Genomic DNA, 144,179 nt, shown 5'->3' on the forward strand with positions numbered 1-144,179 from the left:
GCATCCATCAATGGGTGGATGAATGAAAACACAGTGTATACACACACACACACACACACACACACACACACACACACACACACACGATAGAATATTATTCAGCCATTAAAAAGGAAATCCTGCCATTTGTGACAACGTAGATGAATTTAATGGCACTATGCTGAGTGAAACAAGTCAGGGGAAGACAAACACTGTATGATATCACTTATATGTGGAACCGAAAAAATGTTGCACTCATAGAAACAGAGAGTAGACTTGGTGGTTACTGGGACTGGCTGGTAGGGGCAATGGAGAGATGTTGGTCAAAGGATACACACTTCCAGTTATAAGTCCTGGGGATCTAATGTACAGCATGGTGACTATAGTTAATAACACGGTATTGGATACTTGAAATTTGCTAAGAGATTAGATCTTAGATGTTCTTACCACACACACACACACAAATTCTAACTATGTGAGGAAATGCATGTAAATAACTATATTATGATAATCATTTCACAACATGTGCACATATCAAATCATCATGTAACCTTATGCAGTGTTATAGGTCAATTATATCTCAGTAAAACTCTAGGGGAAAAGAATTTAAAGGGAATTATAAACAATCTTGAAGAAAAAAAGAAAAAGCAATCTAGGGCTCAGGAGCCAGGTCCAAATCCAGGTTCCATCTCTTCCTTTTGGTAAGTTATTTAACCACTCCTGCCTTCATTTCATCTACTGAGTAATAATAAAAAAAAGTTGTTGTGAGAATTAAATTTGTGATACTGAGTGCCTGTCACAGAGTAAGCAGCTATTCTTTCTGTATTCCCAGACTTACAAACCTTGCTTAGTTATCTTGTTGGAGTTGAAAAAAAAGAATGAATGAATGAACGAATGAACAACGGGAATGGTCCGGTACAGGAGAGGGGAATCTAGACGTTGTACCTGGTAAATCCCTGGAGAGGTGATAAGCAGTGCAGATCCATGGGTCCTCCCCCAGAGACCCTTGGTTTCTTGACTCCGCCCTCTCCTGGCTCCCTCCTACCTCACTGCCTGCACCTTCTCAGGCTCTTGAGCAAAGGAGGCTTTGCTCAACCTCTTAATGTCAGAATATCTCAGCGATTTGTCCTGGGAACCTTTTCTTCTTTATCTGTACACTAGTTGACTTCATTGTGTTCTGTGGCTTTAAATACCATTCAGAGGATCCATGAAGTTGGATGGCGGAAAATACCCTATTTTCACTAATCTCTAACTGAAATCGAATATTTCATTCATGAATGAAGGGGTTTGAGTACAACAGTACTGCAGTAACTGTGGCTTTGTCACCAATAGAAGTCAGAAGCATTTTCATATTACATTAACATTTTTCCAGATAGCTAAAGATATCAATTCCTTTTTTATTTATTTTTTTAACTTTTTTTTTTTTTTTTGGCTGCGTTGGGTCTTCACTCCTGTGAACGTGCTTTCTCTAGTTGTGGCGAGCAGGGGCTACTCTTTGTTGCAGTGTGTGGGCTTCTCATTGTAGTGGCTTCTCTTGTTGCAGAGTTCGGGCTCTAGGCATGTGGGCTTCAATAGTTGCAGCACACGGGCTCAGTAGTTGTGGCGCACAGGCTTAATTGCTCTGAGGCATGTGGGATCTTCCCGGACCAGGGACTGAACCCATGTCCCCTGCATTGGCAGGCAGATTCTTAGCCACTGTGTCATCAGGGAAGTCCCACTGTACTCTGCTTTCACTCATATTCAGAACGGCATCTGAAATTCTCTAGTCAATAAGCTTTAGCAACACAAAAAATAGTAATAAGCCCAATCTCCCCTGGAAAAAGCCAAATGGATTCTTACAATTAAAGAAAGGGACATAATAGGATTGAAATGGCTAGGATGAGCCCCTTCAGCAAATTTTCAAACGAGAAATTTCCCTTAGTAATTACTAGGGATTAATTTTTTTTTTTTCCCAGAGCTGAAAATTTAGATGCTCCTATTCTCTCTCCTTTTCAGGTCTACCCTAGGACCTAGGGTGGGACAGATCAGGGTGGGGCAGAGGGGAAGACAAAACAGATCCTTTAAAATGAGTTTATCCACACTCAGCCAGCAGGATTCCCAAGGCATTCTCCTAGGTGAGCTGGGGAGTGTCTGGCTGGCCCTCCATCAGACACTCCAGGGAAGAGGCACCGGAGACCATCTGCGGTTCCCATGGTAGGTACAGAGAACAGAATTTCCCTTCCTAAAATGCTTTTATTTGTGTAACTCAACAAGTGTCCAATGGTTAGTATTTTGAATTAGCCTTGTGACCCTATTTGAAGGTTTATTCTTTTTTTTTTTTCTGTCTGCAGCGCCCAGTATTCAGGATCTTATTTTCTGCAGCTCCAGAGATCAAACCCGTGCCCCCTGCAGTGGAGGCACGGAGTCCTAAACACTGGACAGCCAGGGAATTCCTTGCAGGTTTATTCTTAAAGGTCAGTCTTGTTTGGAATTAATTGTTAACAATCAGCTCATTTGACAAGTGTTTCTTGAGGAGAAGGAAACTAACATTTACTGAGTGTCTACTCTGTTCCAGGCACTGTGTTGAGGGTTTTAAATTGTTTCATCCATTTAATCCTCATACTGATATGTCAGAGCTCTTGGGATTAACCTTGGACAATTTCATCCTGTTCACTCTATATGTCTATACATAGTCAACTCACACTTCTATCTCCAGCTTGCCTTCTGAGGGCCACTATCTGAACTCACTCAAACTTCCTTCCCCACTTCTCCACATCCACATACTCAGAGGCCCCATGAAATATCCCAGATATTTCCAAGACTCTCCTGCCCATCCCACCCCCACCCAAACCATTAAACTCTGGGATCGTCTACCCCAGGAAATGACAGTGAAATCATCTTTTTTCAAATTGCCACTACCCATAAGTACCCATACCTTCTCCTTTACTGAAAACCTCCCAGTGGCTCTTAGAATAGAATGCATATGCCTAAAGGAAACACCTCTAAGACTGCTGCTTCGTTTTCTGCCACTCTAGCCTCAAAGACCTTGCAGTTTTAGATTCCTTCCCAATCCAGGCACTTCATCTCCTCCATCCCAACAGAGATTTAACATGAGATTAGTTTTTACATTTTTTGCAATTTAATACTTTAAAATGAGGCATTTTTTATTTATTCCTATACTCTAATGCATGTCATAACTTTCAGCTTATTCCCAAAGATACTTTAATTCGCGTACCCTGGTTTGAAACTTGATGAATATTCATATACCTGCTTCCTCCCAAACACACCCACAAATGGGATAATAGTACAAATATTGTTCTACAATTCATGTTTTTTAACATAATCTGCAGAATCCTCTTATGTCGGTTCTTACAGGCGTGCCTTACTCTAACTTCTATTTATTCTCTCATGGCATGAATGTACCATAACTCAGCATTTCCCCTATAAAGCTGTTCCAATGTTTTTCTTCTATTAAGCCACCATGAATATCTTTGACCGTATGTCCCTGAGCATTTGTGTATTTCTGTAAGATAGATTCTTACAAGCGGAAATGTTGGATCATATGAAATATGCATTTTTAAATGTTTATCTGTTCTATCTAAGCTGCCCCAAACCAAAGTCTAGAGTTGGAAGAAGTATTAGAGGGCATGTAGTCCATCCTGCTTTGTAACAGGGGAAGAATCGTGGAACAAAAAAGGTGACAAACGGAGATCATAGCAGGGTTAGGATGAGAGCACAGGGCTAGAGATACTGATTTGGAAAGTGTCCCAAGGGCGGGGAGGGTGGTGCTGGGAATCTATAGCAAAAGATCCAGAGAAGAAGCCACCCCCGCCCCAGGGCTGGGAGGGGACAGGAGCACTTGGAATGAAGAGAATCAGGCTAGACAGAGTGTCGAGGAAAAGAGGGGCGTCATTAGCAGAGCTGGGGCCAGAGACGTTAAGGAGAACGATCACGTCGCGCGGGCCACGCCCACTCTGGACCACACCCACAGGCTCAGGCTCACCTAGAGTCCCTAACTGGTTCACTTGCTTGTGTCTAGTGCCTGCTAGGCACCTTGCTTATTCAAAGGCATGATGAATGATCTCTCTATAAGAATTAATAGAAAATGTCTTCTTTCTGGCTCATTATTTTGCACATTCACTCAAAAAACTCACCACGTTCTTAACAGCAAGAGGCAGTCCCACCTCCCACTGATGGAGAACTTACGGAGTTCTCTGCCTACTGCTAGAACCTAAGGAGAAACATTTGAAAAGACACAGCCTTTGTGTCTAAGGATTTCAGAGACTGGCAGAGGAAAGAAGGAAAGTAGATAATCACTACAAAACGTGTTTAGCTCTGGGTACAATACCACTTGGCTAATCTTGTTTAATCCTCACAGCCACAAATAAACCTCAACAGATAACAGAGGAATCAATGATACAAATGAAATTAAGTGGAGTGAACTCCACATGTAAGTTTTAAAATTCTCTATATAGCCCCTTCACTCCTTTTTAGCACAGAATGGTTTGTTTGCCCAGATCTCTGTGTCTAAACTTTCTGTTGTTCCTTCCATTGACCTTGCTTTTGTTTTCTGTGCATGCAGCAAGTATGCTGCCTTATGCAAATCATTTAAGGATGCAGAAACTCAATGCAGTATCAAATGAAAATGCAGTATAAGAGGGGTGTGAAAGGTGAAGGTGTGTACCTAGGTAGGTGTAACTGGGTGGTAGGTGGATCCCAGGAGCCTCGTCCATGTCACCTGGGGAAGCCAGGAAGGCATCACAAAGGAGGAGGCTCTTGAGGGGAGAGGCTTGAAGGGTGGAGTGAGCTTTGCCTGGTGGATTGCAAGTGGAAATGAATGGGGAGGTGAGGGTGTGGGGGTGATGTTCTATGCACAGAAATCACATGTGCAAAGCACTGTGGACAAGTTTAGCATGATCTCAAGGGATCTTTAGCATGGCCTCAAGGAGTTCAGCACGGTTGATCACATTGTTGCTGGGGGATGAAAGACAATGCCATCTGATGGGCGAGGACCAAGACTTTACCTACCTGGCTTTGGTGTTTTTTTTCTGTGGGCAATGGGGAGCCATTGAAGACTATTGAGCAGGGGAGTGACATGATGAAATGTCCACATGTGAAATACTTCTTGAGCAGTCATGTGAAGATAAACTAGAATGAGAACTAGAGGCAAGAAGTTGGCAAGAAAACTATGGCTATGGTTTAAGTGAGAGGAAGTGAGTATCTGAACTGGGCAGGTGACTGAGTGTAAGACGTGAGAATAAATTAACAACCTAAACTCTCCTCCAAGGTTCTGACACAGGAAGCAGGGTGAATGGCAATGCCACGTGCGGATGAAAGAAGACAGGAATGGGAACTTGTTTGGGGGGTTGATGTCAGGGTTGGTCACACTGAGTTGGAATCGCCTGTGAAATAGCCAAGTGGAGATGTTTCCAAATAAGGGTGTGGAGCATCTACCTTGTGCAAACTTGGACTTCATTTGAGTCTTTTCCTCATATCCTCCTACTCTCTCTCCACTCGTTCTTACGGGGTCATGGATCTTTAAGAATGATGATGAAAGCTCAATATGCTTTCTCCAGAAAAGCACATGTGCATAAGAAAAATCCTCTTGTGTTTCTCCTTGGCTCTCACACTAGTACTACACTCATAACACTTCTGACGCCAGATGTCAGATACCAGCTGTGTGTCCTACAATTTAAGTCAATTCTGACACAATCTACCTGGAGACAGCATCCAATCCCACAGGTTAAGGGCTCAGTCCCACAAGGCCTCCCCCATCCTATTTCAGATGTCAATCACAAGTCCAGGTTGTCACCTGTGCTTCTGACCATCACAGGTTCCCATGGCGTTTTCATCAGGTTGGATTAATTTGAAAATCCCAAGACTCTCCATGGCTTGGTCTTTCTGGTGACCAGCCTCCAGCCAGGAGCCATCCAGGAGCCTACCCAGAGTTGCCTCAGTAGCACAAAAGATGCTCTTAGTGCTTAGGAATTTACAAGAGCTTCAGGAGCTCTGTGCCAAGAAAGGGGAAGGAAGACCAACTACATGTATCTTATTATAAATCACGAAATCACAGTATGCGTACAGAATGCTTGGATGCCTTCAGGAGATTCCATTCATAGACCTTATCTGAGAAACTGTAAATCACACCCCTGCAATAGAGTAGGAGGAAGCTCTAGGGACAGGACCACCCCACAAGTGGCGGAGGATGGCGAATGACAAAGGCAGCTAAGAGAGAGTGACCGAGGGAGGAGGAGCACCAGGAAAGAGCAGCGGAAGTGCAGGGTGACTGCAACCAAGGAGGGCCAGGATTCAGCACCAGAGTAAGGACTGCCCAGGGTTTATGGATTTGCAGCGAGAAGGAGTCGCTGGTGACCGTGGGTGAGGATGCTGTAGTGTGATCAGGCACAAGATGCAGAGAAGTGACCTGCAGAGGAAGTGGATTTAGTGAGTGTAGCCCCTCCTCTCATTAAGGGTCTGTTCAGATCTGAGGTCATTATCCACAGATTGGCATTGAGTGCCCTGCACACCTGAAATGCTTCCAGCAGTGGCAAATAACCAATAACCAATATTGATCTAGACAGTTCAAATCTCTTGAGAAACGAAACTCAGGTTTAAGAATAGAACACTTTGAAGAGTGAGGAGATCTGAGACGGCAGTGAGTGGAGAAGAAAAATAAAATGTGAGAAGAGACGTGAGTTACAAAGAGAATTATGAGTTGGTCTACGTGGATGAAGGATGGAGGGAGTGAAAAGTGCCCACCCAACTGGGAATGTATCTTGAGACCGTATGATCAATGGATCAGTTTATTACAGGGTAACTTATTCCCAGGGTGGGATAGGGCAGACAATGATCCGGAAGCATTCACAGATGCACTCCACACCCCCAAGGGGCCATTGGGACAATTTTACAGTTAACCCTGGGTATGGGGGTACGTGCTTGGAAACAGGATGTGCATTCCTGAGTCAAGATGACTGAATGGGTAACTAGTCTCATGGGTGCCAGGAATACGTCTGCGAAGGTCTTCATCATTGTTTGAGGACTAATAGAGCATAGAAGCCACCTGGTCCTGATGATTAGTAAACAATATCTATTATCTACAAAGTCATTGACAACAGAGAAGTGATTTACTGCACAGTACGGTCATGGGTAGGGTCAGCAGAAAGACAGGAAGAACTGCATGGGCCCAAGATGGCATCAGTTATGCTAACAGCCATACATGAGTTCACAAATGTTTTTCCTTTACAGACTAAAGTTTGAGTTATTTTTCTATTTGACATGCGAAGTCAGCAATTAATAAACTTGTTGGGAAAAGTCATTTCACTTAGAGGCAATACACAAATAAGATATTTTCTCTCAGCACAGATAGCAGAAAGGTGTTTGGTTTATAAACTAATTAAAAGAGAAAAAAATTATTACTCAACTTTAAAAATATACATGCATTGAAATAACCCACATCTGTAGCAAGGCCAAGCCACCACACATGTAGGTTATAACTGGAAAGTGGATGAAAAGAGCAGCAGGAAACAATTTTTTTTTAAAGGAAAAAAACCTTATTGTATAGAAGGATGTGAAAACAGCCTTGTGCCTTGCTTCTTGGAATTAATGCTTCCTGTATATGAATTACTAATTCTTCCTGGAACGACATGGAAGGGCCCTTTTTTTCTAGATGTCACTGAATGGACTCAAGCAAATGCCCTGAGCGTCCATACATCAGAGCTTCTCTCCACTTCTCACTCGTGATCTGGGTCTCCATTTTTTTTTTCTTTTCTAAAGATTTATTATTTATTTATTTATTTATTTTTGGCTGCATTGGGTCTTTGTTGCTGCACATGGGCTTTCTCTAGTTGTGGCGAGTGGGGGCTACTCTTCACTGTGGTGCATAGGCTTCTCGTTGTGGTGGCTTCTCTTGCTGCAGAGCTCAGGCTCTAGGCGCACAGGCTCAGTAGCTGCAGCACGCGGGCTTGGTAGTTGTGGCTCACAGGCTTAGTTGTTCTGTGGCATATGGGATCTTCCCGGACCAGGGATCCAACCCATTTCCCCTGCATTGGCAGGCAGATTCTTAACCACTGTGCCGCCAAGGATGTCCCAGTCTGAGTCCCCTGATGCACTCCACACATCAGGTCCACTTCACGGAAATTTTTTTTTTTAAGAGTTATTTTATTATTTATTTGTTTATTTTTGGCTGCATTGGGTCTTCACTGCTGTGCACAGGCTTTCTCTAGTTGTAGTGAGCGGTGGCTACTCTCTGTTGCAGTGCGAGGGTTTCTCATTGCGGTGGCTTCCCTTGTTGCACAGCATGGCCTCTAGGTGTGCAGGCTTCAGTAGTTGCAGCACATGGGCTCAACAGTTGTGGCTCGCAGGCTCTAGAGTGCAGGCTCAGTAGTTGTGGCGCATGAGCTTAGTTGCTCTGTGGCATGTGGTATCCTCCTGGACCAGGGATCGAACCTGTGTCCCCTGCATTGGCAGGCGGATTCTTAACCACTGCGCCACCAGGGAAGCCCCTCGTGGAAGTCTTGAGGCCTTAGCAGAACTTCTTTGATCAAGATTGCAAAATTTCTCTGCATTTAGAAAATCCTATGCATCTTTTTGTTGATTAATTTACAATTATTTATAACTATATTCTCAGCTATAAGAACAGTAACAGCTCATGCTTTGATAGTTTTATGTGCCAAACATTGGTCGAAATGCTTTCCACGTCAACTGACTCAATCTTTACAACATGTGAATAAAGAGAGGTTGGCTGAATCATTGCCCAGAATCACACAGCTAATAAGTGACAGAGCTGGAAATGAGTCCAGGTAATGTGTTCTTAACCACCACCACCTCATTCTAATCTATATACTCACCGCACAGAAAGCTCAAGAGTAAAGTAATAAACAACCACGTTCACACCAGCCAGAATTGACAACTAAGTTTCAATTCAATTTGCTTGAGGATGTTTCCTTGTTAAAGAATCCAAACAGTGCACACAAACAACTCTGTTGTCAAGGGCCCCCTGGACCACTGACCTAGGCTTCCTTCTCTCGCTCGGAAGAGGAAGTCAGTGTCACAAATTTAATTCCTATTTTTCCAATCTGATCTGTAGTAACGCCACAGGTACCTTCCGGTAAACCAGTGCCCTGGATTATTACCTGATTGCTACCTATCTCCTGTTTAAGGAACTCTAGACTGTAAAACCTCCCCATCAAAAAATCCTGCACTTGTTTACTTTGGTTTGAATTACCATTCTCCAACCAGGGACTGAGATAAAGCCTACATGGAACTACAGGAACTGATAAGGCTCCATCTGGAAAAGTTTTAATGCTGAGGCCGGGTTGTGTGCAGAATATTCAGATGGGACAGGGGAGAAAGAAGCAAAGAGTGTCTTTACAGAAATGTAAAGAGCTGGCCTTCTGTCTCCGCTCCCGAGGCAAGAGCTCAAGGTAAAATTCTTGGCTTGGTCTCTGGGTCCTTCTCTTGCATTCCAAGTCCCATAGAGCAACATGTAGATCTTTATTTTGTTCACGGATGACTCCCAAGTGTCTAAAATAGTGCCTGGTTCACGACAGCTCTCAGTAAATATTTGTTTGGGAGCTGAAGATGCCAAAAGCAGAAGGGAAACAGTGGGGAAAAAAGTCCTCAAGCCAAACAGCCTAGACTGGGTCTTCTGGCTCCAGCGGGTTCTAGCTGTGTGACCCAGGGCACAGTGTTTAACTTCTGAGGCTCGTGTGCTTTTATGGGTCTGGGCAGGGAAGGTGGTCCATCATGGTTCACTGTGGGGGGACAAAGCCTTTTACTGGGCAGTTCTGCCTGGGGCACCCCTTGCCCTGTCTGTGCTGTCTGCCAAGGCTGTGCTAAGTCTCCACTCCCTGATCTCCTCCTCACCCCGTTCTGGAGGCCCAGGACCTCAGCACTGACAGGCTCCTCTGTGATCAGCTGCCCTCATTTAGGAGGAACAAAGACAGGCAGTGTTTGGAATCTGAATTCCTACTCACTTCCTGTGACTACACAGCACAGGGAGAGTTACAGGGAAACCCCAACCTGCAACAGAGTGACACACATTGCACGTACTTACAAAGCTCTTACTCAGCTTTGACGTTTCCCTGACTCAAAACAGTCTTGGGTGGAGACAAGCGAATATAGCCATTTTACAGGAGCAGAGCCCCATATTTTCCAAAAACAATCAATATCCAAGCTGATAACTTTGCAAGGATTTTTGAACAATTAAATCAATATTTGCCAAACACTGAGTATGTGTGAGGAGGCACTGTTGTAGGTGCGGGGGACGCATCAGTGAACAAAACAAAGGTCTCTGCTGTCGCGGAGCTTATGGTCTAACAGGCAAGCGGGCAGTCAGTGTAGTCAGTAAGTCCACTGTATTGTTTTACAAGGGGACGGCGCTATGGAATTTTTATTCTGAAATATGAATTATGATCATAACAAATTTAAAGGAACAAATTTAGTGAATCAGTATTTGTTCACTAAATCCTGGAAGGAGTAGAATCAGGGAAGCCCTCAGTTTTATTTTGGACAATGTTAAGAAAAATAAGACCAGTGTCCTGCCCACTGACTGGGGAAAACCTCACATTTTATCTTACATGCGTTGCATCCCAGGTTTTAGAACAGTCTTTCCTAATATGGCACACATTTGAGGTCCCCTCTGCCGTGCCCACCTCTCTTCCAGGCTCATGGTGAGGAAACTGAAGGTCAGAGGCCTTGAGTGACTGATTCACTCAGGTTCTGCATGTGGGTAAACAATGGGAGAGTCTGGAACCTGGGTCCCAACACCTTGATAGGTTCTCAAACTTACCCTGCTGGAAGTCTAGAATCTCTGGAGCTGGCCTGGGATGAGGGCAGGAGAGGGGAGATTATATACAGACATATACAGCTATTACGGCTGTAGTATTTACTACAACAACAATAGCTAATTTATTGAGTCTTGAAAGTGCCAGTCCCTGGTTCAACAACTTCCCAAATATTCTTACTAGGTCCTCACAAAACCCTAAGAGGTCTAGGAAACTGAGGATCTGAGAGATTGCATACCCTGCTCAAGAGCCCAGCCTTGAAGAAGGGAAATATGGGTTAGAACAGAGCTCTTGAGAAAAAAGACACCAAGACATCCACATGCAAATACAGAAGTGATGTGTACTTCACATTGTCCCACATCAGACACTCATAATATCTGGTGGACCCACTTAAAACAAATTGCCATTTGGGTTGGAATTGGCCTGATCTCTTTATTCTGCTGTTTCACTGTCCCCCCATGCCAGCATGTCACCTGTGTGCTGTGACCTTGGCTCCAAACAATATTCAGCACCCAACCAACTGTCTGCTCATAGTTATTTAAGACCAACTGATCATCTATGCTCAAGAGGTCTCCAAATCATGCTTTTCGAATCCTGTCATTCCTTTTATATTTGCTGCTGGCATTGTATAAAGCATAGCTTCTCATTAACTGGAGCTATTTGGTTACCTTGAAATGCAATTCCTACTGGATGATGTAAATGCTTACTTTTCTCCTTAACTTTCACAGTAAGGAATTAACCTGCTTAAGTGGTAATAAATATGAGGGGATTTTTCTAGAGTTTCCTTTCTTTCTTTTTATTTTTTTAGTTTCCTTTTTTAAGAATAGTTATGGACTCATGAATTTTCATAGACTTGTTGTGTTTCCACTCTAAACATTGTTCTTTTTGATGCTAAAATCATCTTGACTTTGACTACTTTCAAAGTCCTTTCCAGATCACTTTTTTTTTTTTTCCAGTTAATAAAATATACCACATTTACTGGTGAGACAACTTTGGGTTTTTTTGTTTGTTTGTTTGTTTTTTTATTATTTTTTGGGGGGGTACACCAAGTTCAATCATCTGTTTTTATATACATATCCCCGTATAACTTTGTTTTTTGTTTTTTGTTTTTTGTTTTTTTATTGGAGTATGGTTGATTTATAAAGTTGTGTTAGTTTCGTGTACAGCTAAATGAATCAGTTATACATACACATATAGCCACTCTTTTTTTTTTTTTTAGATTCTGCTCCCGTATAGGTCATTACAGAGTACTGAGCAGAGTTCCCTGTGCTATACAGCAGGTTCTTATTAGTTATCTATTTTATATACAGTAGTGTGCATATGTCAATCCCAATCTCCCAATTTATCCCTCCCCCCATCCCCTGCTAACCATAAGTTTGTTTTCTACACCCATTATTCTACTTTTGTTTTATAAATAAGTTCATTTGTATCCATTTTTTAGATTCCACGTATAAGTGATGTCACATATTTGTCTTTCTGTGTCTGACTTCACTCAGTTTGACAATCTCTAGGTCCATCCATGTTGCTGCAAATGAAATTATTTCGTTCTTTTTTATGGCTGAGTAACATTCCATTGTATATGTACCACCTCTTCTTTATCCATTCCTCTGTTGATGGACATTTAGGTTGCTTCCATGTCCTGGCTATTGTAAATAGTGCTGCAGTGAACATTGGAGTGCATGTGTCTTTTTGAATTATGGTGTTCTCTGGATATATGCCCAGAAGTGGGATTGCTGGATCATATGTTAGCTCTATTTTTAGTTTTTTAAGTAACCGCCATACTGTTCTCCATAGTGGCTGTACCAATTTACATTCCCACCAATGGTGTAGGAGCGTTCCCTTTTATCCACACCCTCTCCAGCATTTATCGTTTGCAGATTTTTTGATGATGGCCATTCTGACCTGTGTGAGGTGATACCTCATTATAGTTTTGATTTGCATTTCTCTAATAATTAGTGATGCTGAGCATCTTTTTATGAGCTTTTTGGCCATCCATATATCTTCTTTGGAGAAATGTCTGTTTAGATCTTCTGCCCATTTTTTGATTGGGTTATTTGGTTTTTTCGATATTGAGTTGCATGAGCTGTTTGTATATTTTGGAGAGTAATTGCTTGTCGATTGCTTCATTTGCAAATATTTTCTCCCATTCTGAGGGTTGTCTTTTTGTTTTGTTTATGGTTTCCTTTGCTGTGCAAAAGCTTTTAAGTTTAATTAGATCCCATTTGTTTATTTTTGTTTCTATTTTCATTACTCTGAGGTAGATCAAAAAAGATCTTGCTGTGATTTATGTCAAAGAGTGTTCTGCCTATGTTTTCCTCTAAGAATTTTATAGTGTGAGGACTTACATTTAGGTCTTTAATCCATTTTGAATTGACTTCTGTGTATGCTGTTCGGGGGTGTTCTAATTTCATTCTTTTGCATGTAGCTGTCCATTTTCCCAGAAGCACTTATTGAAGAGACTGTTTTCTCCATTGTATATTCTTGCCTCCTTTGTCATAAATTAGGTGACCATAAGTTCATGAGTCACATCACTCTTTTAGATACACCTTCAGGTTTAAAAATGTTCTTGTTTCTAGCAGAAGTCATAGGTGAACCTATCTGGTTCCTTTCAGGAGGATGGTACTTAGATGCTGCAACCCAGGCCTTCAGAGCTGTGCTCTCTGTGCTGCTTCCAGGTGAGGCCCTGTGCCAGCACAGGGGATTCTGCAGTGCACAAGACAGTCAGTGAGCTCAGCTAGAGGAGGGCTGGCAGGCGGATTGAGTGGTCCCGGGCAGCTCCACTAAGAAGCTGGGAGCCGAATAATGAGAACGAACCAGTCCAGGGGCTGGTTCACTCCAAGTTCAAGCGGAAATGCTCCAAGGCCAGAACAGAGTCCTCAGGTCCTGGAAGAATTGTGAGCAAGGAAGAAAGTAGAACAAAATAAGGCAAGGCCCAGGCATTCTGCCCATTTCCTCCTCTAACAGAACAATGACAAACGATATCTCAGTACCTGCAATTCTCACTAGAGGACACTGAGAATAGGATTTCTTTTTTTGCTTTTAGTGATTAAAATTTGTATCGCGTGCATGAGTGGAAATTGCCCAGAATGATTGGTTTTGATAAGTATTAAATCATGCTAATGAATTGCTAACAAAGCAAATGATAAGTAAGAAACTAAAGTTAACAGAAAAACTCAGAAACTAAGTTTTTCTGACTTATTTTACATAGTTGTGTGTGTGATTATGATTGTTACATTGCATATGTAGGACATGGTCCTTTCCTGCTCAGATTATTTACAGCACAGTAGATTGAAGAGAATTAAATACCAATATTTCCCAGTGTTCCCAAATAATACTGCAACTTCCTGATGTTTTATCAATGGGTGTAAGAGCCCCGACACCAACTCAAGCTTCTGCCAATGCATGAAATAACTGGAGAGTGATGGGTGAAGCTGAAAATGTGAGCTCAAGATGTGATTTAAACATTTACTTTTAGACTTAGAGCAGCTTTTAAGGACAACTTACAACTTTGGGGGAACATCCTTAAGTTTTTTTAATTCAATGTCACTGACAATTACTTGGCATCTCTATAATTCTGTCCTATAACTTGACCTAGTAACAACAAATCCTACTGTTTTAGGGACCAAAGTCCTTAACCTTTTTAGGTAGCAGAATCTTTGTTGTTGTTGTTAACAAATCCATCCCAGCATAAGTAATAAAATATGTATGGATAATATATAGTTTCAGAGATGTAAAAAATATAAATTAGGGTTTCTGGCGAATTCCATGGCAGTCCAGTGGTTAGGACTCCAGGCTTTCACTGCTGGGGGTGCAGGTTCAAACCCTGGTCAAAGAACTAAGATCTTGCAAGTCGTGCAGCACAGAGAAAGAAAGAAGAAGGAGGGAGGGAGGAAAGAAAGAAAGAAAGGAAAGGAAGGAAGGAAGGAAGGAAGGAAGGAAGGAAGGAAGGGAAGGAAAGAAAGAAAGAAGAAAAAAAAGAGGGAAGGAAGGAAGAAAGGAAGAAGGAGGAAGGAGGAAGGAAGGAATAAATTAGAGTTTCTGGGCCAGTGAGTGGCCAGGCCAGGGGGTGCTGGGTGTTCTGGTGATGCCTGGCTCTGTCTGCTGGCCCCAGTCCAACAGCTCTACTTCCTCAAAGGAGGATATGATACCTTCTGATTGGAATATCCTGAGTGTTGCATGGACATAAAACTCATTTCACAAGAGAAGGTTGAAACTAAGAAGGCCCTCATTAGAAAGAGTGGGAAACCAGTTCTCACATCAGCTACAGGCTGCCTTCTAGGCAGGGCAGCCCTGTTGCAATCCTTCTGTTCCTCAATCTTAGAAGTGCCTACCGTGCACCCAAGTGTGTGGTCCTCACCAACCTGCACATCACAGTCCTGCTGAATGTCTCCTGCAGACCTCTGAGGCCCGCCCAGCCCACCTACACTACAAAGGGGTCCCTGCAGAAAACAGTCATGAGACTGACATTAGCTCCCACTTTCAAGAAGCAATAGGCTTGGGACTTCCTAGGTGGCACAGTGGTTAAGAATCCACCTGCCAATGCAGGGGACATGGGTTCAACCCCTAGTCCGAGAGGATCCCACATGCCGCGGAGCAACTACTGAAGCCCGCGTGCCTATACCCTGTGCTCCACGACGAGAGAAGCCACTGCAATGAGAAGCCCATGCACCACAAGGAAGAGTAGCCCCCACTCACCACAACTAGAGAAAACCCGTGTGCATCAATGAAGACCCAACACAGCCAATAAATAAATTAATGATAAAAAAAAAAGAAGAAGAAGAATCAGTAGGCTTCACGGAGTGTGAGGGAAAGGAAGGCAAGGTCCTGGTCTGCTGTGAGGCTGGAGTCTTCCCTTTGCCCACATCTGCATGGTTTACCTCACAGAGAACAGGCAGTTCTGCCTGAAGGAGGCCTTTGATCACATCAAACAGAGGAGGAGTGCGCTCACCCGACTTTGGCCTCCCGGGCCAGCTCCTGAACCATGGCTCTGAGATTCTGCCTTGCACGCCCACCCCCAGGCTCCCTCCTGCCTCGGGAGGCGGCCGGCTCTTCATTCACGGACCGCTTGCCGTCATTGAGCCCTAACATGTAGCGTAACTGCCCATGCCTCAGCTCGGTGCTGGCGTGGGTGCCCACCCGTCACAGGGTCTCAGGGCTCAGCGGGAGCCCGTGGCCACAGCAATATCCTGCTTGGTCTGGGCTGGGGGGGCCACCGCAGCCAAGAACAACTGTGGTTTTGTTTTGTAAACTCGCGGACATTTCATGCCCGTGCAATGCTGAAGACCTCCGTCTGTCACAGTGCCCTAGTGGGATAGTGAGTGGTCACCAGGCTTGTAAAAGAACGTCATCGACCTACAGGATAGGTTCTCAGGACCGAAGGTAGGCCAAGCCATTAGGAGAGCACAGCGTGTGTGACTCGTGTGCCTTCAGACCTCCTGCCCTCAGGACCACCCAGTCCTTGAACCTCAAAGTTCGCCTTTTCACTTCAAGCATAAGACAGTAAATATCTGCAGAATGGAGGGTTGGGGGTGGGGGGGAGCAGTTGTTACACTAGGAGGAAAGGCAGCTATGAACCCAAATCCATTTGCAAAAAAGCACAATTTCCACCTTAACTTGGGAAATCTCAGCGTCTGTGATGCTTCAGGACATAATCTGTCACCATCTGGTCAGGAAAGTAACACAGGGCTTTTTCCAACACGATATATGTGTTGATTTGAACCCTCCCTCAAATGTTGTTGAGACCCTCTCGTGGGTCCAACGGAGATGATTGGTTGAAGCAGCAAGACGTCAGCTCTTCTGAGTTTCCTTTTCACTGTGAGTTCTTTCTGGGACTTTGGACTTTGGCATGATTCTTGTCATTCTTGAACCTCTCTGGCTGTGTCTCTCCTCAAAGCAGCTCTTGGGTCATCTGAAGTCAAGCTTCAGACTATAGACCAAAAATCACCCTTTGAAGTGGTAGCTGGAGATGCCAGCAGGAAAAGGGTATCTACTGTGTATTCTGGGTCAGTATCATTTCCCCAGCTTGCTGTCCTCATACGTGCCTGTCTCATCTCTTGCGATACTTGTTTTCTTCCCTGCCCCCTGGGAGTAGTCTTCAAGCTACTGACTTCTGAGGTTCACAGATTTCACAATTTGATACTATTTTTTCTTTCTATAAGCTACTTCTCCAGGAGAAAAGGCAATTTCTTAAAATCCATACAGATGTGGAGAAAAGCAGCATGTTATCGGTTGTTGTTACAGTGAAAAATAAAACGTAAAAAGGAAGATATATATAAATTAACAATTTCCCTGCACACATACATAACCGACAAGGAGGTTAAGTTTATAATTTGCATATATGAATAAAACATCTTTTTGTATCTTTTAATTGTGATATAATTTCAAACTTATAGAAAAGTTTCAAGAATAACAAAAGCCCCATTCTTTAATCAGGTTCACCATTAACATAATGCCTCATTTGCTTTATTTATTCTCTCTCATACTCTCACACATGCTGCTTTCTTTCTGAACCATTTGGGAATAAACTACAGACATCATACCCCTTTATCCCTACATCCTGTAATGTCTATTTCATGAGGACTTTCTCTTACAGAACCACATTATCAAGATGAGGAAATTTAAGATTGATACTTTACTATGACCAAAATCCAAATTTGGTCAATTGTCCCTACATTGTCCTTTATAACAAACCTCTCCCCTGGCCCAGGACTCACTCCAGGATGATGTGTTGCATTTATCTGTCGAATATCTTTGGCATGCCATAATCTGGAAAGGTCTCGCTGGCTTTTTTGTCTTTTATGACTGTAACAATTTTGAGGAATACAGGCCACTTATTTTGTGAAACATGCCTCAGTTGGCCCTAATGTCTTCCTGATTAGCCTCAGGTTATACATTTGGGGTAATAATACCACAGAAGTGATGTTGTGTCCCACTCAGTGCATCTTATCCAGAGGCACAGAATGTCACTTTTCCCCATTTTCAGTGACCTTTGGGTAAGGTGGTGTCTTCCAGTTTTCCCTATTATAAAGTTTCTCTTATTCTTTTTCTTTGATTAATATATAATTTATGGGGAGCCACTAAGAGACATGTAGATGTCCTTCTCATCAAACTCTGCCAGCCACTAGCTTTAGCATCCATGCAAGATTCTTGCCATTATGGTTGCAAAATGGTGAAGAAAACATATTTGAGTGTTCTCTTATCCAGAGATTGCAATATTTTTTTCCAGTAGCAGTCTTATTTAGCTGCCCATCCAAAACCACCCATCATTCCCTCACAAACTGGGTCTTGTTTTCTCATCCGTGAAAAGGGACACAGCATGTTTCCGCTGTCTGCCTTTTGGGGCAGCTGCTGGAAGGTTTGCCCTGGAATCTTGAGTGTATGTGTTCTTCCTACACAGCACCAGACATTTCCCATGTGGTACCTCATCAAACCCTCCCTGCAGGCCTGTTATAAGGTAGGAACAACTATGAATCTCATTTTGCAGGTAACAGCAGATGGTTAAAGAGGATACTTGTGAGCAACTTGCCTGAGGTTCCAGCTAGTTAGCATTAGTAAGAGGCAGAACCTGGGTTGGCAGCTAGACTGAGTGCAGAGCCTACATGCTTAACTGCTACCTTATACGCAACCAAAACAGACTCATGGCTTGTTCGTGGCAGGGCCAGGAGCAGGGTGTGCTGGACAAGGTGCCTGGGGTGCAAAACTTAAGAAGGTTCTCACGCTCAGGTTCTGACCCTTTACCTGCACGACACTGAGAGTGTGTCCCCTTAAAATGTGCACCGTAGATTGTTTGCTTACTTCGCCCTCCTCCCAGCCCTGGTTCTCAGGGAGGGCCAGTCAGTGGAAACTGGCCTCCCTCACAGTTCATTGCACAGCTCACATGTATTCCTGGGATACCTGGGAATGTAGAGATTTCCAATTTCTCCCTTTGGTCAATGGAGAAGCTATACAGCCTTGAGCCTAATCTGTTCTAGGCAATGCTAAGCACGGAGACTAAGATGGGTGCCATCCCTGCCTTCCTATAGCTTGCAGGTCCAAGCATTCACTTCCAGTGGAATCAATATGACAGGCCAACACTTGGGCCTTCTTAAGAGTCCCCTCAATGAAGCATTGGCACATTTTTTGAGGGTTTTGAAGTACACAGGTGGATTAAACTCTGCTGTCCTGACAACTTCATTGTTTTTCCACTTTATTAACCTTTTTGCATTTATCTTGGTTGTGGTTTGCCTTCCCATAATACCCAATACTTTTGGATATTAACTCAGTTGTGCTTCCCTTGGGCTTTATTTCCTTCCAGAACTTAGCTCCTGACAAGACCAGGTTTCAGAGGCATAGGCTCAAATTATGACGTTGCCACTTATTAGCTATGTTCTTGGAAAAGTCACTTTGTCCCCTGAGCCTCAAGTGTTTCATCTGTGAAATGGGGCAGAGTCGTTGCAAAGATGAAATGGAAACACTATAAGCACCTAACAGGTGCATAGCAATGCTCAACAGACACTAGTTCTCTTCCCTTCTTTCTTTATTGGTCCACCATTGTGCCAAGATCATCTTTCCCAGAATTCTAACTAAAGTGATATAGACAGCCAAGTAATCTTAAATCACACGTGGGCATTACCCAAGCAGCAGATTCTATGCCTGGCCTTTCCTAGTACCAGCTGCATAGTGGGGGTGTTGAAAAACAAAATCTAACTATAAAGGTGATTTTGTTGGAAAAACATTCCTAAGTACTTTCTATTTCAAATACACATTATTGCTTTTTTTCCTCTCTTGGATGATCTGAAAAGTTCGAGTTGGTTACTTAGATTAAGCTTTGCAGCCATCCCAGGATTACATATTTGGTTTATTAAACTACTTCAAGATGTATTCTAAAATGTTAACCTGGGGGCTTCCCTGGTGGCACAGTGGTTAAAAATCCACCTGCCAATGCAAGGGACACGAGTTCAAGCCCTGGTCTGGGAAGATTCCACATGCCAGGCAGCAACCAAGCCCGTGTGCCACAACTACTAAGCCTGTGCTCTAGAGGCAGAGAGCCACAACTATTGAGCCCATGCTCCACAACAAGAGAAGCCACTGCAATGAGGACCCTAAGCACCACAACGAAGAACAGCCCCTGCTCGCCGCAATTAAAGTCCGAGTGCAGCAACGAAGACCCAATGCAGCCAATAAGTAAATAAGTAAATAAATAAATAAAATTTATTAAAATAAATAAATAAAATGTTAATCTGTAGTACATGAAATGTCCTTCCAGGAAGGACAGCGGGAGCAGATAAAAATCATGCTGAAACATAATATGTTGTTCTCAACATGGGACAAGTGTTACGGACAATTTTTAAAAATTCATTTTACTCTTCTTGGAAACAGTGTCACCAAAAGGAAAAGAATGACCTTACTCTAGAATTACATGTATGAAGCAAGATCTACTGTCATGTATTTATAATTTTTCTTGCTTTCTTATTTTTAATAAATTTGAAGGGGGTCAGGAGGTTTTGTTTTTTATTAATGAGTTTGTATATACACAGCCCATGGGTTTTTGGTCTAAAAGGCAACACTTAGCGAATGAAATAGAACATAGAAATCGTCTGATTAAAAAGTCTAGTGATTTGGTTGCTACGCAATGGTTTCAAAGTTTAAAATTGCATTTGAGGGACCCTGCAAAGAACATAGCTCAGACTCAGAGGAGTTAAGAGACAGTTTCTCAGGCCTTGCCACAAGTTATTCCTGACAAATAATGATTCTGCATGACTGGGGAATGATTTGATACACAGTCTTGGAAAGTTGAAAGGGTCTTTCACCTCATTTTCTGATTACAATTTCTATTTTCAAATTGGGCAAAATGAGCCATAGCTTCTACCAAGGTACCATCATTTCTCGTGATAGTCCCATGAATCAAGTTCATTCTCGTGCTGCTAGGAAAGTCAGAATTTTCATTAGTTCTAAAAGCTCTTAACCATAGGTTTCAGAGAGATAGCATTTGAAGTTAAAACTTCTCTGGAAATGACCATCCTTTTTTTTGCATTTTAGCATCCTAATTGTATGTGCAATTTGCTCTAATTCGGTCTCAATTTTTCCTTTTAGCTGGAATTGCTGGAGAATGAAATGGGCAGATCACTGTGTATTTTAATCAGCGCTGTGATCTTGCTTGCACTGTGACCTGCTCTCAAATACACTTGTATCTTTTCAAACACACTGTCTACAGCCTAGGGGCAGAGAAAACATTGGATTGTTGCCTTTTTAAAGGTTCATATAACAATATCTACAAGAATGTCAGATATTTGAGTTTCCTTTCTGCAATTACAACCGTAAATACAAGAATGAAGGTTTTTCTTTTTCTCTGGACAGTAAGGGTCCTCCCTAAACTTAAACTAGATTGAGTCTTGAGCAGCCATAGACAATACGTAAATGAATGGGCATGTTTGTGTCCCAACAAAATTTTATTTATGGACACCGAACTTTGAATTTTATATAGTTTACCTGATTCATGAAATATTTTTGATTTTTTCAACCACTTTAAAATCTAGAAACCATTCTTAGCTCTGGGAGCTGCCTAAAAAACAGGCAGCAGTATGGGTTTACCTCTTGAGCTGAGTTGTTGTTCTGTAAGTGGTAGAGCCAGGATTTGAACCCCGGCAGTATGGGTCCAGTGAGCTCTTCATATATATATGGTGATGATGATATTAAATCATGCTTTTTATAGAAAACTCAGCAAAGGATGAAAGAGAAAATAGCAAAACCCAGAAACAACCACTAGTAATATTTGATAGTTTCTTCCATTCTTTGTCTACTGCATGCAGTATTCAATTTATAAATTTTAGTTTTTCACTTATCATAAACGTTTTTCACATTTCCGCACAGGCCACAAAATTATAATAATTAATGGATGCATGGTAGTTCATTTTATTTTTTTAATTAATTAATTTATTTATTTTTGGCTGCATTGGGTCTTTGTTGCTGCTAGCGGGCTTTCTCTAGTTGCAGAGACCTGGGGCTACTCTTCATTGTGGTGTGAGGGCTCCTCACTGCAGTGGCTTCTCTTGTTGCAGAACACAGGCTCTAGGTGCACAGGCTTCAGTATTTGAGGCTCACAGGCTCAATAGTTGTGACTCACGGGCTCTAGAGTACAGGCTCAGTAGTTGTGGCACAGGGGCTTAGTTGCTCCAAGGCATATGGGATCTTCCCACACCAGGGCTCGAGCCCGTGTCCCCTGCATTGGCAGGCAGATTCTTAACCACTGGGCCACCTAGGAAGTCCCTGATGTTTCATTTTAAATGTACTAGGGGAAATTGCTATTGTGAAAAAAATTCTACAGCTAATAATTTCATACAGCAAAGAATCTTTTAAGTTGGTCACTTTTCATTTACCTGCCACATCTTTGCATTTCTAGGAGCTAGATTTTTAAATGCAGCCTTGTTTGCAGACTGGATGTAGTAAAAAGGCTTTGCAACCCACCAGACCTGAATTTGACTCCTCACTGTCCCTTTATTAGCCAAATGGCCCTGAGCAAACCGTTAACTTTTGTTAATCTGAGGTGTTCACTGAGGTGATGTTCACAGACACCTCATTTTTCCCTGGTTCTGAAGAGAAACCAAGACCACCGTATAAAATGTCCCGAGCACGGACCTAGCACAGAATCCTGGTCACTTGGAGCAGCCGGTCCTTATGTTCCCTGCCACCACTCCACTCCCAGTGCCCAACACCAGCCCAGGTAATAGATTCTCTCAGTCAAGACTGTAGAGAAAATGTCCTTTTCTGTCTTGAGCAGCACAGGACTCTTCTTCCCAGAGTGAAAATGGGTTGGCAGGAATAGGAATAATGAGAAGGACTAATGAGGTAGGTGGACCAGATCTGGAAGCTTCCACCCCGCCCCTCGCCACACCTGCCCCACCCCAGCCCCACCCCAGCCCGGAGATTTGGATCAAAGTCTCCACACTGAAGCCGTGCCCAGGTTCCTACAACAGCAGGTGGCATCCTGACCTCAGCAGAGGCTGTGTTCTATTTCACAGGTACAGCAGATCTCCAGCTCAGACGTCTGAAAAGAATTCGGAGCCCAGCCAAGTCCATGAGCAGCAAAAACTCTGTGGAGCTGAAGAGGATGGCAGCCCTCACAGCCGAGGGCTGCAGCAACACTGGCTTTCAGGTGAGCAGATCTTTCATCTTAGATTTAAGACCAAGTAAACAGAAATAATGCTCTTTCCCTGCCTTTCTGGCAAGTTTCTTAACTACATCACAGGGATTATTGGAACACAATAAGATGTTTAATGGCACTCTTTAAGCCTATTATTTTTTCCTTCTTGCTCCTCTTGGGTTGACAAACCTGAAAAGTCTCTTAACCGAAACTGTTTTGATCCCTGTCACTTAAAAAAAAGACCATCCTCTCCTGCTTGTTTTTAGGGCTCATTCGGTACGGATATAATATTTACCTACAAATGTTTTCCCACAGAACTGGTGAGAGGGGAAGAATGGGAAAGAATCCAAATCCTGGATGTAGTTAGCACCTAGGGTCCCTGTCTCTTAAACCGGGTCTCAGAGGCCCTGTCAGATGGTGGCCTGGATACCTGCCCCATGCAGCTGGGTTATACAAATCATCTCATGTCACCATCCAAGACTCACTGAGTGATTAATGCTGCTTGGCCCCAGGCTAGGAGCCACAGAAGGAGTCCCATCACCAGAAAACACCAGGCATTCTGACTGAGTCTGGGAAAGGGATTTTTCAGGGCTGTTCCCAAGTATGCTTCCTTTCCTAAGCGGACACTCACCACGGGAAGCCCACATAGGCAGGTGTCAGCAATCCCTTGGGCTTCAGCTTCAATAAACAGGCAAAACAAATGTTTAGGGACTAGCAAAGGAAAGAACAAGGAAGGTAAAAGGGCTTTGATTTAAGTCCTGAGCCTTCCACCCACAAGTTATTGTAACTTCTCTGATCCTTGGTTTAGTTGTCTGCGCATGTGTCACAGTCATGCTTATCTCATAGGTTATAAGTGTATGGGGAGGAAAAAATCTTTCCCTCTATCCTCATAGATTCAGTTCCCGAGGTCTGTGAATTAAACTGAGAAATGGCAGATAAACAGAAGCAAATTTTATTAATATTTAAAATTTTTGTACACATAAAATTCACAGAAAAGAAGGGAAAATCCCAGAGAAGCAGTAAGACTCAAAGGCATATATACCATTGTAAAAAGGATGATAAATTGTGGAGAAGTGACTAGACAAAGGAAAGAGAGGTTGGCCTTTTAGGGTCAATAAATTGTGGGAAAGTGACTAGGAAACATGTGGAGGTAACTACTGGAAGATAAGGTCTGACTGTGAGGTATCTCCTCGCCATCTCTGTCTCCAGTGATAATGGTTGTTCTCTTTCTGTTAGGGGAGAGGGCAACACGGGCACAAGGTACAGTTATAGTCTGCTTTTAAGCAGATAGAGGAAGAGCAGAGAGCTCTTGTAAGAATTATTTTGAACTGAAGGCAGATGAGAAAAGGCACACACAGAAAGAGCTCTCTGTTCTTCTTCTATCCACTTAAATACGCCAAAGTGGCATGTTTTGGGTGGCATAACCTGATCCCCATCATAAATGAGAAAAAGCATCAAGCAGGGAGCCTTTTTTGATTCAAAAGAATGGAAGGGATGGAACGGGATAAAGGGTCAAAGTGAACATGGCAGCGAGAGAAAGGCACTTGCAATAGGGAAGGGTCCCTGTCTCCAGCACCTGGCTGCCCAAGGTCAGTGAGCAAGACACACAGCCACTGACAGCTGCCCTGTTTCCTATCCCCCACTCTCTTCTTCCACAGCAGAGTATCTCTAGGCCTCAGGGTACAGAGCAGTGCATCCCAAAACCCAGCAGAGTACCACACACCAGCACCAACAAGCGCTGACCAGGTTATTCATCCAGGGCTTGCCCTTCGATAAGAATTTCCAGAGACCAGCATTTACTCAGCAAGATTGTTAACAGCCGCCTGGATGTGGCCACTGCTAGAGAGGGAGACCAAGTCAAGAAGGAATAACAGGCCAACCTTACGTCACGGATATTCCAAGAACATCAGTTAGGGCTGAAGGGTGGGCAGGGATGTCCCAGCTGAACAGGGAGGGGTCTCAGCAGAGCGTCAAGAAACAAAGAGAACTGTCTGTGATCAGTCCTGAAAGAGCCTGTGTGCTTGAGGTAGAGAAGATGTGGACCTGGGGCTGGGGAGTAGAGAAAGGGGCAGGCTGGCATCAGGTCACATAGTCTACATGTGTGCTCAGGCATTTGAGAAGGAGGCAACCAACATCTACACTATTGGGGACTCCCTGGAGCTCCAGTGGTTAGGACTCCACATTTTCACTGCTGAGGGCCCAGGTTCAGTCCCTGGTCAGGGAACTAAGACCCCGCAAACCACGCAGCACAGCCAAAAAAAAAAAAAAAATCTACCCTATCAAATCATTAAAGTACTCTACTAGCCCTGGTAAAGGTGCACAAAAATGGAAAGAGATTTGTGTGTGTTTGGGACAGCAATTAGGACGTTATCATGATGCTCAAAACTAGGTTAGAGGCAGTGGAAACTGACACTGGGGGAAAGCACTAGAGCTGCTAAGAGGCCCCCTGCAGCGGAGCAGGTGAGGAGTCAGAGCTGCTCTGCCTGTGAATATTTCCACATCCTCCTCTGCAATATATGCAAAAAATATATGTAGCATACATTTTTTTAAAATGCCGTCTTAGTTCGTTCAGGCTGCTGTAACAAAATATCTCAGGCTTGGTGGCTTATAAACAGAAATATAGTTCTCACAATCCTGGAGGCTGGGAGGTCCAAGATCATGGCATCAGTAGATTCAACGTCTGGCGAGGCCCCGTCCTCACATGGCAAAAAGTGCAAGGGAGCTCTCTGGGGTACTTTTTGTTTGTTTGGCTATACGGCGTGGCTTGTGGGATCTTAGTTCCTTGACCAGGGATTAAACCCCGCACCCTCAGCAGTGAAAGCACAGAGTCCTAACCACTGGACCGCCAGGGAATTCCATCTGGGGTCTTTTTATAAAGGCACTAAACCCATTCATGAAGATTCTGTCCTCATGACCTAATCACCTCCCAAAGGCCCTTCCTCTTAATACACCATGGTGGACATGAGATTTTTCAAAATAGGAATCTGGAGGGGAGGGTCGCAGACATAAACATTCAGGCCGCAGCAAGTGCCTAGCACTGTGTGAACATAGTAATAGTAGCTCTAGGTGCCAGGGCAGGTTAAAGAAAGTAACAAGTCCACATTTCTGGCTTAAGATGTCAACTTGGAAGTGACTCCCTTTACGCAGATAGGAAATCCAGGAATCGGGTTGGAGCAAGGAAGAGAATGACTTCATTTTGAGGCTGTTGGTTGAAATTAAGATGGTACCAAACATCCAGATAAAGATGGAGATGGAGCAGGAAACTTTAGGCACACCTGCACCTGGAGCCTGGAAGGGCACATCATACATTTGGGTGCTGTTAGCACAGCAGTGGACAAGGGTGTGGATGAGACCACAGGGAGGGAAACCTGGGAAGCACTAGTGTTTCAGGAGCAGGAAAGTCAGAGAAGCCACTGGGAAAGAGAGGACAGAACCAGGGGAGGGAAGGTCTGGGAAGCTGAAGGGAAAGAGAACCACAAGGTCAACAGCAAAGACTCCTCCATAGAATGGAGGAGACGAGTTCATTTGATTTGCTGACTAGGATATTACTGGTGACCGGGGGTGGGAGATGGGGACAGTTTGTTATAAGTGGGAGTTAAGAGACTGGAGAAAATGAGGACAGAAAGGACATTCCTTTGGCAGACAGGAGAGGCAAGACTGGAGTTGTAGCCAGAGTTTTTCTTATCATTGTAAAATATAACATGCAGAAAACCACACAAAACCAAATAGACAACACATTATAAAGTACGACCCAGGTCAAGAAATAGGACATTGCCATCCCTCAGCTCAGACACCCCCACATTCTGTTCAACTGCCTCCCTCTCTCAGGGGTAACGAGGTTCCCAATTTTGTGGTAATTACTTCCTGTTTTGCTTTATAACCTAACTTCTGATTATGAATCTTCAAGCACTGCCTTTGCCTGTTTTTGAACTTTATATAAATAGAAAATTTCTAGAAAAATTATTTGCTTATTTTAAAACATTTATATGGAATTAGGTAAGATGAATCATTTCATATTTGGCTTCTTTTGCTCAGGTTTATATTTCTAAGATTCAGCCATAGTATTGCATGTAACTGGAGTTCATCCCATCTCCTGCATACACAGTATTCTCCATCAACACCACACAATTTATCTGTTTTACTATTAGCAGACTTTGCATTGTTAAGTTTGGAACTCTGGGGTACTTCAAAATAACAAAGGCAGCTATGAATATTCTTGAACATGTCTCCTGGTGAATAAGTAACACATTTATTCTGGGATTATACTTAAGAGAGGAATTACTGGGTCATTGGGAATGCATATACTTTTTCAACTTTTATAATAATGCCAAACTGGTTTCCTAAGTGGTTTTTCCAATTTACACTCCCATCCACAGAGTGTGAGTTCCTATTACTCCATAGCCTCACCAACATTTACCTGGTTTGTTCATTTCAGTGATTCTGGTAGCTGTATAGTCATATATATCAGTAAGGTTTGATTTTAATTTTCCTGTGTTATTGGCCATTAGATGCCTACTTTATGAAATACTTGTTCAAGTCTCTTGTCTATGTTCTCTATTGGATTTTGTCTTTTCCCTATTGATTTGAAAGAATTCTCTTTGAAAATGAAAGTGTTCTATCCCTCTGAAGCTGCCTTCATTTTGATAAACAAAAGTTAATTATATTACAGCCCCATTTATCAGGTGTTTGTTTTATATATCCTGTTTAAGTCATCTCTTTCTACCTGCGATGTCATGAAGACACCCTCTCATATTTTATATAAGCTTGTTCTTGCTTTCTACATTTAGACCTCTGGTCCCTCTGAAATTGATTTTTATGTACAGTATAAGGTGATAGTCAAGTTTTCTGTGTTTCTACATGGACATTCAGTTATTTCATCATCATTTTTTTAAAATAAGATCTTTTTTTCACTTGACAAATCCCACAAATTCCAAGGGTCTATCTTTGAGGTAAGTTTTTTAAGAATAGGTCAACTGAGAGATTTTTTTTCAAACTCAAAGTAGGGGAAAGGATCCAGAGAAAAGGAAGAGATGAAAATTGACAGCAAGAGAAGTGGGATAAAACTCAGAACTTCCAAGGGTGAAAATCTAGGGAAGTTTTTGAAAGAACCCCTTTACTGAAGGGTGTCACTTAGAATCCCAGCACAAGTTTCCTCCTGCCCATGAGTAAACATTGATCTTGCCATGAGTGGCCCTCAGAGACACAGGGCCCATGCTTGCTCTGAAGTCAGTTGGGTAGGACCCACTTATGAAAGTCTTGAGACAGGACAAGACAGGAATTGTGCCTCTACACATACACTGAGGAAGGCAGGCTCACTCCATGAATCACCTGGTGAGTCAGTCAGGTTTGGAGAGATTGTTAAATGGAGGCAAAAGTTTGGGAGGTCATGTAACATATTCATAGCAGAATTATTTACAATAGCACAACAGGGAAGCAACCTAAATGTCCATCAACAGATGAATGGTAAAGAAGATGTGGTACATATATGCTGTGGAATATTACTCAGCCATAAAAAGCAGGAAATAATGCCATTTGTAGCAACAAATATGGACCTAGAGATTATCATCGTAAGTGAAGCAAATCAGACAGAGAAAGACAAATATCATATGATATCATTTATATGTGGAATCTAAAAAAATGATACAAATGAACTTATTTGTAAAGCAGAAATAGACTCAGACATAAAAAAACAAACTTACGGTTACCAAAGGGGAAAAGGGTGGGGAGGGAGGGATAAATTAGGAGGTTGGGATTAACAGATACGCACCACTGTATATAAAATAGGTAAATAATAAGGACCTACTGTATAGCACAGGGAACTATATTCAATGTCTTATAATTACATTTATAATGAAATAACATGAAGAACACATATATATATATAGAGAGAGAGAGAGAACTGAATCGCTTTGTTGTACACCTGAAACTAACAAAACGTAAATCAACTATAGTAAAAAAATTAAAAATTAAAAATAAAAATAAAATAGCGTGGCAATTCCAGAAGGCAGACACCTCCCATTTGTGCAGGATTTATTGTTGCTGTTTGTTGCTGCTGTAATTATCGTTACTATTTGTTTCTTTAGTGAGCTCACTGAACCGATTTCATGTAGTCTGCATTGAGTGTCATGTGTGGCCACTGAAGTCTCTGCTCAGTAGGTTTAATGATTAGTTAAAGATCTGACATAAATTCCCAAGTGCCTGAAACCAATAAATCTCCCAGGCTTTGCTGAGGGCTCTGCCTGCCTGCTGGGGAGCCTGCCTTCAGTGCTCAGGCAAACCGGCTACAATTCTGTGTTTATTTTACTCCTTGCTTCTGTTGAGTTTCAACATCAGCCAGAGATGAGAACTCTGATTTTTCTCAGGTCTTTCTCAGGCATGAACATGACGCCAGGCATGTCCCTGGGCTTCTAATTTCCCAGGAATGTCAGAGCTTTTCAAAGTCCCTTATGGATATCTCATTCCCCAGCTTTTCCTTTAAATGTTTGTTTACCTTGTTTTCTCCAACTGTTACCACCACCTCAGGCAGCTGCCTATTTAAACCTTTGCCCCCAGGGAAATAGTATTGGGTGAACTCTGACTCGGATTAAATGAAGACAAACCTCCTGAGTGGGATTTTCTGAGGAACTGCAAGACAGGTCAAACAATGGCGGTAATCTTGGAACTGGACTTTGGGAGAGTGACAACCCACCCCATTTGCTTTTTCTGTAGGATGCTAGGCTGCTAGTTTTCATTGTGATTTCAGAGTTGTTTTTCAAGGCTATCAAGGGTCTGGGGAGAGTGAAACAGGACTAGGGAATTCAGATACCACAGAGTCTGCAGTTCTGAGATTCAGTCATTTTACTTGAAAAAAAATACTCTCTGGATTGTTGTAAGCCTTTGGTTAAATTCTAGAGTTCTGAAAAAGTTATTTTGACAATGTTGCCAGTGTTCTTGCTGCTTTTATGAAGGCAAGGAATTTGGAGGGTTCTTATTCCATCGTTCCTAACAATGTTACCAATAACATTTCTTCCTTTCTTTCTTTCTTTCTTTCTCTCTCTCTCTCTTTCTTTCTTTCTTTCTTTCTTTCTTTCTTTCTCTCTCTCTCTCTCTCTTCTTTCTTTCTTTCTTTCTTTCTTTCTTTCTTTCTTTCTTTCTTTCTTTCTTTCCTCTTCCTTCTTGAGCATCCCTCCCACCCTCCCTATCCCACCCCTCTAGGTCATCACCAGTCATCCAGCTGATCTCCCTGTGCTACGCAGCAGCTTCCCACTAGCTATCTATTTTACGTAGTGTATATATGTCAGTGCTACTCTCTCACTTTGTCCCAGCTTCCTCTTCCCTTCCCCCCTTCCCGTGTCCTCAAATCTGTTCTCTACGTCTGCGTCTTTATTCTTGCCCTGCCTCTGGGTTCATCAGTACCATTTTCTTAGATTCCATATATATGCGTTAGCATATGGTATTTGTTTTTCTCCTTCTGAAACCTTAGATTTAAATAGCAAAATTAGACATGTCACAAAGGAGTGTATGTATGATTAAATGACGAATGGTTCTGGTCACATCTCAGGCTTCAGGAGAGTGAAAGTAGGAATGCATTGATGACCAGTCATGAGTGTAGCAAGGACTAAGGTTTTGAGGCTTACGGCCATCACTGCTGCCTTTTACCAAAACTGTAGGAAGAATTCCGGCATCTAATGGTCACAGGAAAAGGAAAGGAGAAGAGGGAGATTATATGCTATTATTTTTCTGCCATGAATATCCCTCCTGATTCTAAGAGACTTCTTTTGAGGCTCTACATGTTGATTGTATGGAGTAAAACCTGGTTTGTTACCCATCTCTGGTCCTGATTGTCACACAGATGTCATGTCAGTAATGATTGAAAGCCTCTGATCAGTCATGGGAACCCCAATTTCAAGTTGCTCACAAGGCAATGTGTCCTGAAAACACCGCCCCAACATCCAAACCTCCAGAGGGTGGGCTGCAGAGGTTTTCAGGAAAATGTTCTTACCTCAGTTAAGACAGATCCAAGATCTCTCTCTCTCTCTCACTCACTACTGATTATCAAACTTCCACTCTATAATCCCCTAATTTAAAAGGAAGGCAGTGGTGCCTGCTGACGCATCTCATCCAGACGCTGTTGATGTTGATGAGAAGCTGGGCCCTGAATGCTAGCTGAACTGGTATTTGTCAAAAATATAAAGGTGGAAGAATTTGGAATTTTATGTAGAACAGATTATTGGGAGCATGAACTCAGGTCTCTATCATGCCTCAGAAATTTGGAATTAGGTCTTCAGATTGCAGATTTAGGCAGACACAGTACAGCATGATTTTCATTCAAAGCCAGGATCTGAAGTTGAAGGCATCTAATTCCACACCACACATGGGCTGAGGCCTTTGGCCCAGGAGCTACTACTTATAGCCTTGGCATGCCTAGTCATTTTTTCTTTTTCCTTTGAAAAGCAGAAAGAAAGAGAGAAAGAGAGAAAGAGAGAGAGAAAGAGAGAAAGGAGGGAGGGAAGGAAGGAAGGAAGGAAGGAAGGAAGGAAGGAAGGAAGGAAGGAAGGAGGAAGGAACGAAGGAAGGAAGGAAGGAAGGAAGGAAGGAAGGAAGGAAGGAGGAAGGAACGAAGGAAGGAAGGAAGGAAGGAAGGAAGGAAGGAAGGAAGGAGGAAGGAACGAAGGAAGGAAGGAAGGAAGGAAGGAAGGAAGGAAGGAAGGAAGGAAAAGGTACAAATGTCTTGTATCCTTTGACAGTAAATAAAGACAGAGGTTTCCTATGAAAATCCTGGGAGTCACATGGTTAAGGAATCTCTCATGGGTGTTCAGGAACAAGGTAGATGATTACCAGGTATAGTTAAGTCAGGAAACGTACCTGAAGACTTCTCAGTGTTCCTTTCAATCTCCTGGTTTTGTGAATTCAAGCCTTTGTTTTTTCCCTTCCAAGAGCCAAAACTCTTTCGACATAAAGAATGACATTTATTGATTCAACAAAAATTTATTGAGTTCTGACCTTGTGCCAGGCATTATGCTCAGAGCTGAAAACAGAGAGCTTCTGTTAGGTTAAAATTAGGTAACAATGGCAGAGTAGCACAACACAGCGTGTAAAAGGTGCTATTCATGATGTAAGTAGGCAATCTCACCCAGATTGGGAGTTGGAGAATATTTCCTAAATGTTCCAAATAAATGCTTTCATTCCTTCATTCATTTCATTCTACACATATCTATTGAGCGCCTACGCTGTGCTGGGTGGAAGGAAAATGCTCATTAGGGCACAGAGGATATAATTCCCCAAGTCACCATGTCAAGAACTATTTTTCCCATGTGATATTACACGGAGAGGTCAAGGCCCTGAACAAGAGGATATGAGAGGTATTGAACAGGGAGATGGGGAGAGTGGTAAGTAGAGGCACAGAGGAGTAGAGGCCAGGTCTTATTTACCTCACGGCTCTTTGTTGATTTCAAAATCTTGGTCTCAAGAATCTAAAACCAATGATAAGTTTACATTTAAAACTAAATTTTTCTGTATTCTGTGGACTTAGGAACATTCTAGAATAAATTAGCCAGCCAGATTATATGAGGTATGATATAAATTCCTCCATGAGGGGGAGGGAGAAATTAGGATAACACATATATACTAGTATATATAAAATAAATAATAAGGACCTACTGTATAGCATAGGGAACTATACTTCATATTTTGTAATAACCTATATGAGAAAAGAAAAAATATATATATATTTATATATATTTGAATCACTTTGCTGTACTCCTGAAACTAACACACATTGTAAATCAACTATACTTCAACTAAAGATATGTATATATAAAATTCCTCCATGAAACATAGTCAGAAAGTAACCTATCAATATGAGACAAGGCTCTTTGCACCGTGAGAAAGCGTGATAGTCCAAAAGGGGCCAAGACAGGCACAACAGCTCCCCTCTGGACCACGCAGTTGCCTTACTCTGCTGACCTGCTCAGTTTCGGAAATGTACCAGTCATTTTACCCTGCCAGCCATATCACTTTATAACCCTGCTAGCCTTTAAAGAATTCTTATTTTTCTAATTCTAGTCACTGCATCCTGAGCTTCTCATCCACTCAAGTCCATTGGTTCAGGAATATTTACAAGGAGGAAATTAATCAGGGAGCACTTGTCTGACTTGTGCAGCCAGGGAGGTTCGAAACAAAATAATTGCTTAATTGAGGGCCAGACTCAGGCAAACCAAGTAGCTGGGGAGCAAAGGTTCAGGCACAGGGTATGTTGGTCCAGCAAGGAGGGGCACAAAGTCAACAAAAGACACTTCCAGGAGCCAACTAATGTGAGGCTTTCTGTTAATCCACAGGGCCACTCCCTTGTTCCCCTGCAGAGCACGAGGTCTTCAGGTCAAGGAAGAAGGAAGAAGTGCAGGTGGGAGTAAAGAGTAGTCTGCAATGCTCCAGGCACTGACCATAGAGTGTGTAGCTTTGATGCTGGCTGGCGATCGCAAGGGGCCCCTTTGAGGAGGAAGTGGGAGAGAGAGGAAAGGGGTGAGCTCCTGAAAAAAGCCAGACTGTTGGTGGGGGAAGTGGTAGAGTGAGGGTGACAGCAGGGCACAGATACTGAGACTGAAAGCGACATACTAAATTGTTATGAGGAGGGCAAAACCCCTCGGGTTGAGGTTTCAGAGCCAGACTGCCAGGTTCGCCATTTAGGCAAGTTATCTAACTTCTATACCTATTTCTTCATCCAAAAGTAGGTACTAATACCCTGCATCAAAAGACTTTGGGGAGATTAATGTAAAAGCACTGGTACCTAGAAAATGCTCAAGTATCAGCAACTATTATTTAAACCATTTAGGTGGGGAGGCTATTTTGGTGCGGGCCAAACCAAATTTTGAATTCCAGGTGTGAAGTCTGTCTCTTCTTATAGCAAATACTGGAATCCACTGATGGAAAAACTGTGAGAGATGCCAACATGCACATTTAAATTGTTACCATGTCAACTGAACATAAAACCTCATGTCCCTGAGGTCCCCAGCACACTGGAGAGCTCAGCTCTCAACATCTGTGTCTCTTCAAAGCACTTTGGAAAGTTATTTACAAATATTTTGGTTCATTTTGATTCAAGTTCTATTTAGTCAAATGAATTTATTTTAAAATTTGTATACACTGTAAGTTTATTCAATGTGTTTCTAGCACTTAATTACTTAATCAGCACTCTCTGGGAAGAAGTGTTTGATGGCCAAGGTGACTTTAGAAATCACCAAAAAGCAAATTTTTCCATATGACATAATGATTGCTATTGACTGGCGTAATATACTCCAATTCTAAGTAATGATAATAGTTAGAAAGAAATGACCATAACTCCCCACATAACACAGGAATCAGATAGGCACAACTGACCCAGGCTTTTTCCTGCAGGTGATTCAGGCTTTGACATAAAACACACCTTTTTTTCTTTTCCCTTTTTTTTTTGGCCGCACTGCGTGGCTTGCGGGATCTTAGTTCCCAGACCTGGGATGGAACCCGGGCCCCTGCAGTGGAAGCTCGGAGTCCTGGACCACCAGGGGATTCCCTAAAACACACCTTTACATAAAGGGGGCGGGAGAGTGGCTGAAGCAGAAACCAAAAGTAAGACTTGGGGTCGATTTCACAGAACTTGCAGGAAGGTCCCAAGTTGTAACACCCACTGCATAAACCAATGGTTGTATAAAGCAAAGCAGGATTTTGAATAACCTAGGGGCAGTCAAAATACTACAAGATGAAGTTACAAGATGAAGGTGTCATTAATGATATCCAATGTCTCTTGACAGCACCTGTTTCTCTCCTTCCCTATTTCTCTTTTCTTCCTTCTTATTCTCTTACTCCAATAATAGACTTTAATAAAGAGCTGAAGTCATGTTCTGCTCTTCATTTTAGGAACAAAGTTTAAAAATAAATTTAAAGATTAGAAATAAGTCATTTAGTGACTAATCTGACCAAATTGCTTCACAGACAAGTGTTATTATATCCCTCATAGCATTTGTATGTTAAAAATCTTAGACAGCGTAAGTTTCTTAATCTTTTGATCTTTGGCTGACAATCAGGAGCCCTATAGAAAGAAGACCACCACCAGCCTTGTGGCTCAAGGTGAGAGCATTTTTATAAACAAAACACAATCTACAATCCCCTCGCCACCTGAATTTTGATCCCTTCAGACAGACTGGAGATTTGCCTAATAAAACAAATAGAAGGAAATGAGAGTAAGAAGAATCTTAATTTCATCTTAGATATTCAAAGGGATTTTATCTTTATTTATTAATTTTTTTCTCAACTGTAGGAAGATGTTTTGCTTATAAGAGCATTTCCAGTTCCCCTGTGACTAAATGGGTTGCATCTTTGGAATTTCAGACAGCCAAGTTTATTCCAGTTAACCTGCAGAAGTAGTACCTTGAACTTTTTAACAGTCCTTATACTAATTATGATTAAATGATCAATTAAATAATTTATGCTTGACAGCTCTTCCTCTAAACTCCCTGAGAACAGGACTGAATATGCAATGCCTAGTAACTAATACGGTGTCTACCCCATAGTAGGTGCACAGTCAGTATTTGTTAAAGGAATAAATGAGATTGCTCGGGATGGTGCCCCAAGGAACTATACATAATATTAAGGCTTGAGTGAAAAGACTTATATGGTACAGGAAAAGGAGAAGGAGAAGCACAGATGGTAGTGAAACCGTGCACCTCAGATTGGAACTTGAACCCACATGCCAGGACTCGAACCTGGCTCAAACCTAGATTGGGACTTGAACCCACAAGGCTGGGACTCAAACCCTGCCAAAACCCAAGATCTTCCAACTGAGATCACACACCTGGTTTCAGGACTTAATGAAGCTCAGGTTCTTGATGTCTCATCACAGAAAGAATTCAGTGAGAGACAAAGTGATGGGTAAGAAGTTTATTTAGAGATTTATTTAGAGAGAAACACACTCTGCAGACAGTGTGGGCCATCTCAGAAGGTGAGAAAGGCGCCAGGGTATGGGGGTTGTCAGTGTTTGTAAGGGTGGTAATTTCATAGGCTAATGAGTGGGCAGAGTATTCCAGAATTGGGCCACTGCCCACTTTTTGATCCTCCTGATCAGCCTTGGAACTGTCATGGCGCCTGGAATTGTCATGGCGCTTGACTTGTCTGCCATCTTGGACCCATTTGGTTCTAATCAGTTCATGTTATGTCCTCGGGCTATGTCATTCTTTCAAATGTTGTGCTCTGCCCCCTTCCCTCCTGTTTCAGTGGGAGGGAACTAGCACAATGTGATGACAGAAGTCAGGGACAAAAATATTTTCAGAAGTAAGTGGTCCACTGTGTGTGATGAAAACTGGACTTAGGGAAATGAAAATCATTGATTCCTTAACATGGTGGGAATGAAAGCCATTTTGCCATGGTTGAAGAGTGAATATGAGGCAAAAAAATGGAAACAGTGTCTTGTCTAATCAGGCTGCTGTAACAAATTACTACAGACTCAGTAGCTTAAAGACAACAGAAATTTACTTCTGGAGACCAAAAGTCCAAGATCAAGGTGTCAGTGTGGTCAGTGTTCTAGTGTGAGCCCTCTTCCTGGTTTATAGCCAGCACCTCTGAAATCACTGTGTCCTCACATGGTGGAAGGGGCTAGGGATCTCCATGGGCTCACTTTTATAAGGGAACTAACTATTCTCATTCATGAGGGCTCCACCCTCATGACTTAAGCAGCTGTCAAAGACCCCCCCTTCCTAATACCATCATCTTTGGGGTAAGAATTTCAACATAATGAATTTTGGGGGGACACAAACATTCAGACCAGTAAGTGCAGACAGAAGACTGGTTTTTAATGGGAGAAGAATTCTTGGCTTCCCATGTTAAAAAATTGATAAAGATGCACATATTAGAAAATCAAGGGAAAACAGTGTTGAGTAAGGTAGTGCATGGGGAAGCACAGAGCACTGTGCCTGGCCCGAAGTAAGAAGTCCAGATGCTGTTATATTATTGCTCTTAGGATTAACGTCTCCATGGGGGTCTTGAGACCTCTCCCTCTCAAATGTATAGTAGAACTTGTTACGGGAGGGTCTTCAACTATTCAAATGATCAGCCTAAGTCAAAGAAAGGCAAAAGAAACAATAACAGGAAATGGGAACCAGGCTGAAATAATCACACATTATCAAGTACAAACAAAAACTAAGATGAGTGAAAGGCAATCCAGTAGAAGGACAGCGATGTCTTGGAGTGTACAATTCTACATTTATATGACTTTTGGCTAGTTCCAGGATCTGGAAACCATATGTGAGAAAAGGAAAACATACACATAAGTGTGTCTGGAGAAATTTAACTCCACTAGTGGTGATGACTTGGTTCGGGTGGTGACAGGTAGTCCATTCCATTATAAAGTTACATGTCTCTCCTTCTAATTGGTGAGTGATCTGAGGGGTGATTCCTCAGACTGTGTGAATATCCAGTTCCCAAGCACATTTCACCTCATGGTTTTTGCATCCATTGATGACACTTTCCTGGATCAGTTATTATTTTGGGAGTTGCAACACTGGGACTTTCACTTCTTCAGCATTCCTTAACCCACATTCTTTTGAAAAGAAGGAACTTCCCTTTGTTCACCTTTCTCTCTTTTTGAGTATCACTGTGGACTAACATTCCCTTTTATTCATTATTCTATAATCAGTTACTAGGACTATATTCTGAAATTTTTCAAACATACAGAAAAGTTGAGTTTCATAGTGAACACATCACCTACATTCTACAATTTACATTTTATGATAATTTATCACATACTTCTTCATCTATGCTGCCCTCTATCCATCCATCATTCCATCTTTTTATTTTTGTTAAATTTTATTTATTTATGTATTTATTTATTTATTTTTCTTATTTTTTTAAGCTCTTTATTGGAATATAATTGCTTTACACTCTTGTACACGCTTTTGAGGTACACCAAAGTGAATAAGCTGTATTTATACATATATCCCCATATTCCCTCCCTCCCGCGACTCCCTCCCACCCTCCCTGTCCTGGCCCTCTAAGGCATCACCCATCATTGAGTTGATCTCCCTTTGTTATACAGCAAGTTTCTGCTAGCTATCTGTTTTACAGTTGGTAGTGTATATATGTCTATGCTACTCTCTCACTTCATCCCAGCTTCCCCTTTGCCCCCCCCACCCCCCCAACCCTGTGTCCTCCAGTCCATTCTCTGCATCTGAATCTTTATTCTTGCCTTGTCACTGGGTTCATCAGTACCATTTTTTTTTCTTTTTTTAGATTCCGTGTATATGAGTTAGCACACAATATTTGTTTTTCTCTTTCTGGCTTACTTCACTCTGTATGACAGGCTCTAGTTCTATCCACCTTATTACATATAGCTCGATCTCATTCCTTTTTGTGGCTAATATTCCATTGCATATATATGTCACATCTTCTTTATCCATTCATTTGTTGATGGGCATTTCGGTTGCTTCCATGTCTTGGCTATTGTAAATAGTGCTGCAATGAACATGGTACATGTTTCTTTTTGGATTATGGTTTTCTCTGGGTATATGCCCAGTAGTGGGATTACTGGATCATATGGTAGTTCTATTTGTAGTTTTTTAAGGAACCTCCAAACTGTTTTCCATAGTGGCTGGACCAACTTACATTCCCACCAACAGTGCAGGAGACTTCCCTTTTCTCCACACCCTCTCCAACAACATTTGCTGTTTCCAGATTTTGTGATGATGGCCATTCTGATCGGTGTGAGGTGATACCTCATTGTGGCTTTGACTTGCATTTCTCTGATGAGTAGTGATGTTGAGCATCTTTTCATGTGTTTATTGGCCATCTGTATGTCTTCTTTGGAGAAATGTCTATTTAGGTCTTCTGCCCATTTGTGGATTGGGTTATTTGCTTTTTTGATATTAAGCTGCATGAGCTGCTTGTATATTTTGGAGATTAATCCTTTGTCCGTTGCTTCATTGGCAACTATTTTCTCCCATTCTGCAGGTTGTCTTCTTGTCTTGTTTATGGTTTCTTTCACTGTGCAAAAGCTTGTAAGTTTCATGAGGTCCCATTTGTTTATTCTTGATTTTATTTCCATGATTCTAGGAGGTGGGTCAAAAAGGATCTTGCTTTGATGTATGTCATAGAGTGTTCTGCCTATGTTTTTCTCTAGGAGTTTTATAGTGTCTGGCCTAAGATTTAGGTCTTTAATCCATGTTGAGTTTATTTTTGTGTATGGTGTTAGGAAGTGTTCTAATTTCATTCTTTTACATGTTGCTGTCCAATTTTCCCAGCACCACTTATTGAAGAGGCTGTCTCTTTTTTCCATTGTATATTCTTGCCTCCTTTGTCAAAGATAAGGTGCACATATGTGCTTGGCTTTACCTCTGAGTTCTTTATTCTGTTCCATTGATCTTCCTTTCTATTTTTGTGCCAGTACCATACTGTCTTGATCACTATGGCCTTGTAGTATAGTTTGAAGTCAGGAAGCTTAATTCCACCAACTCTGTCTTTCCTTCTCAGGATTGCTTTGGCTATTCGGGGTCTTTTGCATTTCCATACAAATTGTAAGATTTCTTCTAGTTCTGTGAAAAAATGCTGTTGGTAATTTGATAGGGATTGCATTGTATCTGTAAACTGTTTTGGGTAGTACAGTCATTTTCACAATGTTGATTCTTCCAATCCAAGAACATGGTATGTCTCTCCATGTGTTTGTATCATCTTTGATTTCTTTCATCAGTGTCTTATACTTTTCTGCATACAGGTCTTTTGCCTCCTTAGGCAGCTTTATTCCTAGGTATTTTATTCTTTTTTTGCAGTGGTAAATGGGAGAGTTTCCTTAATTTCTCTTTCTGCTTTTTCGTTGTTAGTGTATAGGAATGCAAGAGATTTCTGCACATTAAGTTTGTATCCAGCTACTTTACTAAATTCATCGATTAGTGCTAGCAGTTTTCTAGTAGACTCTTCAGGGTTTTCTATGTATAATATCACGTCATCTGCAAAGAGTGACAATTTTACTTCTTCTTTTCCAATTTGGATTCCTTTTATTTCTTTTTCTTCTCTGATTGCTGTGGCTAAAACTTCCAAAACTATGTTGAATAATAATGGTGAGGGTGGGCACCCTTGTCTTGTTCCTGTTCTTAGAGGGAATTCTTTCAGTTTTTTACCCTTTAGAATGATGTTGACTTTCGATTTCTCATATATGGCTTTTATTATGTTGAGGTAATTTCCTTCTATGCCCATTTTCTGGAGAGTTTTTATCATAAATAGATGTTGAACTTTGTCAAAAGCTTTTCCCACATCTATTGAGACTATCATATGGTTTTTATCCTTCAATTTGTTGATATGATGTATCACGTTGATTGAATTGTGTATATTAAAGAATCCTTGCATCTCAAGGATAAACCCCACTTGATCATGGTGTATGATCTTTTTAATGTACTGTTGGATTCTGTTAGCTAGTATTTTGTTAAGGAGTTTTGCATCTATATTCATCAGTGATATCGGCCTGTAATTTTCTTTTTTTGTGACATCTTTGCCTGGTTTTGCTATCAGGGTGATGGTGGCCTCGTAGAATGAGTTTGGGAGTGTTCCTCCTTCTGCTATATTTTGGAAGAGTTTTAGAAGGATATGTATTAGCTCTTCTCTAAATGTTTGATAGAATTCTCCTGTGAATCCATCTGACCCTGAGCTTTTGTTTGTTGGGAGATTTTTAATCACAGTCTGAATTTCAGTGCTTGTGTTTGGTCTCTTCATATTTTCTATTTCTTCCTGGTTCAGTCCTGGGAGATTGTATTTTTCTAAGAAATTATCCATTTCTTTCAGGTTATCCAATTTATTGGCATATAGTTGCTTGTAGTAGTCTCTCATGATCTTTTGTATTTCTGCAGTGTCAATTGTTGCTTCTCCTTTTTCATTTCTAATTCTGTTGATTTGCATCTTCTCCCTTTTTCTCCTGATGAGTCTGGCTAATGGTTTATCAATTTTGTTTATCTTCTCAAAGAACCAGCTTTTAGTTTCATTTACCTTTTCTATTGTTTCCTTCCTTTCTTTTTCATTTATTTCTGCTCTGATCTTTATGATTTCTTTCCTTCTGCTCACTTTGGGGTTTCTTTGTTCTTCTTTCTCTAATTGTTTTAGGTGTAAGTTTAGGTTGTTTATTCGATATTTTTCTTGTTTCTTAAGGTAGGACTGTATTGCTATAAACTTCCCTCTTGGAACTGCTTTTGCTGCATCCCATAGGTTTTGGGTTGTTGTGTTTTCATTGTCATTTGTTTCTAGACATTTTTTGATTTCCTCTTTGATTTCTTGGTTGTTTAATTGCATATTGTTTAGCCTCCATGTGTTTGTATTTTTTATAGTTTTTTTCCTGTAATTGATATCTAGTCTCATGGTATTGTGGTCAGAGAAGATGCTTGATATGATTTCAATTTTCTTGAATTTACTGAGGCTTGATTTGTGACCCAAGATGTGATCTATCCTGGAGAATGTTCCATGTGCACTTGAGAAGAAAGTGTATTCTGTCATTTTTGGATGGACTGTCCTATAAATATCAATTAAGTCAAGATTGTCTAATGTGTCATTTAAAGCTTGTGTTTCCTTATTTATTTTCTGTTTGAAAGATCTGTCCATTGATATAAGTGGGGTGTTCAATTCTCCTACGATTATTGTGTTATTGTTGATTTCCCCTTTTATGGTTGTTAGCATTTGCCTTATGTATTGAAGTGCTCCTATGTTGGGTGCATAGATATTTACCATTGTGATATGTTCTTCTTGGATGGATCCCTTGATCATTATGTAGTGTCCTTCCTTGTCTCTTGTAATAGTGTTTACTTTAAAGTCTAAGGTGTCTGATATGCGTATTGCTACTCCAGCTTTCTTTTGACTTCCATTTGCATGGAATATCTTTTTCCATCCCTTTACTTTCAGTCTATACATGTCCTTTGGCCTGAAGCGGGTTTCTTGTAAGCAGCATATAGAAGGGTCTTGTTTTTGTATGCATTCAGTCTGTGTCTTTGTTTGCAGCATTTAACCCATTTACATTTAAGGTGATTATTGACATGTGTGTTCCAATTACCATTTTCTTAATTGTTTTGGGTTTGTTTTTGTAGGTGTTTTCCTTCTCTTGTGTTTCCTACTTAGAAAAGTTCCTTTAGCAATTGTTGTAAGGCTCGTTTCGTGGTGCTGAATTCTCTTAACTTTTGCTTGTCTATAAAGCTTTTGATTTCTCTGTCCAATCTGAATGAGATTCTTGCTGGGTAGAGTATTCTTGGCTGTAGGCATTTCTCTTTCAGGACTTTCAGTATATCCTGCCATTCCCTTCTGGCCTGCAGAGTTTCTGCAGAAAGATCAGCTGTTATCCTTATGGGTTTTCCCTTATATGTTATTTGTTGCTTTTCTCTTGCTGCTTTTAATATTTTTTTCTTTGTGTTTAATTTTTGTTAGTTTGATTAATATGTGTCTCGGTGTATTTCTCCTTGGGTTTATTCTGTATGGGCCTCTCTGTGCTTCTTGGACTTGATTAATTATTTCCTTTCCCATGTTGGTGAAGTTTTCCACTATAACCTCTTCAAATATTTTCTCAGACTCTTTCTTTTTTTCTTCTTCTTCTGGGATGCCTATGATTCGAATGTTCATGCACTTAATGTTGTCAGCAAGGTCTCTGAGACTGTCTTCCATTCTTTTTTTTCTTTTTTCCTGCTCTGTGACAGTTATTTCCCCCATTCTATCTTCCAACTCACTTATTCATTCTTCTCCCTCAGTTATTCTGCTGTTTATATCATCTAGAGTATTTTTAATTTCAGTTATTTTGTTGTCCATTACTGTTTGTTTGCTCTTTAGTTCTTCTGAGTCCTTATTATCTGTTTCTTATAGTTTCTGTATTTTGTTATTGAGATTTTGGATCATCTTTACTATCATTATTCTGAATTCTTTCTTCAGGCAATTTTCCTATTTCCTCTTCATTTATTTGGTCTTGTGGGGTCTTTTTCCTGCTCCTTTGCCTGCATGGTGTTTCTTTGTTTTCTCATTTTGTCTAATTTATAGGACTTGCTGTCTCCTTTCCCTATGCTGCCTAGCAGTAATTCCTCTTGTTTCTGCCCTCTGCCCCCTGTGGTGGGGGTTGTCCAGTGTCTTGAGTAGGCTTTCTGGTGGTGGGGTCTGGTGTTTGCTTTCCAGTATGTGGCTCTGTGTCTTTTCTCTCTGATGAGCAGGGCCATGTCAGGAGGTGTGTTTTAGGGTATCTGTGAGGTTAATATGGCTTTAGGTAGTCTGTGTGCTGATGGGTGGGTTGTGTTCCTGTCTTGTTTGTAGTTTGGTGTGAGGTGTCCAGCACTGGCAGTTGCAAACAGTTGGACAAAGCCGAGTCTCTGATACAGGGCTCTGTGAGAGTTGTCTGCAGTTAATCTTCCCTGTGTCTGAGGACTCCCCAGTAGTCTAGCATCCTGGATTCAGTGCTCCCTCCCCAGAGCCTCCTACTTGACTTCTGATGGAGCAGTCCAGACTTCAGAGGTTGCTTGTCCCGGCAATAAAGGGGTTTAAAGAAGACTGTCCAAGCCCCAGACTAATGGCAGAGTGTTGAGTCAAACAAATACTAAATCAAGGAAACACATACATGTATAAGACACACAAATACTGAATCCAATAGAATATAAGGCACTAGAAATACCTGACAGAAGAACCCCAGTATGCCATCAGACAATCAAAAAGAAAACCAACAGAAATTCAAAACCAAAACAAAACAAACAAACACACACACACAGAAACACAAATCCAGGGAGATTTTGAAAGCTAGGATCAAATATAATAAAGAGCAAGAGTACCACCAGACAGACTGAAGATTCTCAGAATGAAATCAGACAATTATACTTAGAACTAAGATAAAGACAAAACCTAATAATAAAAACCAAAGCAGTGTGTCATCTGGAGAATAAAGCAAGGAAACAGAGCAGACTGATAATATTGCTTATAAGTATGTTAAGATAAAATAAACTCAAAAAGGGTAGAAGATGGGACAACAGAAGAGCGTAGTGTGACTGGAAATATGAAAAGAAAAAGAGAGTAATAGAAATGTATAAAAGATAGAGATGAAAAGAAGGTAGGAGAGATACAGTCAGCACTGCAAAAAACTTAGCTAGAAATAGAAATATATAAAAAGGCCAGTTATGTTGGGATCTTTGCAGTCCCTTCTGGTGTCTGAGGTCATTTGCTGATGTTCAGCTGGTTCTCTGTGGGAATTATTGCATCTCTTGGTGTATTCCTGATGCATCTGTGGAGAGGGATGCATTCCACGTCCTTCTACTTCGCCGCCATCTTTCTTCTCCCATCTTATTTTTTGACATGGGTAAATTGCACACATTATTGACATTTTTCCCTTTTTAGTACTCAATTTGTCCCAAATTTGACCAATGATCTCAGAATGCTTCTTGACAAGGATTGAATTTATTTATTAACATAACTACCCTCAACAATATATGAAGTAAACTTTCAGAGTATATAGAAATGAGGTCATGTTAATAGTTTTTACCAGGTTCCTGCTTCCAGACTGCCAGAACCAAAAGTGGGGCCAAGGGTTGGCCTTCATGGCACCTCTATCTTACAGCATTAGTGGAACGGCACCACCAAGTGGACACTGCGTGCAGCAACCACTATCCAGCCTACCTGAGCTTGAATGGTCTGGCACCAGAATTACATTGGAAGCTAATCTGCGTTTCATCTTTTAAATATAACCCAGGACTCTGACGATTTCTGATAGAAAAAAATAACCTCTTTTAGAAAAATCATATGACATCAGCCTCGGGCAATGAAGCGGGAAGTTATCATCACTCATTTTCTTTTTTATTTTTATTTTTATTTGTTTATTGGCTATGTTGGGTCTTCATTGCTGCTCGTGGGCTTTCTCTAGTTGTGGTGATTGGGGGCTACTCTTCCTTGTGATGCATGGGCTTCTCATTGAGGGGGCTTCTCTTGTTTCAGAGCACGGGCTCTAGGTGATGGGCTTCAGTAGTTGTGGCTCCCGGGCTTAGTTGTGGCTCCCGGGCTTAGTTGCTCCACAGTATGTAGGATCTTCCTGGACCAGGAATGGAACCCATGTCCCCTGCATTGGCAGGCGGATTCTTAACCACTGTGCCACCAGGGAAGTCCACTCATTTTGTCTTTATTTCAATAATCTATATAAACCAGATGTTAAGTCCTTTTTTCCTGGGCATTATTTGATTTATCTCACTGGTAGATTTACTGGATGATAATATGGACAGCACCAGAAGTAAAACCAGGACCTCCAACAGCAAATAAGAAAAAAAAAAGGTCCATATTCTCCCAGATGTATCCATTTATGGTGGCTTCATAAATAAGAGATACATCAGGTGGGGAGTGGGCAGAGAAACATTTCCCATGGGCCTGAGGAGAAAGGGGCACATTCCACTCCACAGACCAAAAGGGAGGTCAAACTCCATGTTTGAAATGTACCTGACGGATACAAAAGGACCCTCACTACACTGAGTTAATAAATACAAGTAGAAAAAAAAATCATCTGTTGCATAATTTACATCCATGGCATTGAACTTAAGGTGGTTATTGGAGTTTGCCACTGGACCTTGTTGGGTTTTTTTCCCTTGTTTTTTAATGTGTTGATAGAGATGCGTATACATTATTCTATCACAAATTAATTTCCATATTTTAATAACTGTATTTCAATATAATTGGTTTCCTTTTAATCCTATGTATTTAATTTTATGTATTTTAAAACATCCTGAAACAGGTCCATCAGCTCCCCCAACTTTCCTGCTTTAGGACATTTCCCAGAAGTTGTGCATATCTTCAATCATAGTGGCAGAACTTCACCATAACTACTGGGAGGTTAGGAAATAAGCCTTTTTCTGGGAAGGTGTAGGTCCTGCTAAAACTCAGGGTTGTATTTCTAAAGGAAATGGGTAGGAATAGATGTTGGGGACAACTAGCAGTCTTGGCCATAATATTACATCTTTTATTGGCGTCCAAGAGATGTTCATTAGATTCTTATTTTTTTGTTGTTATTTTGGTTTTCCCACTTGACTTGTCATAGGCTGAAAGAGTTCTCTCAGCCTCTTTTTAAATGTGTCTCTAGATGCTTCTCCCAGTTTCCCTTGTTAACCTATGCCACTTTTACACAGATAGCCATACTTCAAAGGGTGTGAGATTGTACCCTGACCATCGGCTTCTTTTTGTATGCGGTAATTGGACTTTTTGTCCTCTATTCAGCCTTGATCAGTGAAGATGATGACCACATGTTCTACCTTCCTGAGTCATTTTCAGAATATGGTTGTGTTCTGTTATTCCATCCCACTCAATCAAATCGATTTGCTTGCTTCTCTCATCATATTTTTTAAGTTCTTTATTGGAATATAATTGCTTTACACTCTTGTACCAGCTTTTGAGGTACACCAAAGTGAATCAGCTGTATTTATACATATATCCCCATATCCCCTCCCTCCCGTGTCTCATCATATTTGATGTTGTGATTTATTTTAAAAATCTATCTCTGGTTTGCTTTATTTTTGTTTGGTTTCTTCTAAAGATGTATTTTGTTTGTTTGTTTGTTTAGTGGCTCCTTTTATAACCAACTTAAGATTGCGAGTAATCACGAAATTTGTATATTTTCTACTTTCCATTATTTTACTTCCTTCTCTTCCATCACTTGATTTTAGCTGACTGTGTATCTTCTAGTGCTTACCTTTCTCTTAAAAACTGTACTTATAATCTCTTCCAGCCCCCAGAAATTAAAAGTTGAGGAAACTGGCCTACTTATCCTACAATCAGCTTTTTTGTTTCCTTCACCTTCAAGTGGTGCTCTGACCATTTTTCTACATTTTCAGGGGTTATAATGTTTATAATTTGTTCTGGAATCTTACTCCCTGGAGTTGTTTTGGATTTTGATTCATTAAAATGATTCAAAACATAGCATCACTTCTTTTGCCAAAATTTCTCCATTTATCATTTGTTTGGCTCATTCTTCCTCGAGGAGTTTCTTCAAGAAAGCTCATGGAAGTCATATTCCATAAGTACTTGCATGTTTAAATGTATTTGTGTTTTTAATCCGACAAATAGAAACCTTCCTCTAATTTTTCCCTTTCAAATACAGAGCTCTGAGTCTCTACTTTTCCCTATGTCTCTATAATTAGAGGTTCCCTTTGCCTCTGGCTCACACAAAGATCACGAGGGGGAGAATGTTATCAGTGTTCTGTAGCCTGACTCCTTGTGGCCAACTCAAAGCTCCCTTCAGAGCATTCAGAGAATTGTGCCAGGGCAGTGTGACAATGAGCCCCAGGCTGGTCAGGTGGTTTCCTCCCACGGTACTGGCAGGAAAAACAGGAACATCTCACGGAGGAGCAGTCTAACCAGTGCCCATCACCTCACATTAAGGATTATGTAAACCCAAGACTTGAGCCAGAGGTTACCTGAGCCAAGAGGGTCAGAAGCAATAGGTAAAGATTGGAGGCTTCTGGAATACTGCCTCTGAAAATGCAGCTGTTCCAAGGCAATGCTCGTGCAACTTGGAAGCAAATATTAGAAAGCAATGGCATTAAAATGTTTGACATGTGTAGATTTTTAAAGTAGATAGATAGATAGATAGATAGATAGATAGATAGATAGATAGATGGATAAAGAGGGGAAAGGAGTGATTGCAATTTGAAGATTAGATTCACAGAACAGATGCTGACTTTTACAAGCCAAATTTCAACAAGAGGACAAAGTGACTAAATGCCCCAGAAGAAGCAAGCAAGTAGCAATGTAAACCATAAAATTAACATAAAAGTCAATGAGTACTTACTATATGTGGCACCAGACTGGTCACATTGGCCTACTAGGTAGGTAAAGAATGCTACATTCGCATGTAATAGGGTATGAGGTCTCAAGAAATTAAGGCTGGATTTAAACCCAGGTATGACCATGGAACCCAATATTTTTATCATAATGCAGCACCCATTCATATAGATAATTTATCAATATTCCAAGAAGCAGTCATCTAAGATTTATGTTGAGTCACTACCTGTCATCTATTTATATTGCATTTTGGAATTTTAAGTTACTTAGACAGTTTTTCTAGTCTAGTCCCATTCCCTGTTCAGAGAAATGGATACAGAAAGGTTAGATCACTTGAAGAAGCTCAGAAAAGCAACAGAAATTGGAGATGTATTACCCACATCTTCACTTAGACACATAAGGCTTAATATTAAAACATAAGGTAACCTTCTTAAAGAAACAGAGAAAGCAGTTCCATGCTACTCCAGTACCATTTGTAGAGACACTGCTTTATCTGTTATTATAGGTTTGAGATCCCCTTTCCCATTCATTCAAAAACAGTCATTGAGCACTCCTATGCCTGGCACTGTACTGGGCACATGATATTCAGCAGAGAACAGAGGACAGAGTATCCAGCTTCTCAGCTTAGAGTCCAGGGGGTAAAATACAGATTTACACAGTCCCAAGTCCAAATGACATCACATTCCCATTTTTGTTGCAGACATTGGGACTTTTACATGGAAACATTTAAGGCACGCCTCTGTCTCAGAATGCACCACATTGATTGCTTCTGTTACTGAATTAAACACAAGGCCTCCCTCTTGGGGCCCTTGCCAAGCTGAAGCCCCACCCCCAACTCAGTCAGGGAGTTCTTTCTCACCTAGGTTCATGCTGCCAATAATGAAACTGAGTTCGGTGCAAGCAAGACAGGCTTTTATTCAATGGCCAGAGGATGGAGAAGGGGAACTCGTGTTCTAAAGGCACCTTCTCCCTGGAGGGAGGGGGTTAAGGAAATTCCGAGGGTTAGGAGGCAGACAGGTCTCCAGGCTCTAGGAAAGATTTCCAGGGGCAGCCGGGGCACGCACAGTCTTCCACACTCCTTTGCACAAGGCACGAATTGTGCCTAGCAGAGTACAAATCCAGAGTAAAAATTGTGCCTAGCAGAGTACTTTGGGAGGAGATCTTAGCGTGGTGATGAAGCAAAGGTATCTCCTTGATACCTCCAAATTTCATCTGCACAGGCACCTTCCTGTGGTCAAGTCAGAGCCAGCTCCTGGTGGCTGACTACTGTGTATCTCTCGAAGCATGAATCTCTCACAGTATAGCTGCAAAGCATCTCTACCAAACACCAGGTACTTTTGAAACAAACACAGAGATAAATCAGTCCTTCAGCTCTCAGGGGTTGGTATGGAAACACAGAGATAAATCAAGGCAAGGAAAGTGGTGACCCTTAGTCTACTTTGCCTGACATCTTGGGTGTAGTCTGTTCACTCTAGCTTTGTCACTGGCCTTTGTGGCACCCTGTTGATAAAACACAGTTAGCCTGTATGGCTAAAATCCAGTTTCTACGCCTGGGGCCTGGCCTGCATAACAAGGACGACACTTCCAGGAAGTTTGCATAAAAGGTGTATGAAGATGTGAAAATAGATACACACATACATACTTACTTAGAAAGAGCTTCGTTCACCAGTCGAATCTGTTCTGGCAGTGTACATTATCAAACATCCCTAGAATGTGCCAAGCCCTAGAACAAATGAAAGAACTTCGCAGCAACTCCTCAGAGTCCTTTTCAACCTCATTTTGCCTGCTGGGAAATCCCCATCTTTCATAAACCTATTTGCTCCATGTTCAATGAAAGGATCAAGGTCTCCTTGAGTGGAGATTTCTGTTCTTCCCCAGGTCTCAAAGCCCAGCTGTGCCCCCTCAGCAAGGCCAGTCACGCAGTTAAGCACATGGGGCCAGAGCAGCTTCTATAAGGAAGGGCCCCTGGCACAGTGATGCTAAGTCTCAGCAGAGAAAGGGCAGCCGAGAAATAGAAGTCACGCTGCTCAGTCAGGGCTGAGTGGGAGGCAGAGGCTGAGTGAGTGGAGCAGGTACACTTAGAAGCAGAAAGAATGTCAAACTCATCATGGAGACGTGACCCACCCACAAATGCAGGAGTGCCCACTCGTGTTCTTTAAAGGGCAGAGTTGACTTAGAACCAGTCTGTGGGGTGGGAAGGACATCATGCATGAGAAATGACTTCCAGAACCTAAATAGAGTTTAAAAGTAGCCACAAGCCTTTCTGGAATCTTCAGCACCTCTGTCATTTCTACTCTTTTTTTTTTTTTTTTTTCATTTCTTTAAGAACTTTCATTGAGGTATAATTGACATACAAGAAACTGCATATATTTAAAGTGTATAATTTGATTTTTTTTCTTATTAGTAATGTATATATGGCAATCCCAATCTCCCAATTCATCCCACCCCAACCCCCCACCCCACTTTCTGCACTTGGTGTCCACATGTTTGTTCTCTACATCTATGTCTCTGTTTCTGCCTTGCAAACCGGTTGATTTGTACCATTTTCCTATATTCTGCATATATGTACAATATACAATATTTGTTTTTCTCTTTCTGACTCACTTCACTCTGTATGACAGTCTCTAGGTCCATCCATGTCTCACAAATGTCCCAATTTCGTTCCTTTTTACAGCTGAGTAACATTCCATTGTATATACATACCACATCTTCTTTATCCATTCATCTGTTGATGGGCATTCAGGTTGCTTCCATGTCCTGGCTATTGTAAATAGTGCTGCAATGAACATTGGAGTGTATGTTTCTTTTTGGATTATGGTGTTCTCTGGGTATATGCCCAGTAGTGGGATTGCTGGATCATATGATAACTCTATTTTTAGTTTTTCAAGGAACCTCCATACTGTCCTCCATAGTGGCTGTATCAATTGACATTCCCACCAACAGTGCAAGAGCGTTCCCTTTTCTCCACACCCTCTCCAGCATTTACTGTTTGTAGCTTTTCTGATGTCTACTCTTATCTTTTAATATCTAGAGTCCAAATCAGGCTTTCTTAATTTAAAGGGAATTCAATCTGTAGGTACACTACTAAGTCTTTAGACCTTCCCAAGGCCAAAGGGTCTTGGCCCAAGGGCTAAACTCCATGAGCACAATATGGCCTGTGGTTGGAAAATCTGAGTTCAGATTCCATCTCATCTAGTTCTGGCTGTGCAACCTGAGTCAGGTAATCTACATATCTTTGCCTTAGTTTCCTCATCTATAAAAAGGGGGATCCTGGTACCCACCTCACAGGCCTCTTAGGATCAAATATTGATACAAAACATTGTAAAGGGTTTCATGCAGTGTCTTATACCTACTAAATATTATGTAAGTTCAGGTGCACATAAAAGCAAAAATCAAACATAATAAGGGAAAAGTTAGTTTCCTGCAGGTAAGTCAGGAGATGCGTAGCACAGAGCCAGGGTGGGAGCACAGCTCAAGGTTTTCAGCCCTGCCCCCCCGCGCCCCCGCCCGGTTCACCACTTTGACATCACTGGGATGGGGCCCTTGTGTTCATGGCCCGGCTGGAACAATCCACACACCAGGCAGCAGGACAGAGGAGAAGATGGAAGGGACAAAGAGGACCTGCCAGCCTTCTCTTAAGGATCGTCCCCAAGCTGCCCCACTCAGGGCTCCACGTCTACCTATAGTTCATTGGGCAGAACCTAGTTAAATGGAAGCTTGGAATCATAGCCTTTATTCTGGGTGGTGATGTGTTCAGCTAAAATTCTATAGAAGGGGATCCCTACCACAAATAGATGGGGGGGTGGGGATTTCAGTCTTCACAACTCCTATGTTCCAGAAGCTATATGGTTTAGAAACTGAATGAAAGGAAGAAATTAATTTAAAAAGGCCTCTGTCTGTCTGTACTTCTTGGAACACCCACTGTGGCTCTATAGTTGCTCAAACAGCATGGACATCTGAGATCAAAAATACAGGTAAAGGAAAAAATGCAAGCACCGTGCTCCTGGCTCAAGGATCTGCCTCCGGGGCGGGGGCGGCCCAATCCCAGACCATCCCCTGGAGGACACCCAGCCGCTAACACTAAGGAGAGGAACTAAAAGCGATGTGCTGTAAGTTGCTTAGAAATACTCATACACGACACCCACAACATGGTTACCCATTCAGCGGACAGGTGTGCACCGAGAATACAGTCATGGTTGTGGGAGTCCAGTGCACTAACCTGTTTACTCATCCTTATTGCTAAATAGATGGAAAGAAACAATGGGCTAAGAAGTAATTATGGGCCACCTATTATAGCCCCCATGACTCCAATTTAAAAAGAAGCAGAGAAACAGGTGTCTTTAAGGGTTATTTTTCAGGCACCAATTAACACCCACAGACATCCCCATTGTCTCTGTTGGAAATCCTCAACCAGGAGATACTGTTCCTCTTAAAACCCTAAAAAGCCAAGGCGTGTACTCTAGCAGGGGTAAAACAACCCCGTTACGTGTCACTAACACATGCAGAGCTGCTCTTGTCCCCCACTTCCTCCCACTTTACCCCCACCCCATCCCAATCCTCCCCTTCCGCCCCCTTCCTCTTTCATTAACCTTAAAAGGAATGAGATGGAGCTATATGTCATGAGGTGGATGGACCTAGAGTCTGTCATACAGAGCGAGGTAAGCCAGAAAGAGAAAGACAAATACTGTATGCTAACACATATATATGGAATCTGAAGAAATGGTACTGATGAACCTAGTGACAGGGCAAGAATAAAGATGCAGATGTAGAGAACGGACTTGAGGACACAGAGCAGGTGGGGCGGGGGCAAAGGGGAAGCTGGGACGAGGTGAGACAGCAGCATAGACATATTTACACTACCAGCTGTAAAACAGATAGTTAGTGGGAAGTTGCTGTATAACGAAAGGAGAGTAACTTCATGGGAGATGCCTTGGAGGGCCAGGACGGGGAGGGTGGGGGGGAGTCGCGGGAGGGAGGGGATATGGGGATATGTGTGTAGATGCAGCTGATTCACTTTGGTGTACCTCAGAGACGGGTACAAGAGTGTAAAGCAAATAGATTCCAGTAAAGAGTTTAAAAAAATAAATAAAAACAAACAAACAAATAAATAAATAGAAAGAAAAAAAAAAAAGGCCAGCTCCACCCTCGTGTTTCACAAGGAATTCTCAGATTCTGCCACCAGGTGGCAGGAATAATCAGCACCAAGAAGCTGAAGCTCTTGGAACCAGAAAATGTCAGGATTCTGGAAGGCACCATAAGAACACCAAGTCGAATCTATGTTGTTTAGATGGAGGGATGGAGGCATAAGAAGATGTGACCTGCCTGGTGTCACACGTGTAATTAGGAGCCCAAAGGACCAAGCCCCCTCGGTTACCTGTGCCACGTTTTTCCACCAACGCCTGCTGGGTTTTATTTTTAACTTAGCAAATTTTCAGCACCCATGAAAGTAGGAATAGTGAAAGGAGTCCCTAAGTGCCCATCAGCCAGCTTCAGCAATTAGCAACACTTTGTCGTCTTTCCACATTATATATATTGTCTCCCACACACCACTACATTTTTATTTTATTTTATTTTATTTTTTAAGTTCTTTATTGGAATATAATTGCTTTATACTCTTGTACCAGTTTTTGAGGTAGTTGATCTCCCTTTGTTATACAGCAACTTCCTACTGGCTATCTGTTTTACAGTTGGTAGTATATATATGTCTATGCTACTCTCTCACTTCGTCCCCGTTTCCCCTTCGGCCCCCCCCGCCCTCCCATCCTCGTGTCCTCCAGTCCATTCTCTGCATCTGCAACCACTATATTTTGATACCAAGTATCCAGAGGGACTACATTGCTGCACTAGATAGTGCTGTGTTAAAGTCACCACAGTTCACTAATTCAGAAAATAATTGTTAGTATCTGCTATGTGCAAGGAACTGGGCTAAAGTAAGGTATAAGCGCCTGGAACACAAGAAAGCAGTTTGGCCATAAAACTTTTATGCATAAATCATGTGTATGCAGGAAATTAGATTTTATTCACATTTATACACTCTTGTGTTTCAATAAATGGAACATGCAATACAAGTTGGAATTGCATTTTTTTTTCTAGGTCTGTGGGGCCAACCGGAGATCTAAAGTTAAAATCAAACTCAATCAAAATCATCACTTGTTCCTTTTTCAAAGACATGGTCACAGCCTACAGGGCTAGCCGGGAACATTTCCTGAAAAGATATAGGCACCTACCTGACACTGTTTATCTGCTGCCTTACTTGGAATGAAGTACCATATAAAATGTCTAGTTGGGATGAGATGGGAGAAAGATTGGACCCACCCAAAAAAGGTAAAGGAAAAATGAACCAGCTTTTTGTCACATTTGGAAAAAGAAGTAAGGGGTCAGTGTATCCCTCCTAGGGCAAACTCCACTCAGTTTGTTAAAGTAAAATCAAAAAAAGTAAAAGTAAAATTGGTCTCACAAAAGAAGCCATTTTTTCCTTATGCTCATTGCTACCAGAGAATGCTTTAAACCAAACCAAATATATTTTAACATCTCATAAATCCAACATCTAAGGATAAAATTATCTGGCCCATGGTTTACTACATTTTGTTTTGTTTTTATAATTTGAAAGTCTGTGTGATGTATTGGAAAGGAGATTGGAAACCTGCACGCTCATCTCAGCTCTGCTTATTAGAAAGCTACATGGCCTAGACCCAGCAACTTTGTTTCTTTCTGTCCTCCTTGTTTCTTTCTGTCCTCCTCAGGTTGGACCATACCAATCTTTTCTATCATAACAACACAAACCAAAAGCATCCATGTTTCAAATATAAATAATGACCTTCAGTACAATACATGCATTTTTCAGGTCAACACAGTCCTTGGTTGAACCATCCATCTTTAAATCTTGTCATATAAGGAACTGCTGATATTTTATAATTTTGCTGGAGAGCAGAGAGAATATGGCAAGCCCTGGGCAGGAGAACTTGGCCTGGGCTTGGAGAAGGACATGTAGTTCTGTTTGGCTGGGTGCTCATTTATGGTGCCTGCAAGGCGAGCAGAGTGAGAAGAACGAGCAGAATCGTGCAGCCCTGAACTGTGCCTAGGGGTGTGCAATTGACTCTGGAGGCCAGGAGACTCATTTTATTATGTAGGAAGAGTAGCAAAGAAGGAATATAGACAGATCTGGAGGAAAGAAAGATCAGAAGCAGAGAAAGTGGTCAAAAACATGTTTAATCAAAGAAGTAGAAAAATGCAAAACATTTAGGCATTTGTTAGTGTTCAATTGTACTTAAAACATTCATATCTTTAAGGAAAAAAATATAAGTGAAATATAAGTGATCCAAATTTTTAACTAAAACACATTTTTGGTACCAGCAAGCATATGTACTGTAAGATCATATTAGAAAACAAAAAGATTTAGGGAATTCCCTGGTGGTCTAGTGGTTAGGATTCCATGCTTCCATTGCAGGGGGCATGGGTTCAATTCTTGGTCAGGGAACTAAGATCCTGCAAGCCAAGCGGCAAAAGAAAAAGGAAGGAAAGAAAGAAAGCAGGAAAGAAAGAAAGAGAGAGACAGAGAAAGAAAGAAAGAAAGAAAGAAAGAGAGAGAGAGAGAGAGAGAGAGAGAGAGAGAAAGAAAGAAAGAAAGAAAGAAAGAAAGAAAGAAAGAAAGAAAGAAAGGAAGAAAGAAAGAAAGAAAGAAAAAGAAAGAAAGAAAGAAAGAAAGAAAAAGAAAGAAAGAAGGAAGGAAGGAAGGGGAAAGAAAGAAAGAAAGAAAGAAAGAAAGAAAGAAAGAAAGAAAGAGAGAGAGAGAGAAAGAAAGAAAGGAAGAAAGAAAGAAAAAGAAAAGAGGAAAGAAAGAAAGGGAGAGAGAAAGGGTAGAAAGAAAGAAAAAGAAAACAAGAGGCTTTACATTTCTAGATTGAGATAATTTTCTTTTTCCTTATGTGGCTTCTACAGACAGTAAATTAAATTTTTAAAAAATCTTCTATGTTTCTTTATGTGTCAAGCTTAAGTAATCATTTCTTTAATCAGCTGACTCATCTAAACACCTCATCTTTGTCATTCCATCCCTCAAAAGTCTTTGGGTATCAGTCACTGAAAGAACATTAGTTTTTTGGCTCTGAAATTTTATTTTTGCAATCTGTACTTTTTCTTAGAGTGATGAAGACTGCTTTGAAAACCAGAACACATCAGGAAATGACAACTCACTAAGGAGCAGAGTTGTGCAAAACAGAGAGCACGAAAACGGCAAACAGGTAGGGCTGGAAAGCAGTGAGTGAACCTATTACCATGGTAACCGCTGTGCAACAGCTATGGGGACAGAAAGCGTGGCACTCAGCTGGCACTCAGAGGAATGAGTTAAATGGTAATTGGAGTGTGTAAGGCAGAGTCATGAGGAAAACACATGTGCCAAACAAATATTTTGTGTTTATACACCTGTCCTAAGAGTTCTCTGATGGGGAGAGTACCTAAGCTTGCTCTGACACGTCACTATTACAGATTCCAAACTCCAGGCAGAAAGCACTGGCTTCAACAAAAACATCTCAATTGTAAGGTAAATGAGGCAGACAAGAGGAAGGTTATAAGACATGGTTCTGAAACTGTGTTCATCACACCTTATGGTTCCTCAGCGACATCTAAGTGTACACAGCAAGCTGAGGCTCTCTGTGATAATGTCACCTCTTCTTTCTTTTATATACTGAATTCTGGGTAGAATCTCATTTTTTTGTTTGTTTGCCTGAAAATATCTTTATTATGTGCTCCCTTTTGAAGGATTTTTTCACTGAGTATAGATTTTTTTAATTAAAAAAAATTTATTGAAGTATAGTTGGTGTATAATATTATATAAGTTACAGGTATAAGAATCTCATTTGAAGAGAGCCTTCTGCTGCTAAAAAGGGAGCAAATTACATATACATATCATCCTTTAAAAAGTACTTTTGGGTGCCAGATTTTGGGGGGAGTTTGCTCATGATAAAAAGAATAACTTATCTGAAGTAGAAAATTTGAAATATTATTGCAGCAAAATATGGAACACAAAAAATGACCTATAATTCCAGAAAAAAAAAACAGTGCCTAACATATTAGAATATAGCTTGCTTTAATACAAGTACATATACATCAACAGGCACATTTCACATATATTAGGATCATGCTTTCATATTATTTGGTAATTGTCTATTTCACTTAATATATTGTAACAGTGTTCATATCACTAAGCATTCTTCAACCAAAAAAAGAGAAAACAATACTTCTTTTCACACCGAAACCTGCACACGGATGCTTATAGTAGCTTAATTCATAATTGCCAAAACCTGGAAGCAACCAAGATGTCCTGCAGTAGGTGAAAGGATAAATAAACTGTGGTCCATCCCAACAATGAGATATTATTCAACACTAAAAACAATGAGCTATCAATACATGAAAAGACATGGGGGGAGCATTACATGTGTATTATTAAGTAACAGAAGCAATCTGAAAAGGCTACATACTATATGGTTACCACTATATGATGTTCTGAAAAGGCAAACTGTGGAGACAGTAAAAAGATCACCATCTGCCAAGATGGGAGGAAGGGATGAAAAGGCACAAAGTATTTTTAGGGCAGTGAAAATACTCTGTATGATACTATGATGGTTGATACATGTTATTAAATACTTGTCCAAACCCACTGAATATACAACACCAAGAGTGAGCCCCGATGAAAATTACAAACTTTGTAACACCTGTACCACTCTGGTGGGGAAGTCAATAATGGGGAAGCCTGCATGGGGGAGGGGAGGGAAATGGATGGAAAATCTCTGTACCTTCCCCTCAATTTTGCTATGAACCTAAATAAAACTGCTCTTAAACGTCTTTTTTTAAAAATTGTTTCACCAAAAGAAGTCAAAAACAAAAAAATTAGGTATTACTGCAAACAGAAATACGAAGACTGAGGAGTAGCTACTGAATTTGGCAACAGTGTGGTCCTTAGGTGACCTTGGCAGGTGACCTTAGCAGAAGCCATCTCAATAGAAGTCTGGTCACAGTGGGTTGAGAAGTGAGCAGGACATGAAGGAGTGTCACTAAAAGTAAGGGCAACTCTTTCCACTGGTTTGGCTGTGAAGGGAAGGAGGAGGGGTAGATGTCCCCCGACTGTGGGGTCAAGAAGTTTTTGTTGTTTTGTTTTGTTTTGTTTTATTTTTTGTTTTGTTTTGCTTTGCTTTGCTCTGCTTTGTTTTGTTTTAAAGATGAGAAAGGGTTGGAAAAATCAAAGAAAACAATAGGAATGCTAGACATTCCAAGTAGGTAACTTGGGACAATTTCACCCTAAGAAAATAATAATTATGATCATTTAAATCAAAAATTTACCAGACTTTGACTATTGGACAAGCTTGGTGTTAGGTGAGGAAAATGCATAAGGCTTGTCTCTACTCCTGACTTTAGCAGCTGCAGCTTGGACTCAGCTGGTCTCTATAATAATCATCCCTCACCTTCCTAGAACCCGAGGCCCAGCCCAGAACGTGAAGGCAGCCTAAGTCAGGAGTATAATGGGAGTTTGACATCAAGGACGTTATGATCTCTGAGGATCCTTTCAGCTCAGAGACATGCTAATAACTAATTTCTCTGTTGTTTTTGTTATTGTTGTTGTTAAAGTAAAGAGAATCGAAGTCCTCATGGGATCTGACAAAAAAACTAACTCTGAGATTTGGTATTATACCTCTTAGAGCATGTTCAAAACTGCTCCACATCTGCCAACTTTCTCCCAACTTTCCCTTGCCTTTGCTTACAATAGCTGGGCCTGTTTGAGACATTATTGAAAAATGATGGGAGGTAGGAAATCCTCTCCACCCTCACAAGAATAGGATGGGTCATGGATATATCAGAGCTCAAACAGTACCTGGAAAGACTGTCCATAAAAGGTAGCCCAGATATGTACTTCACTCAATTAATTAAAGCAAGGGCTAGCTGAGTAAGGGAAATAGTTCCTTTTAACCCAACTGATAGAAGAACCCCAGTTCCCAAAGGTAGTTTAACAGCTCTTGAAGATGCTGAGCTACTGGTCATATCTGCAGACCAAGCCTCAGGCTGCCAGGAAAATAAAAACAGCCTTGGTCTCAGTCCTTTGGAAACTGGGGCTGGCACAGTATAAAAGGAGATTTACACAGCCTCTGGTATTAACTTCATTTAGCACTTGCCCAAAAACAGAGCGGGAGTTGAATGATTACAGTAGAGACAAGAACTAAAAGCAGAGCTATTAGCCTATTCCTTAAAGAAATGGAGAAAATACCAATGGTTCCTTCTGAAGTAGAGGGAGAGATGTATGAACCTGGATTTTTTTGTCATAAGGGGAAAAATGTCTGTGCATAGATAATTGGAGCCATCACCTTGCATAATAATTTAAAAGGACATTTTGGAAAAATTTCCTTGCCAAAATTCTGAGCAAAAGAGATCAGAGTCCATTACACTCAGGATTCTCATCATTCCTTCTCTGTTCCAATGTTTGATTTCGAGGGCGAAGAGCAAGTCACCATTGAGCAGGATTCTCCAAGAAAGGATGAAGATGAGGAGGATGACCAAGAGACGCATCAAAAAGGGTACAGGTTTAAACCACAGAAATAACCACACTTACCTCCTAAGCAAGGTGGTTTTGCCACTTTTTTAATTCTCATCTAATTTTTAACATTCATTATGATTTATGAGAGATGGTCACCACCAATCTCCCCTCGTTACTACCCACCCGACACCATTTTCAGAAAAATTAATGGAGCTCTAGAATAATCAACACGGTAAATTCAAACTGCTGATGTCTTGGGGACCCAATATTCAGGACGATCTTCTAATTAAAGCCGTAAATTGACAACTAATTGTTCCAGTGCATACAAAAGTAGTTAATTCATTTTCTCCATGTTCAGTCAATAAGCAATTGATTTCTCAAAATCCAATTCACTTTAAATCCCAACAAACTTGCTCTTGCCTTGTCATATAGTGGAAATATTCCAAGTCCTTATCACCTATTAGCAGGAGAGACAAATTATTATTTTTATTTTGGGGATCAGAAAAATGAAGCTCAGAGAAGTGACTCAGCCAAGGTTAGTCAGCTGGAGTGGAACAAAGCTAATTTAAATTTCAGCTTCTGATTCCTAGTCCATGATTGTCTAGTACTCTATCATAACATGAAAGTAATTGTAAATTTTCTTAATTCTTATTTAAATTTGGTGTAAATTCCTGAGTCTCTGGGGGACTTTGTTTTTATGTATCAGAAGAGGGAGTCGGTCAGAATTAGGACCGAAAGCTCTTGTCACATATACATCATCAAGAATATTTACCACTTTGGAAACCTGAACTTAGTTTCCTCCTTTGTTCTACTTTATGAATCTCTGACCCTGGGGACTGAGAGATTCTCTTGTGTGGTCCCAGGTACTCAGGTTTCAATCAATGTTAACGCATGGAAAACAACCACCAGGAGGTTGGGAGTCATTCAGCCTAGATAACCAAATGGCCAAAGCGACTATTGCTAGCTACTTCCTTCTATGCAGTGTCAGATTGCTGTGATGACTATACACACTCCCTGCAATTAAAAAATCTGATAAAGTCAACCTAGGGTACACTGATGTGCCCTATTAAATGTTGCCGTCCAACGCTGCTACTTTCCTGCACTATATCCACAGCTGGAGGTGATTCATCAGCAGCCTTTCCTAAATTAGATCATGAAAATTTCTTTACTATACTTATATTCCCTCAATATGTTCTAGAACCATGTTTCTAATTCTCAGTACACGTATTCACACACATATATAAGACAAAAGTTTCATGAAGTAATGTGTCAGCACCATGTATGATACACTCTGAGATGTCCTATTCTTTTTTTTTTAGTTCTTTTTTAAAAATGCATTTATTTATTTATCAGCAGTAAATTTTTTTTTTATTTAAGGTATGTGAGATGTCCTATTCTTTTGTTTAAGGATGGTTATCATTCACTGTGTGACTGACTTCACAACCCCCTAATGGGTCCCAACCCAGAGCTGTAAAATATTGTTCCAGAAAAGCAATATGCACTCCCATTTCATTTATCTAAGAATCTGACAAAGGCCTGTCAAGCACTCTTAATGTCCAAGATGCCAGTGTTGAGCTCACAGACATCTGTTCTCCACGAAGTTACAGTCAGTTAAGGCATCATAACAAAACACAATCCAAGGAGACAGTAGAAATAGGTTGTAGAGGAATGACTGTCTGAGGAAATGCAGGGAGGCTTTGTAGAAGCAAAGGGCTTAATCTGTGCCCTGAAACGTGAAGTGGACTGAGACCTGGACACATGGGCGTGACTGGTGGAGGGAAGGGAACTGGAGGTGTTCACCAGGGGATGGGAGCTCCCAGCATGGGGCTGAGTCCTTTGAGATCCTGGGGACTGGGAATCTTCTATACGGGAGAAGGGGGTGTTTTAGAAATCCTGTCCAGTGGCCTGGAAGTGGTCGTGATTAAATGTGAGAGTAAATCCCTTCCATTCGGCCTCAAGTAGGAGCAGGAGAGCCCCTGCTAGAAGGCACACTGAGGAAAGAGGCTTGTGCAGGCAAGCCACGTTTCAGAGCAAGCGCGGGGATGGGGGCAGCCAGGAGCACCTAGGAGAAGGAAGGGCAGTTGTTGCGGATGCAGGCCGGTGGCCTCTCCAGACTCCCTCACTGCTGGACACCAGCCTCCCCAGAAGAAGTGATCAGATGCACAGATGGTTCACACACCACACACTACCCGTAACAAAGCTCTGGGCAGAAACAAAGACACCAACAATTCCAGAACCTTCTGAGAAAGCTAAATGACAACCCATTGGTTAACAAAGCCCTCAAATCCCCGAAATCCTACGTTACACTTAAGCATCCTGTGAAGTCCGTCAGCCTCCCGCTCGAGAGGGTGGTGCTCTAGGACAGGGAATCACCAGCTTGCTCACACTTTGGGAACCAGAAGGGAGGAGAGTTCATTGGATTTTTTTTTTAAGTCAACAATTACATGAGAGCTTACAAGCTGGTGGAGGCCCTCCTCCCCTAGTGAGAAACACTCCCATCCTATGGTTTATTCTCAGCTTTTGGTTAGTTATCCTGTCCCCTGCTTTAATTCCAGGAGCACGTTTTCTGCATCTCTGTAATTCCTCAGGGCTTGGCACATCCATTCAGCAAAGGTTGATCCAAACCATGGCTGATTTTTGTCTAAAATGAAATGAGTTTCTTATCTCTATTTTGTAGGACACATACTTCATGAATGTGTTTGCCTGCTTGAGTTACAAAGCCTTATCTAGCTTTAGCGTGCCAGGTTATGTCCTGTATGTGGTGTTTACCTCTCCCTGCCTTCTTGCTTTTGTGTTGTTACAGGTGCCTGGAAAGAAAGTGTGGCACGGTTTATGATTTTTGTAGGGAACACAAAGCAACCCTTAAGTACATCATCTGGGGCATTTTAATAGCAGGTAAATAACAAAAGGGGATGGGATATCAATGTCTCTTTTCCAGGATCTCTCAAATGTTGGTATCCTCTAGAAAACAAATAAATCTTTTCCTTCCCCTGGACTTCACTGAATCATCCAGAGAGGAGAGAATTTAACCAGGAAGCTGCTGAGTGGCAGGTCTCAGCTTAGGATGCCCACGTAGATAGCTTCCCTGTCCTGTTTGTGCAGCCAGCAGCTAACTTTTTAGGTCACCTACTCTCACGACTTTGTTATTGTGGTATGGATTTGAGGGTTGGATAATGCAAATTCAGGTAGCTGGAAAACATGGTGAGGATTACAAGGCAGAAACCTAACTGAAGAGGTGATATAAGCGATCAATTAATGCTTTACAAGAACACAACATGATGAGGAACCTAGGGTCATGTGGCCCACTCCTCTCACCTGAAAGCAGGACCAGACTGTCTTCACAGATGAGCAGGTGTCCTGTTTTGACTCCCTGCAAACAAAGGGCTCCAGGGCCCATTTCAAAGAACACTCCTATCTATAAAGTGTGAACCCTCCCACCCAAGTCCACAGGCATTAATCCAAGATTGCTGCCCGCCCCCCCCTGCCCCCGGAGGTCAGTAATTTTCCAGTGCTCACATAGCCAGAATAGGGAGTAAGCAGGGTTGAAAGCTTTCTTTGTATCGGCCCAGAGAGTATTTTGCAGACCATACTCAAAACCACACAGCTATGCCATTGTAGTACAAAGTAAGCAGATGGTGTGGCTGTGTGCCAAGGAGACTTTATTTGCAGAATACAAATATACAAATACAACTGTACTTGCCACCTACAAAAACAAGTAGTAAGCCAAATTAAACTTGCAAACAAAGCCACGTTTGCCGACCTTTGATGGAAAACCTTGTCGTTCTTAGCCTAAAATCTCCTCTTCAAAAGCCATCACCTTGGTCATCCCCCACCTCTTTCCTTTAGAGAGTCTGTGCACTTAGAGATTGTTGTTGTGGCCCTCAGAGAGTTTCCTACTCAAGCTTAGGCCAAATCTGGCCTGTTAACTAGGAGACTCAATTCCTTTTTGCCAGTGGTTGCTTTGGTGCCTGACTTTTCCCTGATAGAAGCTCACCTGCTGAGTCTGAATATCAGAGAAATTAGTACCAAGCAAGAGCCCCAGTGATCAAGCAACAAGATTCAAGAATTCAGAAGGTTCTTTGAGAAGAAAGACCTAGCACCCTGTCCTCTTAGCATTCTTTGTGAGACTGCTTAAAAATTTTTTAAAAACCCAAAATATAGTCCTTATAATCAGAGGCGCCAATAGCTATATCAAGAGCACGCCTGCGTTCGGTGGTTTCCTGACTGAACGTGCCCTTGACTGAGCCAGATCAGCACTGGAGGCTGGTCTCCAGCTGATCTGGTGATGTTCACTGTCTGTGTCTGCTTCCTGGACAGGTTACCTGGCTCTGGTGATTGCGGCCTGCGTGCTGAACTTTCACAGAGCCCTTCCTCTTTTCGTGATCACGGTGGTTGCCATCTTCTTTGTGGTCTGGGATCACTTCATGGCCAAATATGAGGCTCGACTCGCAGAATTCCTGTCTCCTGGCCAAAGGCTTCTGGACAACCATTGGTTCTGGCTGAAGTGGTAAATGTACTTAGTTCTCTCATTGCAGTTGAGAGGCGTGTTAGTCTTTTCCAACACTGTTCCATACATTTATTCTGAAATTTCTTCCTCATTAATGGCATATTGAAGCTAGAAACAAGCTAGGGAATAATCTGTTTAAAAAATGCCTTCATTTTACAAGCAGGGCATCAAGGCCTAGGTAAGGCATGACTCATGCAAGATGTGCTCAAATGTCCCTACAAACTGCTTTAATTTCAAGTGCCACTAAATGATAAAATGTTGTCCAAAAGTTGGGACGGTTCTGACTTGGAGAGGTGGCTTTCTGCTCTGGGCACGAAGCTGGCCTCTTTGGAAGGAAGGGTCTGTGAATTAGTAAAGCCAACTCTCTCTTATAGAACCTCCTGTTCTGCAAGTGACCATATAGGGCTTTTCTTTCAGCCTGTCTCTGTGGGACTTCCTCTCTTTCCAAGTGGCCCTACACGGTAGGACCCAGAACCTATTCTCCCCACTGTGGCCCACATGGGATCTACTAGGAAAGTTCACACATTCTCGGACTAATAAACCAGGGTTGTACAATCCCAATGGCACACCCTCTCTGGCTCTGCCATTCACTGAGTCAGTCCTGTCACACCCACTAGATTCTGGAAGGAGTCAGAACCCGGTCTAAAGTCTGACTTAGCTCTCTGAGGCTTGGGTGAGGTCACCCAATGCAGAGAAAACATTTCAAGCTCTCTCCTGAAGGGAAGAAGGTAACGCTTCACTCATCTCCCAAAATAGAGGTGAAGGCTCCCAGCAGCTCTCACGAAGAAATCACTCGACTGCCTCTCCAAGCATCCTTTCTCCTCTCCAACCCCTTTTTATATCCTTGAACCGGCAAAAGGCCCAAGAGTTGTGGAGTAAAGGGACACATTGCTTCATTTTTTGACTATGTGCCTTTATAGCTACACCAAAAAGAGTCTCTTGCAATTTCTAGAAGCATAATTTCCTGGTGCCAGGGTGTATTACTCAATATTTTTTGTTTGTTAGTTTAACCCTGATTAAGATGTTCAAGTTAGCATGACACACAATGCCAAAGCGTCCTTCTTGGTTCTCTTAGGGTGATTTGGGGCTGCCTGATCCTGGGAGTTATTTTCTGGCTGGTCTTTGACACCGCCAAACTGGGCCAACAGCAGCTTATCTCCTTCGGTGGACTCATAATGTACCTTATCCTGACATTTCTATTTTCCAAGCACCCAACCAAAGTAAGTATAAAATCGATCGTTTTGGGGTGTCTTTTTTCCCCCTCTTTTTTCCCCTCAGGTGTAATTTGCTCAAAATAATGAGTATGAGAGAGTTGAACTGTTATTCAATATTTTTTTTACCTTGCTATGATACGTTAAGCGGCGAAGGTGCCCTTTTCCTGAATGTTAATAGTACTGTTATTCTCTCATTTTTCATTCTCAGTAATTTTCCAGTTGCTCAACCAGTGAGCTATTCTCTCCTGTCAAGTCCGATTTCCACTTATGTACCTCCTTCTCCCCATCAAACACACATGCAAAGAAAACTCATCCATTTTGATGCCAATTTCCCCAGACCAGTAAATAATCTAATATTCTACTGTTGAATTCTACAGTTTATCAAATTTCTATTTGCCACTGAAGATACTTTACTCCAGACATTTGTCCTTAAGCACTTTTGTTCACATTGAATTCAATTCTCGTTCTTGTTCTGTCAGCCCGTAACCCACTAAATGGGCAGGAATTCTGAGATATTGAAACTTTCACATATGATTCATAATGGCAAACTCTGGAAGACTTTACTCACTGAAAGGCTGATCTGAGAAAAGAGCAAAAGAGCATTAATCAAAGACCAACGCCACCTGATATGTTGCCCTGTTCAGGTGACCATCTCCGCTGTTTTCTGAGCATCCGATCCCATAGTTCTGTGCAGGCCACACATCTCTCCACCAGAAATGAAAGTATCTGATTGTCCATTACCACTGCACTCCCTGGGTCTGCATTAGAGTTAATTGGTTCCTTTTACAGTGAAATGAGAGCCCCTCGATAGGGTGAAATTTCACTTAATTCACTTACAAATTGTCAGATCAACAAACCTTGGACACACAGAGAAGTCATGTTCAGGCTTTCCATTTTCCAGCTGGGGAAATAATTATATGTATCTAATATTTACAGCATGACCAGGAATGCCAGATTCTTCCTCCTTTAATGGCCCTTCTAAGACTACTCTTTGTGTCTAAGTGATTTTATCATGACAAAATGGTTACCTACGTTCCTGGGACTGAAGGCTTAAACTCAGGTTTAAGAGGGAGTACAACCCTGAGATTTTTAGGTATGATTCTATGGAGGGATTCTCTGCTCACAATTGCTTTGGCCTCTGAAAGAAGGTGGGTCGCAGGCCACATCTGAGAAGCTTCCAAGAAAATAGCAATCCTCTGGGCATTTATGCTGAGTTCAGCATTCTTTTTCTAATAAGATATATCTCTTCCCCTTTCTGTATAGGTTTACTGGAGGCCTGTCTTTTGGGGTATTGGGTTACAGTTTCTTCTTGGGCTCTTGATACTAAGGACGGAACCTGGATTTGTGGCTTTTGATTGGTTGGGCAAACAAGTTCAGGTAAGTTTGGTTCCAAAGAATGCCTTGTTTTTATAGTGCTTTTAACATTTGAATATAAACCTCAAGACATGTCAGAAATAGATTTATTTGTCTGTAATAGTTGACCCAAATTTTAATTCCATAGCATGAGTTACACAAATAATTTTGTTTATGTAGAATATGTTACTCTGCCTAGTTTACTAATATTCTAGTTCTCCCTGACCCATATCATCCACTACATCACTCTTCTATCCCGTTTGACCCCTTCTCATCCTGCCTCAGGGGTATCACTCTTCTAAGATGTTTCCCCAAACAGAGAAACAGGCTTCTTTGCATCTAATAGTAACCAATACCTCCCATGTACCATCTATGGCTTCTAGAGCAAATTATCACACCTGGCTTATTCTTTAGCACCCTAGAGTCAGAGTGAATGTCAGAAATGCCAGGAGATCTGTATGCAGTTATATTTCTAAAATACACAAAATTGACAATATTAACTCTCTGAGTCTATCCAACAAGTTTTCTGAGTCTCCACTCTGCAGAGCCTGGTAGGTCTGTGGATGGTAACTACCTCTTTAGTGCTTGTAATGATCTGCTTTTTACCTTTCTTTAATTCAGACGTTCCTGGAGTACACTGACGCTGGGGCCTCATTTGTCTTTGGTGAGAAATATACAGACCACTTTTTTGCATTTAAGGTAAAGCCAAACACTTTTTTTCTATGTAGATACTTCCTTTCCAGTAACTTTTCCGTGTTCGTAGATGTTCAGATAGAACCTAACTGACCTGACCAGAACCCAGGCATATACCTGCCAGGCATGTCACAGGGGCACAACACATCACCGTCCCTTCTCCTTTACAATTTATGTGACGTCAATGGACTGAAAACACTTTATTTTGTTACTATGGCAGTAAGGAAAACATCTAGAGGAAGTCAGGAATATTGAAACACAGGCATACCTCGGAGATCTTGCACGTTCGGTTCCAGACCACCACAATAAAATTAATACCGCAATAAAATGTCACACAAATTTTTTTGGTTTCCCAGCATGTAAAAGTTGTTTACACTCTACTGTAGTCTATTAAGTGTGCAATAGTATTATGTCTAAAAAAGTACACACCTTAATTAAAAAATACTTTACTGCTAAAAAATGCCAAAACAACTACAATAGTAACATCAAAGATCACTGATCACAGATCACCATAACAAATATAATAGTAATGAAAAAATTTGAAATATTGTGAGAATTTCCAAAACATGACCCAGAGACACAAAGTGAGCAAATGCTGTTGGAAAAATGACATCGATAGACTTGCTCAGTGAAGGGCTGCCACAAACCTTCAATTTGTAAAAAACCCAACATCCAAGAAGCACAATAAAACAAGGTATGCCTGTACTTTTGAAGGTCTTGCAGCATTTGCTGCGATACTTATGAAAGATCAGATGGGGTAATAGTATCTGAGAGCCCAGGGAAATGAGCGTTAGGTACCTGGCAATGAATAGACATATGGCTGCTCCTGCCTTCCCAGTCCAGGCTCAGTGACAGCCCTGCACTCAGGAAACTCCTTAATCCCAGACAAACAGGGACAGCTGGCCGCTCACATTAACCTCTGTTCTTCCAGAGCCATCCCCGTGCTAAACCTTTCCCCTCTTTCCTTCAGCACAGCCTTCACCTAGGCAGGCCTGCAGGCTGGGCCTTCTCCCAAACAGAGGAGGGATGTTATTTTACAGGGGAAAGGCAACTTGGCAACGTGGCCCCATGCTCAGGCCTCGATGATTTTCTCCCAGGCTTCCCACAGCCCCAGGAAGCTCACCTTCCTCTGGGAATTCCTTACAAATCCTTGTCCATGAGTCAGAAGGACACATTTGGCTTTTTTCTTCAGATTTCTTTTTGGTGGTGCGCTATTGTTCCTATACTTCCCCATTGTTTTCTCACTCAGGGACTCCAAATTTATCTCCAAATTAACTTCGGCATCAGTTAGGCCAACTGCTAGGCTGAATATTTTTTTAAACTGCTGATTTGATACTTTGGTGCTGAGAGAGCTAAGCCATCTCTGAAAGGTCAGGTGATATGATATGATATGCTCCTATCATGAATTTGAATCCGGAATTACAAAAACTAATATCACAAAGACGGAGGGAACTTGCTGCCCAGACTACACCAGTGTCTTCAGACCACACCCCCCACCCCCGCCCTTTCCCCCAGGGCAGTAGCCTCCATCCTTTCTTCCAAAGCAGATTCTCTGTGGGAACACTGGGGAGATGAGCCCCGTTAACTCCCTGAAGCTTTCAGGAAGGCTCTGCCTGTCCATTAAAGCCAATAAAAGCACGTAAGTGAGCGAGCTCTGAAAAATGGCACAAAAAGTCTTTTAATATATATTATTAATAGATTTTTTGAAATTCGATCCTGTACAAATTGTCCTTGGTCATTCTGTGTCTCTGGCCGCAGCTTGTCCCTGGCCATTTAATTGGGAACAGAGGGGAAGGGGAACAGTGGGGTAGGGGTAGGGAGGGACCCGGACCACAGCCCTGTGTGATCTATGCAGGGTAGAAACTGCTCCCTGTAGACACATAGGCTGCACTGAAGGCATCCAAAAAGCACCAGGAAAATAGGATCTAGAAAAAGACAACCTTTGTTAACACAGAAGTAAACTGGTTTCCAAAGTTTAATCTTTGTATAGTAAAAAATCTATAAGTAAAATAGTTATTATTCTAAAAGCTAAATGCATGAAGTCTTGCTCTATAGGAGGACTTGTTTAAGCACCTATTGTGTCACTTCTGTGAATAAGGATCTGAGGTTGCTCCACTTAATCTTGACCCTGGTTACTCCGCTAATAAGTAGTGAAGCCCATGTCTGTTTAATACCAGAACAAGAATATCCGCCGGTGGCTTTCAGTTTCTTGATCTAATTATTACAAATTCCCCCCAAAGAGTCATTCCTCCCCTTAGAAACTAAAGTAAGAAAAGCTCATCATAGCAGGATTTTTTTTTTTAAAGTCAAGTTTCCTATGAAATATACTCAAGCTTATCCAGAACAAATTAGAACAAGAGACTATAAATGGGGAAGTTGCCTGATAAAAATGTTTAGTTCAAGAGGAGTTTCCAGTATTTTGATGACATTCCAGAGGGGGGAAAGGAGGCAGAAAGAAGGAGACTGACCTGAAACTACTAACACTGCTGGGGCCAACGTTAACCCGTGACCACTCTTGTCCCCCCGCCCCACCCCCAGGTCCTGCCCATCGTGGTTTTCTTCAGCACCGTGATGTCCATGTTGTACTACCTCGGACTGATGCAGTGGATCATTAAAAAGGTACCAGGACTAGAAAGCAATGGGTAACTGGTGTGGAGCTGATTATCTCAGGGACAAAGTCTTGAATGCCTTTTATCTGGGTTTTTCCAATGTGCCTTTCCCTTCATACCAAGATCCTCCCCCACCGCAAGTTATTAGATTCAAACCCAAAAATCCTACGTGGGTCCGCAGAGGGAATTTTACCTCCAGGATGTCTAACAGGGCTGTGACTTGCAACACACTGAGCATCTTCATGAAACCTCAGCAGTTACTCCTTTAGCCAAAGAATTGATTCCAAGTGGTGGGGACCGGATTGTCCCTTCATCTTGGCTATCTGCCCATGATTGACACAGAGTCACTGCTTATCCTCAGGTGATAACCAAAGTAGTTGCTAGAAAATCAAAGCAAGAAAGGGAAGCTGATCTTTTCTCCTGAGGGAGTTTTGTAAGCACACACATTTTTTTTTTTTAGATCTGAAAAGTTAATCTCGGTCCTGCTGCCCCAGCAATTGTCAGTCCTACATCATATTAGATCACAACACAGAAATCTGTAAGCTAGTTTGAATGCACATGAGAGTAAGGCAGTATATACAGAGCTTGGGCACAGCCACGGCCCTCTTTTGATCCCTGTAAATAAATAAAATAGAAAAAGAGAGAGAGCCAGAATACTAGCAGAATTTAAAGTTTCAGCAAGAGCACCAGAGGGCATAATTTTCTAATTGTCGATTTAAACATTAAGCATTCCTGTGTTCACACTGAAGCAGGAAGGAAAGAGAGAGGATGCAACAGGAAGTCTGCATTCTGAGCTGGGCACCACAGTGTCTGGTTGGAAGGACCACTACAAAAGTGGGACCGTCAACCATGTTTGTCTGCAAGTTAGGTAGAAAAGGCCAAACCTCAACTACATCCTGTTACTTATTAGCTGGGCAAACTTTGACAGAACAACTAAACTGTTCTGTGCCTTGGTTTCCTCTTCTGTAAAATTGGCCTAATTATAGGACCTCCCCAAAGGGTTACTGTGAGGATTTAATGCCTTACTCACCACAACGGCTTAAACAGTGCCTGGAATGCTGTGAAGACTGTCGTGACTATTAGCAATTATCATCACTTATTTCTTGTATACAGTAGACATTCAAAAAATGTTACTTGTATGAAATAGACATTTCAATAGACATTCACTGTATAGTGTTCAAAGTATATACAATGACTCAGACTTACCATTCAAATAGGATTTGATCAGCCTGCTCTATGGACTAATAAGGTATACTCAAGTTTAGCACAATTGTTGAAGGCCTCAGTATTTTCCTCCAGTTTAAAGATTTTTATCCCTGCTTTGAAGGTATGTGTATACAAGTAGTTCTCTACTGACTTTATCCTTTTTTGCCTTTTAGGTTGGATGGATAATGCTAGTGACTATGGGAACATCTCCTGTTGAATCTGTAGTTGCTTCTGGCAATATATTTGTTGGACAGGTAAGTTGTAATATCAAAAAAGAAAACACCTGCTAAAATGGATACTCTTTCCAGAAAAAGAAATAAAAAAATATGATGGTGTTATTTCTTTTGGTGTAGGGGAATGGTGTCAAGATAAGGAACCCTCAATATTGACAGTGTCCAGAGTCCAAAGTGAGACATAGAGAGAGAGACCTTCTAAGACTGTCAATGTGCTAGTGTAGGATTTGGGTCCTTGAAAGTTTACAGAGAGAAAGAAAGATTGAATCATTTTATCAAAGCATAAGGCTTCTCGTGTATAGATTCTCAACAAGTCTTTTCTGAATTAACTGAATTGTTGAGGTTTCTGGCCCACCCATCAGTGGCTAGTGGCTCATCCTTTCAAATGGAGGTCACCATTTATCTTGAAGCTGAAAACATGTAACAGGCAGCCTCACATTCTGTAGTATAATGCATATGGCAATGAAAGAGACCAAGAAAGGCTTTCCACCAACACCATGCAGCCATAGCAATGCTACATCTCATTCTCCACTTATCTGAACAGTCTCTTTGCTGAGCCTGAATAAAATTGCTGATGAGAAAAAGCAGTTTCACCTTCCTTATCCATCATGTGGATAAATACTCTTCTGCCCAAAGTCCGTTTAAGCAAAGAAATATGTTGCCAAGGGGTGTCCCTCAAAATGGCAGCTTTCCTAAGGGGTAAGTAAGTAAGAAATGGTAATAACCACCCTCATCACTCAGGATATATAGCTTCAGGCAGAATGGAATCACACACCAAGGAAGCCAAGTGTGAACACTTGCTAGCATGGCTGCACAAGGAAATTGAATTCGAAGCAAAAAGCAAGTCACCCAGAAAAACGCATGGCCCCAAATCAGTAGGTTTACAATTGCTCCAGGCAGGCTGAGCCTTCAGATTGGTAAACCCAGCTTACTAGCCTGGAGCAAAGTCTTTAGACTGGGGCCCATACGTCTTTCCCTAGGAGCTGAAATTATTATAATTATAGCCATAAAATCTCTCAGGATTAATTAGGGCACCATCTTGAGCCGATTACACCTACCTGCAGGGTAAGAGGGCTCATGTACTGAGTTTCTATTTGGTCCATAAATTGAAGCTCAACACACTCAATCTTATAGAACAATTAGAAATAATGAGGGGAAAATTGTAAAATTGCACACAGGCTTCTGTGGTGCTCAATTTGATACTTAATATGCTAAAAGTACAGCTATTATTTATGGAGAGCCTACGCTGCAGGCCGCCTGCCCTCCTTAATGGGACTCAAGCCTTTACAACTACACTCTAATCCAGCGGTCCCCAGCTTTTTTGGGGGGGAGGGCAGGGAATTGTTCAGGTGGCAACGCGAGTGATGGGGAGAAATGGGGAGTGGAAGATGAAGCTTCACTCTCTTGCCCACCACTCACCTCCTGCTGTGCGACCCAGTTCCTAACAGGCTGTGGACCAGTCCCGGGAGTTGGGGACCCCTGCTCTAATCGATTCCTTTCCATGCAAGGGGAAGAAAGGGGGTCACTGACTCTCAATTAGGAAAGGGCCTGTGGGCACCTGTCCTTGTTATTGCTGGTATATTTTTCATACTTGTGTCTCTGTTTCCCTGTGGTATCAGTAAAGAGGTTTAGGGTCTGTTGAGATGAAGCTGGAAGATGGGAAGTCACAGAGGTTTGGGAATCACAGTTCCCGAGGCCAGGCCACAGGGCAGAGTTACTTGGCCCATGGCGCTCCAACCTTAGAAAAGAGTACCAAGCCATCACAGTTCAATCCTAGGCTAGGTGGGAGCCTTATGGGAATCGACCTTGCAAACGTCACACGTGACTCTGTATGCGCACTGCCCTGGAGTCCAAAAGACCCAGACGTTGATGGTGTGGGTTCTCAAACGTGAGCAAGCACCGGAACCACCAGGAAAGCTTGTTAAAACACCACTGCTGGACCCAGACTCAGAGTTCCTGATTCAGTAAATTTGAGAATTTGCATGTCTAACGAGTTCCTGCGTCAAGTTGATGGAGCTGGTCTGAAGTCCACTCTTAGAAATACTGCTGTAGAATTAGGAGATTGGGATACCAAATTGTACACTCTAAATATATGCAGTTTATTGTATGTTAACTGTATCTCAATAAAAGTTCTAAAAAAAAAAAACTGCTTTTGCTGCATCCCAAAAGAAAAAAGAAAAAAGAAATCCTGCTGTAGAGAATAGAATTTTGAGCAGATTAGCATGTACCCCTATGGGAATGTTTAATCCAATCACTTTTTGTTTCCAGACAGAGTCTCCACTGCTGGTCCGACCATATTTACCATATGTCACCAAGTCCGAACTCCATGCAATCATGACCGCTGGGTTCTCTACTATTGCTGGAAGTGTCTTAGGTGCATACATTTCTTTTGGGGTAAGAATGTTTGGGGATTTATGGAAAAATTCAACCTCTTCTTTCTTTGCTATTGTTATTTCTGTTTTTTTCCCTTACTTTTGCTGCCAGATAAGGAGGCCAAAAATAGTGTCCTTTTTGCTGTCTGATTGGTCACAGTTTCTTTGGCATTTGATTGGAGTGACCCCAAGGAGCTTCGGTATTTCACTCTCATATCCCTGCCACCTAAATGTGAACTATATCCAACCACAGCAGAATAAAATCATATTATGAGGTTACTTTGGAGGAAAATTTAAATATGTAAAAAAACAAAACCAAAAACCAACAACCATAACCATTACTGACACTAGTTAAAGGCCATCTAGGTCAGGGGTCAGCAAACTGTGGCCCATGGGCTAAATTTACATCACTTCCTTTTTTTTTGTAACTAAAGTTTTACTAGAAACCAGCTATTCCTGTTCATTATCTAAGCAGCTTTCATGAGTAGTTGGGGCCAGAAAAGCCAAAACTATTTACCCTTTACAGAACACATCTTCTGATTCCTGGCTTACAGCAGTGATTCACAAATCTTACTTCCCATTAGAATCACCTGGGAGCTTTTAAAAGCCCTAATGCCCAGGCCCATACCCCAGAGTAATTCAACCAGAATCTCTTGGGATGAGACCCAGGCATCAATATTTCTTTTCCATCCTCAGGTTTCAATGTATAGCCCAGTTTGAGAGCAGGTGGTCTATGCGATGGGGCTAAAGAACTTAATGGTAACTAGCGCACATGCCCCAAGCACAGAGCTTACAACCCCCAGTGCAGAAATGGACTAACACAGCAGCTGTGTGGTCCAGAGGATGAGAAATTCTTACAAGATAGACAAGTTTCATTCCAGGACTTCATCCGAGCCTCACAGAGCCAATAAGTAGGAAGAGGGAAGAAAAAAAAAAGGGGGGGGTGAAGGAAACCTCAGGAATACCAATTTGACTGGATCCCCAGATGGATTGCTGTAGGAATTCTACCTGCAAAACTGCTGTGTGGAATGGGAGTGGGGAGAGAGGTGCAGATTCTATAATTCTGAAAACACAGGGAAGAGAATCCAGAAATAAGATAAGGATGTGGGAAGGGAAGGGGAAAGAGTTTACGTAGACCTGCAATGAGGAAAACAGAAACAGCTCACAGATTAAAGGAACTCTGGATAGACAAGTACTATGTAGAGGCATAAAGAACATCAGGAAAGCGAAAGGAAGATGGAGAGGGGTGTGCCCATGCCTGCACCCCAGATACCCAGCATCTAAATTGATGATGTAATGTAATAGCTTTAGGGACTATTTGAACATTCAAAAGAACAACAGAGAGGTAGAGTTATCTTCTTTGAAAATTCCTACAACACAGGATTAATTCTCTTCTGAAATGCTCAGATTTTGGTTTTGTGCTTCTCCCCAGGGATGTGGTCAATTGATACAATTGCCTCCCTTCTTTCAAGGTGATGCCCAGGGTATGGCTCTTTGAGCTCTTCCAAGCCTCCAAAGAAACCTTGACTTCTGGCACAGAATCAATGCCTGCCTTGTAAGGCGTTTGAGCCATTCGTTCAACAGAAAAGTGAAATCTAAGTTGGTCTTCTTCCTCCCAAAATCACAGGTTTCGTCCTCTCATTTGTTAACTGCTTCAGTTATGTCCGCACCTGCGTCATTGGCTATTTCTAAACTTTTTTGGCCTGAGACAGAAACACCTAAAATAACCCTCAAGAATGCCATGAAAATGGAAAATGGGTAAGTGGGACACGTTCACCTAGTTAATAGTTAATGACTATACAAGCAGGAGGTTGGGGGGAGGGGAGGTTTGCTCCAGTCCAAATGCAAAGTACAGCAAAAATTTGATTATCAGAGAACACAGTGAATTAAAGTGAATGTAATTTCCCATGCTTATGTAAACGTCACCCAAAATATCTTGTTTCAGCACTCGAGGAGATCTTTTCTAAATACCAATACTTAAATGCCAGTACATTTCCTTGACTGTTCAGTGTAGATATTTCATTTAATTAATTTTTTTTAGATTGAAGTATAGTTGATTGGCAATATTATATTAGTTTTAGGTGAATAGATATTTAATTTTAAATATAGCGTAGGGGTCATCAGGCCATGATTTAAGACTGTTAGAAAGCCATAGGATCACTGTTTCTGGAAGTTTCTTATATAATAGGGAAGATAAGGTGTAATATCAGTATTCCTAACCCCTCTTAGGTTCATTTACTTTTTGCCCTGCTCAAAAGAAAGAGAAAAGGGTGGGAAAAACTAAGTGATTTAGGATGTTCAAAAGTATGTCATTAAATAACAGAATTCATCAACCAATATGTTTCTGAGATTCATCCCATTTGTATGTAGAGAGAGTCATACCCATGAGTGAAAAAACAAGTTGCCAAAAAATATATATGGAATATGTGGATTTCACCTATACAGTCAGCAAATGTATAAGCGGACACAATATATTATTTAGGAATAAAGAAAATTGAAAACAAAGGGCATCATAAGCAAATTCTAGTGGGCCAGTACCTCTGAGATTAGAGAGAAGAAGATGAGATTAAGGAGGGGGTGCTCAAAGCTGATGTGACTTTCTATGTCTTAAATGAGGTGCTGGATACACAGGCCTTCCTTGAATCATTAGTTCTGTTACTGCGAATATTTTATAAATATTCTCTAGAAGCTACTTTTGATTAAATATAATTGTTAAAACCTGTAATATTTTTATCCTTTCCCAATTTTTTATTATAAATGCCTCCAAATTAAAAGAGTAGCATGACATGTTGACACTCATATGCCCATCACCCACACGTAACAATTATACATCCCATCATGATTTCATGGAATTCGGGTGAATATTTCTGCCAGGCCATGAGTCTGAGAGTTTGTCTCTCCCTGTGAATGAGCTCTGATTATGCCATTTCTACACCTGTGATGTCCATCCACTGACAATCCTTTGGTAATTCTGGAATTGCTATTTTTTATAAAGTGATTCAAAGAATCTCCTAGAAGCCGCAACACAGGGAGCATCCTCATCCATTTCCCTGGTGGCGAACATCGCTGTGAACTTGATTGCCTTCCTCGCCCTGTTGTCTTTTATGAATTCAGCCCTGTCCTGGTTTGGAAACATGTTTGACTACCCACAACTGAGTTTCGAGGTATGAGTCTATCATGTTCCTCCTCCTTTTTGTTTTTGACAATCTTTGTTTAAAATAAAACAGGTTTGTGAACAGCCTCTCCTAATTGCATATAGTGCGCTCTTATACAATGTGTGAGTACAAATTTACCGTGAATCCCCCATCTTCCCACCCCTCTTCTGCTGTCTCCTGTCACCCTCCTTCCCCCAACGCAGAACTATTCTCTCCTGACCCCATTCCCCCAAATCCAGGTTACTTCAAATGACCCAGTTTCAACCTTGACTCTTAATGGATAAAGATAAGCTAGAGCAACAGTCCCAAACCTTTTTGGCACGAGGGACCAGTTTCATGGAAGACAATTTTTCCACGGACCGCGGTGCGATGGTGGGGGAGGGAAATGGTTCAGACGGTCATGTGAGCGATGGGGAGTGATGAGGGGGCAGCAGATGAAGTTTTGCTTGCCCACCGCTCACTCCTGCTGTGCAGCCAGGTTCCTAACACGCCGTGGACCGGTGTCAGCAGTCTGTAGTCCGTGGGTTGGGGGTCCCTGGGCTAGAGGATGCACAGGGATCTCTGTGCCTAAAGGACACACAGAGCGGGGCAGGAACAATCTGGTCATGAGAGTGAGGCTGAAGAACCGGAAGCAAATCACTGCTCTAATAAAGTATCCATTTTTGGTTTTCGTAGGTAATATGCTCCTACATCTTCATGCCCTTTTCCTTCATGATGGGAGTGGACTGGCAAGATAGCTTTATGGTTGCCAAACTCATAGGTTATAAGACATTCTTCAATGAATTTGTGGCTTATCAGAAACTCTCAAAATTGATCCATTTAAGGCGAGAGGGTGGACCCAAATTTGTGAATGGTGTGCAGCAATACATGTCGGTAAGTAAATTTTTTCCCCAATATACTTCTTCATCACATACATATATTCATCAAATAGCTGCTGGTGCCTCTGTGTGTCAGGCATCATGCCAGCCATTTGGGGTACATCAGAGAAGAAAACGGGCCCAAAATCTCTGACCTCATAGTGTAAATAGTGCCTCATAATTGTCAGTTCTATTGCATTAATCCGTGTGTGCGTGTGTGTGTGTGTGTGTGTAGAGAAGGAAACACAGCTAGTCCTTATCACTGTGACCATTTACCTTTGAGCACTATCAGTACAAACCCAGAGTCATATGAGCTGGGATTAGAATCAATCAACAGATACTTATGGAATGCCTTCTGTGAGCGCCGTGCTGCGTACAGAGGCCACGGTGTTGAATGAGGCTCTCACGGGGCTCACAGTCTAACGATCATGAAGGGCTCTTCCTTCCTCTGTAAGAAATGTTTTGAACTCTGAGAAACTGCCTAAGTGCCGCATAGTACCTAGCCATCCTAAAGAAACAGCGAGACACAATAGCTGCTCTCCAAGTGAATGAGGGAAGAGAAGAAGCTCAGGGCCTTTCAGTCAAGCACCCTATAACTATGTCAGGATTTCAGGTCCATAGCCTGCAAGGAGATGCTCATGTCTGCTTGCCCTTGAATGGGATGAGGGAACACTTCAGGTGAGGCTGTTATTTAAGCTGAGTCTCCAACTTCTACTTTCCTGAAGAACTGAATTGTCACACGTGGAAACTCTTCGGGAAATGGTGAACATTTCCGACCACCACCATTACTCATCGAAACCCTCTGTTTGGAATTGTTGTAGACACGTATTTGGCTTTAAAGGGAAAGGGGAGGAAAAGCATGCTGCCCGAGGTTCTACCTGAGACTGCCTGCCTCTGACTACCACCACCATCACTCTCAGCCTCCCAAACACCAAACATGCACAGTCCACATGTTACACAAATATAACAGCACACTCCAAGGGAGTACTGCTTTGTATTTTATGGTCAGGGGCATTTTGACCCACACATCTGATATGAACAATAGTTCTGTAGGTCTCCTGTTTCTCAAATGTTCATTCTTCAGCTGACCAGACAGTGGAGCTTGGCCAAATGTCCTCATTGTTTGGATGCCACCACAGACTAGCGTGCTTCCCTGCCAAAAGTAAAGAATAGACTAAATTAAGTGAAATGTTTTCCATCCCCAACTGCCGGTTGCCTGGAGAGAGTAGTTTTGTTAATAAGCAAAGGAAGCTCTCCATTCTGGCTGTGCTAAGCAGGTTTGTGAACAGGTTATTAAGAGTATAGAAATAGAACAGTAGAGCTGATTTAGGTTGGGAGTGAGCCCAACCAGAGGCAGACCCAAAGAGGACATTTGGAGATATGAGTTCAATGGCTTCCGCTATTGTTGACTCACAAAGGGGAAAACATTTTGTTTTTCCCAATTTCTTCTTTCCAATCAACCAAATGGGGATGAGTTCCTACAATTTCTGTTTGCCAACCAAGTGGTGGGAGTGTCCCACCATCTCCTGGAAAAGGTACCACATGACTAAGGCATTTGATCTGGGTCCATGAGGCAAAGACCCAGTGTTATTCATTGAATTATGCCCACTGACGACCTCCATCTAAGCGATCAGAATGTGTACAGCTGGCCAACAGGCACATGAAAAGATGCTCAGAATCACTAATTATTAGAGAAATGTAAATCAAAACCACAATGAGGTACCACCTCACACCAGTCAGAATGGCCATCATTAAAGACTACGAATAATAAATGCTGGGGGGGGGGGGTGTGGAGAAAAGGGAACCCTCTTGCAGTGTTGGTGGGAATGTACATTAGTGCAGCCGCTATGGAGAACAGTATGGAGGTTCCTCAAAAAACTAAAAATAGAGCTGCCATATGTTCCAGCAATCCCACTTCTGGGCATAACCAGAGAAAACCATAATATGAAAAGGCACCTGCACCCCACTGTTCACAGCAGCACTATTTACAATAGCCAAGACATGGATGCAACCTAAATATTCATTGACAGATGAATGGATAAAGAAGACATAGTCTATATACACAATGGAATACTACTCAGCCGTAAAAAAGAATGAAATGGTGCCATTTGCAGTGACATGGGTGGACCTAGAGATTAACATACTAAGTGAAATGTCAGAAAGAGAAAGACAAATGCCATATGATACCACTTATATCTAAGTGGAATCTAAAGTATGATACAAATGAACTCATTTATGAAACAAAAACAGACTCACAGACATGGAAAACAAACTTATGGTTACCTAAGGGGAAAGGAGGTGAGGGTAGGGATAAATTAGGAGTTTGGGATTAGCAGATACAAACTACCGTATATAAAGTAGATAAACAACAAGGTCCTATTGTATAGCAAAGGGAACTATATTCAATACCCTGTAATAAACCGTAATGGAGGACTTCTCTGGTGGTGCAGTGGTTGGGGATCTGCCTGCCAATGCAGGGGACGAGGGTTTGAGCCCTGGTCTGGGAAGATCCCACATGCTGCGGAGCAACTTAGCCCATGCACAGCAACTACTGAGCATGTTCTCTAAAGCCCACAAGCCACAGCTACTGAAACCTGCGCACCTAGAGCCTGTGCTCTGCAGCAAGAGAAGCCACCGCAGTGAGAAGCCTGAGCACCACAACAAAGAGTAGCCCCCGCTCACTGCAACTAGAGAAAACCCACACACAGCAAAGAAGACCCAATGCAGCCAATAAATAAAGAAATAAATTTAAAAACCATAATGGAAAAGAACATGTAACTGAATCACTTTGCTGTACAGCAGAAACTAACACAATATTGTAAATCAACTATACTTCAATTAAAAAAAGAAGAGGAATGCATAAGTAGCAGGTTGTCCCCAGAATGAGCTCTTTATCACTCGATCATTTTCTTAAAGATAATACTTTGCATGTTTATTTGTGTATACATAAAACATACCATGATACAGAATTCGGAAGGTACAAGAGGTGTGGAAGGAAAAGGAAGTCATCCTCCCTATTTCTCTGCCATTCAGCTCCTCTCCCTGTTGCACATATTTGTGCAATGAAATACTACTCAGCTGTAAAAAAAAAAATGTTAGCATTGCTGTTAGCATTGCTCTTTGCCCTTGGTAATGTATCTTAGATACCTCTCCACGTCAATGCCTGTGACATAGTATGAGCACATCATAACTTATTTTAATCAGTTGATGAACACTGTTGATGAACCAATTTTTTGCTATTAGAAGTAATGCTACAATGACTGTCCTTGTGGCATCTTTGCTTCTGTGCAAGGAAATCTGGAAGATATATTATTACTTTCCTAGTGCAGTGCAGCTCTTTCTGTCATAATCCTGCACATTTATGGGCAAAGGCACAGTAGAATCATCCCAGCTTCCTTTTCCTCTTATTATGAAACCCTACATGGTCACATCTGTGTATCCCCTTCCCACAGGTTCCCAGAAAGGAGAAAGAGGAATCTCAAGCACTTTATGCCATCTCCCTCTGCATGGTCTCTTAATAAGTTTGCCTATTTTTGAAGCCAAGTGAACTAAATGAAAAGCACTAGACAGATCAGGGGATGAGGATGAGCTTTTCCAGAAACAGTGGACTGTTCACATACTTGAAATATTTTTTTCAGGCCCACTCTATGCACGCTGATTGAGAACATCAACAAAGGAGTTCTCAGAAGTTATGAAAGAAAAGAGGAGCATTATAATCAACAAAAAACTTACCATGACCACTTGAGTCTTGAATGTGCGCTTTTAAAATTCCAGTTAGTGAAAGGAAAAAAAAAAAAGTACCACTACTATTGAATGTAGCATTGGCCTGGTTTGTTCTTTGAACCAAATCATAGATTTTTTCAGGGTTTTGGAAAAGAAAATCATTGCCTTGGTTGTGTGGGTGCCTTTGCCAGATTGGCTGTGCCTCTGGTGAACAGCCAAGCCCATCGAATCTTCCAAGCCTGCCATAGTCAGCCCTCCACCTGAGGAAGATTGAGCAGCACCTCTTGCATACTGGAACAGAGAAGGATGCTCACACTTTCAAGAATTCACCTGCCATCTTCTCACTGCCCTGTGAAAGGACTATTCACTCTCCCACCACCTAATATTCCTATGGTCTGCTCAGAGCTGAGGAACAAAGAAAGGCAAACCAGCTGAGAGGGGCCCCTCTGGTATCTGTGAGCTTCCTTTTCACTAAGACAACTCCTTTTCACTAAAGTATAATTTACACACAAAAAAGGCTTATTTTTGGTGTATGCATGTTTTGATAAATCTGTCACCCATATAACCACGACCACAATCAAGATATCAAATGTTTCCACCACACCTAGAAAACATTCCTCATGGCCAGTTGTCAACAACACCCCATCCCACCCCAGTCCCAGGAAACCTGTGATCTTCCTCTTACTATAGATCACTTTTGCTTGTTCTAGAATTTCATATAAATGGACTCACTAGGGATTCATGTTGTTGCATGTGTTAGTTTTTTCCTTTCTATTGCAGAGTAGTGTTCTTTTTTATGGATATCCACACTTCATTTGCCCATTTGCGTACCGAATGGCATTTGAGTTGTTCCCAGCTTGGGGCTATTGTGAATAAAGCTGTTATAAACATTCATGTACAGTCTTCTTGAATACACGTGTTTTTATTTCTCCTGGGAATATTCCTAGAGTGGAATTTCTGGGTCACACAGGCTGTTATGTTAATTTTATAAGAAATTGCCAAGTATGCTTGTATTTTAAAAGCTGGCCGTGTTGGTTTACATTTCCATCAACAACGTACAAGAGTTCCAATTGCTTAACATCCTTGCCAACACTTGGTGTTGTCCATCTTGTGTAGCCATTTTAGTGGATGTGTAGTGGTAGCTCATTGTTTTAATTTAATTTGCACTTCCCAGTGACTAATGAGGGCAAATATCTTCTCATATGCTTATTTTGGCCATTTGCATATCTTTCCTGAAGTCTCTTTATGTTTTTTATTGGATGTTTGTCTTCTTTTTTTTTTTTTTTTTTGGCACACGGGCTTAGTTGCTCCATGGCATGTGGGATCTTCCTGGAGCTGGGATCAAACCCGTGACCTCTGCATTGGCAGGCAGATTCTTAACCACTGCGCCACCTAGGAAGCCCGGATGTTTGTCTTCTTAATGAGTTGAAGTCTCTTTATGTTTTTTATTGGATGTTTGTCTTCTTAATGAGTTATAACAGTTCTTTATACATTCTGAATAAGTCCTTTGTCAAATAAACGCAATGTGAGTATTCTCTGGGACCAATTTTGTATTGTCATCAGCGAGTACTATGCCTGATTCAATATAGCAAGTGGCCAGGTCATACTGAATATTAGAAATTATCATCGAGCAGCAAATAGCATTTGTAGAGGCCAAGACTACCAATTCCAAGAACTTATGCAGAGTCTCTGAATCAACACAGCCCCTTTCCCTCCCTCAAAATTCAAGGGGAGATGGAAAAAGGGGAAGTGAAAGCAATGGGTGTTTGGCACCATATACTTGTCAAATTGATTTATTTGTCAATATTGATTCCATAGTTGGAATAGGAAGCCCAGTCAGGATATCAGACTTACTAAGCTGGGTCATATCATATATATATCTGTGTGTTTATGCTTATTTCCAGATTCGTTCTGAGACAATTGCCACTTATGCTCTCTGTGGCTTTGCCAATTTCGGTTCCCTAGGAATAGTGATCGGCGGACTCAGTAAGTGAAAAGAACAACAGATATGATATTAACATGCTTCCGGTCTCCATGTTGCTCTGTAACATTACTTGTGTCAGAAAAAAAAGGGCCCAGGAACAGCAGTAAATTCATTCGGGTCCATTTTTTATCCCTGCTCTGCAATGTCGTTTTCCTATGTATATCCAAGCTAATATCAGGAAAAATTTGCTCAAATGTACAGACGTTACTCTGCTCAAAGATGACAAATAGATTACACTTTGTATGCCAATTCCAATAGGTTATTAATGACCAGCTTCAGAAGGATTCTGAGGGCTAGTGGAAATTCATTCAGAAAATGCCGTGATTAATAAATTCCAGGGACAAAGAACGAGATGGTGACAGATGAGTTGCAGATATTTGGGATCCTTCCTTGAAACCCATTTGCCTTGTCATGCCCTCATGAACAGAATGTGCGTTCTCCTACACCAAAGAAACTTCTCTGGATGTGGACTCATCACTAAGCTCTTGAATCTTGAATTCTCCAGCTCAGTGTAAAGTCAACTGACCTGAGACGCCAGCCCCAGAACAATTCTCAGAGGCTGGGAATTTGGAATTCTAATCAACAGCATCAACATTAATCTCTCGTATTTGCTTCCACCTTTCCCAGCATCCATAGCTCCTACCAGAAAGCGTGACATCGCCACAGGAGCAGTGAGAGCTCTGATTGCGGGGACCATCGCCTGCTTCATGACAGCCTGCATCGCAGGTACTGCATTGCGTCCTTTGTGTCCTGTCTCCCAGTGCCCACAGGATGGCTGCTTTGGAGGGACAGTGACTCCAACCTGCATACACAGCATATGCTGCTGCAGAGAGCTGAGAGACAGAGCTGCCATTAAGCATATCGTGAAATGAAATGTGTGGAGCATGGTGGAGAAGCCAAGAATAGAAGGAGAGTTCAGTGACTTCACTAATTAAATAAATGGCACTCTGTTCCACTTCTAGGCATACTCACCAGCACTCCTGTAGACATCAACTGCCATCACATTTTGGAGAATGTCTTCAACTCCAGCTCAGTTAGAAACACAACCAACGTAGTATCTTGTTGCCAGAGTCTACTGAGCAGGTATTGTATTCTTGATGATAACTTCTTTATATCCATCATTAATAATAAAGAATAGACCAAAAGACCCCATCCACTTATTTTTATAACTTCATAACTCTTAATATAAGACTTTGCGTGGCAGTTCTAACCACCTTTCATCTTGACTTTTCTCAACTAATACTAGAAATCATAGCACTAACTAGTGCTGCTCAAACATTTTAATATGCCCCCAGCTGTGTATTAGGCACTTTGTATGGATTAATTCACTTAAACCTTGTAACCACTGAATAAGTTAGCCACTATTGTTTTTTTAAGCATTAGATAAAATCAGGGCTTAGAGAGGCTATGTCACTTACCCAAGCAAAATGAGTGCAAGCAAGATCAAGGTAGAAAGATCCAAAAAAATTTGGGTCTTTCTGCCCACATAGCCCATATCCTTAACTAGGACCCTAGTACTAGTTACTAGGTACTGCCTCTCTTTCAAGGGTACCAAGCAATGCAGGCTGCCCTGACAACATAATGATGGTGATGAGTTACAGTGGATGAGGGGCCATCAGTGACTCAAGCCAGCCACTCCCACCCTATGCAACCTCTGTCTTCAAAATCAGTATCTCCATTCCATCTGTCCTTCTTAATGTGCAAGTGTTTTTATAAGGATTGATTCTATCCTTTATTTGTTTATTCTAGAGGAAATAAGGGGAGTATTTCAGGCCAAACAGGATTCAAGAGTCAAAACTACTTCTCTGGTGCCTCTGACCTTAATCCACCCTAACTGGAATGTAATGGAGGAAATCAGCTTCCTGCCCTATGCAATCTATAATGTACCATCTTCTGCTCATCTACTGTTTCTGTCTTCTAAGGCTCAAATAACTGTTTTATTCTATTTTTCACCAGCACTGTTGTCAAGGGTCCCAGTGAGGTCATCCCAGCAGGAAACCATAGCCTGTATTCTTTGAAGAACTGCTGCAATTTGTTGAATCCACCAATATTGAACTGCAGTTGGATTCCTAATGCATTTTGAGTTCAGCCACTTCTCAAACAGAACTCCAAGTACAGGTGCTGAATTTTTTGCTTTGAGGAGAAAAAAAAAAAGCTATTTCCACAGATTGATACTTCTGTCATGGAATCAGCTTTAATTGGAAAGAAGAAAAACAGGAGTGAACACTTCAGATCTACAACATCTTCCTCCTCGCCTTTCCTCTCCTCCCCGACACCTTCCCTACTGAGCATCACTCACATTTGTGTCCCAAAAATGTTTTCTGTCTCAGAAGGAAATTCTAGAGACAATGCTCATCAGCAGTGTTCTTAATAGCATAAAGACTACATTGTATGAGAAAACACAAACACTAATGACTGGATTGAAAGGGGATTCACACAAAAGGAAGAATGTGAAAAAGGTTTTGGAATATCTTAAGTAATTTATTTGTGTTTTCATTTTGGTTCATGCACAAGAGTAATTTTTTTAATCTATGTGTAAACAGTTATTTTGTGTGTATGTGGTGGTGGTGATGAAGTAGGGACCTAAATGCCCAAAAGACTCTTTATCTCTGAAGTACAATATACTAGGATATTTCTCATTATTGATCATTTGTATCATATTTTTCTTGGAACTCACTGTGCCCTTTCAGGATTTAGACTTCATTTTGGAAAAATGTATTTTCCCTCTGCTCTCTGTGTTCTGGTGTCAGCCTTCATAAACACCTATTCATAGTGTGTCAGGGGTGCCAGTTATTCATATGTTGGTTCTCCTTTGTTTGCTATAGCTATTATTCTTCTCTCTCACTCTTTTTTCTCTTTTTAACTCTTCTCATTTTTCTATTCTGTTTTATTCCTGAGAGTTAATTAAGTTTTCCCTTTTCAAATTCAAAAATTAATATTCATTTTTTTTAAAGTGGCAATATTATACACACACACATACATACACACACACCTTTCTCCCCACCCTGTTCACCCCAGCTCTCTTTCCAGTACCACACCCCAAGATTATTGTTAATGGACTAGTGTAGGTACCTTTCTCTAAACATATAAAAATGTGGCAGATTTGTTGTTTCTACACAAATAGAATGAATCTATTTACATACCGCCTCAACTTCTTTTCACTTGGAGTGTGTGTGATTTTATATAAAAAATTTTAAGTACACTCTGGGGGAGGGAGGGAATTAGAGGTTTTATCTTCCTTCTACTTGTTTCCTTCTTCCTCTCCCCTGCCCTATCACATACAGGTAACCCAAGTTAAATAACCTGATGCATACTTTTCTGTACTTTTTTCATGTTCTGGTCATATGTTACAAACACATCCATCTATTGAGGAATGGAATCGTAGTTTTACAATACTGGTAACATTTCTGTGTGATTTACTTTTCTTCTATAACAATACTTTATAGACATTCAAGTCTACTGGCAAAATTTTAACTATTCTTTTCAAAGGCTTCATAATGGTCCATGGCATAATCTGTATATGAATTAGTCATTCCTCTATGGACAAGCATTCACTTTGCTTCCAGTTTTCTATTTTTGTTTTTGTTTGGGTTTTTTGGGGAGAGGGTGTTTTTTTGTTTGGGGGGGCTGCTTCGAATTGTGCTGTCAGTTTACATACCAGTGCTTTCATTTTCTATAGCAGTGCTACCTGACCAAAATATAATGCAAGTTGCATGCAATTTGACATCTTTTAGTAGCCACATTGAAAAAGTAAAAAGAAACTGATAAAATTAACTTTAATGATATATTATTACTAATTATATTAGTAATACATTATTTCAATGAGATATTTTACATTCTTTTTATTGAAGTAAATCTTTAAAAATCTAGTGTATATTTTATACTTACAGCATATCTTGAGACACTAAATTTTCATTGGCAAGATGATCTGTAATTAGATCTCATAAAATTTACAATTGAAAAGTAAATTTACATACCTAGGTTGTTCCAAATAACACCTACAAGTTTTCCAATAACAGAAATTAGTATCACTTTTTAAATTAAAATTTTAGTTTCTCAGTTCCATATATGATATAGTTCCATATTTCAAATATTTGTGACTACCATAATGGACAGTGAAATTCTACAGGATGATTTCCTACCTGAACTGAAGTGTATGTATATATTTGGTATTAATATATGTTGCCAGATGCTTCTTGGAGAAATACATCATCTTAATTTTCATCTGCTTTGTGATATAAATTTTCTGATGTGTTTTATTCATCTACCTCTGTGAGTATGTGTGATATTTCCTTTTAAATTCTACATGTCCACATAAGTTACATGATGATTTCGTTTTTAATGTTGTCCATCCTTGAACTGAGGGAGAGAGAGACTATTCCTGAGCCATATTGTGGGAAAAGATAGTAAAGGAAAGGATCAGGCAAATGAGCTGGTGAGCACTTGAGGCTTGTTGAAACCGTATCAATCCCCTGTGAACACTGTGAGTGCCTCTGGGCTGGCTGGAAGTTTCCCTTTGCCCAGTGAAGCCAGTCAATGGAGGGTTTTGGTGGACGATGATGTCTTTACTCTTCTTTGGCAGATGTAGAAGCTGGAGGGCTCTTAGTTCCACACAGTTATCTTCCACCCACCCATAGTCTTCTAAGTTGGCAAAGATGGAGTGTCTGTGTGTTTCCTGTGTGTTTCCTTGGTTGTTGCCTGAGATCACTCAGCGCTGACAGTACATTGCTGTCAGTCTATGCGCCCTGACCTTGTTTCAAGCCAAGGCTGTGAAATTTACTTTAAAGAATTCTGCACTCTATCTAGTTTGTCCATGAAACCCACAGTCCGCAGCCATCTTTCTGAGTCTTTCACACTGGCACAGTTCTCATTAATCTGAAAGTCCTTTTTTAAATACGGTATTAATGAGTCCAGATATGAATGTTTCCTAATTTCAATAAAGAAGTTTGCTTTACTGTTTGTTATTCTCCTTGTTTTCCATCGGTTTGCAAAAGGGGCGGGAGTCAGAAACTGCATTTCTGTCTCCAGTGCAGAAGCTATGATTATAAATAAATTCTCTGACCTTACAGAAGACTTAGAGTCTCAGCCAAAAATACCTGGAGTCATGGAATATTGAAATTTTTCTTTTCATTGGTAAAATCAGCACATCCAAGCAGTTAGGTCTGAGTGAGAAGGTCTCTATAACTGCACAGATTACTAACATGCATCATTTTGCAAATACTCCCACCTAATTGCTTTCATGTTCCTGTGGTTTAATTAGGCTGGTAGGCCACTGTGAAGAGCTTAAGACGTGCACCTGCCCAGTGAGGCTGACTTCCAATTACAGAACAATTCCAAAATCAGGCATGCTTATAAAGAAGGTATTGAAGGACACAGTGTGCCAGGAAGGATTAAACTACCCCGAATGTACTGGAGCAGGGGAAGCAGAGGCGATCATTCACATTTTAAACAGGCGGGAGCACAGGATTAAAGAAGAAATTCTTGGTACAGGTGCACCATATGGTGCTAATGAACTACGTGGTCCTAAGAAAAGCTACCTTTTTACAACCTGTTCCTTAATAAAAACAGCTTCGTTTTAAGCTAAAGCAGGAAGAAAAGTGTACACTTGTCCATTCTTTTTCTGGATCTAAAGACCACACAAGTTTATGATGATAAGTGTGTTTTCCTTTTCATTACAAAGGCAATGTGACTGCCCCTGGATGTACAGGCAGTTCTTCCTACTCTGGCCATTAGTGGACTACTTGGCATTTCTATTTCAAGAGACTCTATGAAGTAAATGATGGATCTGCACCAAGCCAGCTCCTCTACTCACTATGCCTTTTGCAAAATAGGAAGACAGTGACTGATACAAGGGATACAGCCTATAGCCATGGAACAGAGAAAATCACTCAAATGGCAATGCTGAAGTTTAGTCCTCTGGCAACTGACAGCCAACCACTTTATTTTCTTTTTCTTTCTTCCTTTCTTTCTTTCTTCCTTTCTCTTTCTTTCTCTCTCTCTATGTTTTTTTTTTTTTTTTTTTTTTCGGCTGCTCCATGAGGCTTGTGGGATCTTAGTTCCCTGACCAGAGATTGATCCTGGGCCCAAGGCAGTGAAAACACAGAGTCCTAACCACTGGACTGCCAGGGACTTCCCCAATCACTTTAGTATGAGAAGGCAACATTAGGAAAAAACTGATGTCTTACAAGTCATGTTTACATGCAGAATCAGCCCCATATCTTCCATGTACTAGGCATGCTTCCAGTAATATTCATAAAATAAGAGGGTTGTAGAATCCTAAGTGACTCAGAAAGGCCTCATCTCCTTCCACTCCCCTGCCCCACTTCATATCATGTAAAGCCACCAAATCTATAGATTACTATAGCTAAAAGAAGAATTAGGGCAATATTCCCTGGTCTAATCTAAATTCCTTCAACTGCTAAGTACCTACCTCTTTTCATAACTGTTAACCCATATGTCTGTCTGACCCACAAGATAGACTACTAACTCTTATGTATCTCCAGTACCAGGACCTGACATCTAGCAGACATTCAGTAAATATTTATCCGATGAATGAATGAATGAATGAATGAATATTGCAAAATGCCTAACCTTCACATAGGCAGGAATAATTAATTGGATAACTGTTAAAAACTTTTTAAAAATCTCATCCTAAAGTGCATACTCAGAATAAAAATTGCGAATGATATGCCAGTGTATAATCGAGAAAGTGGAAATCTTCCTCCCACCTCGATCTCACTCCCCATAGTCAGCCACAGTGAACACTGGTATCGCTGTTAATTTTTCTCAGTATATAATAAACTATACAGTAAGTTATAGCTATCAAACTAGAGTGAATGAATCTTCTTTCAAGCCCAATGCCGGAATTACTTTCACCTTCTATTTCTTGGCAACACCACGCACATAATTTTGCTTGTCTTACAACATTAACTGTCCTGAACAATGATTAGCAAGCAAAGTTCAGGTAACTGGTCTTCCTGATAATCTGCAAAGACGGCCGGCAGTTCAGTAGTGTTGTCTCCCTTCAAGCTAAACGGAATCGTTAAAAGCATTCCAATACCCAACATAAATAGATGTACTTAAGTAACCAGATTCTTTCTGCTTGTGTGAGCAATTGTTCTGCTATCATATTTGGAAAAGCTCTTATAGGAAACGGGAAACAACAGGCTGGTTGCCACTTGCAGGTATGAACTATGATTCAGCAGCTAAGTGTCCATCTCTGGACCTGAACTGTCAGTGTTCAAATCCTAGCCCCAAACACTAGTTCCATTACCTTAGATATTTATGTAGCCTCTCTGTGACTCAGTTTCCTCATCCATAAAGTGCAAATAGACACATCTCCTCCCTCATATTTTTTGTGAAAATTGAGTGAGTTAAATTATGTAAAGCACTTAGAAAAACGCCTTACAAAGAAAGGCTATAAAATACACTTTTTCTTCATTGAGGTATCGTTTATATACAATAAATGTGCAGATTTTAAGTGTACATTTTGATGAGGTTTGACAAATACATACACCCATGGAACCGTCGCCCCCATCAAGATGGAATACGTTTCCATCAATTCAGAAAGCTCCCTGGTACCCCTTCCCAGTCAGTCTCATCCCCATGATCCCATACTCCCATGCAAGCCTGATTGATTTTCTTTCCCCTAGAGATTAGTTCAGATAAACGATTCAGCTAGAACATCATATAAATGGATTCATATAGCATATGTCTCTTTTGTCTCTTACTTTTCTCATTCAGCAAAATGAATTTAAGTTTTATCCAGTGGGTCATTCTGTTTTAATCGCTATTATTGCATTGTATGCCTACACCATCGTTTATAACTTCTACTCTTGATTGATATTTAGGTTGTTTTTGTAGAATGTTTTTGGGAGAAATTTCTATTTGCCACACACTCTTTAAGAGTTTCAGAATACCTTAAGCTTCGGAAATATAAATTGGAATGTGAAGAAGGCATAGTTTACCCGCATGGTTTGCTACTTCTTTTTTCTTTTTTTTTTTTTCCCTTTTTTTTTTCTTTCGGCCATTCCACGCTGTTGGCAGGGTCTTAGTTCCCTGCCCAGGGCTCTGAGCCAGGCTCTGGGCAGTGAAAGTGTGGAGTCCTAACCACTGAAATGCCAGGGAATTCCTAAGGGTTTGCTTCTTATCACCCTTCCTCGTCCTCATAATCTTGCTGAATCTTTTTACTTATATGTGGTTCTTCACAGGAATTTTCAAGATGGTTGGCTTCAGGCCACCAACTGGAAGACCAGTGATGACTGAGCCTCAGTAGGGAATTACTGAGCGGCTAGAGCATCCTGAGGTCAATCTTGGCGGAACAGAATGTTGACTAGGCTGCTCCTACACCCTGCACAATGGCGCTTTCGCTGTACTGCGTTCTGAGAAAACTCACTTGGCTTTTTTAAGTCTCCAGGAAAAGTAAGAGTTACATTCACATTCAATCTTGTAGAACTGTAGTACAAGAACATGAATTTAAAATATATAAGAAATGTAAAAAACACTTTGTAGTTTGCAAGTATCATAGGAAAGCCCAAGGCATATTCGAGGTGAGCTTTGATCACACTATAACAGATTTAGCTCCAGTAACTTGCAAGGTACAGAAGCATCCATCAGCTGAAAACTTTATCACTTAGGAGCCATGATAAACTTAATCCTATTTATGGGAAAGGTTGGCCAGTTCTTAAAAGCACTTGTATGAAACAAAGACTAGAATTCTCCTTAGAGTTCACCCATCAATATTCAATCTGCCCTTTCTGCGACAGACATCTGAAACAGTTGAAAATTATTTTTTCTCTTTGACCAACCATTCATCAATGTCCAGCCTTGGAAAACAGGTTATCCAGAAAGTGAGTGTTTCTGTGTCTACTTAAACCAAAAGGAACCAAACAGAAGGAAACAATGTGTTCCTGGGGACTCAGGAGAGGTCCTCCTGTTGCAGTCTGACTTGAGATTATTGTTTCCATAGCAACAGACTCCAGAGTTCTCAGACAAGGGCCAAGTGCTCACAGGAGGCTGCAGCTGGACACTCAAGTAAGTTTTTTTCTCAATAGCTACGGAAGTATTCAAAAAAATTCAATCGAAATTCCATCTAAAATTGGCAGGCGGGGGGTGGTTTTCTAGATGACCTGAAGATAAAATGAATTTCTTAAATACTCTCTCCTCCCTCTTCCCATTAATACCAGGAAGATGTTTGGGGAGAATTTTATTCAGGGTATAGTTTTTCACAAGTGCCTCTGGTCAGAGTGGACAGACACTGTCCAGACATCAATAGCAAGGAACTGGTCAGAGATCCAGAGAGTTTCCCCAGCAACTGGCCAGAGCCTGGGGCAGGGGGTGCCCTGAGGGGATGAGGCAGAGATCTGGGGCTCCAGAGTGGCTCCCTACACTGGCCTGCTGAAACTCTATACAGAGAGGGGCTCGGAGATGTTTTTGTCTCTATGCCTTCTCATAATAGCTTTTATAAGATGCTTTATTGCAAAAGAAATCAGCCAAATTTTTGTAGAAAAATATTCATAATCTGAAGAAGAAAAAACATTATCCATATCCCATCACAAAATATAACAAGTGCTAACAATCTGTGTGTATAGTCATTCAATGTATTTGCGTGTGGGTAGGACTTTTAAAATGAGATCACTACTGTGATTTATGTTGAGGCCAGCTTTTCCCTCTTAATACATCATGAACACTTTTGCATTTTGTTAAATATTCTCGTGTATCATCATTTGTAAGTGGCTGCTGTGCGTCCCACTGTATCACTGTACCGGAATTTAACCAGTCTCTTATGGTTGGCTATTACAGATGTTTCCCATTTTTCATGATTAGCAACACATCTGCAATACATATTCTTGTAGTCAAAGTTTTGCGCAAAAATTCAGGATTAGCTCCTTGTAAGACAGACAAAAATGCTACAGACACATGGACATTTTATCTCCCAACATAATGTTTCCTATCTTATGCTAAGTCTTAGGGCACAGCCAAATGATCAAACTTGGAATGGACAACATATTTCCAGTACAAAGCCAGTCTACCTGCTAGATTCTGCTGGCAATCAGGAAGGTAACTGAAACATGACAGTAAGCTCGGGCTTGTGTGGGATATTATACACTAACAATTGACATCCGCTTTGTAAAATCCTGGGTAAAGGACACAGCAGGTCATCTTCATCTGATTAAAGATGGATTTTCTAGTTCCACACTTGAAACTGAAAGTGGTTTCTCTCTGTCTTCAGTGGACCTTGTACTGCCAACACAGGTTAACTGGGTATGAATAAAGCAAAGTAAGTCTGAATGTTAACTCCCGACCCTGCTTAGACCCAGTCCAGGAGGAAAGATGTCCTAGTCCATGGAGAATCAAAAAGCATAGCTCCTGCCAGTACCGTTGGATCTAGGGCAAGCTGATGGCAGGGGATGGGAGAGAACTGCAAAGGTCCTTGGGCCTGGGTCTATTCACCCAGTTAGGGGAGGGCCAGCAATTTCACCAGCAAAAGCAGGATCCAGAACTGCGTGTCCTATCTCCTCAGGTTGCCCAGGAAAGCAGCCATGGGTTCTCCTTTGCAGGGAGAGGGAGTCAACTCCCTGTACCGATGGTTCACAAACAGCATACAATACACCTGTTCTGTACCTAGCTTTTTGTCACGTAATGATATATTCTAGAACTCTTTCTAAATCATTACATAAAAACGTCATTCGTTTGTACACATCTTATGGATTCACTATGATTTATTCAGTTTTCTATTCATGTTATAGCCCATATTTTGACCCCCAAAATACTGCAGTAAATAGCTTCCACACGTCACTTCACACGTGTGAGTATACTTGTAGGAGAAATCTCTAGAAGTGGAATTACTGAAACTTAGGTCACGTACATTTGTAATTTTGAAAGATATTGACAAATTGCCTTCCATAGAGATTTGACTGATTGATATTCTCACCAGCCAAACACAGTGCAGTAATTTATTAAACTTAAGAATTTTTGCAAAATGCAAAGAAAATGGTATCTCAGTGTTGTTTTAACGTATATTTCTCTTGCTTAAAGAAGCGGAGAATCTTTTTGGATGTTTAGGAGCCATTTGCATTTCTTCTGTGAATACTTTATTCCCACCCATTATTAGATTGTCTATTGGGTAAATTGTCTCTTCCTCAGACATTCGTAGGTGCTATTTATCTATGAGGGAGGATAGCCTTTATCTGTGATAAGAACTGCAAATATTTTCCCCATGTTGCCCTCTGTATTTTTACTTTTTTATGGTGCTTTTTTTGCCATGCATACGTTTTACCCTCCATGTTTAAATGTATCGATCTCTTTAATTATGACTTCTAGATTTTGTGTCATAAAAAAATTCATCTTCATTTCAAAGTCAAAAAGTAATTTCCTAAGAATTCCCTGGCAATCCAGTGGTTAGAACTCAGCACTTTCATTGCCAAGGGCCCAGGTTCAGTCCCTGGTTGGAGAACCAAGATCCCACAAGCCCGGTGCACGATAAAAAAAAAAAAAAAAAGTAATTTCCTTGTAAAATTTTTCTGGTTTCACTTTGCATATTTAAATCTTTGATCCATTTGGATTTTGTCCTGCTAAATGGTGTGAGATATGGCTCTAACTTCATTTTTGCTAGATGGTTCTCCCAACTTCACTTCTTGAATACTGGTACTTTCTATTTTTCCCATTTATTTAAGATGTCACTTTTATCACATAATAGGATCCCATGTATTGGGGTTTATATAGGCTCTGTTCTAGTCCATTGATCTATCTCCAGTAAGGATCAATTGTTTGATTTCAAAGGGGATCAACATATGCTACCCTAAAAGATGCCACTTCTGTGTAAGGAATGTTTTGAGCTGAAAGCAATTAGCTTTCAGCCCTCCCCTTTTCTGTCTAAAAACAAGAAACAAGTTTCCATTTGTAAAAGTGTCTTCTCCTATACCAGGAAGATGACAATTCTTAATCACTGGAGACAACTCTCATCACTGGAGAAAACACCAACCTGAGTTTGTATAATAAGTCTATAATTCTTTTCTTCCACTAGTTTCCCACATATATTTACCTTCCCACAATTTACTGCTAATTTATTTAATTTATCAGTAATTTACGTCCCATAATTTACCCCAGTTCCTTTGTCTAGTTACTTCACAATTTATCACTCTTTGTTAAGATACTACAGGCCCCCGGGTCTAACCACTTTTTTGGGTTTTTACTTCTTTCTTGTGAAGCCCCCATATACATGCAAGGTAAATTTCTTCTCCTGTTAACCTGTCTTTTATGTGTTTAATTCATGGGCCCCAACCAAAGAACCCAAGAGGGTAGAGGAAAAGATCCTTTCCTTCCCCTACAGTCTCTAAAATGGAGGTTATAGTATCTACCCCAAAGAATTTGCTTTAAGAATTAAATGAATGGGTGTTTGGCCCATAGGAGAATTCAATAAATTTCAAGCAATAATGACGAAGAGAAGGAAAATATTGCCTACCTCACTTCTGTGCAAAGAAATGCAGATACCCAGAGGTTTCACAGATAATGCTGGTTCAAAGACTAGCCTTTTCATTACACTCTGAACTGAAGACTTCTCTACATGCAGAAAATGACACTGGCAATGATCTTGATAGTAATTTTAGTGAATTTCTCACTAACCCAGCTTGAAAGGGAATCTCCAGGACTGTTATGCTCCTGAAACTGGCCTGCCAAAGCAAAAATGGCAGGGAAGACCAGGTTTGAATTCTAGTTTACCCATTCATCTCTGAGGCTCTGTTTTCACATCATTAGAAGAGAGATGACTATTCCTTCTTCTCATTCCCACAAACAATGAGATCGTAAGATGAGTGGCCGGCTGAGTCTGTCTTACAGCGTATGTTCCATCCATGGGGGCTATTTTTGTTGTTAGCATCATGTTCTTTGTCATAATCATGAAAGATTATGGCTTTAGGTGAATGAGGACAAAAAAAGGAGGGCAACAAACACCAGAATTGGAAGGAAAGAAAGGACATAATAATCAGAATATTAAAAATTTTTAAAGTAGAATGTATTGATGGAGAATAGAGGGATATGTGTGAATAATATGTGATAAAGTAGGTAAAATAAAATGTTAGTTGAATCTAAGTAGTGCAAAATTATTTCAGGTTTGCTATATGTTTGAAAAAAATTTTAAGTAAAACCTTTGGAAAAATTCAAAGCTACCATCCCTCTCTCCTTCTCATCCTAATTTTGCCGTAACCTATCTCCACCCCCCCCCACCCCCCGACACACACACACACACAAACACTCAGAGGCAAGGATGACTGATTTTCCTTGTGTCTTGATACTTCACATAGAGTGAAGAACTTGCAATTCACTTCCTGGCCTAAATTACAAGCTGTTTTTATGAATGTGATTCCCTCCCTTCCCCTAAAATTCATACTTTTTATTTCCTGCTGGTTCAGCTGACAGCTCCAATTTGTCCACAACAGCAACCAATATCACTCACATCCCAGAATCCGCCCTCCCACCCTGTTGCTCTCAGGTCCCCAACCCCTGGAGTCAAACAGTTTCTCACCAGGAAACTACAGAGAGGAAGAAGTTGGGACCTGGGATTGAAACCCTGTTTCCAGGGCATTTGAAATGCCAAAGTCAACTGCAGCTTTCTCCTGTTGCTATGGCACAGATGACCCTGTAGAGTCGCCAGCCTGGAAACTGACAGACATAGATCAGTGTGCACTGGTTGCCATGGTGAGGAAGAACCTAAGGATGCTTTCTCCATGCCTATTGGTGGCTGGCTCGTCAGGTGCCCAGAGCTACAAGAGAGTGCTAAAAGCCCTCATCAAATCATTAACATTTAGGCAGGAATTCAATTGAGCTCAATTGGGCTGAGGGTCACACTTTACAAAAGAGATTGTCACAGGGAGGAGAAATGCTGGACGCCTCAGAAACCTGGAAAATAAAATATTTAAAGCAAATTCTGTGTTTTTTTAGTGACTTGCTCATGTTCTTTTTCAAAGGAAAGTTTAATTAACTCCATTTAGAAATGTTTAACCTTCGGCAATCAACATCCTTGAGTCCAATATTTGTCAAAATGCTGTCCCCAAACTAACAAGTCAGAATCTCTGGGGGTGGGGCCCAGGTACCAACAGTTTTAATGATGTCCTTAAGGTCCTAGGCACACTGAAGTTTGAAAATTTTCCCAGTGTACCTATATAACTTTAAAATCTCATGACAAAACAACAATTCCAGTCAGTAGCACCAAAACATTTCACCACCTGGACCGTTTTTGTCATGTCCTTACAACACCATGGCTCCCTAAGAGCCGCACTATTTGAAAGTTATTTGTCTACCAAACAAATTGCATGTACAGTCAGTCCTCCATATCCTGGGATTCCACACCCACAGATTCAACCAATCCCGGTCTCAGGCGGTTGAATCCACGGATGAGGAACCCACGGATACAGGGTCGACAATACTAGTCATTTTCTCTAAGGGACTTGAGCAACCACATATTTGGGTATCTGCTGGGGGTCTTGGAACCTATCTCTGCAGATACCGAGGGAAAACTATATTGAATGATAATGATTTCCCCTTTTTATCAAAGACTTATAAAAACCCCCCTCAGCTCAGGTGAATGTATATTGCCCACTAGACCTTTAGAGATTAAAAACAATAGTTCAAGCTACCCAGTCCTACCTTTGCCAATCTTTAGTGAGCTGAGCATCCCAAGTTGGGATTACAGAACATTTTGAAGAACTCCTTGGCATCGAAGACCAATTCTGAGATTCTGACTCATGTTAAACAGAAGTAATAACAAGATCCATCCTCCTTCTAAGGAATGCAAACTTATTTATTCCTTCATTACTTATAACCACCCCTGTCCCACTATGGATAGAATTTAAAGTAGTTCACAAAGATTCATAAAACAACCTAAATTAGCACAGCCTTCTACTTGTTTCCTAATAGCCCATCTCCTTTTCCTTTGCAGGATTAATATTCCTCATTTTTAGCTAAAACACATGGCTACCCACATTTCCCAGCTATCCTTATAGCTAGGTGTACCCATATGACTAAGGTCTGGTCAATGGGATGTAAACGGAAGCGGTTTATGCAACTTCTAGGAAGTATCCTTAAAAGGGAGGATTGGTTGTGTCCTTCCTGCTGACAGGCTGCGGACATGATGGTGACAGAAGTCATCCTGGACCACGAGTTGGAAGCTGTGTGTTGAGCAAGAGGAACACATCAGAAGTCTGGGCTCCTGATGGTGGTGGAGCTGCCATTCTGAACTTGGACTACCGACCCAGACTTTTTCCTGAGAAAACTGAAAATTCTATCTTGTTTAGGTCACTAGCATTTGGGGTTTTTCATTCCACACAGCCAAACCTAATCCTTACTACCAATGTAAATGAGGGGAAAAAAGATAGAAGCATACAATAAAACCAGAAATAAACTTAGCACAAAAATAAAAACTATAAAGTCTTATATACTTGCTGTGAACAAGTTGCAACGTTAGCTTCACGCTTTGTGATGGTCAGTGTGACAATAAGTCTTTTAAGGACACACCTCAGTGTCATAAAGTTTATTTTTTTAATTGTTCAGGAGAAACACAACTGTTCCTGATGCTAAGAATGACTTAATTATCCTAGGAGTCTCCATAAAGAGGACATCCATCATGTAATATAATAACAACTGCCACCAATTCCTTACAGTAGAAACGATTGTTTCACAATGTTCTTCAATACAGGCCAGGAGAATTCAAGTGTCGGTAATTTGAAATTGCCCTGTCTACCCATTTACTTGGTAAGCTAGATTGAATGCTCTCTCTCCCATCCCTCACAAACACTAGCTAGGTAGGACTGAGGGAGGTAACAGGTGGGAGGATAAGAAGGTGATTTAAGAAGTCAAACTCTTATGCACTCAACCCATATCCAAGTACTCTACCACCGGCATCACCACCGTCAGTGAGAAATGGCCAGGACTGATGTGTCCTCCCCTCCACACACCCCAACGCTTTCTTTTTATGATATTTTCTCCTTAAAACACCCCTTTAATTTAAATTTTATAGATTATTTCAAACCTGTTAAAATGTGTGTCTGTCTGTGTGTGTGCGCATGCATGCACGCACTGGTGGAGGAACTCAGTGTGATATGATTTTTCCATCTCTAGTCCCTACATATCTCTCAATTGTATAATACAGGTAGACACTGATTAAAATTCAGCTATGTAAGGCAGTCTATTACTAAAAAAAAAAAAACCACAGGGACAAGAAATGTAAATATTTAACCTATGGGTCATGTGTCCCAACTGTGACTACAAAGTGGCAAATGTCAGCAGTTTATGTCCCATAAAGAAAACCAAAATGGTTCCAACACAACATTCTTTTGCTAAGGGCAGCGGGGCAGACACCCCCAAAATCACAGAGGTACATTTTCAAAATTTCTAGTGAGATGCTTCCTGATGGAGCCTTGTGCCTGCTCCACTGATTCTACAGCATTTCAAGCAGGATCTTGCCCTCCAAAGACCTGCTAGTCTAATCTGGGTTTCTTTCTGGCTTCATCCTGTTGAAGGAATGATTTGTGAGAGTGTGTGGGAAGTGAGGGGTAAACATGCGCTACCTACACCAGACGGTTACCTACCTCATATCCAATGTGGTGCCTTTATACTTTCTGGCTAGGCTTTCCTATCATCCAACATTGGATTTGAGAATAGAAGGATACGTAGCTTTTTGTTCGGTGGTTTTTACCCTGACCATTACTTGTTTTCATGACGCAAATAATGCACTTAAATTGGTAAAGTAGAGATATGAGAGTACATCTGTGGTCATTCCAAGTAATCCAAGTCCCACAGAAACAGAACACAAAACGAATTCCTCTTGATTCCTCAAAGAGGATGGCGGAACATCTATTTTCCCCCATTTAATTTAAATTAACTGCCCGGCAGCTACGGGCAAACATCTCAAAGCTTTATCACACAGGTCTAGTTGTTATCCCCTAGTGGTCCAAAGCCACCTTTTCATTTATATATGGAATTCACAAACTCATTTCCCACAAACGGAATCTCTAAATAGGATCAACTTCATTTGAAACCGTGCAGCAAATAGGAAAACAAGAGGATTACAGAAGATCATTAATAGCAACTGCAAATAACTTTTAAATCAGTCTAGATATTTCTCTCCAAAAAGTCACTCTTCTCTTCCATTGAGGAAAGAAACATGTTTTGCTTGCCATTAGCAACAGTCTCAACATCATGCATAATAATAGTGATAATGACAATTTTTTAAAATGCCAACCAACATCTAGGTAGATCTTTCTCATTTAAAAAAAGCTTTCTGGGAACCTCCTTGGCAGTCCAATGGTTGAGACTCCGAGTTCCCAATGCAGGGGTCACAGATTCAGTCCCTGACTGAGGAGCTAGGATCCCACGTGCCATACATCGTGGCCAAAATAAATAAATAAAAATAAAAATAAAAAAGCTTTCATTTACTTTATCATCTCATTTGATCTCACATCTGCTTTGTGTGCAGTAAAGTAGGTGTTTCTACTTCATCTCACAGGCGTAAGGCAGAGAGGTTCACGGTGGGGACTCATGTTATTGAGGTTTGTCTGATCAACCTTGGACAAGTTACTCAATGTTTCTGAACCTCAGTAAATCTATAAAATGAGAATAACAATAGTACCTACCACAGACGGGTGCTGTGATGTGGGGTAACAGACATGCAGTAACCCTGGTAAAACCTTGTAACTGTCGGTTGAGGACGGAGGGGTGAGTTGGTCTTCCCAAGGATGAAGAGTTTAATCTGCATAACCAGGAAGAACCTGGCCTCTCAACTCCAGATCTGGGGCCTCCTTGAAGCAATAACCTATTTAGGAGTGAAACCAAGATCAGATCAGACATTTTTATTTCCAACACTTGAACCTCTCTTTACTTCTGCCATCCCATCAGCTATGTGAGCTGATATAAACTTAAAGAATGAACGGATTACTGACTCTCTTTCGGGGCTGGGATGAAACACAAGCACTTGATGATCCATAGACGAGTCTGCAAATAATGAACAGAACTCACAGAACTGTGCTGGGAATTCCTGAAGGCTAGAAACACCTGTCATGTGTTGCTTCTCTGCCCCAGCACACTTAGGGGACAATGCACAATGCTGAAGTCCACAGCTGGCCACAAGGTGGCAGGATGTCACCAGCAAGGACACTCATGCCCAAACTTCACGCTGGAGGAAATCAGGCGCTGACTGGTGTCTGACACCCAAGATGACAAATGAAGTAACCCAATTAACATCAACCCCAAACCTAAGTTAGTGCCAAATACTCTGCAAATGCTGTTCTTCTGCCTAAATGCTCAGCTCTTATTCCAGACAGTAAAATGGGCACCTCATCAATCTTCACCTACAAAAAGGAAACTTGGAGTGACTATGAACTTATTCCAACGTATATGACTACTTCTATTTACATGAATCCCAATTTTCAAACATAGAAAAGAATCGAGAAACTTCAGGTGTTGGGAGCCACTCTCCAGAATCCCCAGAGCACTCTCATATAATATTTTCCTATAAAGATGAAAATATCTTAAAAAATTAAATTATTTAATTAATTTCCATATAACTCAATTAAATTATTTGTGTATAATTCAACATTTTAAAACCTGGATTTTCCTACTTAACCTACCTGTTTATGAGCTATCTTCTCTTTTACTCTCTACAAAAGTGAATGTTTAAGGATTATGGAATAATTTCAATAATAGCCTAACAATATACAAGGTTTTACAGAGACTTGTATTGTTTTAGAGTTGGATGATAATTGGGAGATTATTTACATTAATGCCCTTATTTTCCCAGTGAAGAAAGTAGTATTGCCAGAAGTTAATTAACTTGCCTAAGATAACACAGAAAGTCAGTTCAGAACTGAGACCAAAATTTTTGTCATCTGATTTTCAGGATAGTTTGGACTTATTTTGATCTTTCATTTAATTGTGTCAGGAAAGTCACAATTGTCCTTTACCCCATAGAATAGAAAAACCACTTGCAAGAGGAGAAAATACCAGTCCAGTATCATGTTGTGTGATTCCAGCAGTTCAGCTGGATCTGTGTTAGAAATTCACCAGTGGTTAAGACAAAAACTAAGAAGCATCATGATTATAATGGTAATCCCTCCTACCCTCCAAAATTTAAAGCCCTAACAGATGATCCAGGGGTGAATCTTTCTAGAACTTGGAAAAGAACCTGCCAGATCACGGCCACTCCGCTGGGATATGAGATTAAATAAAATTCAGGCAGAAGGAGCAAAATGCCTCTCCCAGGACTCTGGAGACACTGAGCCTGTCTCAGGAGGTGTGACTGTAAAGTAATGGGTCTGATTTTAAAAGGAACACAACCATCACTTACACATCTAAGTGAGCAGTCACTTCGGGAAGATGCATGTTTGTTCCAGAGACGCTGCAGCGGCCTCAGACATTAACTCTTCTTTGGGATTTGCCTTCAGAGCTTCACCATGTTCTGCCAAATATCTACCATGGGCATAAATCTTGGTTGTGTGAGGGTGGAATTATTTCTGGAAACCCTCCAGCGTCAGCTCTTGGGAGTTAGGTGGGTGGTCAAAGCAGATAACAACACTTTGGGATGAAACTGGGTTGCATATAGTCATTGGGTCGATTTTCCCCTGCGGCTTATAAATTCGGCCAGATGGTTCACCTAGGAAAAGATTCACCTATTGAAGGCAGTCAGGGAAAACTTTAAGGTATTACTCATGTGTGTGTTACTGATTTTAAAATGAAGGCTTCTTAATTCCAGTTCTTAATCATTTTGCATCCACTGATGAGTTACTCTTCTGTCTCCCAACTCATGTCTTAGCTTCTCTAAGGGAAAGGCCATTTATTAGATTAAATTACATGCCATTCAGTCATATTTGACTACAAAGATCACACAATTCAAGCTAATACATTTGACACCATAATATTTAACACCGTGGTGAAAAGGAGTTCAACCATGTTAAGAGTTGTCAGCGTGCTGAGATGGGCAACGCTGTGTCAACACTGACTCGCCAGAAAATGATGCTGAACAACCCCACGAGAGGTAAACATCAGTTTTCTCCCCCCATAGTTCCACTTTGTATGCACTTAGGTTCTTTTTCACTATTTAATTTAAACTGCATTTCTTGAGTGTGAAAAAGCCAGCCATGCACACCAGCAAACAGCCTTTCACAAACAGGGCTATTCTGTAAGAAAGATCAGTCTGACCCTAAGTCATAGCCTACACATAATGGCCATATTCAGCACATTTGGAGGCAGATTTGCCAACTTGGTCCCTCTCGGTCCTGGGACCCACCTAGATAGGGACAGATGATCCCATCTGAACTTAACTGATTTCACTAAGGAACGGAGTGTACACTTGGCCTTTCCACCTCCCTCCTGCAGGGCAGATGTGACCTTGCAAATTATGATTGAAGTCACTGTTCTGTGAGTTATCTTTCCCTTCTGGCTCTTTCCTTCCTTTTTTTTCCTATAAGGTTAATGTGTTGCAAGAGTAATTTTTATTTTTATTTTTAGGTATTTTGCTTCATTTTAAGAGTAAATTTTTTGCCCCAGTTTTATTGAGATATAATCCTTGGGGTTTTTTTTCATTTCATTTTTAGTTTCGCTTTTCCTTATCCTGTATTTACCATCAAAACAGGATTAGAGACGCTGTTCTGCAGTCCGTTCATTTGAATATTCAGAAACTATCATTCAATATCACTAACCTGCCTGGGAGAAAAGACTCATTAGGTAAAGTAGAGAACTTCTGGATGTTATTTCAGCTAATATGTCATTTAATGTTTGGGTGGAAAACTGTATGCCATCCATCTGCCTCCTACAGAATTCTCCTCTCAGGAAAAACTTTAACTAAGGGAAAATGTCACTGATAAAACCTGGCCCTGAGGAATTAAGTAGGCGATACGCAAAGCTATCAAGATTCCATGTTGAAGAGATGCTTCCATCTAGAACAAAGCATGGCTGGAGAAGACACAGGCTGGCATTACAGCCCAGCCACTCCCATGAGGCTCACACCCCGCGCCTCCATCCCAACAGTCCCCACCCCTCAAAAATCATCGTTGGCGGGAAGTCACTCAGCACATTTAGTTAGATTGTGACAAGTTTTAAATTGTTCACCTGTGCCTCAAAATGGGAAAAGTGGGGACTATAGAATTATGATCTCTGCTGGGGACTTCCTGATAAGCCCCAGGCTGGCTGGGAAGTGTTCATACATCTTTTGTGTTAGCCCAGGAGCAGCTTGGCTGACCTGACTTCCCCGATGCTTTTCATTGCTGCCCACAAATTCATTTTTTGGTTTGTTTTCTTTTTAACAACCTTTTGTGATTACAAAAGCAATATGTTTTCACTATTAAAAAATTAGATTGTTTCGCAGCATATGTGTGTATTGAATCATCACATTGAACATCTTAAATTTACACAATATTATGTGTCAATTATATCTCAATAAAGCTGGGAAGAAATGGAAAACGTCAATAAAGAAAAAACAGGAAAATTAAAACATCATATTCTTATTCCCCAAGATTATCATAGTTACTACCAATGTGTTTATCCTTCCACATTTTCCTTCTATGCATTTATATCACATATATATAATAATTCATCTTTCACTGTTAAATTTCCTTCTAATCTAATACCTTTCAAACACTCCCCCACACTGTACTCCAAATGTGTTACTGCTTGTTTAGCTAACCCAGCATCCAATCCAGGACCATGCATTATATCAGATTATTATGCTCTTTAATTTTCTTTTAATCTAGGACACTCATCTCTTGTTACAGCTCACTGAATCCTTGAAGACAGCATGCCAGTTATCTAGCTGAAGTCCCCTTCTCTGGATTTATTTGCCTTTTTGATTCCTTAGACCATCTGCCATTAAGCTTGTTCTCCCATCTCTGTATTCCCTGTAAACTGGAAACTAGATCCGAAGGATTAGACACAAACGCTTCCGCCTAGAATCCATCAGAGGAGCCGTGGTGCACTTCATATGGCCCCACATCAGGGGACATGTAATTTAGTTGCCTACAATTAGTGTCGCTATGATTGCCCTCTGAATTAAGGGAGACAAGAGCTTAATCCATCCAACCAGGAAATAATCTGTGGGGTATTACGTTGGCAAATTATTTTTGAGACTCTAAATCTTTGTAGCTAATATTCTGATCCCAAAACCATACCATAAGTAAAGAGGGAAGAACAGACTGCACGAGCTTGAGACCAAGAGCGGGGTTAGAGTAAGTAAGTGGGGAAGAGTAATGCCAAGACTTTTTATTCGTGCTTGGAGCTGGAAGGAGGAGTGCGTATTAGGGCATTCATGGTGCCCTCCAGGCAGCTTGTTGTAAACTCATGAGCCCCAGGGACTTGGGTGAGACTAAACAACTGATAAAGTCAGTACTGGTATTGTGTAATTTTTTTTCCAGAAGGGCTCTTCACAGGAGATCGAGGACTCTGGTTTCTCTTTTAACAAGCATTAGTCAAAGTTACAATGCCAGGCTCACATGTGCAAGTTCTTCAGAAACAAGAACTGGTTTTAATTCTCCCCAGAGGAGCCTGCTTCAGCTGCAATCCCGTGAGCTGGGTATTGTCACAGCAACTAGGCGATAGCAGGATATGATCCCGTCTCCCCACCTACCCACTTTAGTCCTGCTCTCCATCGTGGGGGCCTTGACTTTGTGCCAGTGATTCCCTGAAGGGAGGCTGTTTGTTGAGCCATGGTTGCTGAGTTCACTGCTAGACAGGGGACATCAAATGGGGCCCTCTCAGGTACAAGTAGCACCAGGCACCCACCCCCACCAGGAGCAAGGATGACCTGGTCCTCTTGTTAGCCATGTACGGTACATGTTGTACTGCTTTGCAGCTTGCTTTTTCAAGATGAGCGTGGCACGATATTTAAGACAGCAGGAAAACCCTGAATTTCTCAGTCCTTTAAGAAAAGGAAAGCCTCAGAAGGAAGATGCCTCTGAATGTGTTTACCTTTGCGCCCCTGAGCAGAATATCCGCGTGATAACTCAGAGCTGAGGTGGCTTTGTCTGACTGCCTGGATGGCCTAATTTCCAGAATAATAACAAAGATATGCAATTAACCTGGATAAAGCAAATTAGCCTAGGATGTGAGAAGGAGAGAAAATAAATACCACATACCCCAGAAAACACATACACACACACACACACACACAACCAGAATTTGGCCTCAAGCAAATATAATAATAGATTTAGACAGTCTAGTTCAAGTGAAACTCTTAGGACAGCTCCAATAAGTCTTCCCATCTTTCCTACTATGTAGAAAGAAGACTTTGAAAGGGCCCCTGGGACCTCTGCAGCGGTCTTCTGTGCGCTCAGAGTTAAAAGGGGGTTCTTGCGTGGCTGGTAGATACACAGCCTTTGGCCAAATGGAAACTCAGTAACTTCTGACTAAATGATCCAACCAGGTAAATTTCCTCCTAATGGATACCAAGTTGAAAATGAAAAGGAAAAAGAAGAACCCAGTATTTAGAAAAATGGGTTCTAGAGGCTGTTCTACCTGCTGCTTCAACTCCAAGAAAGTTCCTCTGGTCTCTGTTTTTAGTACAAGAAGCTTGTACAGCCAGTACTGCTGGAAGCATGCCAGCAGCCCTGCCAGCAGCCCCTTGTTAGCTACCTCTGACCTGTTGAAAAGCTGAAAATAGAAACTTGATCCATTTTCTCTGCAGCTCAACTCCTATAATTCTCTTTCTAAACATTAGCAGCAGCCCCATTGTGTCATAGTTTTTAAAGTGCTTGTCCCTTTTTGCCATTTTTGACAACCTTGACCACCTCACTAGTTTTCTTCAAGAAAAAACTTTTTATGTAAACAGTGAAGTGCCTTTTTACTTGCTTTTCTCTGTATATAGCTAGGCATGCTACCTTTTTTCTTGATGGCTTTTATCCTTGGTTAAAATCACCTGGAAAAAATCAGTAGGGAAGAGTAGAGTATTTCCTTAGTTACGCATTGGCCATAGTAACTGAAGTCCACAGAAATCCATTTCCCATTCCCTATTAAAGTTTTATGAGCATTTAAAATATTCACTTGGGTGCGTTATGTTTTCTTTTGCATCCCAGCTGAGCTCCTTTTCCAGCCTGAGGTTCTAAAGTCTGGCTGAATTTTCCTCAGTTGCTTTACTCACCTAAAATTATTTTGTTTTTTACTAATAAGTAAACACCAAGTTCTGTTCATTAAACCAGTGACCTCTGAGTTTTCTAACACAGTTATCCCAAGCTGGAGCCAACCGTTGACAACGCTTTGGTTGATAGGCACACACGGATTAAACTGCCTGCCCCAAGATATATGTTTCTCCCTGCATTAGGTGTTGGGCTCCCTACAAATCATAACCAGAAGTCACTGCAGCTTGCCTTTCCCAGCTTTAAAGCCAATACAAACGCCCTCTCTGGCATATCGGTGGAATAGAATTTCTCTAGCCCCCCAGTCCTCACTTTCTAGACCCTTATTTTAGGGAACCTAGCCCCAACCTGGTTGAACATACCTTACAACTCCCTAGAGGCTCTCAAAGCTCTTACTTAAAACTCAGATTCCCAGGCATCACTCTCACAAATTCTGATTCAGTAGGTCTTCGTGGGGTCCATGAATCTGCATTTTTCAACCACCTCCTGTCCCCAACCCAAGTAAATGGTCCTTGGAACTCACTTTGACAAACGCTGCTCCAAGAGTGCCCATCTCAATGGCTTTTGATCAATGCTGTGTTCATTCATTTACCCGAAAAACAATGACCTGCTGTGTGTAGGCTATACTCAAGGGGCAGATAAATTTCACTTGGGCCTTACCCTCAAGAAACTTATGGTCTGGCAGGGAAAATGAGACATGAATATAAACATCTACTCAAAAGGAGTAAGAGATTTGTCATGAGAGAGGAACAGAGTTCATAAGAGGAAGAGGTAACTTTGAGCTGGAGAGGGATGGGGCATGGCTCTGCAGAGAGGTGACATAGGTGTTAAATCTGAAAGAATGTGTGTATTTGCGCACATGGAGATAAAAAGAGGAGGCATTCTGAAACAAAACAGATGTGAGCAACGGCACAGAGTGGGAAAGTATGAGGACTAGCGTGGGGAAGAGGGAGTCATTTAATGGGCTTGGAGCACAGGGTGCAGGAAGGGGCATAGAAACAAGCAAGCTTATAGAAGAGAGCTGTGGCCAATCCCGGAGGGCCTTGAATGCCAAGTACAATGCCTTGGTTACAAATAAGAGTTTGAGGTATACCTGGCAAAGGAGTGGACTGTGGGTAGAGTTGAAATTAGTCCCAAGCTGCCCCAAGTGCATAGCAACATGGTGGCCCTGGGCACTTGCCCAAGGACCTGGGAAGAAAGTCTACTAAGCTCTTCTCTGTAAGGATCCCTCAGTCCTGCAGTCCAGCCAGGAGCTTCACACGCTATTCCTCAAAATAAAACATCCAGTGTCAGTTCATACCTTGCCTTGCAGGAACCCACTGACGTTAGAAAAGGGCTAGCACTTTCAGCAGTTGATTTGACCGCCACAGAACCTGTAAATGCTCCTTGAGTTGGAAGGATGATAAAAAAAATGTAGAATGAGAGTGCTCCGTGCTCTCACACTTTTATCCTCTTGAGAACATGGCTACATCTCCATCATGCTCCACCATACACACACACACACACACACACACACACACACAACTAAAGGGAGACTGAGCCATAATCTGCTGGCAGGTTAAAAATAAGAACACAGTGCTATTAAGACTAGACTTTCCCTGGCAAAATTTCCCATATCCAGTTTAATGAATAATTTTTATTTGTGTGTATAGCACTTTGTAGGCTTGCTGGGGGTGGCAACTTCCCTATCTAGACCATAACTATGAAATGAATCATTCTTTCTGCAGTTGTAATCGTTCCACCCCCCATCTTGCCACCGCCCTGCCTCAGATACAGGTTCCCCCACTCAGGCGTTGACTCTCCATATGCACATCACAGGATCCTGTGAAAATCCCTTATTAGAAGGCCAGTTCCTCTGAATGCACTTCAGAATCACCAGCAGCATAGATTACATGAGCAAATTGTACCAGTCAATTCAGCTGTCACCCTATTTTTCACCTTAGTCTAATCAGAAATACAAACAACAGGTGCCAGGGAGAAGTGAATTACACTCAGAAGCAGGGACCCAGAAGAAGCAGATGGACGTTAGGATTACTTGCCCAGATGAGGGGTCATTTCTCTGGGATATCTAATCAGAGGCAATAATAACACGTATTTTTCAGGGAAAGAGAGATTTTTCTGCTTGCTTTGCGACAGCAGCACAACATTTAGCAACTGCAGTATGTCCCTTGTGATGCTTTTGCACATCTAATATTATAAAGAGCTATTATATGGGGAGTTAGGAATACAGCGTCCACTGCTCTCTGCTGGCTTCACTGACAGGCTGTACCAACAAATTACAGAGAGTAGCTGGCTGGTCCTGCAGCCAGGCTGGCCCATTTCTTGTATGACCTGCTCATTGTGGATCATGCTTTAGAAGAGGCCAGGAAGAGTGATCTGAATGCTCGTGTCCCCCCCTGCATGAATGTGCACTGACACATCTTCAATTAGAGCCTCCTGGAAACCATCTCTGTCTGCTCCAGTGCAGGCACACGTGAAAGCAGATCAAAATGGAATATGGGACTGGAGTTAACACTACTGTATTATATACTTGAAAGTTGCTATGTGAGTAGAGCTTTAATGCTCTCACCATAACAACAGCAACAACAACAATAAACGGGTGAGGTGAAACGCGTATTAAGTAACCTTACTGTGGTAAACATTTCACAACATATACGTGTATCGGATCATTGTGTGCCTTAAACTGATAAAACGTGATACGTCAATTATATCTCAACAAAGCTAGAATAAGAAAATTTTTAATTAAAAAATATGGAATGCGGACCTTCCATGAGTCAACTCTGGCCTCTGTGGAAACCCGGAAATAGCCGCTGGCCAAGGCTGGCAGGGCTGGGAGCAGTGATAAAGGATCTTTAGCAGGAGATCAGTTTGCAAGCTGGTTCCTGCTGGGAGGACAAGTAGGACCTGCAAAAAATTGTCCCTTTTTTTCCCTGGGGCATCTGGGATGTCTGCCAAGGCTGCTGGCCCTGCCCCGCCACCCACAGGCACAGCATAAATGCTCACAGAGGTAACCCACACATACACACACATGCAAACTGCCACTGGCTGGAAATAGAACGCTGGAAATAGGGCTACCCTAGAAGGAGGCTCTGCAGATGCTTCAAGCTGGGATAAATCAATGCTGGGAAACTTGGATTTCAGAATCCTGGTGCTAAGGCTCTAGAACTGTGCTTTTCAGTATGGTAGCCGCTAGTCACTAGCACTTGAAATGAGGAGAGCCTGAATTGAGATCCGAGCTGTGTTTTAACGTGTAAAATATAGGTGAGACTTTGAAGACTTAGCATGAAATAAAGAATGCAAAATATCTTAATTTCTATATGATCAAATTTTGAAATGAAAATATGTTGGATTATACTAGATTCTTATTGCTAGTGTAACAAATTACTACCAAATTTCATGGCTGAAAACAGCACTGAATTTTTAGATTACAGTCACGGAGGTCAGAAACCCGAAATGGGTCCCACTGGACTAAAATCCAGGTGTGTCCCTCTGTAGGTTGTGGGGGAGAATCTGCTTCCTTGCCCTTCCCAGTTTCTAGAGGCTGCCCACTGTCCTTAACTCGTGGCCCCCTTCTTCCATCTTCAAAGCCTGCACTATTCCATCTATCTGACCATTCTTCTCTGACCACAGCCAGAAAAGAATTTCAGCTTTTAACAATCCATGTGATTAGAGCAGGCCCATATAATCCAGAATAATCTATTTTAATCAAATCTGCTAAGTCCCTTGTGTCCTATAGGGGAATATACCACAGGCGGCAAAATTAGAACGTGGACATCTTTGGAGGCCATTACCCTGCCTCCCACGTGGATATGTTGGGTGAAATACAATATATTATTAAGATTAATTTCACCAGTTTCTTTTTTACTTTTTTAACATGTCTACTAGAAAAAAACTTTAATTGCATATGGGGCTCTCAGGTTACATTTCTATCGGACATTGCTAGTCTAGGGCTTTTTAATCACCAAGATTCACTACGTGGACCACTTTAGGGTGTCCAGGTCCTCTCTAGGACACAGGGGTACAGCCTGGAGGTGACCTCCACTCCTAGAACACAGCCACATGGCATATACCCTATGCTCAGGGTGACCATATGCCCCTGTTAGCCAGGGGTCCCAGCAGAATTAGTACCAGTGTTCCCACTCACTCTCAAAATGCCCTGGTTTGGACAATACATTAAATGTTTGTCCTGCTCATGTGTACTATGTGAAGGTGAAGCTGCTCACTCATCATCAACCAGATCCTCCGATCGATTTGCTCGTGGAGGTAACTGGTTTGCACTGGTCTTCATGATCCACCCTGCTGGACTTTCCCAGTCTCCCTCATGATCAACGGCTCCGACAGCAAGTACAGCTGACACATCAAACTAGTCAGCTATAAGCTAATCAACTTTTGAGTTTTTTAATTATATTTTGTTATCATTTTACAATGATAAAAATAGCACTATAATTATAAAAATCAATCATTACAATAATCCATAATGTGGAAAATGTATGTGTTCTGTAATTCCCCCCACACATCCCCATAGATAACCAGTGTTAATGGTTTGCTGAACACTCTTTCAGGTATTCTCTTCTCTGTGCAACAGGTTTGGTTGAAGAGTCTCAGTTCAGTGAAACAAGTGTGAAGCTGGTTTCACTGTTCTTTGACGGGCATCAGGAAGACTAAATCTAGCTCAATCAGTTAAACTCAATCATCCAGTAATGATTAAATCTAGTTTAAACTTAATCTCTTTCTCTAGTTAACACTCAGTGAAATTCAGGAAGTATAATTATTAATGCTCAGTTCAAAGTCTCAGCCCAGAGGTTTGTTTGAAGATGCTTGAATTAGAGATGGGAATGCCAGACTCACCTTCTCACGCCCTCTATTCTCTGTTCCAGCACAGCTTTTGTTGGGGGCGGGGTGCACATTTGGAACGTACAGTCCCCTTTCTGCTGGCCATTGCTACCTCTCTGTGCAGAGGTGGATGTGGAAAGGTGGTGTTGTCTATTGGATGGTTGATCACACAGTGAAGACTTCTGCCCAGTATGTTGTGGTGTAGGCAATAAAGGCTACCAGGCACTCACGGCCAGGTCATGGCAGCATTGCTTTTTCTCTCCTTTCTGTACAACCCCAAGCGGCAAGTGCTATACCCCTTTAAGGGTGCACATCTTCCTCACCCAACATCCTCAATCCTCAGCTTCTGCAATGCAATCTCCCACCTGCTCTGCTGTGCTCCCCTGGGTACTGGGTGGGTGAGCTGAGGGTCTACCCAGTACCTTCAACCTCACACCTCTTTAAGGGATTTTCCTTCTTGAGAAAACTCCACAAATTCCAGGAGCAATCTGGGCCTGCTGGCCAGGTTCTAGGGTTACTCTCAAACCTCAGAAGCAATTTTTGCATGCCCTTTCAGAGGAGTTCAGACCTTTTGAACATTAGCTGCCCATAATCCTTGCTTGGCCTTTCAATAAACCCTGTACTTTCCTTCACCAAAACCCAGTATCAGTATATTGACTTTACTGCATGCAGGAGAGCTGATCCAAGTTTGACTCAGTAACAGGGATATTACTGTCCCAAGAATCCTGCTGCCTCCTGTCTGCCACCCTCTCCAGCCATCTTTGCAAATGGAAGGGGTGGTAGTACTAAGTGCTTCTGGAACCCACTTCAGAAAGCCTGTGTAGTCACTGGATGCTGAGCAGCCCTCACTGTCAGCTGGGGCTGACTCCCCAGGAATAAGGTAAACCTGGAAGGAACAGAAAAGTTTCTCCACAGGTATTTACACACTCCTACACATCCTAACAGATTTTGCTTCTAAGGTGTCCCTCAGGACAAATTCTCCCAAGTCTTAGCATTGAAGTGAATTCTACACAATTACTCCAATTGCTAAGTAAAACACACAAATGATTTTCAATATTTATGTAATTGCAACGTAAAGGCAAAATGAAAGAATAGTGACAGAAGAAATGAAACTAGCCAAATCTTGCACAGATTATCCCCATAATAAACAAGCAAATCATAAGTGGTCTAAAGGGAAAGTGATGCCCCAGGCCACTCAATGGCTGCCTTTGCAGCACTCAGCTGCTGACAAGACCAAAACATAAAACAAAAGTCCTCAAAAATGTTATAAGATGGAGTCACAAGAATTGACCAGAGAGAACCAAAAAGAAAAACAAAAAAGGTGAACTATAAGAAGTGAACGATAACAGTTCCAAATCCAACATCCAATGAAGAAACGTTCTAAAAAAGAGAATGAAAACAGTGGAGGAACAGAAATTATGAATAAGCATGACAATAATGGTAATACATTTCAGACTGAAAATTCTCTGCATAATGAATGCTCATGAAAATCAAATTTCAAAATGAACTTTAAGAGAAAAATAATGACTTGTACAAAGAATTGGCCATCAAATTAACATCAGCTTGAAGATGGAAGAAGGCATGATACCTTCAAAATTCTAAATGAAAATTATTCTCAACCTGGAACTCTATCCAGTCAAAGGATCCATCAAAGAAAATGGAGGAAATGATATTTTTAGATAGGTTCTCAAAAATGTACTTCCCACACACCCTTTTTAAGGGAGTTAATGGAGGAGATGTCCTAACAAAATAATAACTTATACATATCTGGCAGTTTCTGTACCAGGTACTGTTGGAAGTGCTTTACCTATATTAATTGGTTTACTCCTCACCACACTCCTATGAGGTGGGTACTATTATCTTCATTTTTCTCAAGGAGGACATTGGGCTCAGAGAATTTAGGTGACTTGTTCAAAATCTCACAGCTCATAAGTACTAGAGAAAGAAGGAACTGAACTAAGAAAGAAGACAAGGGATCCAGGAAAAAGAAATTCAACCAGGAAAATGGCACAGAAAAACTTAGGATGATGTAAAGTGTAGCCCCATGATGCTTACAGGTCAGCAGATGTTGAGCATGACCGTCCAATTGGAGCTGAAGGATGGAGGACTCTGGGAGCAACATCTGCAAGGCGGAGGAATTGATTGACAAATTATCTGATATTTTTGACTGTCTGGAAAATGAAGCTGATCAGTGTGGGACAGATCTGGTGGGATGTAGTTATAGCACACTATTTGGCTCTATTGCTAAGACATAATAATGTAAACACCGCTTATTGATTTTGTAAAAAAAAAAAATCTTTCGATACAAAATAAAATAGGAAGAGGAATAAAGTGTGTGTGATGAGGAGGAGGGGAGTGTAATCGTGTAAGAAATCTAAATCCTCATCAGCCAAACAACAAAAGACAATGTCTAAAATCAATAAATCCAGAAAGGGCAGCACAAGCATATTCTTTCAATGGCAGCAAATATTGAAATAAATGGTTAAAAACATTTTTAAGTATTTGCCTTTTGGAAGTGGAACATAGGGTAAAAAGGGCTGGAAAATTTTAGTACTACCTAATCTTTCAATTGATCATTTAAAATACACATTAGTTATCAAATTTTATTATCTTTTTCAATTATATAAAGAGAATTAGGTGACTAACAAGAAGTATGAAAAAAGAATATTGACTCAAATATCTGAGTATTTCCAGTATTCAGATATATTAATGACTTTTTGCATATATGGTATAATAGAGGTCCCCAACCCCAGGGCCATGGGCCAGAACCAGTCCATGGCCTGCTAGGCACCAGGCCTCCCAGCAGAAGGTGAGCAGCGGGCAAGTGAGTGAGTGAAGTTTCATCTGTATTTACAGCCGCTCCCCATCGCTCCATTACCACCCGAGCTCCACCTCCTGTCAGCATTATGGTGAGTTCTATAATTATTTCATTATATATTACAATGTAATAATAATAGAAATAAAGTGCACAATAAATGTAAGCTGCTCGAATCATCGCAAAACCATCCCTCTCCCCACCCCGGTCCATGGTGCCAAAAAGGTTGGGGACCACTGAGGTATAATATGGAATGTGGAATATTAAATATGATAAGACATTTAGGAAGTTTAAAACATATACAGTCATTAAAACCCTTTTATTTAATATAAATATATCATGCAAATCAATTTGTCAGCTATAAACATGTAGCCTATGGCTTTGATGTTTCTTATGTTTAAAATTAGAGGTGAAGTTATCATTTGGATGTTATAAGAAGCATGTTAGGTTTACATTTTTTCCTTTAGACATTTTTGCATGTTTCTAAATTTTCTTCAATTAAAATACAATGCTTTTCTAATCAAAAACAAAAATTTGAAGGAGAGATTTTTTAAAAAGATGATGGATTTGAGCTTTAAAACTAGATTCATTTGCCACTTTGATAAATACAAACATTTAATTAGAAAGAAAAGAATTTAAAAGAGGAAAATTTTTTTTTTCAATAAAGAGAATGGAAAGGAAAAATGTCCCTGTATCATACGAGAACATTTGGTTTTTCAAAGCGACTCAAACCTAACATAACACATTCCAAAAGAATTTATTTCACATGTTTTGTTGTATGAGACTCTCAACAGGGTTACTCAAAATGCCAGGCCATGGGCTGAGGATTGGAAACCCTCCACTACCTAGAGACTGCTCAGTGTGATGGTAAATGTTGTAACACAAAATGGAAAGAAACACCGGGCTGCCTCCTCCCTGATGTAGAATCCGAAGCAGGAGGGAAAGAGAAGAGAGTGAAATGATGACAAAACTCCCTTCCCTCTGAAACTGCTCCCCATGTATAGACGATAAATCTAAGAAAAGCTGCCAAGGGGCCCCACAAATGCATGGCTCTCCTTTGCTAAGCCCGAGGCACGGCTGTTACACAGAGGACTGCTGGGAGTTTCATGTCAAAAGGTGACTTGATGGAACCCTTTTCCCTCACTCGTAATTTACTTAAATGCCAAGAATCTTAATGCAGACTGTCAACAGCTCCATGTAACATTTAACATGTGTGACCTCACTTGAGTCCCTATCTCTCTTTAAGTACTTTAAAAACACATTATCATCTCATCTCAATTTACAGCAGCATCTTAAAGAAATGCCATTTCTTGAAATGAAATGTTACATAAATCACAGCTGCAAAGTGCTGTGACAAAGCCAGCCTGATTGCCCAACACCCCGTAGCACACACAAAGGCAGGAAATCTTCGGCTCTGAAAACAAAGAGAAGACATGTCTGTCTATTACAGAATTCCCAGCATCAAGGAGTGCCCTCGAAGGGTTTCAAAAATATTCCTGTTCAAAAATAAAATGCAGATTTCTGGGGCATCCTGATACATTCCCCAAATCACCACACAACCACCTGGTCCAAGTGTGGGGGAAAGTTTGAGAATGGCCCTGGAATCTGGCGTGTCTTCAGGGCCTTGAGACTGCCTGGAATGGAGGGATGTGGCTTAATTGTCCCCAGAATATCTGGTCCAATACCCAAGAGCACTGATGCCAGAGTACCTTGGATAAAGGTCTGAAAAGATGGCTGAACTGAGCCTGAAGGAGATCTTGTACCTTCAGGCAAAAGTTTTCGCAAGGGAACTTCAGTGATAACCTGCAGGGTCCCAGGAAAAGTGCAGGATCTGAGGAACCCCAAAAGGCACTTAAAGTGCCAGAATACAGCAGTATCGGCTCCCATGGCATAAAACCACACCGAATGTTTTATAGCATAAATTATAATTACACACCTCAGAATAACCTGGTGCTTCCTGGAGGCCATGCCCAGCTCCCGAACCTGTCTTCCACAGCCACCGCATTCCAACAGGCATGAATCAGAATCTTTCCCTGAGTCCTGCCCGTGCCCTGGATGAAACTCAAATGTCTGCCCAGGGGCTTCACTTTCCACCGCACTCTACCTCCACCCTTATTGCGCATCACACCCTCCAAGGATATCCGATGCTCCAACCTGGTGACCCAGCTCGCCACCAACCAGACTCCCCCACCACCTCTGAGATTGCTTTCCATGCTGTAGTTTGCCAGACTACAAAGTAGCTTCCAACCAGCCTCCCCTGATTAAGTAGGAAGTGCTCCTCTGTCCTTCTGTCCCTGTGCTCCACACAGGAGGGATGTGAATGGTGTCACACATCTTTTACTGCCTCCTTCAAATGCCCTCTTTCTCCGGTATCACTCTCCTGACCTGGTGGGAAGGCCAATGTCTGTCCCTTTCCCAGTCCAACTGTGCTTCCTTTTCCTCCCATCATCAGGAGCTTATAGAATCCGGAGGTGGGCAGGCAATCTCTCAGCATCTGCTTCCCAGGCTGCCCTTGCTCCTTGCTAGAGAGCTAGCGATCTGCCCTACGGCCACCCTCATTGTTCTTCCAGGGGTGGGCTTCTCGAGCAGGCAGGCCTTGTGAAGCTTCCCACAGGCTGCCCGGCCCAGCCCACGGCACAACACCTCCAGTGCCCCCAGGTCCTGCCACCTCAAGAGCCAGGCTTCGTGCTCTTCAGGCCTTGCCACTCAGGCCAGAGCTCTGGTCCTCTTCAGGCCCTGAAATCCAACCCCACCCTGGGGCCAGCCTGCTTTTCTAAACCAGAAAATACCAAGCCTTTATTCACTTGCAGTTCCTTAATAAAGGGGCTTAATTGCCAGTGAGGAGTCATTTGATGGTCCCAAGGGCCAGATCTCAGATCCTAGAATAGGAAAAAGTTGTTTATATTTAAGGAAGGGAAGGAGAATAGAAAATAAGGTTGGTATAGATGCACTGTAAGTGCAATTTTTAGACACCACTTCTACAAAACGCGACTGTTTTATAATATATGTGTTTATTCATCAAACATTTAGAGAGCGGCTACGGGTCCATTAAAATACCAGACAATGAGAGCCATGGAACCTGCCCTCAGGTAGGTATCTGGAAGCATCTGCAGAACGAGACTCCTCCCATCAACCACAAGGAAACTCGATCTACTATCTCTTAAAACCACTCATTATTACTTGTCTATAGGCACATAACGTAAATTTCCATATCTTAAATTACCTGTTGGTTGCTTTGCTTTCTACAGAGAGGGCTGTAGATCAGATTTCCTTAGAGTAGAGCCCTCTAGGACCTCAGTACCAAAAATCACATGAGTTTTCCTGGGTTGGGGGCTATGAAACGTAAAACTCCTTCACTCACATCACTTGATCCTCCTTACAGAAGAATCACAGGTGGCAATCCTACAAGTCCTCTGATTACATTTATAAAGAAAGAAAGCAAAGCTCAGAGAAGTTAGTTAATTTCCAAAGAGGGGGCTAATCCACGGGGAAAGGGCCAGATTCTAACCAATGACTCACCTACATACATAGGCAATTCACCAGCCCCAGTTCACAAAACCTTCTGTTTCTAACTAGAAACTGAAAGAAAGCCGGAAGCATTGAACTTCTGAGGCGGGGGGGTTTGAGAGGTGGGGGTGTTGTGGTCATCAGAGTGAGATCTACTATGAAGCTGATAAAGCTTAAGCTTCAGGGCCCTGCACTTACATAAGCTCCTTTTAGAGGCTCATAATATGAAAAGGTAAACCCATCATGTGCATTTCAATCAGGAGACTGTAATTTCTCACCTGTTTTATATTTGTAATTTGCTGGATTCTGTTTTCTCACTTTAAATAAATATTTTCTGTTCAAAAATAAAAACCTGCTGAAATTTAAAAAAATTCTTGGGGCTTCCCTGGTGGCACAGTGGTTAAGAATCCGCCTGCCAATGCAGGGGACATGGGTTCTATCCCTGCTCTGGGAAGATCCCACATGCCTCAGAGCAACTAAGCCCATGCGCCACAGCTACTGAGCCTGTGCTCTAGAGCCCACAAGCCACAACTACTGAGCCCACAGTGCCGCAACTACCAAAGCCCGTGCACCTAGAGCCTGTGCTCCATAACAAGAGAAGCCACCACAATGAGAAACCCATACACCACAATGAAGAGTAGCCCCCACTCACCACAACTAGAGAAAGCCCACGCACAGCAATGAAGACCCAATGCAGCCAAAAATAAAATAAATAAAATAAACTCTTTAGAAATAAAGTAAATAAATAAAAATAAACAATTCTTTTCCTTAAATAGCCCCTCCTAAGATCACATAAGTTCCCGGTAACCTGGTTCCCCTCAGTTCTACCTTTGGTGAGACAAGGGTGGTCACAGGGTACTGAGGCACAGAGAAGGGAATTGCCAGCCCCTACAGACACCATCCCTCACCTTACTCACCAAAGAGAGAAACCCATATGTAAATAGCATGGAAAGTTAATTTAAAATGTCTATTAATTGACTTCCTACAAATCGAAGGAGAAAACAAAGATGATCTGTGCCTGGAGGGAAAGTTTGCCAGGCAAGGAAATAACCACTAGCGACTAAATTAACTGAGAACTCACAGAGGGGGAAAAGTCAGGAATTTTTAAGTGTAATAAATGCCGTTTCATGGTGGTTATGCTAATTAAGAATTAAGAACTCTGCAAAGGAATGAATGAGTCCATAGGTCTGTACAGGGGTGGTTAAGACAGCCCCACTGTTTATTGGTCAGGAAGTCTTCAGTTAGGCCCAGAGGGGGTCTGGTGTCCCCCAGGCCACTGAAGGCTTGTGGTCACTTATCAGCTTCAGCAGGTCAGAAGCAGCTATGATGAAGCATAGCATTCCATTTTGATGTCTCCTGAGCAAGTGCTGCTGGAAGTGGAAAATTTTCTTTGAGCATACAATAAGCCAGGAACAATAAGGTACTCAGCTTAGGGCTAATCCACTTGACAACCATGAATGATACACATTATTAAATGATTAAGTAAACTGAAAGTGCTTAGAACAGTGTCTGGCACATAGCAAATGCTACATCATTATTTGCTAATATTATTATAAGCATATATGCACTTTATAGTCAGAGAAACTGGGATCCAAAGAGGTCAAGTAACTTTCCCAAGACCACACAACTAGTGGTGATAGAGGCAGATTCCCAATTCGGGCTCTCTGACTTCTTTCTTTAGCCGAAACTGCCCCTTTGCACAGAAATCCCTAGATAAATGTCCCAGTTTCCTGGATTTCTTTGAAAACTATACTTGAAAGAGAACTCTGAGTATGCACTTATTCACTGTCACAGAGCTCAGGGTGCAGTTGTGGTCTTTGGATGGGAGTTTGGAAGTGGGAGGACCACAATTCCATGGAGCACAGCCCTTGTTCCTTCAGGCCAATGACTGCAGTAGGGCCACAGGACAGCACAAATTCTGAGACTCTATCCAGAGAATGGATGGCTTGGAACATAGAGGAGCCCAGTGAGGAAGATTATGTTTTCCAAAAGTGGCCATGATGATACCTACCACCCCATTTACTCTACTTACAATGCATGCAATGTGATTTTTTTAAATAGACTTTATTTTTTAGAGCAGTTTTATGTTTACAGAACAATTGCCCAGAATCTTCTGGGGGCCCTCACCCCCTGGCCCTTCCAAAGCCCTGGCAAGAGCTCCAACAATGTGTTCACATGGTCATGTGTTTTATAAAATTTGCGAAAATAAGGTTTTTAACCTTAGTTAGTCAATTCCACAGCCTCTTTCCACTCTGTCTGTTCCTCCATCACACTTCCCTTCCTGTAGGGTGGTTTTGGAGTGGCCACAGATATTTCAGGATACCATTAAAGGAGAGTTGGTGATGCATGTAGCTTGAGTTTAGCTGGGCACATGTTTACACATTTCACAGTCACATTTGTGTGTGGTTTAGCCATCCCTTTGTAGGAATGGCTTCCAAAAATACTCCTGCCACCCATTGTGCCAACACCAAATATGGTGACATGAAGACCCCAGGCCAGAGACTGCATCAGGAAACAAAAGAACCCCATGGCACTGCTACTGCGAGGATAATGGAGGAAAAACAAGGACTGAACTGTGTGCAGCCAGAAGCCAGTCTGTGGGAAATTCTTCCAATCATCAGAAGCGTAGTATTGTAAGTAGAGGACATCTGGTCAAAATTCCTCTTATTAGATACACTCGATACAGCCGATAAAATAATAAACCTATCATACAATTTTTTCATGTTTGTTGGAAATTATGCAAAATGGAACATATCAGAATTCCTGTGTTGTGTGTATAGAGTACAAATAGTAGTACAAACAGTTGCTATGTGAGGTCCCAAGTTTTATGTTCCCCAAGGTGTCAGATTGGGTCTTAGCATATCTGACGCATCCTTTCCTGACAAAATCTAACAATGCCTGATGAGATGGTATGCAAAGTTGCCACCAATGCTCAGAAATGGCCTGAAAACAAAAAGGAAAGAAAACAGTGCTCCAGTGACAAAACTCCTATAGGTAGTCATCAATCAGTCAACGGGTGCAGTTATAAGTGTAATTTGATTACCCGACTAATACAACACAATTGAACTTGGTGGGAATTTCAAAATGCATCTGAATTGTTCATGTGGACCTTATTTTCAGATTAGTTTTATGTATTGTCTTCAGAATTACTGATCCTACCAAAACAAATATGACAGGAGGGAAATATTCTGGTGGAAGCTGATAATGCAAATCAAAAAGTAAAAATTAGCAGAGCTTTAAAGTGTCAAAAAACCCCAACAAACAAACAAAAAAAACCACCTCTCTTGCTTTTAGAAGATAATGGAAACTAAAACTTTTGACGATCAAAATCATGAAGATAAAAGAAAAAGAATCTCAACAGCCAACAAAATATAGATGGAAATTAAAGTAGAAAAGATAAAGGTGATTAAGAGAATCAGGACACTAACACAGGAAACAAAAGGAAGGAAGATAGACTGAGCTGTAAAGGAAAATGCACTTGGTGCAAACAATGGAGCAAGCTTGAGACACACAGCTGCTTCATTTTAATGAATTTGGTGTCTTTGCTACGCTTCCTTTACTTTGCTACCTGTCCTTTACATGTCCTTTTTTATTTAACCAAAAAACATAGGGGGGAAAAGTATTTTAGAGGTTTGTCAGGCACACAATTGAGTCCATTATGTTGTTTTCTGCAGTTTATGAAGTTTCTGATATTTGTCTGCTTTTTAAAATGTGTCATTTGTGTGATTTCTTTTCCAATACTAAGTATTCCTTTTGATAACTAATTTTCTAATTGTGATTTTGAACTATTTTTCTTCAAGAAAGTCCCTGAATTACCCAAGCTTCAGGCCCTCCTAACCACAGATCTGACTCCAGAGACTGGTTGTGCAGTTTGAACCCCCGTCAATCAATGTCAAACAATATTCAGACATTATTCTCTACCCAAAGGAGAGGATCCAGAAGGGGAAGAGACAGATCCAGGAGGCCCCGCAGGTTTGCTTTTCTCTCTGATTTTGGGAGTTTAGTGAAAGGTGCCAACCAGGGTTGTAATTTTGGGGAAATATAGACTATGTTGGCAAGTATTGGCTGCTTTTTGTACCTTTCAGGAAGACTTAACAAACACTGAATTCAAGCTAGCTAACCAGTTTGAAAGCAGAGAGGGAGACAAATAGTGCTATGCCAACCAGAAAGGTGCTTTCTGCTGAGGCCCTCCAATCTAAGTTGACTCTCGGAGATGAAAAAGCTGACTGTTAAATAGTTACCACATGTAATATAAATGAACGAGTAAATGAATAAATAAATGAGTAAATAAATAAAAATTTTAAAAGGCCATCTGCTCCTCTACATAGATTCTAATGCCAATTGCTGCAAGGTCATTGTCTTTATTGCAGACAGCAGCATCCACCTTAATTAGCTTAAACACAAAAAGAGTATTAAGGATATAAAGAACTCATAGAATTGCTGTAAAGGCTGAAGGAGCAAGCTGTAGCTGTAGGGCAGCTTCCCAAATCAGCAATTTCCATTTCCACAAATGGCAGCAGCTCCCTAGTGGCTCAGTTTGGTGGTGTGGTTTAGGAAGGCATCCTTGAATCTCAGTCTAAGATTCATTCATTTTCTGCAGAACTCTGGCCAGTACACCTCACTTAAGAACAGTGGTAATAATCCATAAGCCTTATCTCTTGCTATGAGAATAAAAAAGATCTTTCCACAAGGGCTTAATTTCCAAAATATACAAATAGTTCATACCACTCAACAACAAAAAAATAAAAAATCCAATTGAAAAATGGACAGAAGATCTAAATAGACATTTTTCCAAAGAAGACATACAGATGGTCAGCAGGCATATCAAAAGATGTTCAACATTGCTAATTATTAGAGAAATGCAAATCAAAATTACAATGAGGTACCACCTCACACTGGTCAGAATGGCCATCATTAAAAAGTCTACAAATAACCAGTGCTGGAGAGGTTGTGGAGAAAAGGAAATCCTCCTACACTGTTGGTGGGAATGTAAGTTGGTGCAGCTACTATGGAAAAGAGTAGGGAGGTTCCTCAAAAAACTAAAAGTAGTATGGCCATATGATCCAGCAATCCTACTTTTGGGCATATATCCAGACAAAACTGTAATTCAAAAAGATACATGCACCCCTATGTTCACAGCAGCACTATTTACAATAGCCAAGACATGGAAACAACCTGAATGTTCATCAACAGATAAATAAAGAAGATGTGGTAGATATATACAGTGGAATATTACTCAGCTGTAAAAAGGAACGAAATTGGGACATTTGTAGAGACATGGATGGACCTAGAGACTGTCATACAGAGTGAAGTGAATCAGAAAAACACATATATGTGGAATATAGAAAAATGGTACAAATCAACCAGTTTGCAAGGCAGAAATAGAGACACAGATGTAGAGAACAAACATATGGACATCAAGTGGAGAAAGCAGGGTGGTGGGGGGGAAAGAATTGGGAGATTGGGATTGCCATATATACATTACCAATAAGAAAAAAATATCAAATTGTACACTTTAAATACATGCAGTTTATTGTATGTCAACTATATCTCAATAAAAGTTCTTAAAGGAAAAAAAAGAAGCAATCCTAAATCTCCTAAAAAAAAAAAAAAGTACATATATGTATAACAGAATCATTTTGCTCTGCAGCAGAAATTAACACAACATTGTAAATCGACTATACTTCAATAAAAAAAAAAAAAAAAAGATCTTTCCAGAGCTGTACCAATAATGTCTGAGCCCTTTGGGGGATTTTCCCAAGGACTCTCCATAATAAAACGCACCACTATTGTGCAAAATGATGTTTGGAAAAACATCACAGAATTAGACAATGGTATAAGCAGAAATATCTGTTTTTACTGATACTAGAAGTATCAGTAAGTTAGTGGGAACTAACTTCTGTAATAAGAACAAGGATACAAGGATGGAGTTTTTTAAATTCCACCACCTGTACTACTCTGGGTCCGTCTTCTCCTCACTCCTTTCTATCACTCTACTTTTCACACTACCACCATTGTCAATAAAACTGGAAAAACCTATGCCATAGAACAGGATCATTTTGAAAATTTTTGTTTACCACTGGAATTCTCTTCCAAAGCAGGAATATTTAGGAGTTGACAACAATTTTGAATTCTTTAACACTGTAAAGGAGAATTTTTGTTGCCTATGTTTAGAACGTATGACAAATGCTATAATAGCAATAAAATGCAGCAGGTTCTCTGAGTGGTAGAGGGGAACCACTATTACAGACAAGTTCAACTTCTGTAACTGTATAAATTCTTCATAATACAACAGATTATCAGCAACTCCACTATCAATGGATTTTATTATTGATAGGGGATATTTTTATAGCTTTTATATAGACTTCCATACATAGGTTAACTCAGGCTACTTCCCTTATGTTTCAGGGAAATGAAGCAAACACTTGATGTTTCTATGCTTGGCTTTTCAATACCCTGGCAACAGACCTGAGAATATATGATTCATAATTCCTTTAACAGACTCAAAAGTGTAAAATTTCTCTGCAGAATTTTGTCTACGGTGTAGATATTGTTTTCACTTCTGGAAAATCTTTTATCTTACAGAAAAACTATCAGCAAGATTCTTGACTCTGCTACCCTTCACCCCAACCTATCTCTAACTTCCCTGGTCAGTAGTAAACGCTTACCAGACTCACTAGAAATCACTTGTTGTTTTACTTCATGTCAGCTTAGCTAAGCTGGACCTATGCTTCCCAAAAGTCCTTTCCCCATACAGTTCCAAGCTAGGATTGTGCACAAGAGCAATTTGCCTGAGATTTGGAAGCTGCAAAGTAAACAGCAGCTGTTATGCTTGCAAGTTGAGTGTAGGTCCCAGGGGCCAGTGCAGTCACACACATTGCTGACCTGCTGGCTCATCTTGTTAGCCTGGGGCAGCAGCAGGCTGTGTAGCTCCTTCTGCTCCTGACAGACCTCTTCAGTCAGCTTCTCCTAGTCCTCAGCCAGTCACATGGACAGCTTCAGAGCGAAAGGCACCAGCTTTTCTACAGGTCAGCGGCATCACCAGAGTTAGATGCAGTGAAAGACAGATGCAGTTTGCCCTCATACATTCCAACCTATTTATTTTCCTCTGCTTCACATCCAGCTTGTCTTCCCTGCCTTGATGAGCTACAGCAACTTCAGGCCAACCAACAAACAGTTCCCCTTCCTGGGCTTTCAAAGTCACTAGTTGGTGACTTTTTTTCTGATCCTCCAACCAGTCTCCTTCCAGAACTTGACTGCCTTAGCTCTTCCACTATTGTGTAAATTCTAATCCCTATAACAAATCCCATTTCCATACCACTCACAGTGGTTCTGCTCCCACGGTTGAACTCTGATGTGCTACTGCTGAGGATGCTGATGGAGAACAGAGCAACAGAAAGACCCAAGAAATGCAGCTCCAAATCTCAGCTTGTTAATTACTGCAGTCAAACCAACAGTCACTCAGGACCACTGGCAGAAAGCAAACCAACGTACTTTACTCCTAATGGCCATCAAGTCTTCACATTTTTTTAAGCTCTCTGATACAGCCAGTTCACCCCTAAGAATTTACCTCAAGGAAATTGTTACAGATTGTATAATACTTTGATAAATCATTTGGTGAAACACTGTGGTTAAAATAGATGATCCATGAAATGCTGTCTCGAGAAGGTTAGTTTTGCTGACTGCAGAACTTCTTGCTGTGCTGAGTGAGTGTGCAGAGATGAATAACTCTGAACTCTGAACATCACGAGGAAACTGTGTCTGGGAAAGAGAAAGAAGAGGCTGTGTCTGGAAGGAAGAAAGGAGGGTGGAAAACACAAATATCAACTGGCTAAATAATCTCAAGTTTCCAAGATTATGTTGTGTAGTGTGTGTTTCTCCATGAAACAGTCACATCTGCTAATTCACAGTGGGACTGGCTCTATTTGGAGACAAGTCAAAGTGCTGAGTTCATCTTCAAAAATAGAAAAAAATAGGGAAATATTGGAAACAAGTGTTGGAAATTGGGAATTATTTAAATGAATTATGTTATTTCTAAACAAAATACCAAGCCACCATCAAACACTGTATTGTGAAAGAATGTTTTATAATATGAAAAATCATCTGAAGTAAAGAAAGCACATTTCAGATAGAATGCAGAATATTAGCAAAAGAAAAAGACTGAGAGAGTAAGCACCAAATGCTTACAGTGGTAGGTTAGGCTGATTTTTATTTTCTTCCTTTTATTTATTTGTAATGTTTTAAATTTCTGTAATGGACATATATTTCTTTCATAACAAATCAAAAACAGTAGGTATATGTAGATTTTTGTAAACTGTGTGAGTCTTATACCTAAAACAAGGGCTCAAAGGTAGGAAGGCAAATTGTAGGTAGACTCAGGTAAGTACTCAGGTTCCAGAAATTGCTATCCTGATCTAGCTGCATCTTATCCTTCTTCTGTCACCCTCAGGAGAAGGGACATTGATCAGCACATTCTTCCTCTCCTCCTCCTTACTCAGGACAGTCACACCTTGAAGGTGCCAACAGAGATGAGACTCACTGTCCTCAAAGTGAGGCAACCTGAGTTCTTACCTTTTCTCTGTTGAAGGCGGCCATTGACTCTGGGGAGCAACTTGGCACTATCCAGTAGAACTGAAGCTGCACTTCTAAATTTATACCCTGAAGAAACTTTCACATGTGCATAAGGAGTTACATGCTAGAATGTTTATTTCAGTATGGCATCTTTGTGTGTGTGTGTGTGTGGCTGCCTTGGCTCTTCGTTGCTGCGTGCGGGCTTTCTCTAGTTGCAGAGCACAGGCTCTAGGAGCAGGGGCTTCAGTAGTTGTAGCACACAGGCTCAGTAGTTGTGGCACATGGGCTTAGTTGCTCTGTGGCATGTGGGATCTTCCCGGACCAGGGCTCAAACCCGTGTCCCCTGCATTGGCAGGCGGATTCTTAACACTGTGCCACCAGGGAAGTCCCAGCATCTTTTTTATTAACTTTTTTTTCCTACGGAAAATTTCAAACATATACAAAAGCTAACAGAGAAGTTTAACAAACCCCCATATACCTGTCCCTCAGCTTCAATAATAATCAACTCATGGTCAATTTCATCTCATCTAGACCCCACCCACTCACCACCGCTCCTGGATTATTATCTCAAGACACATCCCAGACATCATATCATCTCACCCATAAATATTTCAGTATAGCTATATCACACATACTGAATATAATGTATATAATAAAGTCTCTTTGAAAATAACCAGGGACTTCCCTGGTGGCATAGTGGTTAAGAATCTGCCTGCCAATTCAGGGAACACAGGTTCGATCCCTGGTCCAGAAAGATCCCACATGCCGAGAAGCAACTAAGCCCGCGAGCTACAACTACTGAGCCTGCATTCCACAACTACTGAAGCCTGGCACCTAGAGCCCACGCTCCGCAACAAGAGAAGCCACTGCAATGAGAAGCCCGCACACCGCAACAAAGAGTAGCTTCCGCTCACCCCAACTAGAGAAAGCTCGCGTGCAGCAATGAAGACCCGATGCAGCCAAAAATTTAAAAATAAATATAAATAACCAAAAATAATAATAACCACAATAGCTAATTACATCAAAGACAAAATAAGAATCATTTCTTAATATCCTTAATTGTCAGGTCAAAGTTCAACTTTTTAACATTTTTTCATAAATGGCATCATTCTTGAGACAATCAGGACTCTGAAACCGATGGGATATTTTAAATCTATTGTTAAATTTTTTAGATGCGATAATGATTTTCCATTTTTAACTCTTATGCTGAAATACTTATGGATAAAATGATATGTTATCTGGGATCTAATTCCAAACGGGGGTAATGATGGTGATAAGGCAAGACTGGCCATGAGTTCATCATTGTTGAAGTTGAGAGATGGGTACATGAGTGTTTATGATGCCATTCCCTCTGCTTTTTCATATATTTAAATTTTTCCATACTAAATAGTAAAAAAAAAAAAAAGAATATTCAAACAAGATATTGTTTAGGCATAAAAATAAAGATAGGAAGACAGAACAAAAAAGGGGAAAAAGAGAAAGGAAAAAGAGAAAGACAAAATTAAGAATCTGGTTACCTGGGGAGGGAGAGGCAGAGGGTAGTCAACATTACTGGAAATGTTCTCGTTCTTGGTTGCAAGTGACCTTTATGTTATTTTAAATGTTATGTAAATGTTACATTCTAAATGTTATGTTATTTTAAACTAAAATATTAAATGATAGATAAAATAAAAGAGTGCTATTCATGCACTAATGCCAATATGCAGTGTCAGGAAACAAGGATTAGAATTAGTCCAATTTGGTGCAGTTGAGCACCAAAGGAAAAGGGAGAAAAATTTACATGGTGACCAATATACAAACACACACACACACACACACAAAACCAAAACAGTAGCTTCAGAAAGAGTGTGTATCCTTACTACATTCAAAACTCTGAGGTCTTCTATTACAGCTCACTTTCTAAAATATGCTGGTCAGGGTGCAATAAACTGATTTCCTGACCCTCAGTGATCCAGACTGTGGAAAACACAGGACCATGTAATGATTAGGGTCTCTTCAGATTCTCAAACTCTAAAAGGCTAACATTGGTTGAATCTGTTCTATAGGCATTAGCCCTGATTACAAATAACCACCATAAAAAGAGACTTTTATTATATTTCTATTTAAGGAAACACAGCATTTCTCTCTTCTGCTGGATCCTCCTCCTCTTTCTGATCTCTAAATGGTGGAGAGCCCTGGAGCTCAGTCCCCAAATTCTTTTCGACTCTCTAGGCACCCAACCCCAAATGATATCATCCAGTTCCTGTATTTTGTATACCATTTCCTTGCCAGTGACGTCCAAAGTTGTATTTTCAGCCCTGACCTTCGCCCTGAATTCCAGATTCCCTTATCTAAATGCCTATATGACATCTCTATGACTATTTGATACTCCTCTTAAACCACACTCTGTATTCTACCCCACGTCTTCTCAGTCCCAGTAAATAACTATCATTGATTCACACCCACAGACCAAAAGCCCTACCGTCATCCTTGACTCCTCTCTCTTCCACACCCCACACGCAATTCATCAGCAAATCCTCCTTGTCTCGACCCGCAAGGCAAATTCCAGATCTGTCCACTACTGACCCCTTCCTACTGACCCCTTCCACCACCTCAGTCCACCCTGTCAGAGTTCCCAGAACGAACTTCTCTTCCTGTGTCTTGCTTTCACAACTAGAATGTTTCCCTGCCTTCTTGACCTCATTTTGTGCCACTCACCACCCCAGAACAGTAGCATGAGCCTCTGTTCCCTCTCAAAGCACAAGTAGACACGCCCAAATTTTTTAGAAGCTTCTATCTTCTCCCTACCTCTACCCCTCATCCTACCCTCAGCCTAAGCCCGGTGGTAGCCCTGACCCTACGACTCAGGCCAGTGATCTTTTCTCCGCTGTCCTTCATTTCCTTGATTCTTTCTACTCACTGAAGAGCTACACCCCTTACACCTCATCCTCCTTCCCTCGTCCAATGCCTGGCTTGGCTTCATGGTGGACAGGGTACAGAGGGTTTACCAATAAGACAAGTACTTGTCTGGATGAATGTCAAAAATATTTATGCCCACGGTACTACTCTTAACACTCCCACATCTGGTAATTTTCATCACAGATCAGATTTGGGAAGGGCGTATGATTACCAGGTATCTATCAGACGACTTAATTTTCCTGCTGAACTATCCTTAAATAAGAGAGAATGCATGTAAAATGTAAAATATATAAAAAGGAGCCCACCAGACACACCTTCTCCTTTCATCCTTCCAGAATCTTAAGAGAATGTTCATACAGCATTGGAAAAAGCTTTAGCCTCAGAAAAATCTGTCCTACTTCTCTTCCCCAAACCTCTGCCATACCTCCCATCTTTCCTACTGCAATGTCCCCTCACCCCGAGGGGCCGACACCCTCTCCCGGCCCCCTCTGCAAATGACTCTTGCCTGGAAAGCTGCATGCCCTGCAGCTCTCTGTCGCCATAGTTGCCCCTTAGCCCTCCTCAAATGTCCACAGATCTCTCCCCACAGGTCCACAGCACCCACACGCCCATCGGCTTCCTCTGCCCTCACCCCGGCCTTGCTTTCTGTGCAAGTCTCTGCCAGCTTTTTCAGAGGCAGCCGCCATCACTGTTTATGACATTCTGGTGATATTTTCTCCACTTCCAAACAGAGACCCGAGAAACAGGGCTGAAAAGACCACAGGGTCTGGGGCCACCTGGATTTCACACTCACATTTTCTAATTCACAGGCTATTCCTTTACTCACCACCTTCCCAGCTGACTCAAGGCACATGTGTCTGGGCCCCTTAACCTCTGGCTGCCACAAGCGCTTGGACCTACACTTGGAACCCCAAGCAGATGGATTTCTCCATCAGTAGGAATCAGGTACTTCACGTAAACTGAGACGCCGCCATCAGTTTGATGAGAATGTCTCCAATGACATGGGTCCTAGCCACAGGCCACCAGGGAATGCATGGATTAATCTCAGTTTCTTATTTTATTTTACAAACACATAGTATTTTCTATGTTCTAGGTACCATTCTAAGCATTTTGCAAATATTTACCCATTTAATCCTCACAAGCCCCCCAGAAGTGTTATTATCCCCACTTCACAAATGATTGAACTGAGGCACAGGTCAATCATATAACTTATCCAAGGTTACAGAGCTAATACAACTCAAATCCTAGCTAATAGAAATTAAACTCATGCAATCTGTGACTTTAACCACTACGCAGATTATCAACTTAATTATGACAATCTCTCAGGTTTGTTTTGTTTTACTGTTTTCATGACAATTTGCCATAGGTCTCTCAAGTTTCTGCACCTCTTTAAGCAGAGGCACAACTCTCTTTGTTCCTACCTATTATTTCAAAGATGTTTGCGTAGTGAAGAGCCTTTGGAAGACAGAGTTATCTTCTCCCGGTGGAGCAAAAAACAGATATAATTACTGCCCCTTATAAAAGATTCAAGCTCCTTGAGCTCAGGGTTCCTCTCCTATAATGCAATCAGCAGGTGACATCTGGCCTTCTTCAAACCTTCCTGTAGGAATTAGGGCTCCGGCCACTACTATTACTGTAACAAAGACCTTTGTCTCTGATTCAAGACTCTCCTGTCCTGTGCCAGCATTCATGCAACCATGCTAGGCTGTTAACTGGGAAGTAGTGTAAAATCTCAGACCCTTCACAGTCTTGACAACCTATATCTCCATTGTGAAGACAGATCTGTTTCACAAACGACTTTCTAGAGGAGGCAGTGTTTGAGCCATGTCTTAAGTAAGTGATGGAGATGAACAGCCTCCAGGTAGGAGAATGACATGTAAGGTCAGGCAATAGGAATATGCGTGATACTGCAGGGGGCATTGCCGTAGGTCTCGTGGCCCCAAGTTTAAGTCTCTCTTGAAGCTCTCTATTGGGAAATGGACTTATTTTTAGATAAGTCCCCTTTTATGTCTCTACAACATGATTTTCTTTTTCTACCTTGTCAATTTGGCCACTGATGAGCTGAGAAAACCACATGATAAAAGTTCATTCAGCTTCAAACGTTCCTGATTGCCTTGGCTTCTGGGAATCGAGCTTGCTGAAGATAATCATCCAGGTTCAGCCAGAGCTGATGAAGTCAGTGACAGCTTGGGCCCAGGGTGAAATCCTGTTCACCAGGAGCCCTGACTTGCTCCTCGCATCACACGTGTGCCTGCCGTTGGACTGATGTTTATATCCTTTGTTACAATCTTTACCCTAAACATTTGTCGCAATAAAACATCTTGGGACTTAATCGATGTCAACTCTTGATGGTAATGCCCACACATAGAATATATTTCCAACTCGAATGTACAAAAAGCATGTTAAAGATTGAAATGGAGGACTTAGTTTACTCCAGCAATACGTGAATGTCTGATATTGGGTTGCCTCCGGAAGAAGAGCCTGAGACTGGCCAGCAATGAAAACAAAACAATGCTATCAAATTCTAACCAGATCTTCTTGCCCACTGTAGGCTGTGGTCCCGAGGGCCTCCCTCTCCCTCTCTCTCTCTCTCTCTTTCAAGAAAGAAGAGGCAAGTATTGCTCTTTGCCCTTTAATGAACCAGAATAACTGAAACAAATACCTAGAAAATGTGCAGCAGAAGCAGGTCAGCACCCAGACCTAGAATTGGCAATGAAGTCCTCCCAACCCCCCAAGTGAGGACATGCAGACTCTGCACTCTGCCCAAGACACTGAGGAGAAAGGTTTCCAGTCTCCCTTCCCCAGTGAGGGGAGGAGTAAAGAGCTAAAGCAAAGTGGAAGAGAAAGAGGGTGAAGAGAGAGACAGAGTGAACAAAACAGGATGGTGGAAAGGAAAGCACATAGCACTCACCACCACCCACTCCAAGTCTGAAGCTGCAGTAAGTATCCTTCACTAGCAGGAACTTTCCTCTCATTAAAGTGAAAGGAACTTTCAACCCTGCCCAGCCTTCCTGTGTGCTAATGACTGCAGGAGTGACTGCAGTGGGATCCCTTCAACAGAGCCATTTGGATTCACAATTTAACCTGCAAAAAAGACTCACTGTTAATTAAAAACCATGCTGACCTTTTCTGGAAGAAAAGAACTGACTTTTTAAGATTAATAACTCCTAATAAGTTCCATAATCACAAGACCAGTGGGCACGCGCCCCACACAGCCAATGGCATTTATGATAAGAACGTCATAGAAACCCATGGCACGTCTTCTGCCCCCAAAATGGGAGGTGGACAGATGCTCTACAGTGGGCAACTCAGTGAGCGCCTCTCAGAAATGGGAGTAGCTCATGGGGATATGCAGTGGCAAACGGTTTTTGTCCCAAGAACCCACACGAAAAACTGTACAATGCGAGATGTTGAAGTACAGTGGGGATGGGACTAGCAGCGTAACCACAGAGAGAATCTGACAGTGGAGGGGTATCAATAGCTCCTGGGATCTCTTCCCATACAGACAGAGCTCCATTTGATGTATTTATAAGAAAGCACAGAACTTCCAGAGAGAAAAGATGGTTTAAATTTGTGTAACTCTGAACCTCATCTTCACCTTTGAGATAGGACTGGAAAAAGGCAGGTGATAGCTGAAAATAGAGAGATCTCAGAGATGCAAGTGGAATTAAGGGTTTCGTGTTCAGTGTATCGGACCAGGGATCAGAAGGATTTGATTCCACATCCCGCCCCTGAGGGTGCTTGCTGTAGTATCGTTAAACTTTGTAGATTCAAGCCTTTGCCTAAAAAGGAACAATGCCTTCCCTCTAGAGATTGATTTATGAATTGTTTTCACACATTATATTCGATGCTCACAATAACTCAGTAGGAACAGATACAAGAGAGATATCATTGTCCTCATTTTACCAATTAGCCCCTCCCCCAAGACTTGCCTGGATATGGGGGTCACCATTCCAGTTCTGCTACTTGCTGGCTGTGTGACTTTGGACAGGTTAATTAACCTCCTCTGTGCCTCAGTTTCTCCATCCGTCAAGTAGGACTAGGATAGTACTTACTTCATAGGGTTGGTATAAGGATTGAATGAAGTAATATAGATAAAATGCTTAGTAAAGTCCTGGCATTTAATAAAACAAGCGCTCAATAAATGTTAGTTCTTCTCGACTAAGGTGCCAAACCTGGAATTCTAATCCAGGTCTTTGATGCCAGCGCAGCTTGCCGATTGAGAACCTGGGCTATAAAGTCTAAGCTCGACGCTTGGTACTGGTCCTCATCTTTGTTATTGTTCACTGCTTTCTACTCACTCACAGAGACGCTGACAAAGCAGACTGGATAGATAAGTGTGCTATAAAATTCTGAGATAATATGACATAGTTAGCCTTCACTAGGACAACTTTTTAAATAAATCATTTAGGAATTTCCTGCTAAAGATGGAAAATTAAACACACTCATCCACTTTTACTCCCCCCTGAAATCCCATTAAAATGACACTAGAGGAATTTTTTTAAACTTTATAAATTCACAAGGTTGAGGAGAAAGAAGAGGACGCATCAGCAACAGAATTTTGGACGCTAAGAACCAGAGGGACAAGAGTGACTGATACAAAAAATAAAGAATCCTAATACTAATTAACACAGAGAAAACCAAGAAGCAACCCCCAAAGGCTTGGGAATTGGCAGCACCAGGCACTTCTAGATGTGGGTGTGAAGGTGGGGCTGACTTCAGGATGTTGAAGACTCAGACCCTAAGATGACGCTCCTGCTCAGCCCAGCCAGGTGACTTCTCTTCCCAACACTGGTGAAAGATGACAGGGTTTCTTTTCTGGAAAATAACATCAGATATAGTTGAAGATAGAAGTATTGCACTGAAAAGACACGAATGAAAAGAACATTTACATGTTGTACCTCTCAGGGAGTACACCTGGAGAGCAATACCACTAGCCACAAAAGTAAATAAAGTTTAAAATTCAGTTTCTTAAGTGCACTAGCCACGTTCGAAGTGCTCGATAGACACGTTGGATGGTACAGATCCACAACTATTTCCACCATCACAGAAAGTTCTATTGGCCAGTTCTGGTCTAGTGTGAAGATTAGGTCATTTTTCTGAGGCATCTGAGCAGCCCAAGAGGAAAGACTCAAAGATACCAACAAAATGGTAAAAATGTTTAAATCCGTAAAATCACTAGCCTCTAGTCATCTTATTAAATCTCCTTCTTTGAAGTGACACCAAAGGTCATCTGCAAGATGAAGAAAGTCTCCATCATGAAAGATAAGAGACTAAAAACAAACAGAAAAAAATAATTTGGGGAAACAGAAACAGAGCAGTGAGAAGGGAACTTCAAAAGAATCATCATTAATATCTTCAGAGAGTTAAGAGATGTTTCACCCATAAAACAAGAGTGGATTATCATAACAAAGAAGTAATCGATTAAATGTTTAAAAAAGGTCTTAGAAGGTTGCAAATGACAGAAGAAAGAAATTCAATAGAAGGACGGAAAGATAAGGTTGAGAAAATATCCAAGGAAGTGCACAGAATGATAACTAGATAGAAAAGAGGAAAAGAAAGATGAGTAAATAGCCTTAGTCTCTGTACTTCTTTTACCTTTTCACTAATTAAATGCCAGGAACATGAGGCCAGGTTCCAGGGGTCCTGGCTCCCCAACTGTACAGAGAAGATACTCATGGGTCTCTGATAATGGTTACCTGATTCTGTGTGTGTTAAATTCATGTTCCCTTTTCTCTCTTTGGTGTCCTCATCTCCACTTCACTCCTACCCCCACACCTTGCTTCTTTGCATAGTAGCCAAAGCCAAGGTTAGAATATGTTATTTTTCTAGAAGTCAAAACAGAGAAGTGATGCTGTACACCTGAAACTACCACAACACTGTAAATCAATTATACTTCAATAATTGAAAAAAAAAAAAACAGCGGGACTTCCCTGGTGGCACAGTGGTTAAGAATCAGCCTGCCAGACTTCCTAGCTGGCGCAGTGGTTGAGAATCTGCCTGCCAATGCAGGGGACATGGGTTCGATCCCTGCCCCAGGAAGATACCACATGCCGCGAAGCAACTAAGCCCATGCGCCACAACTACTGAGCCTGAGCTTTAGAGCCCATGAGCTGCAACTATTGAGCCCATGTGCCGCAACTACTGAAGCCCACACGCCTAGAGCCCATGCTCTACAACAAGAGAAGCCACGGCAATGAGAATCCTGTGCACCACAATGAAGAGTAGCCCCCACTCGCCGCAACTAGAGAAAGCCCGTGTGCAGCAACAAAGACCCAACACAGTCAATAAAATAATAAATAAATACATAAATAAATAAATTTATAAAAAAAAAAAAAAGAATCAGCCTGCCAATGCAGGGGACACAGGTTTGATCCCTGCTCCAGGAAGATCCCACATGCTGTAGAGTAACTAAGCCCGTGTGCCACAACTACTGAGCCCATGCATTGCAACTGCTGAAGCCCAGGCACTCTAGGGCCCACATGCCACAAGTACTGAGCCCATGAGCTGCAACTACTGAAGCCTGCATGCCTAGAGGCTGTGCTCTGCAACAAGAGAAGCCACCGCAATGAGAAGCCTGCGCACCACAACGAAGAGTAGCCCTGGATTGCCACAACTAGAGAAAGCCCACACTCAGAAACAAAGACCCAATGCAGCCAAAAATAAATAAAATTAAAAAAAAAAAAACAGGGAAGTGATATTCAAAACACATGGGGTGGAAGGGAAGTTTGGGGTCCAGTTGGGGTCCTTGTGTTTAGTACGCCTCCTCCTCTCTTCAATGGTGTGAGCCCAGCCCTTCTTTTTTTTCAGCACACTTCTGCTCTTGGGTGCACCTTCAGCATGCCCTTGCCCTCCTCCCTGTGCTGCCCACCCGGTGCTGCCTCTCTGTAATCATAGTTACCACAGTGCAGCTATCAACCCTGTGAGCTTCTTAGTGAAGAGAAAAATGGCCAGGAAATGTGAGACAAAAGGAAAACAATGAACGGAAACAGATTTTAAAAGAATTAAGGGGAACTTTCCTGGTAGTTCAGTGGTTAAGAATCTGCCTTTCAATGCCGGGAGGCTCCAGGTTCGATTCCTGGTTGGGGACCTAAGATCCTGCATGCTGCGTGGCAACTAAGCCCACATGCCACAACTAGAGAAGCCCACACACCACAACAAAGAGCCCACACCACAACGAAGTGAAGACCCAGCACAGCTCCTCCTCAAAAAAAGGAATTAAGGAAAGGAAAAAGAAGGTTATATTAATAGCATTTTTTACTTTTTATTGTACAAAATTTAAAACATACACAATAATAGTTTAATGAATACCCATGTTCATGTTATCCAGATTCAACAAAATCAAGTCAGAGTTAATAGTTGATTTGTAGTAATAATAATGATGATGATGATGTAATGAATGTTCACTATGTGCTATGTATGTTCTAAGTATTATGTATAGGTATGTGATAGATTAAAAATGATTTTGGAGAGATAAAATTGTTCAAAAACCAACTGTGGTGACAGTTGCTCAACTCTGTGAATATACCAAAAACCACTGAATTGCACACTTTAAATAGGTGAATAATATGTGAATTATATGTCAGGTGAATTATATCCCAATGAAGCTGTCACCAAAGGGAAAAAAGAAATAATACCTGATGTCTGCTCTGCATCCCGCTGGGTGCCAGGCAATGGGATCCGGATACACCACACATTTCCCTATTTCATAGTGTGGGGAGTGTGGCTGGACCAGGGTCACAGGGAGGGGAGACTGCCCAGGAGACCCAGTCAGTATCAGGCAGGCTGGGTTGTGCCATCCCAAGAGCAGACACCAAGCAGTGCCTGCTTACCCTGAGCTAAATAAATTTTAAAGCTAATACTAAAATTACTCAGCTGCAAACCTGTGTGACTTTCTGTGAAAAAGGAAGGATGACTCTAAAGCTAGAGCTGTGAACCTAGAGAGTGGAGTCTCAAGCCACAGAGGATTATTTCCGGGCTTTGAAACTCAACAGAGTTTGCCCAAAATTGCTTCAAATTGATCTCAAAATTGGTTGGAATGATTGGTGACTCCTTTTTTCCTTCTATGTTTCCCCTTTTTGAACAGGAATCTCTACCGCTATTATCCAGCTCCTTTCCCACCACTGTATTTTGGGAACAGATAATTTGTTTTCTAGTTTTATAGGTCCACAGATAGAGAGGAATGTTCCCTCGAGATGGACCATATTGAGTCTCACCCATACCTGATTTAGGCTATTTAGATAATGCAATTTGGGACTTATTTATTTACTTATTTACTTATTTATTGCTGCACATGGGCTTTCTCTAGTTGCAGTGAGCAGAGGCTACTGTTTGTTGCAGTGCATGGGATTCTCATTGTGGTGGCTTCTCTTTTTGTGGAGCACAGGCTCTAGGCGTGCAGCTTTCAGTTGTTGCAGCATGCGGGCTTCAGTAGTTGTAGTTCATGGGCTCAGTAGCTGTGGTGCATGGGCTTAGCTGCTCCACAGTATGTGGGATCTTCCTGGCCCAGGGATTGAACCCGTGTGCCCTGCATTGGCAGGCAAACTCTTAACCACTGCACCACCAAGGAAGTCCAAGATTTGGAACTTCTGAGTTGATAAAATTTAGATGAGATGTTGGACTTTGAGCTGATGCTGTAATGGGCTGCAACTTTGGGGGATGTTGGGATGGGGTAAATGCACGTGGGATGGTCGTGGAATCGCTGGGGGCCAGACTGGTAGGTAGAATAACGTTCACCATTCCCTTCACTAAAAGATGTCCACACCCTAATCCCCAGAACTTGTGAATATGTTACCTCACATGTCAAAGGAATTTTGCAGATGTGACTAATATAAGGATTTTTTTTTAATCTAAAATGCTGAGTTTATGAGTAAAAGGGTAACATCATCTTCAAATTTGAGGGAAAGAGATCTCAAAATGCCTCCTTCCTATTTCAACGTATTTTTTAAAATAGATTTATTTATTTATTTATTTATCTATGTATTTATTTATTGGCTGTGTTGTGTCTTTGTTGCTGCATGCAGGCTTTTTCTAGCTGTGGTGAGTGGGGGCTACTCTTCGTTGCGGTGCATAGGCTTCTCATTGAGGTGGCTTCTCTTGTTGTGCAGCACAGGCTCTAGGCACCAGGGCTTCAGTAGTTGTGGAACGCTGGCTCAGCAGTTGTGGCTCGAGGGCTCTAGAGCACAGGCTCAGCAGTTGTGGCACATTGGCTTATTTGCTCCGAAGCATGTGGGATCTTCCCAGACCAGGGATCAAACCTATGTCCACTGCATTGGCAGGCGGATTCTTAACCACTGCGCCACCAGGGGAAGTTCCAAGATATCCTTTAAGATAATTATGCATTTTCATTTTATGGTCCATGGTGGAGAAGGGAACTGTATTTCGGATATAAAAGTAAATTTGTATGAGAATTATTGGCAAGACTTCTGATGAGATTTGTTGGTTAAAAAATCATAGTATGGTAGTCTGTTTAACAAATCACATCCCCAGATCAAGTTGCCTGGCAGTGGTTATTTGCAGTCATCTGTAAATATTTGACTTGGTTTTTACACCTGCTGGTGTTGGAGGGTCGCCTGCAGAGGTGGGGGCAGCTGTGGCTCACCACAGGGACAGGGACGCTGGCGGCAGGGGTTCTGGGAAGTGCTCATTGGCGTGAGCCCTCCCGGAGTCCGCCATTAGCCCCATCAAAGAGCCTGTAAGCTCAAGTGCTGGGTCGCCTCTAATATAAGAATCTTGAGATGGAAAGAGTATCCTGGATTATCCAGGTGAGCCTAATATAATCATATGTATTCTTATATGAGGGAAGAAGGATAGTCAGAGAAAGAGATGTGATAATGAAAGCAAAGGTCAAAGAAAGAGGGAGAAATTTGAAGATGTTACGATACTGGCTTTGGGAGTGGAGGAAGGGACCATAAACCAAGGAATGCAGGTGGCCTCGAATCTGTCAAAGCCAATGAAACAGACTCTCCCCTAGAGCTCCAGAAAGAATGCCTTCTGCCAACACCTTGATTTTAGACCCACAAGACCCATTTCAGACTTCTGACCTCCAGAACTGTAAGATAATAAATTTGTATTGTTTAAGCCACTATGTTTATGGTAATTTGTTATAGCAGCAGTAGGAAACTAATACAGAGGCCTTGCAGCGTCTGCTTTCATACTCTTTGAAGTCAACCACCAAGTAAAAACATCCAAGCACTCTGATGTGCAGAGAGGCCACAGGGAATGAGAGGGCCTGGAGGCTGAGAGCAACGAAGAGAGATAAAAAGAGACTCAGCCAGTCCCCAGCTTTTGTAGCCGCCCTTTGAGGCACCAGACGTGTGAGTAAAGCCATCCTGCATCCTTCAGTTCCAGTTTCATCACAGCCATACCACATGAAGCAGAGATGAACTGTGCCCACGCCTAAATTGTGGAACCAAGCAAATAAATGGTTGATATTGTCTTTGTTGTTGTTGTTGATACTGTCTTAACCTACAAAGTTTTGGGGTGGTTTGGTATGTAGCAATGAATAACTGAAATAATATGACGTTGTTTAGTGCTTATCACTATCCTATGAGATAGGGACCAACATCATTCCCATTCACAAATAAATAAACTAAGGCTTAGAGAGGTTAAACTAGTAACTTGTCCAAATTACAGTTAGTAAGGGAAGCCAGAATTTGATCCTAAGCAATACAACTGCAGAACCTATGCTCTTTTTTTTTTTTTTCCTACGCTCTTAATTTGGAAAATTTAATACTATTAGATGTCACCTTTAGTTTCAAACATCAGAAGTTACCTTGACCAAAAAACAGGGGACATATGTATACGTATAGCTGACTCACTTTGCTGTACAGTAGAAACTAACGCAACATTGTAAAGCACCTATACTCCGATAAAAATCAATTTTAAAAAAAATGGGGCTGAATAACACCCCATTCCCCCAAGAATTTCACATTGGAATGAATGTGTATAGAATTAAAAAGTGTATTTCAATATCTAAAAAATAAAAAATGAACTTAAAAAAAGAAGTTACCTTGAACTACCTTATTTGATATTCAGTAGAAAGCTGTTTATAATTGCAGGAAAATCAAAGGAGCAAAACTCTGAAACTCACCCTCAAATGCTGTTAGAACTCTGTGTGTGAGTACCTGTGTGTGGTGTGTTTTTCTTGAAATGTTGGTTTCTTTCTGTCAGATGGGTTTTCTCCAAAGGCTTAAAAGTTTTAGGCAGGTCAAAAGTGACTGAATTATCACAGGAAACATAACTATAGCAGGTCACAGTCTTATATCTTCCAACTTTGCCATCAAAGAAAACATGAGACTCTCTCTGGCCCCAATAAAAAGTTCTGGTGACAAATTCTAATGTGTCCATCATGGACCAGGGGCTCACCCTTGGGCCAATAATCAGCTCTAGAGGGTGAGAGCTTTAAAGAGATAGAAGCTCCAATTTGCCGCTCATGGCTTAAACTCTAGGATGGAGAACTTGCTAGAGGAAGGTGAATAGCCCTGTGCTGATCTAGTCAGGCAAAGAGCAGAGAAGCAAAAACTGTGTCAATGAGAAACACTCGGAAATTAGGGAGGGAAAGAGAAGTCAAAATTCAGAACTTCCCTCTTCAATGTAGAATATCGCGTCCAAAGAAAGCATATTTTACGAGTTTCATAGATTGAACTTGGATAAAATATTTTAAGAAATTCTCCCTGTCATTGTATTTATAGAGGCCTTCCTAGTAATGTGGAATCAGTTAGCCAGAACCAAGCTAATACAACAAGCTTGACCTCAACCATGAATGTAACATGAACTCCCTCTTGACAGCCAGAAGGCTCCTGGGGAAAAAAATGGCCCAATGCAAGAGCAAACAGGGAAAATAGCTAATTAGCCACTTAACACCCAGAATTTCCAAGCCAGAAGGCACCCCCAGAGGTCACCTAATCTAACCCAGAGGTTTTGCTAACTGCTGATTTGTGCATATAAAGCATCAGTGTGGATACATAGAAACCTCTCTAACCACTTTCCCAACTAGAAAGTCTGGAAGTAAACTTTCTTTACTGGTATCCTTCCTCCTGGTCCCAAAGGAGAACCTCATCTCTTTATATTATCTGCAAAACTCAAAGTTAGAATTTTAATCACTGATGTGCACATAATAAACACTAAGTGGCTAGACTTGGGGTAGCACTGCTCAATCTAACAGACATTTTTGCTATTAATAAAAATCCACATGTTTAACTTTACTTACATGTTATATTCATAGAGACTATGAGAGCAAATAAATTAAAAATTTCGTTCCTCTCACACACTACCCTTAAAAATACAAAGATCAAATTATTGAGCAAGTCTGTAGTTAAATACAGATTCCTGGATGTTTAAACAGAATCTGTTTTAAATTTATTCATGTGACCTGTTGTTGATGGGCACTGAGAAGACTAAACGTGTAAGAATTTGTGTTCTTTTAGGTAGAATAGGTATATTTTTATCAGAGGGTGTGAGGATGAGAAGAGTTTCCAAGTTGTCTGCAGTGTTCTGAGCTGCAGCACGCGTTTCCCAAGTGACACTCCCACATTGATCAGAACGTGGTGATTATTTGCATCTGGTACTTCTATTTGATGAGTCCTTCCTCTCTGCTCACGTTCAATCACACTTCTCTCTTATCAAGAATATGTTCTCTCTCTATCTTTATCATTGCAAAATAAAATTTTGTTCTTGAAATCTTAGTGCTCTCTCCTCTAACATTTCATTAGCATTTCTTCTGTGGTCTCACGGAATTCCTGTATATTATTCAGCCATTTTTAACCTGCCTAAAACTCTTAAACCTTTGCTTAATTATATAAATGAATGTCCCCAAATGCATAAAATTCCTTAAGGAGTAAATCTTAGAAAACTCACTTAATTTTTATAAACACTTGAAAATATGTGCTATCTGCTTAAGGATACTTAATTTTAAAATATTAAGCATATGTTCAGCAATGCTTACAGTTATTTTAAATAGTCACTACCTATCTCTCATTTGTAATTTATAAATTAATAGGGGTGTTTCCAAGTGATCATTGGATATATGTACACACATTGGTTGGAGTGATCACACGAAATGAAAATCACCCAGCTAAATACCGGGGACTTTTTTGTGTGTATATGAGTTCACTGGGGCAGAAGTGGGAAGTCACCCATGTGTAGGCTCTCTCACGAAGATGAGAGAGGAGTGGAGGGAAAAAAGGGATAATGGATTGATGGTCTTGCATGAGAGAGATTGGAAAGGTAAGTGGACGAGAGAAGTTGGTCCGTAGGCAAGAAAAGCACAGGAGTAGGCAGTGGAACACTAGAGGATGCTAGGAAATGCTTTACTTCAGGAGCTGCCAAGTCAAACACCTCCAGAGATCACACTTGTAAGACTCAAGTGGAATAAGCATAAGTAGGGAAACTATAAGGTGAACCGACACAGGCAGATCTCACTCAAAGGCATTCAAGTTCAATTTTTTAAAAATTAATGAATTCCAAACAAAACAGATCTGTGAGCTAAATTCAGCCTGTGGATTGACTGTGGGTGACTTCTGCTTTAAAGAATAGCTAATAATGTATCTTCGTTATAGCATCAAAGAGTATAGACTCAAGAGCTAGACTATTTGGATTCAAATCCTGCTCTAACCTATGTGACCTTGGGGAAGTAACTTAACACTGGCTGGATTCCCAAGAGGAAGTACTCAAAGAAACACAACAGAAGCTGCAAGGACTTAAATAGTGTTACTTCCTCCATATTCTATTGGTCAAGTACAAGTCACAGGCCAGCCTTGATTCAATAAGGTAGAGAAATAGGTTCCACCTATCAATGGGAAATGTCTTGTACATGTAGGGAGGGAAAGAACTGATGGTCACTGTCTTGGAAATAAACCACCAAACCGTCCATCAGTCTCTTTCAGCAGCAGTAAGATGGAATGGAGGATTAAGAAAGTTTGGTCTGACCAGAGTTTCCTAAATGGGCAGTCGTAAATTTTCAAAAATTGTTACTATGCAAATAATATCTGTTCATTTTTTAAATTAGTAAATAGAAGTGAGTAAATAAGAAATAATCACTACTGTCATTCAGAGAAAATTACTCAGTTTGGTTATGAGCAAAATTAATAGTTACCTCATTAGCAACAATTCAGGCACAATTTTTCAGTTCTCCCCACTTTGAATACCAACTTAGTCCAGGAAATTACTCAATGTTACTCAGCTTTGTTAAATAGGCAAAAAGCCAGCCCCCGGATGTCAGGACAAATATAGGGGCTTAGCGATAGAATGGGTTAGAGGAGACGAATGAAATGAGCAGATGCCTCGTTGAAGTTGTGAGAGGGAACATCTGCTGTCCTATTTGCGAAGGTGTTCGGTAATCAAGAAGACGGTGTGAATGCACAAATGGAGCGACCTGTATTGAGATTCAGAGCATGAACACTGATGTCAGTGTT

General features: G+C 41.3%; 1 protein-coding gene and 1 pseudogene across 1 annotated transcript; both read left to right on the forward strand.

Annotated features, from left to right (window-relative positions):
- The first annotated feature begins 6,804 nt into the window (after positions 1-6,804).
- Positions 6,805-15,834, forward strand: LOC130844373 (dual specificity protein phosphatase 5-like; annotated as a pseudogene).
- A 6,841-nt stretch (positions 15,835-22,675) lies between these two features.
- On the forward strand, positions 22,676-85,552 carry SLC28A3 (solute carrier family 28 member 3). Its single transcript, XM_057723145.1, has 18 exons — positions 22,676-22,872; positions 55,746-55,844; positions 59,083-59,165; positions 61,929-62,020; positions 63,443-63,632; positions 64,708-64,852; positions 66,110-66,223; positions 66,821-66,898; positions 69,431-69,511; positions 70,881-70,961; positions 73,209-73,334; positions 74,940-75,070; positions 76,308-76,476; positions 77,143-77,340; positions 82,952-83,033; positions 83,659-83,757; positions 83,994-84,114; positions 84,988-85,552. The coding sequence occupies exons 1-18, from the start codon at positions 22,795-22,797 to the stop codon at positions 85,112-85,114; spliced, it is 2,094 nt and encodes a 697-aa protein (XP_057579128.1). The 5' UTR covers positions 22,676-22,794; the 3' UTR covers positions 85,115-85,552.
- Positions 85,553-144,179: the final 58,627 nt, after the last annotated feature.

This window comes from Hippopotamus amphibius, chromosome 2 (genome assembly GCF_030028045.1).
Source record: "Hippopotamus amphibius kiboko isolate mHipAmp2 chromosome 2, mHipAmp2.hap2, whole genome shotgun sequence".
Lineage (NCBI taxonomy): Eukaryota > Metazoa > Chordata > Mammalia > Artiodactyla > Hippopotamidae > Hippopotamus > Hippopotamus amphibius.

Coding starts and splice junctions, on each gene's coding strand:
- SLC28A3 (XM_057723145.1), top strand. CDS start 22,795: ATGAGCAGCAAAAACTCTGTGGAGCTGAAGAGGATGGCAGCCCTCACA. Junction 77,341..82,951: donor GTGTGCAGCAATACATGTCG/GTAAGTAAATTT, acceptor GCTTATTTCCAG/ATTCGTTCTGAGACAATTGC. Junction 83,758..83,993: donor CATGACAGCCTGCATCGCAG/GTACTGCATTGC, acceptor TTCCACTTCTAG/GCATACTCACCAGCACTCCT.